The 128,036-nt window shown below is 44.0% G+C and overlaps 3 protein-coding genes across 9 annotated transcripts in view; 1 reads left to right on the forward strand and 2 right to left on the reverse strand.

Annotated features, from left to right (window-relative positions):
* Nucleotides 1-7,507, reverse strand: part of SLC66A1L (solute carrier family 66 member 1 like) — a 19,559-nt gene extending 12,052 nt beyond the window's left edge. Inside the window, exons 1-6 of one of the 5 annotated variants that reach the window (XM_055723743.1) lie at nucleotides 7,434-7,507; nucleotides 7,198-7,316; nucleotides 4,567-4,690; nucleotides 2,802-3,147; nucleotides 1,402-1,531; nucleotides 198-288 (exon numbers count right to left, since the gene is read on the reverse strand). In XM_055723743.1, coding sequence (XP_055579718.1) covers nucleotides 198-288; nucleotides 1,402-1,531; nucleotides 2,802-3,147; nucleotides 4,567-4,603 — 604 coding nt within the window. In that variant the 5' untranslated portion in view covers nucleotides 4,604-4,690; nucleotides 7,198-7,316; nucleotides 7,434-7,507. Of the gene's footprint in view, nucleotides 1-197; nucleotides 289-1,401; nucleotides 1,532-2,801; nucleotides 3,148-4,566; nucleotides 4,691-7,197; nucleotides 7,404-7,433 lie in introns of those variants that run through there. The other 4 variants (XM_055723747.1, XM_055723745.1, XM_055723744.1 and 1 more) reach the window with 4 other exon arrangements.
* An 11,851-nt stretch (nucleotides 7,508-19,358) lies between these two features.
* VEPH1 (ventricular zone expressed PH domain containing 1) lies at nucleotides 19,359-121,373 on the forward strand. 3 transcript variants are annotated; one of them, XR_008734485.1, is made up of 17 exons: nucleotides 19,359-19,660; nucleotides 22,236-22,306; nucleotides 28,222-28,513; nucleotides 30,546-30,761; nucleotides 35,209-35,383; nucleotides 49,223-49,389; nucleotides 50,934-51,143; nucleotides 59,549-59,769; nucleotides 66,249-66,458; nucleotides 67,357-67,751; nucleotides 83,672-83,811; nucleotides 87,744-87,878; nucleotides 93,249-93,366; nucleotides 104,055-104,191; nucleotides 108,953-109,605; nucleotides 113,049-118,549; nucleotides 119,725-121,373. XR_008734485.1 is itself a non-coding variant. In XM_027806661.2 (15 exons), exons 3-15 carry the CDS (start codon nucleotides 28,376-28,378, stop codon nucleotides 109,187-109,189), a joined length of 2,499 nt encoding a protein of 832 aa, XP_027662462.1. In that variant the 5' UTR covers nucleotides 19,359-19,660; nucleotides 22,236-22,306; nucleotides 28,222-28,375; the 3' UTR covers nucleotides 109,190-110,015. The 3 variants fall into 3 exon arrangements, 1 of the variants encoding a protein (XP_027662462.1); XR_008734484.1 differs by having other exon boundaries at nucleotides 113,049-117,568; nucleotides 118,323-121,373; XM_027806661.2 differs by lacking the exons at nucleotides 113,049-118,549; nucleotides 119,725-121,373 and having other exon boundaries at nucleotides 108,953-110,015.
* On the reverse strand, nucleotides 39,111-44,861 carry PTX3 (pentraxin 3). Its single transcript, XM_005440143.3, has 3 exons — nucleotides 44,493-44,861; nucleotides 43,560-44,093; nucleotides 39,111-40,455 (listed from the first exon to the last, which is right to left on the reverse strand). Exons 1-3 carry the CDS (start codon nucleotides 44,638-44,640, stop codon nucleotides 39,842-39,844), a joined length of 1,296 nt encoding a protein of 431 aa, XP_005440200.2. The 5' UTR covers nucleotides 44,641-44,861; the 3' UTR covers nucleotides 39,111-39,841.
* Nucleotides 121,374-128,036: the final 6,663 nt, after the last annotated feature.

Raw genomic sequence — 128,036 nt, forward strand, 5'->3', positions numbered from 1 at the left:
GAAAGGAAGAGAAGAGAAAGGGTAGGATTTTCACAAGAGACTGAGAAAACTGGAAGCAATAGGCCTAAGAACTTCAACCAGAATTTGTGTGCTCTATTTTTTGATCCCTCTGAAAAAAATTTATTTAAATGCTGTAGAAAATATCAAAGTAAAGAGTGCGCTACATTATGAACATTCGGATTGTTGAAAAATCTTACATTTTGTCGTCTTCTGATTCTTGAGCTTATAGTAGACAAATTGTGAAATCATAATTATATCCATGTTAACATAAAAAATGGCAGTGACAATCTGAAAGAGAAGATACATTTGCTTATTCAGTATACAAACATTCAAAATACCTTAACTGCATGGAAATTTTGCTTCATAATCATAATGTGAATGACAAATAGCAAAACACTGCCAAAAAAAATAAAAAGGAAAAAAAAAAAGAAAAAAGAGAAAGAAAGCGTTTCCAGTACAAAACAAGTTAGACCACTGCAGATGAATGCGGTGTAAACCTTATGCAACACGAACTTGCTGACACAATCTCAATACTTGTTTTATTTTACAGAAGGCATAACACAAACTCCTACCTGGGCAGACTGCTAAATCCTTCCTGCCCAGAAGCTTAAGCCTGCTCCACCTAGTCTCCCAGCACTTCAGAAGCTACTAATCTTGCTCAGTGCCTCTTATCTCAGTTAAGACATTCTTTCTTCCCCTTTTCATAATGGGGAGATGGAACAGTTAGCGCCACACCTTAAGTTCTAAAAGAGAGGACAGATCTGTCCACCCTTGGGTCCATCTCCAGCTTGTGAAAGCTTCTGCAGGTGGCTGACACATAACTCTTTCTCTCCAAATTAAGAGACAAAAATAAAAACCACAGATAAGAAAGTTTCAGACACAATTAACATATAGTTGAAAACGACAGCTCCTTTCAAAGAAACCCTCCCCTTAACGAAGAAAATATATATTCAAATTAGTCAGACATTAACAGCTTTGAACTAGTATTTTCCTGTTAATAAAAAAAATAATAATCAAAAAGGAAGTTTAAAGAGTAGCTGCACCTAAACAGCTTGTTATTACAAGCTAAACACAACTTCCTTCCAGCCCCACTTGTTCCACAAGCTTACTGTAAAGCTGAAGCTCAACTGAAATTTCCTCACTTCATTCATCACTGAGTAACAACCATAAGTCTCTTTGAATGTTAATTACAAGTGTGAAATGGTTCCTATAACACACAACAGGATGAATGTAAATATTTAGGAAATTATGACCTGTTTTATAGATGGTAGATCAGTGGACAGAATACAAAACTATTTTCTTTTCCAGTATGTACTTTGCTGTGCAGTATGAAGTTATCCTAAAGTTTAAAGAGACAGTTTGAAAAGGATAAATCACAAAGTAGGAATATTGACAGGTTACCTGAATTGGCAGTTGATTTGTTAAATAGCAGCCTATGAAATTTGTAAGATCTCCAGCTATCCATCCCAGCAGAAAGCCCAAAGACAGCGCTTGATCCACTCTTCCATTCTGACAGGCAACGTAAATTTGACTGGCACAAATTCCAGAAATAATTGTAAAATAGCATAAGCAAAAAACGTTTAATAAGCTCAGAAGTACATTTTTCAAAATCTGAATAAAGAAAGATTAAAACTCTAGCCACACAGGAGACCTATCACAGCTATACTCCACTTACCTTTTGAAGAACAACTCAGTATCACTATAGCTCACCATGTCTTACTCTAACATAACAAAAGACTCAAATCACAACCTCATTACTGCTTGCATGCGTTCCTTTTTTGTGGCCTGCACTGAAATACCATTTTCTGGTCACCAGAACTGTGTTGTAGGCATTTTATAGTCATCTGCTGTAAATACCAGCCTTTACAATACTGAAATAAGAAAAATCACTGTTATTTAACATAGAAGGGCTAAGAATGAAGAATGAACAAAGCTGCTAAAAGAGTTGACAACTTCACTTATGCCTCTAAATCAGAGAATGATTATTCAGATTCGCAATGGGGACTATGAAGCAATCCCAAATGTGAGTCCATTAGAGATATCTTGATGAATTCCATGCTCACTAACATGACAGTTTTAATGTACAGCCCCCTTTCAACTAATATTTCAACTAGTATTTCTGAAGCTCAACAGCCTACCAAGACTGGTTTTATTTTGCTTGATTTCCATAGTCCTTTTACTAGCTCAGTAAATTACATCCTCCTTATGGAGCCAGACTTTGGAGTCAATCTCATTTTGTTTCAGACATTTTCACCTGCTGGGAGTATTTCTACTTTTCCTTTATCATCTCCTACCTACATACTTGAAACCTTAACCCAGTGCCATCGACCAAACAACAAATGATTTAGCACTACTGAAGTGTTAACTCATGTGCTGCTTCTGACCTTTTCTGCATCCAAATTTAATCGGCAGGAGCCAGCACAACTGTACTGGTGACATGGCATGTGGTTTAAATAAACATGGAGCCAGCTTCTGCTGCAAGTGTGCCTGCGTGTGCACACACATCTCAGGGTGGAGAAGATAAGAGAGAAGAGGTGATTTATTCTCATTTGCTCTAAGTGGCAGAGATTAGTGTCAAGTCAGTACAACAGAACAGTACATCAAGCTCATTTGTCAACCACCAAATATTTTTGCAAACATGAACAACATGCTTCTCTGGCATATTATATCTGTATTATGCAGACAGAGAAACATATCCAAGATAAAATAAAAAAAAAAAAAAAAAGGCAGCTTTTGAAAAAGGCTTCAGGCAAGATTACTCATGTTTGAATCTGAAGGACTGCTTAAGACTTTAAACTTACGGTAGTGCAGCAAACAGAAAACAGACAATGGAAATCAGTCCTATGACAACGCTCCAATACTCCCACGCATTCTCGACACATTCTTCTAGGAGATGCCAAATCCATGGTGTTCCATTTATGCACAATCTCCTATCCTCTATTGGGGAGATATTGAAAGCATGTGTATACAGCTGAGAAGCCATCGTTCCTGGACCGAGATTCAATTTCAGAAGTTTATTTCTGCCTCCATTTTTACCCCATGTAAATCCGCAAATCCGTTTACCAATGCTGAATATCCTCTGTGAAAAGACCTCTGCATCCAGACGGATGCTTGATATCACAGTTATTTCCAATCCCATAAACGAACCTGCCAAATTCAAAGAAATAAACATAGCCAGTGTGAATAAGACATTAACCGTACAATGCTTGCTTATATTTATTGCTTACAGAGAAGAAGTTAGACTTCTAAGAAAGAAAAATATTGTGGTCCATCGCATTCATTAGCTCTTGAAAAATATGCAACACTCCAGATTTATATTGGTATAACATTTTAGTCTGAGCTTGTGTTAGACTGAGACTGCCAGATGCACTGAGGTGCCCAGCAATCTGCTACCAGGTAAAGTAAAGCAAGTAATCTATTTGCACTTAAGACTGAAACTTATTTTCATGTTCAACGTTATGCCAATAAAGTTACAGTACTTTCTTCAATGATACTACTCCAGAGTCTCAACACTCTACTCACAAAACATAAATACACTGTTGCTCTCTATGCAACCAATTTCAGGATAATGATATGAAAAAGAAGTCACTTACAACTCAGATTCCAGATGAGCTCTAAGGTCTACTTTAACCTAGCTAGCCCATCAGACCAACTAGTGATTCAACATAGTCTCAGTCTGCATTATTTAACACTCCAAAGGAAAGATGGAAAGCATATGAAACTCGCAGAAGGCAAACATAGGGTACTCATCTCCCCAGAATCCCCAGAATGAAACTTAACAGGACAGTATGGCTTAAATTTTGAAGCAAGGGAGGGTTGGGTTTGACCTTTAAAAATATTTTCTTGTTGCCAATTATAATAATTCTAGATATTCTTTGCTCCTGCTGAAATATCCATCCTATTTGGATTTTTAATATTTACTTAGAAGGCTAGCCACTGCAAAACTGAAGGAAAATTAAACAAAAATGAAGAATTAGCTGTTACGGTTCTTTGAAACTTCCTGCTGAACAAAAATCGGCTGATATCCTACTCATTCTGATAATTTAAGTCCTCTGAAGGTTAATGATTCCTCATATAGAAGAGTCTAAAATTAATGAGCTACTAAGGAAAAAAGCCAGAGCAAATGCACTGTTTAAAAAAACCCAAAACAACGAAGTAAGTAATATACTAGTAGGTTCACCTGTCTAGTGTTTAAAGCCAGACGTAGAACCAGTAACAAGCTGATAAAAATTTTTAAGACCATTTGGAACACCTCAGATGCACAGTGAATTCAGGAAAGAGGAAGGAGTAATACTGAGGTATAAGAGCATCCCTCCAGAAGTGAATAACATCATGCAGCATCTCACAGACAACAGACCCCAGACACCTGATGTTCATGGCTGGGATTTTTGACGTACTTCAGTCCATGTACACGGGGACAGGGTTTGAAGGGCTGACAATACACCCTTTCTGCAACGTAATAGGTTGCAGCCACCCTCATTATGCATCAGACTACTCTCAAATCTTGATGAAGTTCCACAAAGTTCGTTTTCATAGAATAGCATTCACTGTAAAGTTAGGACTCACTTTGCCAGTCATCGCAAAACCTGCTTTTTCTTTTCATGAGACTTCAGGCATCTGTAGCATTAAATACTAGAACAAGTCTTCTGCATAAACTCGCTGCCTTGCAAGCCAACTGTCATCGTTGGACCTAAACCAATTAAATGATAAAAAAAGAACATGTATTCATACACCAAGAATTCACTTTAGCCTATTAGATACATTCAGCTTATACCACTGAAGTTATTAGACTTTGTAGCCATCTTTGAAGAATTTTTAAAGCTTAAAAAAAAAAAAAAAAAAAAAAAGCTGAGCAATGTTTCAGGTAAGCTTTTGCATTCTGGTACTCTGCAGTTGAGCAGGATTTTACCACCCATTAAAAAGGGAGAAGCATCAAAGCACACATACTACTTAGGAGGCAGGTTTTAGGCATGAACTTTCAACCACTCGTAAATATTGTAACAAAAATCTTACACATTTTATTATTTATTTTTCATCCAAAAATGCCCATTTCAAGATAAGCAAAATGTCAGATATAAAAAAAAAAAGGAAAAATAAAAAAAATTTTAAAGTATTTAAAGTATTTAAAGGGTATTTTAAAGCCATGTCTGAAAAATTAGGTTTAACATGGTATTTAAAACTATGTCTGAGTATCGTAACTGCACTTGGACTCATGCATGCCAATGTTCTCTTACAAGATCAAGGACTATGCAGCAGCAAGTCTAAACAAAGCGATTCAGACTCAACCACCTGATCTTATGCTATACTCTGCTCCAAACCCCTGCAGCTCTTACAGAAAACCAAACAGTTTAAAAAGTGGTAGGAATTAGACAGGCCACTTACACTTCCCAGATGACTGAAGACTTGAGCTTTGGCCTCCTGCCACACAACACACCTAACGCATTTAAAGCATGTGGATATTCCTGGGTTGTTATTACTTAACAGTTATGCAGCAGAATAACGTTTGTGTTGCCAGTCCTTGTGACCATATTTTTAATCATACAATAATTGCCATCTTTCTTAAATCCCCAGCAAGATACTCTGTCCCAGTAAGAGCCTTATCACCAAAACCACCAATTCCACCAGTGGCTAGAATAACTGGATACCGCCAACTAAATGTATCGGCCACAACACCTGAGCTCCTCCTGCCATTGCTGGGAAGGCAAAAGGCAATGGTGTCGGTGTTCGATCTTGAGTTATCTTCACACCTGGACTAGGTGTGCCATACTAGGATATACCCTTCACCGAAAAAGCTATGTCTTCTGACACTGAAGTATTTCATAACTACACTGGCAGCTCAAAAGAATAATGGGGTTTGAGCTAGACCAATACAGATGGTCCCGCCCAACACATACAGTCTTGCAGAGATATTTGAATTTTTCCTCAACATTTAAAAAAAAAGCTTTCCTTTGTTGCATTAAATGCTTTCCACCTGAAAAGAAGATAAGAGACTGCTATGACATTTTTTCCTATAGTATTTAAGTTGCCAACAGTAAGAAAATAATATTAAAAGGTGATTTATGTACCTATAACAACTCATTGCCTGCAATCTCATATTCTTTCTTAGATTACTGCCCAAATACTATTATTACTACTTGGAAAAGTTACAGTAAAGGTATTATTTTCTGTGGACCCCTTGACATCATGCCTTTCTGAAAGGTTTAGTGCTTGTCTAGCTAGACATGAAACTGTTATGATGTAAGATATTTAGTGATAAGGAATCAGTAGCTTGAGAGTCATGTTTAGACACTCCTTTTTCTTATTTGAATACCTTACTCTGGAGTGAAAATGTGCAAACAGAAAGATGGCTTAAAACGGCTTGAAAGTGAAATCATTAAGAACAGCTTCACAGTGCAGGCGAGGAAAAGCAAGCTTTCCCTGGAACTTGGGAGACTTGCCACAGATTCTCTCTCTCCAGCTGCCAGCATCCACGTGCTCTGGCTGCTGCGTCCTTCTGGATGTCAAATAACGAGACATGGCTAGTAATGTGTAAAGAGGTCAGATATGTGTGCTTGGCAGATTTGCCAGATCTCTAAATAGCTGCTAATAAAAGCCTGAAATCCAAAAGGCCGTTCAGCTGTACGGTATTCATAACGTGGAGCTAAGATAAGGAGTAATTCAGGGCTTCTGCAAACATCCCAGTGTTAACCTGGCCATCGCGTTCCGTCTCCAGCGGTTCTCTACGCACGTTCCTACGCGCAGCCGGCGGCGAGCGCTGCCTCCCCAGGGCTGGCCACAAGGCACGGCCAAGCTCGACCCAGAGCCCAAGCCCAGCTCCGCGGCACGCTGCCGGCTCAGCTCCCGAAACGCCGGGCCCCGCGGCAGCGCCTGTGCCCGGGGGGGCCGGGAAGGCAGGGCGGGCCCGGAGCTCCATCCCCGGCGGGGGGGCGGCCCCGAGGGGCAGCAGCGGCAGGGCCGGGGGGCCCCGGCGGCCCGTCCCCCCGCGCCCAGGTGCTGACCGCGGTGGCCAGCAGCGGCGGGGGCACGGGCGGCCCAGCCGAGGGCGGCCCAGCCGAGGGCGGCCCTAAGGACGGGCAGCGGCTCTCCGGCCCCGCGCACGAGGCCAAGCCGCTCGGCAGGGGGGGCTCGGCGCCGGGGGGAGGGGCGGGCCCCTCCGGGGGGGGCGAAGACACGCACCCGAGCGGGGCGGGCACCGACCTGGCGAGGCTGCTGCTGCTCCGGGGATCCGGCTGGCCGCGGCGGGCCCGCCCGGCGCCGCGCAAGCTCTCCCCGCGCCGCCGCCGCCACCGGAGGGCGGTTTCGCCGCACGGAAGACCCTGCGGACGGGAAGGGGTTACGCTCCCACCCCCCGGCACCCACCCGGCCCGCGGCGGGGAGGCGGGAGGAGAGAGGGCCGGGCCGCCGGGCCGCCCGCCCGCCGCACCTCCCCTTACCCCGGCCGCCGCGCCGCGCCCGCCGCCGCCATGAGCCACCACAGCGGCGGGGCGCGGGCGCCCTCTGCGGGCGGGCGGTGGCGGCAGGGCCGCCCTCAGCCCGGTCCCCCCAGGTCACCCTCCTCGGTCCGGTCCGCCCCTCGGCCCGGTCCCCCCGGTCCCGTACCCCTCTCACCCCGGTCCGCCCCTCGGCCCTGTCCCCCTGGTCCCGTCCGTCCCCCCCCCCAACCCCGGTCCTCCCCTCAGTCCGGTCCCCCCCGAGCCCGGCCGCAGCCCCGCGCAGGTGAAGGTGCCTGAAGCGGTGCCTGTGCCGAGGGGACACACAACCGTCGTGTTTTGTGGGGGTCGGCCTCTTCTCCCAGGTAACAAGCAACAGGAGGAGAGGAAACAGCCTCAGACTGCGCCAGGGGAAGTTTAGGTTAGGGAAAATTCCATCACCAAAAGGACACCAAGCACTGGAACAGACTGCCCGTGGACATGGCGGAGTCACCATCCCTGGAGGTGTTTAAACAACACGTAGTTGTGGTGCTTAGGGACATGGCTTGGTGGCCTTGGCAGTGCTGGGTTAATGGCTGGACCTGATGACCTTAAAAGTGTTTTCCACCCTGAACACTTCTATGATTTTTAAGACGCAGGCAGTCAGGCCCGTGGTGCTACCCCTCTGTTACACAAAGCGGTGGCCTTCGGGCCGCATAGTGCCGGTGTGCAGAGTGGCCGTGGGGAGCAAGAGCAGCGAGGGTTTGCGTCAGGAGCCGCTCGGCCATCTCCCACGCTGCCATCCCTACGGGGGACAGCAGCGTGCCCTCTGCCAGCCCGGCCTCGGCACTGGGTGCCCGGTGAGCACCATGGTGACCTTTGCACGGCGGCATGAGTGCCTGCGTGCTGAGCCTTGGCGTCTCCTAAATGCCACCTTTTAATCTGATTGGTAATGGCAGTTAGTGATCCGCAATATGAGGAAGTCTAATGAACAATCCTGGGATCTTTGTAGAATATGTACTTTTTCCTTGTGATTAACTTTATGTATTTTTATGAATTCATTCAAAGTCAACATATTGTAATTAATCAGCATACTTACCTTCATTTACTTCGTGGTAATGAATGGGTGGGGACATGAATATTTTAAAATATTTTGATAGGAAGGAGTGTTGTATAATTTACTGAATTTTTAATATAATTCTACTTTTCATTCTCATGTAGGCTCATCATTTCTGTAGTTACTGCAGCCTAGCTAATTAACACAGGGTTGGGAGAATGATTAAAGGAAGGCTCCGGGTATCTGCATTGTTTTAGTTTAATTGCTGCTCAAGTAAAGATTCAGTGTTGGGTTTGGCAGTTGGGCAGCATTTGTCTGGCACTGAAATTGCCTGTTCACATCCATGAGACCCATCTGTTGCTGAAGGGCAAAAGCATGCAGATTTGTAAAAATGTTAGTAGCTTACAGACTTGTGGAAGGAATAGGTTTTATTACATGCCTTACAACATTTTGGCTGAGGTGCTCAGGTGGTTCCTGTTGTTACAGAGCCTGCTAGCTGGAGTCTTCTCACCTGTGTAGACAGAATTGGGTCTCATGGCTGATGCAGAGCAGGCTGGAAGGAGCTGGGGCTGCACTGGCAGCAGAGGACTTATTTCCTACACCTCCCCATTGCCTAAAGAAAAGCCTTCTCAGTGTAAGGAACCCATGTGGTACCTAACCCAGAACTGGGTGTGAACATGAAGCATGCAAGGGCAGTAACTGGAGACGCCATACAGGTGACTGGAATGGATAAAATAATCTAGAAATGTTCCTCATAACTATGAAGGTGAACAAAATTTGAGACATGAATAATGGAACCTTGAAAGTGTCTGTGCTCTGAGGGCACTGATTGGCCTTGATGGTGCTGAGCAGCCTCACCTGGGGCCACCACCCACACCTGCCCTGGGGTCCCAGGTCAGCTGAAGCCGAGTCCCTCAGTCCTGGATAGACCTCAGACCGATGCTGTTAGCAGCTTGGCTCCTGGATGGACCCTTCATACAAGCATGTTACAGCTTGCATCTTGCTCCATTTCCTGGATGGATTTCAGACATGTGCTTTAGCCTTGTCACCAGTCCTGTCTCTGCCCTTGTTTCCTTTGCTTCTGGCTGGACTCCCTGGGTGTATCTGGGACTTGGTTCACTGCTTGATGCTCCTGGGACCATTAGTGGCCCGTGGTGCATGCACCCAGCTCTGCTGGGTACAGTCAGATGCTGCCAGCGAGGGTATTGCCTGTGCTGAGATGTCTCGCTGCTCATGGCTTGCCTTGCTCAAGGACACCAAGTAGGGAGGCTTGAATATTTTTACTATTTGAGTCAAAACTCCACGTACCACGAAGTAAATGAAGGTAAGTATGCTGATTAATTACAATATGTTGACTTTGAATGAATTCATGCATTTAAAAATACATAAAGTTAATCACAAGGAAAAAGGAGTAATGTAGCGATTTATATGTGAGAAAAACACTGTAAAGATGCCTCCAAGATCTTTCCAGCAAACTAGAAAACTTCATCAGAAACAGAGGTTGTCATTCACATGTTTATCCAAGCTAGCTTCTGTCTCTGTTCCTGAAATGAGCGCATCTTCTATGTCACGAACTGCATTTTATGACATCCACTTAAAAAAGTGAATAAAGAGAGGATAATGTGGTGAAAGACAGCCAATTATTTCATAAATGTAAACTACATTAAAAAGTGGTGTACAACATTATATATTTATGGATACAATTTTGTTCTACTGTCACATAACAAAATGAATAATACATTAGTCCAAGAACTTGTCATTAAGTGAATTTCTTTGTTGCCTTGCCATTAAAATAAGAAAGTCCTTAGTCTGTATATATGCATGACATTAACCCTTTTCTGGGAGCATAATGTAGGGTGGGTGAAGGTACTCTTAGACTGCAGATTTTAAGTAGATTTTATAATTTTTAAGGTGAAATAATGCTAGTGAAATTCATCAGAGGTTTGAGGACATTCAGGAAGGCTTTACACATTGGTGGAGGTTTTTTCTGTTAATGAGATGCAATAAATGGAACTGATATTGGATATAATTCAGACAAGAAAATGATGTTCGTTTAAAATCCTCTCTATTGTCAGAGTATCATTACGGTAACCAGTAGGAAAGAGTTTATTTGCAAGAATTAATGAGAATGTGGAATTGGAGATGATTTATTTAAGCATCAGAAAACTTCTAGGTAAGGCTGACCATTCTGTTTGATCAGTTTTAACTCTAGAATGCTGATCTTTTTCCTTTTGTCACTGTGTATTCCAATACCAGTATCACACTTGTCTTATTTGTTGTCACATCGTTGAGTCCAGCTGTGACAGCCATGACTTTTCTCTGTAGTGCCTGCTTATATTGTTCTAAAGCCTGATTCTCAAAAATGGTGGATGAAAACATTGGAAAACAATGTGTGGAAAGCTGAATCAGTGTCTACAGAAGTTTACAGATACAGAAGACTTTTGGTGGTGAGTGAGCCAGCAATGTGCTCTTGCAGCGGAGGCAGACAACAGAGCACTGGGCTGCCTTAGGCAGAGCATTGCCTGCTGTTCAAGGGAGGTGATCCTTCCTCTCTGCTCAGTACTGGTGAGATGTGTCTGGAGTGCTGGGTCCAATGCTGGGCTCCTCAGTACGAGAAATACAGGGATATACTGGAGTGAGTCCAGTGAAGAGGCATGAAGATGATTAGGGGGTGGTACAGAGAGAGAGGCTGAGAGAGCTGAGACTGCTTGCCCTGATGAAGAGGAGGCCTAGGGAGGTCTTACTGATATATATAAACACCTGACGGGGAAGAGTGAAGCAAGACTCCTCTTGGCAATATTCAGTGACAGGGCAGAAGGCAGTTGGTATGAGCAGAGATACAGGCAATTCTAGTTAAATGTAAGGAAAAACTTCTTTACTGTGGGGCAGGTCAAACACCGGAACAGATTGGCCAGAGAGGCTGTGCACTCTCTGTCCTTGGAGATGTTCAAAGTCCAACTGGAGACGGCCCTGACCAACCTACTCTGGCTCACCCTGCTTTGAGCAGGAGGTTAGTCTAGATAACTACTGGAGGTGCCTTCCCATCTCAGCCATGCTGGCATTCTCTGACTCTGTGAAATGGGCAATGAATAATTAAAAAGAATGAGACTGTTACTCGTATGGTTGAAGTTAAGTTCAAGAATCTGTTGACTTAAGATCTGATGCCTCCTAACAACATCTCCTAAGTTCATGGCATCTACCTCTTGTTTGTTTGGATTTCAATCTTTTTCCATGTCTTTTCTTTCTTTAATTCTTCTCGTTCTGAGAAGAGAGAGGAACAGCTATTTATAGTCTTGAGGGAGGCTAAAGGAGCAATCTGACTTGACAGTTAGGAGAAAATTACCTTTATGGTTAAAGTCAATTAGACTGGGTATGGGAATTTCAGATCCCAGCCTAAATTCTTTTCTTGTCCCATGAGTCCTGCTGAGAAGGAAAGAAAAAGGGAAACCCTAATACAGTTAGATGGTGATGTAACTGTTTTGGTGTTGAGCCTTCCAGGTGTTCTGCAGGGTTCTCCATGTAGATGTATGTGATGAGTTTGTACCTTTCAAAAGTAAGATTAAACTTATATGAAATACCATTCATCTCAGAATGTGTTAATCTGATTTTTTTTTTTTTCTATTTTCTCCCTAGTGTAATTGACAGCAAAATTGAATCAGTTTACTACTGAGTTGGATTTGAAAGGTGAGCACTGAATTTTCTATTACTTGATTTAATGCAATGTGTACATTTCACTGTTTGGTAAATTCAGACTTGCTGGGGGAAAAAACTGAGAACAATATTTTGGACACAAAGGATCAGATGTTGTCTTATGTTGGAGACTATTGGTTTACATTTTTAGTTTATGAGAGGAAAGATGGTTTCTCTGCAATATGTTTTGAAAATTCAGGGAACTGGTTTCACACTGGAGCCACTGCTTAGCTGTGTGCCACATCTATGGAGCAGGAGGTTCTGAGGCTAGGGGGAATGCTTAAGGAAAAGACAACAGGTTATAGTGGTACCACCAAAACCCCAACCCTAACCCCACAAACAAACCCCAACTAACAACAAAAAAAAGCCCCAAACCAGAAAACACCCCACAAAAAAACTCCAAACCACAAAGAAACTGAGGAAATGAAAATGTTGTGAGGCAAATTTTGCTCAGGCCCTGGCCTGAGGTTAGGCCACATGAACAGGACATAGAAAAGCACGGGGCACGATGTGTGAAATTGCCAGATGTGACAGATTATGGTGTGAGAAGCTAACAAAAGTTACAGGTATGGGGGAAAGCTGGATTGCACAGCTGGATAAGAGGGGCCATTAGGGAAATGATCAAATCTCACAGATAATTTGGGGGAAGTACCAGCAGCCTTCTGGGGAGGGGACTTTTGCAAAGCCAGCTATATCCTGGCAACTGTGTCTGTAATACTATATAAAACTGAATTTACTTGGATAATGGTAATGGGAATTTTAGTTTTGTGACAAAGAGGCATACACAAGGCAGAGGAGGGGAGGTGAAGAGGATAGCCAAAACGGGACAGGGGGCTGATATACTGTGTGGGCTGGGGGGTACCTGTTGGCAGCCTTGTGCTCGATCGCTGTGGCTGGTGCAGGATAATAAACTAAACTGGTTGTATTGACCATGCCACAAGAATCAAAGCTTCTTTTGTGGCCAGGAGCTGGGGCAGGGAGGCTTCAGCTGTGCACCATCTCCCTGGGCAGGGAGACAGATTGGTTAGAGAGCATCATCGTACCCTGCTGGTGCCCAGCCCAGGCCTGTGGGCATAGCAGCGACCTGCTGCTCCCTGATGGCACAAGTACCCAGTAGGAGTAGGCTGAGAAATTCCAGAAAGGAGAATCCAGTGGAGATTCAAGGGGGTGTGTGGGGGGTGGAGGGGTGGGAAGAGGACAAGAAAATATAAGAGGAGTGGGAAGCTGAAAGAGATGTTTGCTCTGAAAGGAGGTGTTTGCAAGAGCAAAGAATCATGAAGTCAAACACTAACAAAACAGTGATTTGTTGTCCTCTGTTTCTAATGGGGTATGAAGAAGTCTTTGGCTACTGGGTATGTTCCTAATTATGAAGTGTTGAAAAGCTTTGCTTAGGGAAGCAAGATCAGAACAAACATCAGGTGTGCCTAGACCTGATAGCTCTTGCCTCAACATAAGGAGGTAGGTTAGGTAATCTCTTGATGATTTTCCAATCCTGCGTTTGTATGGTTTCCTGCTCACTTATTTATATAGAGACCCTCTTCTACAAATCTAGCAAGCAAAACTTTGTCCTGGAAAGGCATTTACATAGCCATATTAGTGCTGATATTAATTCACTCAAATAACTTGTCCCCTGAGGTGCTGCCTCTTCTGGTTTTTGTGTTGTGGTTTTTTTTGGTTTGGTTTTTTTTGGGTTTTTTTTTCCTGCTGACTGGTTTCCTTAAGCCTCCAAATAACTGCCACTACTTAGCTCTGATGCTGTTACTGAAATTAGAGTTTCTGGTGGAAGTACTATTCCTCTTGTTTGTCTTTCAAAGCGTTGCGCTCATCTGTGAAGTATAGTGTTAATGATGGTAAGCTTATTAAGCATCTGAACAGATGTTTTGGTGGTGTTTTTTTATGTACTGTCTGTTACTGTGGCATCTATCCATAGCCAAGAGGAGAACCTGTGCATAAGAAAGGCATGAGCACATTGTATCACATGTACTGCTTCTCTTTCTTGTAAGTTAGCATTAATGCCTGTATTAATTTTAAATGTGGCTCTATGGTACGGATTATCTGGTTTCATTAGTAGCTTCAGAGAGTAGGTGTTTAATATTAATCATCACTGTTAGCCTATAGACTTAATTAGGATGAGAAACAGCTGGATGCTGTGCAGAACCAGTCTTGGCTCCAGATGCTGTCTCTCTCTGCAGCAGGCATGCCCTGATTGCTGGGCTCTTAACTTGTGGCAGCTGAGAACAGCATGTCCTCATCGTTACTTATCAATACTGCCTTTCCTTCCTGCTTCTAGGACCCTTTTAAAGGTTTCTGGCTCTTAACCAGAAACTGGGAGTGTGAGCACCTCTTGGAACAGTCACTTGTAGTCAGGCAGTTTTTCTTGTGTGTGGGAGTAACTGCCTTTGCTCTCCTAGGGTAAGTTTCTTGACTTCTGCTCTCAGGGACAGAATACAAGGATTACTTGGGCTGTCATCAACAGTTTAATTAATTTGTCCTGGCCATCCTTAAAAAAACTTTTGCTTAAGCCAAATGCAGGTTTCAACCCATTTGGGAATTACAAAGTAGAAAAAACACAGAAATCTTAAGAAGTGAAAAATACAGCAGAACTGTTAAAGTACTCCTTAACTTGCAGAGCTTGTAATTCCAGTGGCACAAATCCAGCACTCGATATTCTGCTTGGTACAGTATATAAAAACTGAGCAGTGGAGTTATGCAGCTCAATTAGCACAGTTCATAAACTATGCAGCTCAATTAGAAAGCCTGGTATGTGGAAAACAAAGTGAATGGAAATAGATGCCTGAAGTAATAAAATATGCAGTTCAATTGGAAAATTATGCAGGTGGTTAATGAAAATGTTATCTGATATGCAAAAGATGAATGTGAGAGTGCATGTATGTGTATATGTAAAAAAGAGATTGGGCGTGTTTGCAGTCTGGCCATTGCAGCAAGGGAGGCTGGGAAGCATCTGAAGTGCTGTCAGATGGACCTACAGTGACATTTGTTTGTTGCCTATGAGTATTTCGGAACTGTCTCCAAAACAGCAGTGGCTATAAAGAAAGGAGTATGCAAACTTTTTCAGATATACTTTATCAACGAGATGGCACCTAGATGCACAGCAGATGTTGTCTTTTGTGATGCAGATGAGCCTTTTGGAGCAGTGCAGCTGATAATGAGCTCTGTGTATTGTTACAAGATAGGGCTGCCAGGCAATAACCACCTACAAACCTGACTAACAGCTACGGTGCTGAGGCAGGGTCTAGCTCCTCTGAGACAATGGGTCAAATCTTGTAGTTTTTAGACTTCGTTTGGGGAAAACCTCTTTTAATTTCAGCAGGAGCTTTGACTTTGGTACACAGGATTTGGCCTTTAGAAATAAACAGCTATTCTAAAAGTGTCAAACGAGATTGCTGCAGTTTGCCAGTAATTGGAGTATAAGCAATACTTAGCATGGGGGGAAAAAACCCCCACACTTAGAACAGTTAGAAAATAGCTTTAATAATTAATATGGAATTTGATAGAAAAGTTAGGTTGACATCTAACATTTTTTGTTTGGCAAGACAGCTTACAATCCTGAATAATCCACTTAGTGTATGAAACTATGCAAGTACACCAAGTATTGGGCTGCTGCCAGTCAAATGCATGGCCCAGATTAGTCCATATAGAAACCAAAGACTGCTTCATAAATGTCTGTGTCATTATTCACTTCTTTGTCTGAGACAGCGAATGGGTACAAGGTAACTTCAGGAAATACCTGCTGGGAGAACAAAAGGCTATAGAACCTTGTAATGACAATAAGAATCTCTCCATTAACTTCACGGGACTTTTGAGAGGCTCTGTTATTTCTGGGGTGAAACATTTCGTCCTCACGGAAAAAAGAAAAAAACAGGATACGTTATCTGAAGGGGAAAAAAAAAATCAAATTGGATATCTGCTATTATGCTAGAGGAAACATTGCTTCCAGGTCTAAAATTCTTGGATGAAATTCCTAATATGTATGTAAAAGATGTAGCTGTGAATTAGTGAGCTATATGGCATGTGACAGATAAAAATCTTGCTTACACGGGAAGCATTTTCATGGTCTTCAAGGTATTTGTATACTTGTTGATTCCATCAGAACCAGAGGAGTGTTGCCAGGTTTTTAAAATATGAGTGGGTTAGGGAAACATTCATCAGTGTCTTGCTTGGCAGGATTTTGAGAGGCATGAGTGCACATACTTAAAGGACAATAATAGGTGGTTCCCCATCCCGTGCTGAGTCTAACCTCTGACAGTGCCACCAGGTCCTACAACACAGAACAGCATTTTGCTATGTGAGCTTGTTATTTATTGCAATGCAGGCTTGAACTTCAAAATCGGATCATTACCAGTAAAACATGTAAACCATTTGGAGGTATGATCTGTGATTTTTATACTATCCTCCTTGGTTTTCCATGGCTGACTCTTGGCATAGAACAGATTTTTGGCATCGGGAAAGACTGCAGGGATGTAAACCTGTTTTTTAAACCTGTTTTTTCCATTAGCCTTTTATGTTAGTAGGTTGGGAGGGGGTTGGATCTTTATGAATACCCTAAATGAAAGAGACACCAGCCTGACTGTGAAATTAATAGAGCTATCAAAAAACCCACTGTCATTATACAACAATTGTTAATTATTTACAAGCAAACTTCTGCAAGAACAGTATTGTAGCTGTCAGCATTGTTGTTATTAAAATTAAAATGCTGTGTCTGGGTAGACGATAACATGACTCATTTAGGCTAAATGCAATGAATATGGAATATTCTGTTTCTCTTCACCAATTAGTTAGAGAGACAACAATAGCATGTCTCTTTCCTAACAAGATGTTTATTTTAAAAAGGCTAACAAAATAAATATTCTCAGTACTTTTTTTAAAAAGGACATGAATTCATTGTAGCTATTATAATGAAAGTTAAAACCAAGTTTTTTTCTAGCGTGACAAAACCTATTTTCATAAAGTAAATTCTCCTTTTTCAGATAGTGAAATGTACGTGAAAATCTTTTTGCCTTATTAGCACAATATCATGTTTTGCCTTATTGCAGCATACTGTTTACCACATACATTATATGCTTTAGAGTTGTTCAAGTGCTCTTTGTTGTCTCTGATTGTGTTTCTCTTTCTAAGCAGTCCAGTGGTAATTTCTTGGTTCTCTGTGTAGTTGATGACAGTTTTTATAAACAGCAAGAGGAAAGTCAGAGAACTTTAAGACAACTGCACTGGGTGGCTTGAGTCAGTCTTCCTGCCATATTCTTTCACATGCCACCTTGCGTTAGCTAACATTTCATTGTCTTAGTGACATTAATGGTTTATAGCAATGAATCTGTCAATGAAAAAGCAGAAGCAAAAGAATTAAGGTATGACTATGTCAGGGTTGTAAAGGGTGATGCTAGCATGTCAAACCTCTGCAGGGAGTATACAGATCGGAAGGGATCGAAGTGCCTAGCTTGGAATGGGCCACATCAATGTCTTGCTCTATGGTAATGCCGTCAGTTGTCTTTTCAAAGCTTGTTTGGGTCTCTCTCACTGATCCTTACTATGCTGCCTTATATTGCCCAGCCTGCTGTCTGTCTTGCTTTTCTTACTGACTATACAGATGATTCTGGGAGCAGAGGGCATTCACCTCAGAGTAAGAGTAACCCCTTTCTAATGTCCATTTCGTGACATTAAAAGAACAGGTTGTCTGAGAAGATGGTCAACACTGTTCTTGCCCTTTCAGCACAGTTATCAGAAAAGCTTTTTCATGTAAATCTTCTGAGGATTGTCATTAGCTACAACTGTAGTTATGTTTAAGTACAAAACCAGCTTGTGGTTCTATTTTTTCTTCCACATGAAAAATTTGAAGATTTTCAGACACTGCAGGGAAATGTAACTTTGGTTGCTATTAGAAGTCAAAAGTAGGCATGCAATGGGTGAAGGAGTAGACCTCGTAATTCCTGCTGTACAATGACTTAAGTAGTTAACAGATGCAGAAGTAAAATCCAAGACCCTCATTTATGCTCTCCTGGTTAGACCATGCTGCCTTTTGAAGAATATTTTTTTTAAAACTTCTTGTTTAGAAAATGAGTTTTAGAGTAAGAGTATTTATGTTTGCTGTCAGCTTGCAAGTTTTTTTACAGCCTTGTAGAGGTAGGAAAGAAGCAAGCTGTGTTCTTCATATATTCACTAAGTTATAAGGAAGATGTAGAGAACGCACAGTTGCATTTTATTTAAGAAAGTCATAGTTGTTTTTTAACATCAGTAAAAGTATGTTCACCCACCATTAATTTTGTGTGTGTTTGTAAAGGCCATGGTGGAATGAACAGGAGCAAAAAAAAGCTATTTGGAGGATTTGCCAACAAAATTGAGGACTCATATGACTGAATGTGTATTCTATGGAGCAGGTTTTTTTAAAACTGTATCATTTATAAACTCTTTCTGTGTTGCAAAAGGACAAAAGCCCTAACAAGAACGGTGCAAACATGCCTATTCATTATCTTTCAGCAAACAGTCTGTTTTTTCTTGCAGCAGCTGGTTAGGAGTGCTTGGCCTTACACTTTGCTGTTCTGTGTGTTGGTTCATTTGATATTACTTTGGCTGTTAATAAAAAAATGTCTGCTGGGACACTCCCAGTGTGGGTTTGCTCCTGTGCTCTCCTAGGAGAGGAGGTCATAGCCAGTATCAGTTCCATTAGGATCCTTCAGGTCGCTGCATAGGGTAGGATTTAGTTGTGGTTGATTTGTTGGAAAGGAAAGTTAAGGGGAAAAGTATACAGATGTGCTTAATGTGGAAGGAAAGCATGTTCAGCTTGCATGGAGAGTGCTGCCAGAATGATTTAGAAATCATTTCTCTGCTAGAGCTGCCAAGCTTTGGAGGTGTTCAGGTAGGTCTTGGGCACTGGTTCCACCTGGGCAGTTATGCTTTCTAAGGGCTGGCTGGAGCTCTACAATTTGGTGAGGTGCAACGGGTGTCAACTGAAAGGATGCATTTCCTCCAGTGTCCTTGATTTTTCTTTTGGCTAATCTTCCTGCAAAGACACTGAAAGGGTCCGGCCTTCTCACCAGCTTCTGAGAAGAGGCCCCATAAGTAATATTAACTTCTGCAATTTCCTCGTTACTCTTAAGCAAGTTATTAATTAACTGAATGTAACCACTGGCTGTTGATAAATCCTCTTAACTAATTCAAATTCCATATCAAGCTCCGAGCATTTTCACTCAAGCTGCTGCTGAAGTTAAGCTTTGTGAAGAATTAGTTCTGATCTGTTTTTGAGTGCTGGAGTTGGGGAAAATGGAGAGAAGATATTTGTTTGCTTGATTCCACATGACAACTCCAGGGTAACTGAATAGACTGTACGGTTGGTTTGACAAGGCTGTGCACCGAGCCAGCAGCCTCGCATACCAGAGACGGGGGATGGAAGGGGGACTGACAACTGTAATGGATTTTTATCAGAATTTCTCTAAAGAGCGACAATTTCCCTTCAATTATTAATGTTTTTCAGAGATTTTTCTTCTGAGAGGTATGAATAACTAACTTAAATATGCATTCATTTAACACTTTCAATAATGAATAAATTACTGCATGGAAAGAAGTTGAGTAGCAGATCCAAATATTAAATAATGGAAGAGGTTTTTGAGAGTGTAGGAAATGTAGTCATTAATAGTGCGACTGTTACTGGTTTTTCTGTGAATGCAGTGTGGTTATTATATGTATAAATGTATTACAGTTATGTTTGTGAAAAACATTCTAAGGTAGCTTGAAGTACCACAGAAAGAAAAAGCAGTGCTTGTGTATGTGGTGTGTGACAGCATGTACATTAATCCTGCAGTGTTCTTGATTCATCCTGGGGCATCAAATGCATTTCACTTTCCTCGCTGTGCTCAGGAGGCACTTTGTGCCCTGTGCTGTAGCATTATTGCCTTATGTTAGGGGAACTTTGAAAACACCGGCAGGCTAGGGAACTGTTGGCCCTATTAAAATGTGCTGAAGAGAAACTAGAGAGAATTGCCAGGTACTTGGTCGGAACCTTAGGACGTTCAGTGATTGTTTGGTGACTGCTGTTTCAGGAGACTTTGAGGGACAGTGACTTTTGCATTCATTTATTGCTTCTAGCCCAATTTTTACTTCAAGTGGCATTCTTAGAGACCCTATCCTGTAGTCCCTCATGCTCTGTTCTGTTCAGTCTTTCATTGTCTTTAGGCAGAAATACACATTTATATATTTTGTAAAATTTTATAACAAGTTCTTTTTCTGTAACATCACTACAGTCTTCACAATTTGTCAGAGATATGAAAGCTTGTTGAGCAACACTTGAAAATGACCAGCTTTTGACAGCATAACCATGACAATGAGTGCATTGGTATTTGTTATATGAAGCAGTTTATTCCATATTAGCAGTGCGGTGTTTGTTTTAGCATAATATTTTAATATCATGAAGATATTTAGAAATGTAATTCTTACAAAGCTGTCTCATTGATGTTAGAAAATACTGAGTCTTGTGAAGTGTTACAGCATTCGTGTGTTCTGAAACAACAGTCAGATATAAACCTTTGATTTGTCATGCACTGAAAATTGTAGAAAAATCTCTTGGCAGCACATAGGTTATCAGGTAGGTATATCTACATTGAAAAAAAATATGGTCAAGTTATAAACTCTTTGCAAAAGTAGCACTTTTCAAGTTCATAAGTACATTCTTACCACTTTGCATCACTTAGGTTCTGCATGGACTGGTGCAGCCAAAATTGCCCTGGAGATCTGTGAAATCTCATTCATTTAAAGCAGCATCCGACCTATAAAACCTACTCAATAAGCCAATTTGTTGCAGGGGAGAATATTTACATGCTGGTTTTCAGTGTTCTTCCTAGACATGTACTTAATTCAAACTGCAGATAGTAGTATAGCCTTGCAGTTCTGGTAGAAGTGATGGATCTTAAAAAGAGCCTGTATAATTCCTCCGATTGTTTTGCAGTTGCTTCCAATAAGATTACTGCTTCCTTGTGTATAAGAACTGGATGTTGAGAGCAAGTCAGTTCACAGCTCCCAGGACTGCAGCAAGGTGTTTCACTAGCAAAAAAACATTTTTAACCCTAGTCTAATTAGTAGACTCCATAATTTATTGTTTCATCATCTGGTCCAGCTCAGCATCTATGGGATTTCTAGATGACATGAAGTGTGGAAACCTGTCATGACAGAAAAAAACAGAGAGGCTTGTAGGAAACAATGGCTGTCTTGTGGGAAGAGTTTAAATATATGCAGCTGATCCCATGGGAACTGCTGTAGTCTATTCACCCTGTGTGAAAATGATGCTCTTTCAATATAATCTTTAATCCTTTTCTTTCACTGAAAAATGTGAGAACTTAATTTAAAAGTTTTGAAAGAGTGCTCTATTTTACTGAGTAAATGCTTTTCAAACATAAAAATAAATCGAGTCATTAGTGTAACATGGAGGGGAAGGAAAAAGGTTCTCTGAAATATCTTGCAGTATTCTGTCCATAAATTGCATATGTGAATATTCTTGGGAAAGTTTCAGGCTGAAAATAACTAAGAAATGTATCTAGGCTTTCTTTTTCTTTTCCTGTATGAGCGCGTGTGGGGAAGGAAGAAGTATCCAGCAGTCCTGGAGATACTACAAACTTCAGTAACTGTTTGAGACATACTTTTTCTCATTCCACAAAACAGATGTTTCCTGTGAAATGGGGGAGAAGGATTTCAAGAAAAGGGAATCCTATCATATATGCACAGAATAGAAGTTTGCTTTGAAGTTAGTTCTAATCTTTTTCTTATTCATGGAAAAGTAAAATAAAGCTAAATATGCAGTTGTTGAAAAAATTTGTCCCCACCCCCAGAGAGAATGGAAATCTAAACCTTGCTTTGTTCAATCCATGCATGTGTGAATAATATCACAAACTCCCACAGGGTTTAGTAGAGCTGCTGTCCTGTTGGTTTTTTATGGGACCATGTCCTAAATATTAAACCCTGTTTTGTGAAATACACAATTGTATTCCTGGATGTATCATGCAGCATATATTTTATAGTCTGCACACAAGAGTGCTGAAAAGGCAGAGAGTTACTAATACTATTTTGCTTTCCTATAGTCTCTTTCATCCAAGGCATCCAAAGCACTTCATGCAACCCGGAGTATTAAGCATGGCAACATGTCTGCAAGGTAAGAATTTTTTTTTATTATTTTATTTTCCTTTTTATAGATAGAGTAGTCAAAGCATTGGGCTATGATTTGCCCAAGATTGGTGTGATAAAGCAAGACCTCTGGCCTCCCAGTCCTTTAACACAAGTGTCCCTGTTTAAGGACAATTCTCAGATGGCCTTCCTCTCCTGTGTCATTTTCTTGATACTTAAATCCAAGTTACTTTTTTGAACCGGGTGCTCAGTTTATAACTTTTAGATTTCTTTCTTTAATATTTCAGAAAATGAACGTTACCTTTTGTTATCAAAAAGCTGTGGTGCCTGTGGTAGTTTGGACCTTCAGTGCAGAATAAGAAACACCAGCTGGAAGTGCTCCAGCCAGGAGCTGTGCTGCAGCATTTGAGAGACATGCGTGGTGCCCATGGCAAACAGAGTGTTAGAGGAGAGCGGGGTCTGGGAAGTGCTAAATGAACCTTGGATTTGCTGGGGAGCCCTGGCTGTGTGCTGGGTTTGGAGTATCATCTGTCTTCAGTGTGACTCCAGCAAGAGGATTGTTTGTGCTTGCAGCCTGTTGTCTCCTAATGTATTCAACTGCAACTGGCCAGTGGCTTTGAGCATGCAGGGACCATCCCCGATAGCAGTGGGTTCTGTGTTTTGCTGCAGGGGGTGAGTTAGCTCAGGACTTACAGCGTTTCAGAAGGAGGTACTATTATGTAACTTCATGTACATGATCAGCTCAACAGTATAGTAAGGTTTTAATTGTGTCTTGCTTTGCAGTGAGCAAACTAGAAGATACTACGAGGTTCACTTAACATGAATTCTAGGTGGCTTGCATTTCCTAAAATTCCTTAAATATAGTGAGGGTTTTCTCGATTCGTGTTGCTTAGCATGGAACTAGATCAGCAATATTATTGCACCGTTCTTTGGGGGTTGCTTTTTTGGTTTCAGTGAGATAGCACCATCTGGTAAAATCAAGTAACCATACTTACATTTCAAGTCTTTTGAAAGTTAAGGAAATTATTCAAACTTCTTTAAATTTACAGTGAAGGAAATTCTACAAAATTTTTATCCTCTCCCCTTCCTCTTTGATTTAACAGATTTTTTTTCTTTCTTTTTTCTTGTCCTTCTAATGTCATTCTGCAGAATCTGAGTTCCTGATAAACTGTAAGACTCGGTCTTTTAGCTCAAAGTTCAATTGGCTTTTGGATGCCCTTAGGTCCAACTGCCCTTTTACATGGAATTTTTATTGTTAATCTTCTATTATTGGGGGAATTATTTTGCAAACAAACCAATTCAATTGCTTCAAGCTCTGAAACCTGTCAGGCTAGCCTTTATTCTGATTGCTTCTGATAAGGAGCTTTGGTAAAAAATGCTGTGCCTCCAGCAAGTTGAGTTGGAGGGGAACAGCTTCAAGGTCCCGGGAACGTAGGGCTTTTCCGCTTTTCATGACAAGCTGAAACTAGGTGTTGAAAATCACAATCAAAACTTTGAATTAGGTGTGGGACTGCACTATGAACCAGTGGAAGTGGCCTGTGTTATAAGCTGTTGTCTTTTTTTCCCTTCATAATGGTGACTTGAAGTTGCTTACAAGAGCTGGAGTCACTGCTTTGTTTCTGACGTTTTTGACCATAGGAAGGTACGGGTTCCTGCTGTGAAGCCCCACAGACAGTGTGCCAGTGGGGAGCCTTGCAGGGTGTACAGGCTTTGGCGAGACCCTTTGCCTTTGTGCCATTGCTTGTGTACATGGGACACAAATAGAAGTCTGATCCATCTCAGGCACTGGTCTGACAGATACAGTAATCTATCTAAATCTACAATCCTATCTAAATGAAAAGATACTGATAGGTGATGTGGAGTCAAGGTCATAAGACATCTCAGGAACCATATTCTGAAGCAGTTTTATCATCCAACCTGACGTCTTTTTAAAAACAAATTTTAAATAAATGACATGTGTATCATGTTTTTCCTTTTTTCAGTGCCAGCTAGCTATTAGTAGGGAACAGTGCAATCTTGTAGTGAGCAAGGAGATGCTTAAGGGACAAGTCTTTCCTTTTAAGACCTATACAAGAAAAGTATTTTCAGCACTGTTACACAATGTAACTATTAAGAAGATTTGCTATAATTCCATTTCAAAGAGCTTATAGTAAGTAAATGTTTTTCTGTATTGTCATTAGTAATGTCTATAAAACTTAGGTGAAAAGTGTTCATCAGGTAGAGAACAGGGCCTTTCTGAGAAACTTTTTCTGCAGAAGCACATTGAACAGAATATAATTTTCAAAAGGCTAAGAAGGGGACACTGTATTTCAGCACAGCTGATCAAATGGAGGGTTCAGCTTCGTTCCTCAAGCGTTTTCCTAAATTTTGTGTGCAGAGTTTGTTGTGCTGCTTACGAGAGTAATGTCAAAAGCCAAAGCAAACTTCAGACCCTCTTTTGTATTAATGTAAAGTGTTACAGAATGATAGCATTTATTCCTCTGGACAGAAAATCTCTTCTGTAGCAAGTTCGTTCACTTGTCCTTTTTCTTTCAGCGTGAGCTTACTGAGGGTTTTTTTTTATGTTCTTCCCAGGGAAGGATAGCTTTCCACTAACACAGAGAGTTCTGTTTTTCTCTATTAAAAACAACTGCCCTCAAGTGGACTAGGCTTTGTATTTTGTCCTACAAACAGAGCATTTCATTCAGAGATAAGGCCTCTCTCCATTTAGGTTCCTTTAGTCACCTGACGAAGCCCTTGTAACTTTTAGGCTGCTTTAGTCTGCATTCCTGAAATGCCTTACTGCTGGCACTACAATTAACAGCTTCAGGTTCACTGCTTGCCACCCGATTCCCCAGCTTTCCACTTGCTGTGCCCTTGGATGCTGCCTGGGGTAGCAGGAGAGCAAAACAAATGGTCAGGCTTTGCTTCCCAAGAACACAAGCACCTGTAACCATCATTGAGGGTGTCATGGAATCGTGAACAGGTAAAAAAAATCAGCTTGTGTCTGTGGCTTTTTGAACTTGTATTTTGAATTTGAGAATTGCTGAGTATGGGTATGATGAGCCCAGTCTCCCTCATACTTAACAGTATCCCCTTCAGTTTGGTGCCTAGTGATTTATGCCACAGCAATTGTCAGGAAGATCTAGCCTTTTGTGCTTTGGGGTTTGCTATCTTACTAGCTCTTTTCTGCTCTTGTCTTGTTGCAAATTATCAAACTTAAGTCTGGTGTAGAAATATTGATAGATTTGGGGAAATTAAAAAAAAAACAACCTACAACTGGACTTATTACAGGTTAAGTGCAAGGTGCTGTCTAGGTTATTAAAATAGAAGTTGTTTCATTGAGTCATTTCCAGAAGGTTCTCAGTGTTTTGCATTGGTTTGGCCTTTTATTTGACTTTTTGTGTTCCCCCTCCCTACCCTAAAAAAAAAGCATAAAAGAGTAACAGTGATTAAGGGTACTACGTATCTCAAAAAAGAAGTTTTACTGATCTAGTTTGTGACAATGTAGTACTTCATTCATCAGCTTGAGAGAAGAACCTACAGGAGCTGGCTGTAAATCCACGTGGGCCATCTAGAAGGTGTGCTTGGCAGATCTCTTCCTAGCCTCAAAATCGGTAAATATTCTGTATTAGATGAATAAATGAAGACAGAGGGGAAGTTTTTGTTTGTGACATAATGTATATTTTACTACATGTTCTCATGTCAAACTATGCCTGGGTTAGATACACATCTCACAGAGCTTCCTGCAGGCCACCACGTGCTCCAGCAGGCAGGCAGCAGCGGGCAGGAGCTCTTCTCTGCCTGACCCGATTGGCGTGTGCCATCGGGGTGGCTGTGGCTGTACACTTCTATAGCAGCTCCACCTAACGCAAGACTGTGTGGAAAAAGTGATGTTTGAGTCCTTAACTTTTCACACTTACTCAGCTTCTTATGCACTCTGTCCAGATTATGACTAGCCTATTTTTCATAAGATTCCCTTTTCCACTGTGCTTTACTTGAGCTAATATATGCCAAATCTGAGGCATTTCTCCTTCCTCTATGTAAAGCTACAGGGAAATTTTACTCACTGAAAACACAGACTAGATCATTTAAGCGATGTGCACAAAGGCAGACTGATCCAGTTCTAGCAACTGCTTTTCCAACATGTAATGTTTGAAGCCAACTCAAACTCTCGGATTAATGACTGTCATATTTAGTGTATGTGTACCTTAATGTCATAATTCTGTCAGCTGGGTAGTCATGGATCTGTTGTATTCCTGCAAAGACACGCACTAGTGGCTGAAACTTTCAGATCATTGCATACCTAAATGTGAAGGACATACATATATACACATACGTAAATGTAAAGGACATAAATATATGTTTACTTCAGAAAGACATTTTGATTCACGGAACAGCAACTAACGATAGACTACTGTGCAGTTGCTCTGACGCTGTGTTTGTCTCCACACGCTTCATTGTAGAGAAAATACTGGTGATGAGGAAGGTGTTGGTGTTGAAGCAGTGAGCATGTTCATTTGTGTACCAAAAGATTGCTAACACAGATGTAGTTAAAGCTCAAGGGAGCTTGAGGTGACCATTGAGCAGTGCTTGTTTGGTGTGAGGTTGTTGAGCTGTGCAGCAGCTTCCCGGGGCACAGAGGCATTCAAGTTTTTAACCTCTCCTTTCTTGTGCATCTGAGCTTACTCAGGGCCATGGCACTGTCTTTGCGTTCCCTTTGGCTGGCAGAAGCTCAGTATGCTTCTGGCCAGCGCAGCTGCTGAGTGCTGGTGAATGTCCTCTGTAGTTCCCCCCTTTCTCAGTAGGGGCTTGCACAGCAGGCTGTTCTGTCGCCCCGCTTCCCTTGCAGCTCTGCCTGAAAGGCTAGCAGCCCATGGAGCTCTGCACTTAGAGACACATTTTGGGGCTGAGAAATTGTGGCTTGTGGGTTTCTTTGTCATTGTGACTAGTGTTGGTAGGAAAGGATGGAAGAAGTGCAGTGCAATTGGGAGCTGAGGGAGGAGGCATTGCCCTTGTTGTGTTCCTACTGGTAAGGGCCATCATGGAGACCCCTGGAAGACTCAAGGATAGACATTTTTCTTGGAAAAAATGGCAAAGTCCAGGGAGGGTGTCCAAGCCCTACGGGATGTTCTGGGCTTGAAGGATCCTGTGCTGTCGGTCCCTTTGTCATGTGCAATGAGGCTGGGCCTGAAGACCCTCACTTCAAAGGTATATGCAGCATGACGCAAGTCCTGGCAGGCTTGGAATAACAAGTACTGCTTCTGAAATGTGGAAGGAACAAACTTCTATAATTAAGGCAAATGTCTCTTCAGCAGATGCTTTAAACACCAGAGTTTTGGGGCACAAGGACAGGACTGTCCTCTTTCACGAGTGTGTGCGTGGTGCTGAGCCCAGCCCCACTTGACTCTGCTTCTATTAAATTCCCCAGCCAAGAAGTGCATAGTTTCAACTCAGCCAAGTGTTTGTTTTACATGAGTTGAAAAGACTGCAGGGATCATTTTGGCAACAAAACTGACTGTTTTTCTAAACAAAAATCATTATCTTCTTGATCTTGCTAGTAGTGTATTTCTGGAGTCAAGACACAACAACTCAGAAAACAAATGATGTGGCTTCACCCACCTCCTCTAGCTCTGCTCTGCTACTGACCACAGAAAAGCGGTTTGTAATCCTTATGAGTTAGTCCAGTCACCTTCCTGCTCAGGTAATATGCAGTGAAATGAGAAAAATGTGGGTTTATTTATTTAGTTATGTATTGTTTAGCTAATTTTAAGCTATTTGGTGTTTGAGGGCAAAAGGTCCTTCAACATGCAGTTTGTGGTACTTGCTTAAGGACATCCTTGGATCAGGGGATCCTGTATCTAAAAAATCTTAGTTAAACTGGAAGATGACGGTTAATGCATTTGCTAATTCTACTTCCCCCCCTGCCCCCCCTCCCTTTTTTTTTTTTTTTTTTTCATTTAGGTTGGTGCCAAGGAACTCTTGAAATATGCCCCGGATTTATTCTTTGTATTAAATTGATCACTAGTCTGCAGGACTGTTTCTATTCTGTCCACATCTGAGTTTTTCATGCACATGGTGCATGCAGAGGTTTGGCTGAGCAGCAGCAAACACAGCCATGCATCATCTGTTTGGGCTGGTTTTGGCACAGAAGGACCTTTCACGTGCAGGGGATCTTTTCTCCTTAGACGATGCTGAAATCGAAGGAAGCCTCTCAGAAGCTCTTGAACAAATAAGAGTAATTAGTTCGTCTGTGGTAAGTGAAACACTCTCCTTAATTTTTCATGAGATCAAATGTACTGTATAAATAAAATATTAAAAACAGGGGCATGCACAATAGAACTTTCTAAAAAACTCAAGAACACCAGGCAAAGTGTAAGATTTTAAAATTTGGTAATCAAATCTAGTTCCGACTATCTGGAATTCCTTTAAAGATATTGCAATTTCCTCTATCATATTTTTTTATTAAATAGATATTTAAGGCATATTAAAGATTAACAGGAGGTTACAGGTATGTTGTATGTATAGTGTGTATTCTGTTTGCAGCAAAAAGTTTTCTGTGTGCTGGTAGGCTCATGGGTTTTGGTAAAGTCCTTAAAAGTGCTGTCCAAGAAAAAAAAACAACAAAACAAATCTCTTTAACTTTCTTGCTTCCAGTCTGCTGAAGGAAGGGAAAATATTTTTTGAGCCTTAGGATATTCAGTTAGCCACGCATATGTGTTCTCACAACCGCTTTTCTGGCACGTCATATAGCATGTGAATTTAGAAATCAGTTTTGGCAACATGCAAACCTCTGCCTCTCAGAGCATTCATCATGGCATTGCCGGTTGCATCAAGAACGGCCTCATCTATCAGGACAGCTGCTGTGCTGTGTGGCTTTTCTCTTTGGTCCATTTCTTTGACATCAATTACATTTGCAGTCTTTCAGAATATTAATCAAGATATTTTGGCCATTGCCACTGCTGTCTGTGATGTGCTTTGACTCGCCTAACTACAGATTATCAGGAATTTTACATAAATTCCCCCTAATACACTTTTTGAGAGAAAATGCCTGGATTTGCTACAAAATGTTTTATGAGCACACGGGTCTGTGTTGAGCAGCTAAAGCCGCGCCCTACTGCCGAGCAGCCGTTCCCACCAGAGGGCTCTAGAGATCGGGGAGCTGCTCCAGCGCTGCCCCGTTCCTGCTGTATGAACAGCCTGGATTTGATACGTTTTTCCTCAAATGTCAGGAGTTGCACAGCAGTGCGGGCAGGACCACTCTGTGCTCTGTGGCCATGCGCAGCCAGTGACCACGACTCTTGCCAGGGGTTTGTTCTTGTGCCATCCCAGCCAGTGGCTGTTAACTTGTTCACCTCTTCATCAATAGGTAACCTTATACAGAAGAGAAAGCATGTTTTCTTTTTTTATTAAGTGCGTGGATTATTCTGTCAGACCAAGCAAAGCTCATAGAGGGCTAGCTGTGCAGCAAGACAGAGAATTGCTTTGAGACAGACCTAAACGTCGTGGCTTCTGCCCGTGATACGCTGCCCCACCGTGCTGCAGCGCAGGGCCCCTGGGGCTAACTCTGGAGCTGCACTTCTGCAAGCTGGTGCTGAACTTGGCTCCAGCCTTTTAAAAATGTATGTGCCTCATCTAGCAAAACGAATGAATTTTGATTAATACTTCAGTCTGTCTTTCATCTTCATTACTTTTTAGGGTGGAACAGCGTAGGTTAGGCTGAGGGATGGTGATTGTGTATCGTGAATCTCTTAGTTACGGCAGAGTGCTGCCATTTCATATCCACCTGGCAACTGTGTCAGTAATTACAGGGGATTACAGGATTTTGTGATAAAGCCTATTTTAATTAACTTTTATTCACATTACACTGATACTAATTGAAACTAACTGTGTTTACAACAGGGACTCAACATGATGTGAAATATTTGGGATATAATGATTCCTGTTTCAGTTTTAGGATGGTTATGGGATAAGAGGACTGTGCAAGTGGTTCTAGGGCGTGTGGCTGCAATCTCTGGTCAAGAAGGCCATGCTTTGAGACAGACTACTAAAAATCATTTTATAACATAGTCCACACCTTGCAGTAATGAGATTGAGGACCTAAACCAGTGAATTCTCTATGGAATTATGAATTTCTGTGTTTTAATGATGCTAAGTGTTTGTAGTAAAGTTGCAAGTGAGAAAATGGACACCTGGCAGTTACAAAAACTTCAAGTCTCCAAGTAAATTTTGTGAAGTCCTTGAAAAGAGCGGGCATTCTTTGGCAAATGTCTTTTCATTTTAACCAGGACTACCAGACCAATGACAATGACCAGGCTGTGGTGGAAATCTGCATCACTCGCATCACCACTGCCATCAGGGAGACGGCGTCCATAGAAAAGCATGGGAAAGCCCTCGTGGCTCTCTGGGAGTCTTGTCTAGAGCACAACCTGAAGCCTTCTGGTAAAGATGAGGACACACCACATGCAAAAATTGCATCCGATATCATGAGCTGTATCTTGCAGGTGAGACTGAGCTGAAAGCAAGGCAGCGTAATTCATCCATTGGCTATTCAGTTTTGTTTTTTAAAATGTGGTTGTACTTTGTTTTCTGAGGGTGCACGAATGTGGCTGCATCTATTTAAAACCAAGAATATGACCCAAACGTTAATGTATATTATTACATGTACATGACATCCGCTGCAGTGAATCAAAAGTTTTGGCAGCTTCCTTATCTTTAGAAGTGTCTTGACTGTTTAGTGCCAGATTTCATTAATTCTCCATAAATTCCAAGTATTTGCATTTCATGTAAATATTAAAGTGGGAGACACAAGGCTATAATTCTCTGTGGTTACAGAAAGATTCATTTGAAAGCACTTAATACCAAGGCAGAAGTTGTTATTTCAAGTTTTTCTGGAAAACAGCAAAATGTCTAAGAGATTTTAATGATGTGAAATTTAGGTCAGTAGATATGCTGTCAGTAAGGAGGATCTCCCTTAACATTTCGATTGTAAAAGCTGGGTCCAGATACAACACAGAAAACTGACTTCTGAACTGAAATCCGATTGCTGCTACTCTAAATAGAGGATTAGAAAGAAGTTGTGCTCTGGCCAGGAGTGTAGGAATAATTTCTTAAAATAATTTACTACATGTTGGAGGCAGCAACAAGAAGATTAAAAAGATATTTGGGTCCCCAAAATATTAGCTAAAAGAACAGCTGAAGTTGGGTCCTATTTGTACTCAATAGTCTATGAATTATCACTCCCTGTGGATGCAAGATTAAGACAATGACATTTTAGTATATGACAGACTTTTGGGGATCAGAGTGGGCTATTCCAAGACTTCCTAAGAAAGTAAGATGAGGGTGAAAAGCCATTTAAAGGGGAAAAGGAATCTGGTATTAAATCAGGGTAATTTTGGGGGTGGGGAGTGGGCAGTTCTGTTTGTTTCTTGGGTTTTTTTTAGCTGGGAGTGCAGGCAGTATCATTCCTTGTTGGGAGAGGAATATAATACACTGGAGAGACCCATAGAGAAACCTATGTGCACAGTTATCTAAGTGGAATCGGAAATCAGGGTTGTTTCCAGGGTTTCAGCTGTGAGTACAATTCATGGGAACCAGCTCCATGTCAGGTGGAGAAACAGTTGCCATGAAGTTCCTTTCTGTACAGGCTGCGCTGGGGTGATGCTTGCGGTACCTCTATTTTGTAGTTCCTTTCTTTACCTCTGCCTCTTGAATCAGATGTGTGTGTGGTTTGATTTGGTGGTTTTTTTTTTTTTTAAGTTCTTGCATTATAAAAATTCAAACCATAGTGGCACAAGTAGGTCACTGTCCCATGGAAAGTACTACTTAGCCCCTTGTAGGATATATTGTTCCATAAACTTACTCAGATTCCTCATCTAGTTTGCCTTAAAGTGTTAAAAGTCCAAAGAGACAAAGAGTTTCAGAAAAAATATCATCAGTGCTGAATTTGCCTCAATGAAATTTTATTTTACAATCCTTTGGTATGGTCAGTTCTATTTACCCCCACTCTTTTACTCTGAAGACGCACAAAAAAGAGTACATAGCAAATATTAAAAGAAGGAAAAATATCATTTTCTGAAGCCCAAGTTCTTGTTGATTTTGGTTTGGGAAACTGAGGTGTATTCTAGCCAGATGTTTGGTCAGGACTGTGGATGGACCTTAGAAAGACTTTTTTCTGTACCGCACAGGCATCCCTGAGCCATGAACCATAAGCTGCACGCCCGCGCAGGGCACAGTAACACATCCCGTGCAGGCCAGTGGTATCTTGGGGTTGTGTCCCCACTGCTTTTGGTAGGTGCCGTGCTTTCTGATAGGCAATGCGTTCCTGGAGATGCTGGTTATCTCCCTTTCTGTCTCGTGTCCCTTCAGGTGGGACAGTAACTGGATTTGGATACTGATTACAGCACGGCTTAAACTTTCCAGACAAGAGGCTGTACATTGTAAAATCGTTTTTTGTCTCTGCGGTACTTTAGAAATCATATTTCATAAAAATACTAAAGTATGCAATGTCTTGTCTAAGCTTTCAGTTTGTGCTGTTGGCAACTGTGTACCTAAATCAAGCTAGCTCATATCCAGATGTTTTGGAGATTGCACTGTGTGGCAGATAACTTCAAGAAAAGAAAAGTTCATTGAAATGAGAAAGTTATAAAAGTACATTTACTGTTCCCAGAAACAGAGCTATTATCAGAAAGTTCCTTTGCATAAAAAAAGAAAGAAGGCATAAATGAGTTTTTGTACAATGCATGAGGGATAGTTGTAGTAGTAATGAATATCTGACAGATGGGTTGAATCTCACAGCGTGTTTCCGTTGATGTTAGCAGCAGGGAGGTCCCCTAGGTTTGCGGACATCACTATATCGTATTATTGAAATCTGTTTTTCACTGTCACCTTCACATTTTCATAAGTGTGCATTCATGCCCTGATACTTATAATGGAACAAATGAAAACTTTCTCCGTCCATCTGAATTCAAAACTTTTCTTAACTAAGTATTTTATCTTTATTGTAGCAAAAAAATAAATAAATTGTGCTTTGGTTGGAATTTTCTTTGATCTTTTAAATCCTATTTGGAGGGCCAGACCTTATCTTCCTATTCTTTCTGTGTGGAATCCTAGAGTATAATTTGGAGGCAGAATTTGGCTCCTACTCAGCCAAATATAATGAGGCATTATGTTGATGTAAACACGCAGCTGCATAAAGCTCTGTTCATTTTAAGGGCTTTTCTCATGGAAGATGCAGGTTTTTGTCATATGACAGTTGCCACAATGAGCCATCTTGACACCTAGGAGCTGCTGCAGCCCCATCTTCCTTAGAGGCTGGCAGAAAGGGACTGTCCTGAAGCAAGTGCAGAACTCTATTGCTTGGCAGGTCTCTGTTGCGAGGAAAAATCCTTATAGCCACTTAGCTTGGCTCATTTGTATTGGTTGAGTAGCATAATGCAACCTTAATTAGGGTCAGTCCTGCCCTCCGTGAGGCTGATGGCAAAGGCACTTACTGCTGATGGAGGCAGAGCTGGCCTAGGAGGCAACATGGCAGGGTATATGGCATAACAGATTTGTTATTTCTCAGGACTGAATTTATTTTTTCAGTGCTGAACGAGAATGAGCATGTGTTAAGTATGGACTGCCTTTGCACTATTTTTTTGCTTTCTGAAACATCTGGGCTCCAGAGGTTGCTTGCGATTTCAGATGCTAATTAAATATAATCATATTGCAGGATTATTTTCAAAAACAATGATGTACTCTAGTTTCAAAGAGATGTTAAAAACTGAGTGAAGAAGAGAGAAAAGCACTGATTAAGGAAGCTTCAGAGAGAATGTAGGTCCTCAGTTACACATTAACATATCCTATTAGTTTCAAGGGCAGTTATGTCTGGGAATTTAATGTGCAATAGATGTGTACAGTCTCTGCACACAATTTCATGTATACAAATAGTTGCAGAAAACCTTTTTTGACCTTAATGTCGAAACGTAAGTGTACGTGCAGGTACCCCCAAGACTGGTGAAGCTTGGTGCCATTTTGAGGACAGAAGGTAGTGGTCCTGAAAAATTTCACTTGACCCTGGTTTTCAGAGAAATTGTCTGGAGTTTAAAAAAGGAGAACTTAATTATTACAGGAAAGTTGATGATGAATACTAAAGCTATTACCTGGTGAGCAAGTCTCCCAGTACATTTACTTATGTGTACGCTTTTCCTCATTTCACTGGTTTGCTTTTTGATTTAGTTCCAGTGGCTTAGCATGAGATCTGGTTCTGGGAACAGAGGAGTCCTTTCTTCATGTAGTCTCGGCCAGCACAAAGATAGGCTAAAACTCAAGCTTGTAACACGCTTCAGTTTAGAAGAGGGAAGCTGTGACTTCTGCTGGTGAAGGTTTACCCGTACTTGAAATTGTCTCCCTGAGCCTTGACTGTGCATTGGGCTGCCCTGCTTGGGGCTGGAGGTTGGCATGGGGCACGTTACTGTGGTGGAGGAATGAAAGGTGGCAATGCCTCTGTTACAGCAGGGAGCAGTGTTTACCAGTCAACAGCACTGAGTGACTCTTCCAAGGTGCTTCGTATGCTTTGGAATGAAAATTCTCTGTGTGGATAATGGATACGGCTTCTACCATCTTCTCTGAGCACCAAACAAAAAATGTCTTGTTAGAAATGTTACAGCAGTTAAATGTTAACTGGTACACTTCATGCCATGTGTTCTCCTCCTCTTGCAGAAGACAAAAATAGGTGCATTATTAGGATTTTGTGGTGCAGTAGTTTCAGATTTCCTTACTTGCTCTTTCTTTGAAGTCTGCCTTCAGTGGTGTTACCAAAACATAACCTTTCTTGACATGTTTTTCATGCTCCCTCCCCTTCCCCCGTTGTTTTGATTTTTTGTTTTTCTACTCTGATCAGCATGAGACTTTATTTTAATCATTTTTTTCAGCTGCTTATTTTTCAGTGCTTTTTCATGTTTTTTACAGAATTACAATCGACCTCCGGTAATGGCCCTAGCTGTTCCAGTGGCAGTGAAATTTCTTCAGAGGGGCAATAAGGAACTGTGCAGAAACATGTCAAGTTATCTATCCTTGGCTGCAATCGCTAAAGCAGATCTGCTGGCTGATCACACAGACACCATTGTCAAAAGTGTCCTTCAAGGTATGACCTTGCTGAGATTTTTTGATTTAGTCCTTCAGCGTGCCCACCATTAGATTAGTTAGGCTGTATTAGGCATATACACATACATCCTCATACATGTTTTTTATGTATAATGTAGTTGTTTGTATAAGGCAGACATATAGACTATCTATAAACATGTGATAAAACATGTGAGAGCCAATCTAACAATAGACTATATCAAAGAAGACCTTTCAAGAATATGGGAAGTTACTGAACCTTGTTGACTGTGGAAGTTTCTTTATAGATTGGATGACCCATGGGGCAGGAAATAATCTGTATTGCTAGTGTACCGCACTAATGGACTTCAAATTATAAGCCATGATAGGAGACACCAGTTACTGGGCTCTTAGCCTTTCTATTAGTGTTATTGGCCATACTCCAAAATATAAATGGGGATGAAATGAATCCCATTCTGTGGCAAAATAGTCAGATGTAAGATATAAAAGCTTTTGTAGTGGTTCTTTAATTTTGCCTACATTATTAGCTTTATATAGAATATTGTTGCTGAACTCTGTACAGTTTACTTTTGTGGTTTAAAAAGCCAGAAATATTCATACTTCTACAAAAAACCGTCCAATTTAGTTGAAGTAGTAAGGTTCACAGTATTTGTTGCAATAGAGCACTACTGCAGTAGTAAAATCACTGTTTTTCTTCAAGTAGGGGTAGCAGCGTAAGTAGCAGTAGCTGTCTAATTATTCCAAGAACGTTGTTATGAAGATGTTAAGCCTTCAAATTAAATGTGTGCATTCTGTATTTATTAAAAAACATAGTGTATTATGGAGCAGCAGCTAAGATAGAAAGTAATTTTGTCCTTGAGACATTATGGAAAGGGTTTGCATATTTCAGTCTGCTTTGTTTAAGGAGGAATGTATAATAAACATGATAAATATGTATGAGGTATGTGATAACATTAATTGAGTAGAGTCCAAGAACAGAATATTGCTAACAACTTATAAAGCCACATGGATAATTCTTTTAAGACTTGTGACATTAGTGTTTATGTGTTAACATTGTGCATTACCACTTGTAACTCAGTACTGTTAATTAAAAGAAATAGATTGAAACAGATTTTATGGTATAGCCATAGGTTTTGGAAAAGTGATACGCACCCACAACTGAAGGTTTCATCGTGACTGTGCCTGAACAGTTTTGTGTATTTATGTTATTCTACCAGCAGATGTTGCTGTGGACATCAGGTTTGGAAATTGGAAGAGAGCACTCTGAATAGGCAAAGTGCTTTGCTCTGCATAGTGGCTTAATTGCACTGTAGTAATTTGTATTTCGGGCATAAAAAGGTTGGTTTGCAGCAGGCTAAGAACCACGCTTAAAGACTGTGTGTTTGCTGAAGGGAGAAGGGAAGCAAGAGGATAAGCTGCTAAGGATGAATTGACAAAGCAGCGTGCAGTCAAAGGGCCTTGTTCTGGTGCTGCACAGACAGGGCTCAGCCTAATGGCACCAGCGAGACTGACAGTAGACTTTGGCCTGTTGCCCGTGGGTGTTTGAGAGCTAACTGGATTTTTTGATTACTTGGGGCAACTGTTTGGCTGCATAATCGGTTTCTTATCTTATTAGTTAAAAAAGAGTTCTTCAGAAAGAGTGTTTAACTACTCTGTTCCAGTTAGTGTGAACTCAGCTTCTAAACATGCAAATGTCTGTACTGCGCCCTGATGCTGACAGGCGCCGTGCTGATACCTTCCATCAGCATAAGGGATCAGGCAAATTTATTCCAGTTTCCAGGGGACAGCAGCAAAACTACCCTGCAGTCATCTTTGTAATCTGAGAGTCCCATGGCTGCTCCACCTTCCAGAGGAGCTCAGGCAAGGGGTGTGGATGTTGCATTCGGCAGAGAGCAGAACCGGGCTCAGCAACTTGCTCCCAGCACGCATGCCTTGCACTTGCTCCTTCATTTCTACCTTTGTAGTGCAAGAGCAGTGGGTTTTCTGTAATTAGAGTCCGAACTTCCCCAAAACAGTGTTTACTTGGTGTTTTCCAAACAGGCAAAGTAACTGTTGACAAAGAAAAATATAGCTAAGCTGGGAAGGAAAGGGAGAAGCATGCTAATGGAGGTGACTTGTGGTGCTGGGCAGGAGGGGACTAAGCTTTGCTAGTCCGCAGAGATGATAAATGAAGAGCAAAGCAGTTGGAGAGAGGAGAGTTTTTCAGCTGAGTCAGTGAGAATGAGAGGACTGGCTTTGTATTTGGTCACCTGCCAAACCAGAACAGAGATAGAAGAAAGTTACTTCCAAGACAAGGCATTTCAGGTATGAGGTATAGTAAGAAAAGTAGTCGGGGAGGACTTCTGGTAATCTTTTTGAGGATTTTGCTTTTTCTGCTGTGTTTCATAGACATTTGTTTTTATTTAATGGAGGGCACTGTATGGAAAGAGGATTTGAGAGTGGTTTTGCCCTTGCACGACGTTGGGACCTCAAGTGGTTTTTGTAAGTCTGAAGGTCTGTTTTCTGACTGACAGCAGAGGAACGGAGGTAATCTTTCATTGTTCTGTAGTTAAGGTTATTTGCAGATACTATCTAGTAAGGGATTTTTGTTGTGCTTACTACTAAGCATTTATAATTCAGATACATTTTTATTGCAGAGTAATAGGAGAAATTCCAGCAATTGGAGTGGTTATTTTTTACCTTAAATAAACAGTGTTGCCAAAACTTTGGAGCAGGTCATATAACTTTAGGTATGATGCACAACCCCCCTGAATGGCTTAGTAATGTGAAAATTACCTTGTTACAGATTTTTCTTACTACTTTTGTATTATGGAAGGATCTGGTAGTTGCATCATATTCAGGAATAAGCATGGCAGCAACATGTCAAGAAACTTTCCAAAGTGAGTTCTTAGGACGTCTGTAGAGAATGAGAAAGACAGAGAAACATGTGAATAGAGCAGAAGGGTGGGCTGCTTCCAGTGGAAATAAGAATTGCTTTGAACAAGATGTTTTTCACAATAACTTGTTCAGAAGCTTCATCAGGTAGTGAATAATTGTTCTTGTCATAAATGGTTACATATCCAGCAAATGACTGTTCATCATTGTCTACTTCTGCTCTGTTTTCCACACGCAAATCACCACCTGTGTCTTGGCTCAGTGCATATGCTTCTTATGCACTGTATCCAGCCCTATATTTTTGCTGGATTTCAGATAAGCTTGTGAACATGAGAAAAAGAAAGCTACTGCCGCTGAATATTCATCAATTCTGCCTTGTACAAACCTCCTTTTATCATCAAGCGAGTTGGTTACTTTGGATATCTAAAGGTATCTTAAAATGGAGTATGTTCTTCTCAGATGGCCAGCATTGAGCATGAGGTAGCGATTGATTTACTTTATTTTATTTGGGGATATTTCAAACCCAATCCTTCCTTCAGCCTCTAAGCGCTGTGCTAGCACAGCCTCAGGTCACTGCACATGTGTCAGCATGTCAAAGCATCTCTTCCGTACAAGTGACCGTGCCCTTGTGGGAGAACTCCTAGAGTGGCAGATCCTTGCACGTGGCAGCATTCACAAGAGGGATTGTTATCATGACAGGTCTTTATAGCTGTCTATGGCTAATGCTTGGATTTCAGTCCTCTGAGGGTCTCTCTGTTTGTATGAGATGTTGCTATTTATGTTCTTTTTCTTTTAGCAGCTAAAACTGCACGATTCAAACCACAGAAAATCCCCAATTGGTACTTTGAGTTTCAGTGCATGAGAAGTATGGAGAGTTTTAGTTTAGTAAAGTGTATCTTTATTTACAGAGCATCTTTACAAAAATAATTTCAATAAAATTATTACAAAGTCGATTTACAATATAATACAGCTGTGTTTTCTCCAAATGTAACATCAGATTATGATGGGGAATATTAATTTTATATGTTAGGTCAATCCATGGCATAAATAATGCTTTAAACAAGGAGCTAGTTTTGTTATAGTCTACAAATTGCTAACAATGATTAATAAACAGCACATTTCTTGGTTTATGTGGTTCCTCTGTACAATTCACATTAGCACTATGAAAACCAATGACTGGAGGAACCTGGCAGATGCGCAGCCTTACGTCTGTTCTGCAAAGACTGGTCAGCCGGAGAAGTTTGCTTCAGCAGGGATACCAGGAGCGCTGTTCAGCTCCGCAATGCCCACAGCGCCTTTCACTTTGATGCATCAGAAAACACGTGCTAGAGAGACAGTGGCCATCTGACCTCAGGAACAGGTTTTCCAAAATCATGCCTTGATGTGTGGAGTTGTGTGTGGGGGGGCTTATTATTTTTCTCAGTGTTTTGACAAAACAGCAGAGATCAAATCCTGTTTCCATAGTATCTCATTTTATAAACTTGCAACACTAATTTTCCTTGGGAATTCAAGAGACATGGGCTGCTACAGCTTTGTTTACTCGTATGTATTGGTATTCAGTCTTCGTGAAATACGTTCTCTACTTTAGAAACTGTCTTGCCAGAATTTAAGAAATGTACTGGGCTCCCCCGTACAGCAAAACTTCTGTGACTCCCCACCCGATGATGTTGCCCCTGGTACTGCATGCATCTTCTTCACTCTGTGCTGCTATCTCTTTGGCACTGAGCACTCTGTCCCACATGTTAAAGCCAGTTAATTTTCCAGAGAAGGCTAAAGCTTCATCAAATCCACCTCCAACACAGCACCCATTCCTTTCTTGACCAATCTGCAAAATCCCTCCATCTGGAATGGTGTGAGCATTGGCAATGTCCAAGGCACTGGCTGCAAGCTCTCCCTTCACCCACAGGGATGCAGATCCGTTCTCCGAGCTCCAGGAGCTGCAGAGATGGATCCACTTCCCAGGAACAACAATGCTTTTGACAGCTAACTTGTGTTGATCACCACCAACAACAAGCACCGCAGACTCCCGGCTGAGATAAAGCTGGATTTCATATGGATTTAACTTGGTTCCGTAGGAGAAGACAATAGTTTTGTCCAAAGCCTCGGTCACCTTGATCCAGATACAAGCAGTAAAGGAGTGAAGGTTCATTCCAGCAGTTGAGTGAACGCTCCCAAATATCTTTTTTGAACGCATGGGAAATAGAACCGCTGTTTCACACCCTGAAAAAGTTACAAAGATTGTTAGGTAAATAAAACCTAGTCTCTTTGTACATGCACAGTTAGGACCCTTGACATATGCTTGCTTCTGGGCTTCTCAAAGGGAGCCGAGAGCTCAGCTCATCCAGTGGGATGTAGGAACCCACCTATGGGGTGCTGTGAAGAAGCTTCCAGATCTGATGGATGAATTTGCCGAACACTATGGCAAAGGGGCTAAGGGCTAGTCAGGCTGCAGGAGCAAGGCTTGGCTCTTCTTGCACTGCAAATGTGTTGTATTCTGTAGTCTTGTGCTATGCGAAATGACGTTTAGGTTTAATGCTGCCTGTCCTCCCTGGTGCTTGCCATGGGAAATTGGGCTTCCCTGAGGGTCTGTGTGGGGCAGATGTCTTCTGTTCTGACATGCCTCCTGGGAGAGCTTCTCTTTTGCTGGGTTACCTAGAGAAATTAGTACTTTGTGTTGGGTAATTACATTGGGTAGTCCTCTCTGTTTCATTTAGGTCTTGTTTTAGCCTTGTCTCCTTTTTCAGTATGAAGTGATGGAAATGGTAATGTTATGATGGGAATGGGTTCAGTGATCTATCAAATGGCAGGTTTAGATACTGTGCCATTCCTGGGATAGCAGTGTGAAGCTGCTGCTGTGGCAGGAGAAACAGAGCTGCTGGGTAGCTGTCACGAGCAGTTAGGCAGTGTCCCACAGTTGTCTCATGGAGAACTGACTGGCAGAGGAGAAGGGGACAGGGGCTACTGCGAAGCAGGCACAGGGAGTGTTGACAGAAGCATGCTGGGATGTGTGTTTTCATTATCATGACTTCCTTTTCCAACTCTGCCTTTAGGGCTGTTGGTCGGTAACTTTCATGTGCACTGGTAAAGCATGGGAAATGTGTAAAAGACTGATATTTTTTTAAATGGTTCATCTCTCATCTGCAATTAATCAATATGTTGATATATAGAAATTAGTTAAAATCACTAACAGAACTTAATGAAACTTGGAAAAGTAACTGATGATCACTAGACCCAAGCCATTTTTGGTATTCTCTGTACTGTTCCCTAGTTGTATATAACTTAATATTCTAGGCGGTACAGGCGAAAAGGCAGCCCCCTTCTACAATTAAGCTGGTTCGCTTCCTGTTCAAACAAGTTAGAGGATCTAAAATGTCTAAACCGTGTGTGGAAATTTCTGCTTCAGTGCATGAAGGACTCTTTGTGTCCTCCAGGATTGTGCTGCTGTGTTATTTCATAGACTGCTTCCCTTCAACTTTGAGAAGATTTTACATTTCTTCTTTGGCTTTTTTGAGGAGGGGCGGGGGCAGCCAACAACTGTTGGGATACTCCTTAAAATGCTACTTGGGAACACTATTGTGAAAAAGCTTTTAATTAGCAAGCTTTCAGGCTTTATTATCAAGGCCTAAACAAAATTAAAAACAGCCTCACTGAAGAACAAAAAGTGTGATTAGGAAGTCCCTGAAGAGTATGGCTGGCAGTAATTCAAGATGTGAGAAATTGAAGTCAGTTGCTAAAAATTCCCTTGAAAAAAAAATTTCCAGAGACATGCTCTGGAAGTACTTTAAAATGTATCCCTTAAATTAAAAATAAGAATATTTGTATAAAAAGTCATGTAGGAACCAGTGGAAAGAATCTGGATTTCTACTGGTGAGACTGAGATCCTTAACGCTGATCAAGTTTGTTACTCTCATCTAGTGCAGAGTAGCTGACTGCAAGGCTGGCCGTGTTACAGGAGGGAGATAAAGAATGAGCTCATGCTTTCTGGAAGGCAAGATGCGTGTGTTTGAGAAAAAAGGGATATGCTGTAAGATCTACTCCTGTTACACAAAGATTACTGAAGTGTTATGACAAATAAAGGAGTAAAAGCAATTTACTTATAAAGCTGAATCCATGCCCTGCATGAAAGGATAGATTCACATTAGATTGTAAAATGCTTTGGTGTAAACTACTGTTGTGTTTGTATTGCAATAGGTTTGTGTATGTTGTTGCCTTTGCTTTAGCAGTTATGAGAAGCACCCCTTGCTTACTTGAGTAAGAGCTCAGCGCTGGTGGTACTGCTAAGGGTTGCTGGCAAGGCTGGTGTAACTGCACCCCTAATTTCCTATTCACACACCCCTGCAGGATTCTGCAAGTGCAGATTTCTGTGGGGTTTTTAAGCTGCAGTAACTTAGATTTATGGAAAAAAATGGTCATTAAAGACATGTCAACATTTAGATGACATGTGGTGATAGCTACCTGGTAGGCAGAGTTGTATTCAAAGTAGTTATGTTGTGCATGTAGCAATTTTGCACCCCCACTTGAAATAGATGGGGGTATGATTTCCCTTCCCCAAGTTGCTGTAGCTGCTTTTTGGGTGTTATATTAAAGTGCACAGAAAAAAAAATTACATAAAATTTGGTACATGAACTCAGCTTTCTATGACCACCTCACTTGCTGACCAATGCAAACATTTTGGAAGGGCGGAAAAAGACCCAAAAAACAAAACACCACCACCACAGTGTTACTAATTTTTCCATGCTTGAGGAAATATTCTGTGCTGACAGTTGCATGCAGTGAATGTGCCCTCCCTGCTGCAGGAAGCATGCTTAGCTGGTTGACATCAGCAGTGTGTCCTTGGATTTAGATCTGCTCTTGGGCACTTGCAGTTGGTGAGACAATGTTTAGTTTAGGAAGAGGAAGGACACATGCATGAAGACAACAGGAGAGCTCAGTGGCTAGTACATAGGCATAGGAGTTACCAGCTGGGAAGGTAAAAGGTAAGCAAACATAAATTGTACGTTTGCAATATGTTTGCTGCTCTCTGGCATTCATTTTAATGTGGGAGAGCCTGCAGGAGGTGGGATCCTAGCTGCATTTGCCCTGTGTAAATGACTTTGAACACTTCTTTGATCCCACGCTGAAAAGTTTGGTGCCTGTTTTTTGAGATCAGTTAATGGGTTCCCTCCCTGTATGTACAGACTGCTCAAAGCTGCTTTGGATTTAGATTCATAAGATTGCTTTGGAGTTGCATGCAGAGGAAGGTGCTTAAGAGGGGTGTTTATAGGATGTCTGTTTGGACAGGCCCAAGGGAGCTCTCTGGTAAAGCATAGTGCACGTGGACTTACCTGCTGGCAGTAAGTGCTGAGCTGCCCATTTCTGCGATGCCTTCAGTTCAGCTCTGGTTTGCTGTAGCTCTTTCCACAGAGAGTTCAAAATGAGATTGTCTCCTCTGGTGGGACTGAATTTGTCCTGCTGAAAAGCTGTCTCCTGAGCCTCTGCCTCAGACCTCCTTAGCCAAGTGCTCTCCAGGCGGCTGAGCCTGCTGGACATGTTGTGGCTCAGCAGCAGAACATGCTCAAGAACCTTTCCTTGCTCAGACTCATGAAGCCGCTTGGCTTCTTCAGCTTGGTCACTGTTCCTCACAAGCACCTGCTCTACCTGTGACACGATGTGGGAGGTGACTTTTTCAACTGCAGCAGTGAAGGTGCCTGCGAGGTTGGTGGTGAGCTGGCTCAGCTCTGCTTTCAGGGTCTGCAGGTCCACCTTCAGGACCTCGTCCATTGCCTGCAGCATCATGTTCTCTTTCATCTGCGAGTTCTCAAGCATGATGAAGAGCTTGTCCCATTTAGTGTGCTCTCGCTGGCAGTCGCATGAAACAGCTGGAATGGAAGATACAGATGTTGCTATTCCTTTGTTACTTACATTTTTAAACAGAAGTATTTGACAAAATCTTGCTCTGTGCAAAGCTTAAGTGCTCCAGACCGTCACTGTGTTTCCCTCTATTATCAAAACAAAAAAGTAAAATAATGTGTACAATAGCAATTCTAAAACTGTGATCATCAGTCTCTTGCAGGAAGACTGAAAAATAAAGAGTATAAAGTAAATTCCAAGGCACACCATCCAAGTGCTTTAGCACTTGCTGTCAGTAATAATCTACTGGTGCAAGCACATGCTTCTTTGTCTGGAAAAAAAATATTGTTTGTAATAACTGCTTCAAGAGACAAGCAACAAGGAATGCAATTCTGCACTTAACACAAATTTAGTTTAAATCTACTTACTTTCCTCTGTACCAAGACCTGGACCTTCAATTTCATTATCCAGATTCACATACATGAGATCATAGTCATCATCTTCATCCAGAACAGAAACAGAAGCCCTGAAAACACAGAACAGTGTAAGCAGCAAAAGTATTTCTTGGGGCAGCATTCTCTAGCTGCTTCCTGAAAACAGCTGGGCTGTCTGGAGCTCAAGTCTAAGTCAGACTTCAGCAGAGACAAGACTGCGAGTGAGATGCAGTGAGCCCCTAATAAATGCTCCGAGTGCCTCGGCTTGAATGAATGAGCAATGCTAGTGCCAGTGTTGTAATAAGAGCACTTCTGACTGTTGGTTTTGGCCGGGAGGAGAAGGGGGCGTGCAGCTTGCTCAATTCCAGCCTTCCAGGTTTGCACTGGGGGAGATGTGCTGACTCGTGGAGGGGAAGAAATGGGGAAAGCTGCTCTTGCGAGCTGCCGCTTCCCCTCCCAGAGCAGATTGCTGTAACGTGCAGCAATGCGAGGGTGAGAGCGGGGGATGAAAATCACTTGGAGTTCACAAGCCTACAAGCGCAGACTGCATCAGTTATGTTATTTTTGTGTTGTTTCTGGGAAGGGAAGTGTTCTCTGCAAACTAATTTTGTAGTTGGTATGTGCCAGGGCTCTGGAGGGGACTGGTAGAAAAATAAATATACCTGGAGTTGGTTTGGATACACTTGTGTAGTTTAACCTAAATATTGTAGCTTTTTTTGATAGTGATACGTAAAACCTTCTATTATATGCAAACAGCTTACTGCTTTAAGCAATAAAGGAGAATTTGTAAAGACAGCTTGTTAAAAGTTTTGCTTTTCTAGCCCTAATTACCAGTAACAACATCATAACTATGTGGATAATATGTTACTGCTAGTATCTTGTTTCAAGAGCACATAGATTAGCAGCTGCATGATTAACTTTCTGTTAACTTTGAAAGAACAAAACAAGGCACTTTGGGATTAGACATTAATCTAGTGCCAAGTATTATTGTTATTGGTGTTAATCTGTTTTAAATTCTGGAAAGTTTATCAGTTCAATGGGCCATTAATTATTTCAGAGATGTATTGCTTAAGTGAGATTAGGGGTAATATGGTGCAAGTTATATAAAGACTATGAAATATTCAGAGAATACTACCAAACCCCCACATAATTGTATGTAACTCGTAATCCGTGTTCCCTTTCCATGTGAGACTCTGGTTTAGCCCCTTATTATTGCATGGGAGTGTGTAAAGAGAGCCCAGCATTTCTGTTCTGTCTCATTCTGTTTCTGACACCTGGGCCACGAGCGGGAGGTGCAGCTGCACGCGGCAGCAGAGGCAGCGTGCGTGGCCTCAGCCATCGCCCTTTCTGCGGTGGGGACCAGGAGGGGCTTTGCAGGTGTCACCTTTTCCCGAGGAGGCAGGTAGGGCTGGAGCTGCCTGCCCTGGGGGTGCAGAAGGCTGCTGTGCTGCTGCACCAGATGCCTCCCAGCACCCAGCCTTGGGGTGCAAACCTCTGAGCTACCTGTGTGCTGGGCTGCTGGCCACGGGACTGTGCTGTTCCTGTGGGCCAAGCTGTCTCACCGTTTCACCCTGTGGGTATACGGTGTTCCAACTGCTCTCTTGCAAATGCAAATAATATATTGGTTCAACATTACTATTTATTAGAAACCTCAAAAGTTTGGTGAAGTAGAAGTGAACGTTTTCGGGGAGATACGTGCCTAACTTGACTCATTCCAGGGAAAAAAAATAAGTCTTGGTGCACGAACTTTTATCTTTGAATACTCAGTTTGTAGTGAATGTCAAAACGCTGCTGTATATAGCTTCGAGAGCTCCTTGTTGGTTGCAGTGTTGTTGTGGTTTAACCCCAGCTGACAACTAAGTACAAAATTATATCTGTCCTAAGCCGAAACCAGGACAAGTGTGCTACCAGGCTCATTGTTTTTTACAAGCCCTCTGCACTGCTGGGTTGGGCAGAGCAGAGACTGAGCACAAGGGAACTTCTGCAATTCGCATGTGCGGGGAATGTGGCCAAAGTGTGCCCGGGGCACAGTCCTGGGGCAGCTGGGTGGGCTGGCACCATCGCAGCACACTGAGGTGCTTCCTCTTGCTGTCCATGCCTCCTGCCTCCTCCCTGCCTGGCTTGCAGCCAAGGGTGCAAAGCCATGGAGTGTCCCCAGCTGTACGTTACTTTCTGCCTGAGTTGCATAATTCCCAGTGTGTGGTCTGCTTGGAAAGTCTGAGAAAATCTAATCTGGAAAGTATTGGGGGTAAGGGTGGTAGGGGAAGGAAGAGGGAAAGAAGGTAATTGAGGAGTTGAGTATAATGTTTTTTCCATTCTCAGACAACAAACATACTTTTCAGGCTCTTAGTTTAGACTGAGACAGATGAAGCAAGATGGAAAAAAGTGAATTACTTGGGAATGGGCACAATAATCACCTCTGCCTGCCTGAGCTCTAAGAATCAGAAGGTTGGTGAGCTGCATGTGTAAAGCTGCATGTAAATCCCTTAGAAACTGAAAAGGTGTGACTAACAAATGGCAAGAGTTTTATTCAATTAAAAGCAGTTCCATGATAGTGAGTTCACTTGAATATCACTCCAAAGTGATGGGGTTGCTTCTAAATTGCCTTTGATTTTCATTTATCTTGGTTAATGAATATAAAGCTGGCAATGTTTGCTGTAGGGAACTGCCCAATTTGCATTTGTACAAAGTATTTTTATGCAGAGAAGTTTCATGGCTGTTATCCATCATGTTGTGTCAAGTCAAATTGCATCACTCCTCTAGTGCATCCGATACTTAAAATGCTTGTTTTCTCAGATTGCATAATTAGTCTTACTTTCTAGATACCTGTGACAGGAATCCTGGTTTAGGCAATAGCGTGTCTCAGATTAGTGGCTGTCTTTTGTTGTTTAAAGCTGTTAGTTTTTGTTAATCTCTGCTGAATTCCTTCCCTCTGCACTTTTACAGCTGAGATGATTTTGCCCATCCAGGAGCATGGGAATTTCTTCTTTTGCAATTGTTACCATTGCTGAAATTCAACTGGAGCTTAAGGGCTCTGTTCCATGTGGGCAGAAATCTTCCAGTGGAAGCTAAATGTGTGCAAGTGCAAAGAAAGGACTTATTTCTGTAAGCACTAAATTATCCTGAGAAGAAAGTAATTTTTAGTGTATTCGGTTACAAAATTTTTCAATTTCAAACTCTAATTAAAGTCTAGAGAAGTTCAGGTAAATGCATCCTCTCACAATTTTGGTCCTAACTTTGGGTGAATCGGTGCTTTGTATGAATCCCATGATATGTTAGTGACACTTGTAAAAGTGGTGGCACTTTTTATACATATTCACTTGTAACATCAGGAAGAGATTTGCACAAAGAATGTGGCTAGAAAATGGTCAGAACAGAAGAGCTTGCTAATCTGTTTAGGGTAATTAATCAGCAATTGTATTCCCTTTGCAACTGGCCTTTCTGCTTTGTCTAATAGCAAAGAACAAGACAGAAATTCACTGTGTCCATGGGAGTAGAGGTGGGCTCTGAACCTTGCCTTTAGCACTGCAGCAGCTGTACAGAGGGCTCAGAGCTGCCTTCAAGAAGCCAATGGTTCTTCAAGCAGAGTAAATGGTTCAGGATAAGGTTGCAGAAGTGTGGCTGGATGAATAGTGTGGAGGTGCTCTCTGAATCATAAAGACCCCTTAGGGATCGTTACAAGCTGGTCGACTAAAAGTTGTCTGAACGTGCAATGAATTATATCTTAGTTATTTGGCTCAGAGGTGATGTTGCAAAACCTGACAATATCTTGGGGTACGTTTTCATATCTGGCAAGAGCACGATGTGGTCCAGTCTGAACCATATATCCTTTTCCTACCATCCATGAAGTGACCTGCTTATCTTCCAAAATTACAAGGCTCATATTTAAATGGGAGAAAAAGCAGCAGGCCAGAGAGCTAGTTCCTATTGGAAACCAAATCCAAAGAGACCTTAAGGACTTACGGGGGTTTACAAAAAAGAGCTGTGCTACATTGCAATAGGCAGATGTTTTCCATATGTTGTTCAAGTAAAACTTAAATATATTGAGGCAGGCATGTACAGCGATGTGAAGTTATATATTTTGGTATGAGCCTGGGTTTCAAATTGAATTTTGCACAGACATCTTAAGAAAATGTGTGAGAGAGTGTTTTGTATATCTTTGTCTGTCTGCAGTTGACTCTTTCTGGCTCCTTTCTATTCCTGGAAGTGGCATCCTTAACTATTTATGTTCAAATTTACTGTCATGCATATTTAGTTCTCTTAATAACCAACTATTCTTTCCATATGCTGCTTATTTAATTTGAAAGTCTGAATCTCAACAAAAGAGAAATATAGCTTTTACATGCTTTCTAGCTGCCTTTTTTTTTTATTTTTGGTTAATTTAAATCACACTTGGATTGGTCTAGGATTCCACAGAGCATCATCCAAATCTGAAAGCTCATTAAGAAGCCTTGTACTTGAGAATGAACTATAATTAATGGGATTTTTTTTTTTTTTACATCTACATTGTTATACTTGCCATGATTCATTCTTTTTAGGTTGTTTATTGGGCTTCTTGGCCCAGTATATATTTTTCTACAGTGTGTTTTAGGCCTCCCAGGTTTTGTACTGATGACTCTTCAAAACTGGTGTCTCCAGGTGTGTGCTGGTTTTCTAGGGCTCTCTCCAGCTGCAGGGTATTGCCCAGCAGTCAGTCACCAGTCTCTTATTTGCTCTGTTCTCAGGGAACTCGATGCTGCTGCGTGTCCTGCCTGCTCTGTACGAGAAGCAACCGCAGCTGATAAACCTCCATCTGAGGGAGCTGGTGGCACTGATGGCTCAGCTGGATCAAGCCGAACAGCACCATCTTCTCAGGCTCCTCCAGATTGTGGCTAGGAGAAAAGAACTTGGGGTAAAACAGTGTTTGGAATATCCTACTGTTAAATGCTGCATCTCCTTTTGGAGGAGTTTGTTTCAGATGATTTGGCTAAGCCTGTCCTCGAACAGTGAGGGGTCCAGTAACATGCATGACAGTGCTTTCCTATGTTATTTCCCCCTGAATTCTTTAATTCCATTCCAAATTCTCCATACATAAGATGAACCATAAAGAGAACATATCAATGACTCTGCTGGACCAGAAAGTTTTGTTAAATTGAAAATGTTTTTAACTTTTTTGGCTTTTCCTGTCAGCTGAGTATGAGTTCCTGTAACTATGTTACTGTTATTCCAACATATATATATGAACCGTATTAAATTACATATCAAGGAAAATGAAAATTGATTAGAAGTGAGCTGGAGATGAGTTATCTAAGGCAAAATATATCATGCTTTGGAAATTGCATGTCACTGACAGCACTCAGTGCGTTAGAACAAGGCACAAAGCTACCTGCTTTGTGAATTTATAAAATTCATAAAATCTTTGGAAAAGAAGAATCAACAGTAGTTAGTATTTTCCCCCAGGTAGCCAAGGAAATTTTGTTGAAATACAAACTCCCAGACGACCTAGAACTCATTTCAGAAGCAAGGGCCTTGTCAGCTGGAGGGGCCTGGGGTGCACCGCTGGCTATTGCAGGGCTCCACGCTGGAGACAACATGTCTGAACTTGTTTTGTATTCTCATTATTACTATTATTATCATTTATTTCTACTAACAATTGATTCAGCTACTCACCTGCAGTATTTTGCCAGAGCAGTAAGTATCAACTTGCTAAAACTGATAATCCTCATAAAAATAAGAGAATGGGTCATTTTATGCTCTGTTCCTGTGTTGGAATGTCTTTTAAACAGATGCAACAGTTTCACTGAATCAGAGGTACATTAGTGCGCAGTGTGTTTATACGAAAAAATAATTATTCAGTAGATAGTTGTATACTCTGCATCCTGTTTGTGAGATGATTTTAAGGACTACATCCTCAGCTTCTTGAAAATTATGTTGTTACAAGAAATGACAACTTGCCTACAGGATTTTTTTGTGCAATAAGGATGATGCCTTTTATTTTTTACTCTGTTCCAGCTATTAACCTGGTTACATTATTTAGTTTCCAGTGGAAACAAAAAATTTCTACTAGTACTTTAATTTGCTATATCATTGGGGAAGGCTAAGTCTTAGGTTGTTTTAATCAAGAAAGTATAGGACTGGCCCAGAGCAAGGGAAATATTTGGTGAGGTGATTGTTTTTTGTCTTTTTTTAACAATTGGGCATTTCCTTACTTATATATGCATAACTGCAATATTTCAAGGCTAGAGCTTACCCTTATTCCATATGTTGAACTGAACTTTGATTGACCTCAGCAATAGCTGTGTGCAAGGGTCAGCAAGGGTGGAAAACTATTTTACTGAATCAAGTTGGGTGTTTTATTTTTATCGCTGTGATACACAGTACCTCTTTTGGTTATATATATTGTTTGCAATTTTAAAAATTATATTCACAAATTGTTTCTGTCTGACGTTTTAATAGGTGCTGAAAGAGTGTATACCACTTCTATTTGGCCACCTGAGAGACCCTAACCATGGTGACATTATTCTAAACATACTTATAGAAATATCTAGCTATGAACCAACAGCCTTAGCTGCTTTTCTTCCAATGTTGAAAGAAATTGGTGAGAGTTTTCCAAGTCTGATTGGGCAAACAGCAAAGATCTTTGGAGCTGTTGGACATATTGATGAGGTAAGCTTAAAAACTAAGTTAGTTGGTTGGTTTTGGGCTTGGATTGTTTGAGGTTGTGTTGTTTTGGTTTTTTTCCTAAATCTTGTGTGAAGTAATACATCTAAGTATTCCTTTCTTCATGAGTAACCAGACTGCCCTACCAGAACATATTCACAGTCACAAGACCATGGTAGGTCTAGACTATAATACCACCAACGTGGCTAGGAGAGCAAGTAGCGCAAAAATGAGACATGGTGTTTTAGTGACTGAGACCACCCTTCGGCCTCCTAACCAAGGAACAGGCACGTGGTGAACAGGTTACTGGGAAAGAAAGAAACTTTGTAGAAGAACTTAAGGTGCATGAAAAAGGTGAGTACTTACATTCTCATAACTGTAAAGATAAATATGTAAATTATTATTCTTTACTGTATAGCTCTTTCTGTGCCTGTATGGGTTCTGTTTATATGAATTATCCTTTTATGGATGGCCAAACCTCCCATCTGGTAAAAGCACAAGACTCCCGTTATTCCAGGGGCTTAGCTAAGCGAGGTTGCAGCATACCTATACGTGCAATGAAATGCAGAGAAAAGGAAAAATGTATTTTGCACACCCTTTGTATGTTATCTTATTTTAGATGCATATAGCCTTCAGGAAAGTTGTAATCATGTAGTGAAAGACAAAATTCTTCATGTAGTGTAATCCAGATACTTTGGCTTTGTAGCTGTAGTTAATTGTATACTTCTGACGAATGTCTTCATAAAGAAAATGCTCAGTGGTGATGCCGGGCTCAAGCTTCATCACAGGAACATCTTTGTTTGGGATCTGACCCAACGTGAACATTATGCCTAAAAAGGATTTACAGTGACAAACTCCTAAAAAAATTAAGGGAGTTTCATGGCAGTATAATGAATTTGCCCTGAAGTTTTTGCTTTAGTCATAACTGTGCCTGTCTGGATGCAGGAGCAACGTTCACATAATCCAGGTGCTGTGAACAGTCTCAAACACACTGTGTGTACAGAAAATGTCAGGCAGCTGTCAGGCCCCAGAGCCCTCTGCGCTCCCCAAATACCAGCTCTGATGAGCAGCCTAAGGATCCCTGTGTCCCCAGCAGCAAGGGATGCCACTCATGAAGATCCGATGTTACTCTGTCCTGCTGGGACAGGGACATGCCTTAGACCCCAAAAAGACCCAGCTTACCCTGCTGCTATCCCCAGTTCCTAAAAATACAGCCTGGAGGAGATTACCACCATGAGCTTCTAAACTACCCGATTGCTTGAGACCTTGGGTGTCCTGAGGACACCAAACTGATTAGACTTACTTATGACACATCATGATTTTTAATGAGATTTTATTGTCATTCCCAGGTATGAGCTTATGTGTCTTCCACCACTGTTAATAGACATTTTCTTTCCACCTCAAATCACAGTTCTGTAAAAACCAAAATAATGTTCTCCTGAGCTCAAAGAGTTTTCTGGTAAATAATTCAAATTTTTATGACTGTGACAAAACTCGATTATATAGCAGAAAATGAATCCCGTGTAATAAATCTATTTGCTGGAGTGTGGCACTGATGCCTGCCATACAGTAACCTGGATAATTTATTTTGGCAAAGAGCCGAATCCTGCAGTTTCTGTGTCCTTTCAGCAATCCTTGAGGCAAAACTTGCACTAAGTCAACTGGAGTTTGTCTGCATAAAGGCTAGATATTTTACTGTAGGTTTTGCCTTTGAGTCAGACTTTTTGGTTGTCCTTCCTTTGACTCTGCCAGAGGCCAGTTCAGAGGGAAAAGGGGAGAAGTTGCATTGTTTTGCTGTGCAGGGAAAAATCCTCCATATATTCATCTTCTGCCTTAAGATGATAGTTCTTCGATTTACTTCTGCAGATACAGATAACGATGTGCTCTCATCAATGATAGTGGTCATTGGAGAATCTCCAGAGAGGCTTTTGTCTCCAGAGAAAATAGCTTCTTCTGGCCCCTAACCAAAGTTAGTCCCTTAAATCTCGGGAGTGAGGGTTGTTGGGGGGCGGATTAGGCTCTGTGCCTTGTGCTGCAGATTGCCAGCAGCTGTCAGTGCGTTTGGGCAACAGCTCTGCTGGGTGATGAAGGATCAGTGGTACAACTTGAAGCATATTGCCTGACCCAGTGTAGGCACATCAGGCAAACCCATCGCAGGTGTGTGTTGTGCCCTGCTACATGTTGCTGAAGGTAAAACAAGACACGTGAGAAATGCAAGGAAGTTTAAAGTGAAATTTCCCTTTGCACAACCTTTTTAATAATTCAGAATTGTTCTGGTAATACTCTTAGGTGAGAGAGTAGCGCTGATTTAAATGGATATTGTGGAGTTGGGGAGCCTGGTGGGAGGCAGGGAGAAGCCATGTGGGGCAGGAGCAGAGGGGCGGCAGCAGCCCCTCCACACTCCTGTTCACTGGTGCGGATGGGGTCCGTGCAAGCCTCGTTGCACTTGTTGCAATAAGGCCAATCCTTTCTCCTCTGCTGCTTAGTTTGGAGTGTGTATTGGCTGGGTGATGGATGTCTGATCGTTGTAGGTACTGCACAGGAAGACATATACTTGCTATTTCTACAGATCTTGAACTTGATATTCATTTTAAATGAAATTAATCTTGTAAGAATCAAAACCAGATTTGGTTTGACTTTATAAATCTGATTTCTGTTGTGGGGGTGGGGGGGTGGAGAAGCCAAAAATCACGTCGAAGACTGAGCCAAATTAAGCTGCTTGTTCTCTCCTTGTTTACTTACATCCCCCCCAGCAAGATTTACTTTTATAAGAACTGTAGGTGACCACGCTTAATTCTGCATTTAGTACTTAATAGTCAACATCTCCTAGAAGCTTTACAGCTTATAACTAGCTAATCCTCAAATGAGCACAGCTGGGATAAGAAGGATTTAATTTGGATTCTGTATTTTAGTGCGTTGAACCAGCTTTTCCCATGCGAGTGTCTCTGAAGCTCCTTTTCTGTGATACAAATTTATTTTGCCTTTTGTTGCTATTGTTTTATACTGATACCAAGAATAAGCAAGGAACCAACTGGACTTGTGGTGTTTCATATATTGTTGGAAATTACAGGCTATAGCAAAGTTCACAAAGAAATGACTTGCAGAGCATTTTCTCCTTCTATTTTTTTAAATCTATTGGCTTGTGCAGATGCACGTAGCTACCAAGTGTTACATATACAGCCTGGGCAAGCCTACATTGAATAATTAATCTCTAGTCTCTCTCGTAAGTGTTGAGTAACTGGCGTTGTGTCCTGTGTCATATGTCTTATTTTTCTAAGAAGCTGCAGGCTGCTGACTTAGCAGCAGACTGCATTCCAGCCCACTCTGTCGCCACGAGCGCTGCCTGTTTGCAGAGATGGCACGCTTTTCTTTTGTTTGTAGTGGGCTTTGCTTTAGTGACATCCGGGAGACCTTTCACCAGATACTCAAAAACATTGAAAAAAGCAACGCAGAAAGGGTGGTAGAGGTGAACTTGCCAATGTGAAACGAATGGCTGCTTTCCTCATCGTTTTGCTTTCTAAAAAGATAGAAAGCCGAATAATTCTGAATTACAGAAGATCTGTCCCGATTGAAGTGTCTAAGTAGTTATCAGTGCTCCTGTAACTTCATTTTATTTCTGTCTTTGAGCTGTATCAGTCCATGAGGCCCCTGACACCAGTGCCAGGCTTGCACAATGCTGTCACCTGGACGCAGGTTACGTGCCCTGTGAAACCTCGGCACTGGATCTTCTCCAGAGGGTTGTCCCCACACTGTTCTGTCTCCTTTGTGCTGGGCAGAGGAGCCAGGCTGGCAGAAAAAGGCTTGTCAACACTGTGCATCAAGCCAGGGAGAACATCTTGGTGAGAAAATGAAGGCAAGCTTTCCGGGTGAGGAGAGGTCCAAGCACAATATAGAGGAGCTTTGGGGCAGCCTGAGGAGCAAGTAGGCCTCGGGCACTGTCTGCAGTGCCCTGGCGTCCCAGCCCTGCCCATGAGTGGTCTGGCAGCTGCCTCTGCCCTGCCAGCACCACTGCTCTCTGCTAGAAAGGCTAAGTGCCTGCTGCCTTTCCTTGTGGGAAATGGTACATTTGTGTCACTGGTGCCCTCGAAGGGTTTGGACGTGCTTCTGGCAGTGCCATGCTGCCAGTTCAGTTATTCCCTCAGGAATATATGATGCAGAAAGAGCCTTAAAATGTGCTTGGGTGGTGACTGGGCATTGCATGCTGGAGCAAAGGCAAGTCACATTTTGGGTGCAAAACTTATGCTGCAGCAGGGGAGGCTTAAAAGTTTCCTGTTTGTCCTTGTGGAGTGCTTTTGTTTCATAGGGCTTTTGCCTCTTGTGATGTAGGATGCGGTCTGCTGCCCCACCTAACCTGGGCGTTTTCACATAGCAAGTTCCTTCTTCCTTCACAGACAATGTAACTGATGATCTCTCTCTCACTTTCTACTTGTGGATTTTGTCTTTTTACCTAAGGAATTACCTAAGGGGTTTTTATTTTATTTCAGGGAACCTGAGTGCTTTGTGACCTGCAGTTTTGTGGGGCTGTAAGAAGCTACTTTGGTGGGACATTCATTGGTCCACAATTGCCTGGGATTGCATCAGACCAGATGTGGTGACTGAAGGGTCCTTGTGGCTCTTGCGTGTTTAGCAACACTGTGGATCTCTCATAGCCCTCCTTTTCCCTTGTAAGGTTTTGTTTGCTTTACTCCATTGGTTCTTTGTACAGATTTTGCCCCCATCCTGTTGAAAGCCAAGAGATGGGTCGTGTCTCTGGATGCTCCCATGCAGGTCAAACTACTTGAAAGGAAAAAAAATGCCATAGGTTTCTCTGATGTATGGGGCATCACTGACAGCAGTGCAGACAATCAGCCTTCAGCCTGCAATAAAATAAGCAGAAACACATCTGGCATCATAAAAGCTGGATGGATCTTAAAGTCTTAGTATATAACGATGAATGCACCCACAAGAAAGAATTAAAATAATGCTCTGATCTATAAATTTAACTGCTAAGTTACAAGCATTACTGCAGCCAGTTAATTTATTTAGATCAGGTCCAAGTAGAAATGTGCAAGCAGCAAAAGGGTCCCTGCAGACATGTGCACTGCTGATGGTCTCATCTTGCAGCCCACTGCGGCAATGCCTTCCTGAAAACCGCTGTTGTCACTTCTCTCCCTTTTCCTGTAATGGAGCCATGCTACAGATATGCTGCTAGGTCTTAGTTAGATGTGAATCTGCATCCCCTTCCCGGCCAAGCAAAACAAATGGGAAATGAAACGACAATGGTAGTGTTTGAATTTTATTTGTTGATATTTTATTTCACTGGGAGGTTTACTTGGGGAAAAGAGGCAGCAAGGATTGAGGCTTGGCCCTTTATGGTATGGGTTGTAGATATGAATAGAAAACCCTCTCTGCTGGCTTATAGAAGCAACCTCATATGCTTTCACTGAGCTGCTCTCTCCCCCTTGGCAGTTCAGACAGCCCTCTGGAGAGACAAGAGGTTTGGTTGAAAACAGATCCCTTTATTTTAAAGGTTGCCCCCTTGTTTATACACGGCACTTCTGATGATGTCAGTGACAGTCTCACGGGTGAAGCTGAAATCAGAACTTGTCCCTCAACCGTAAATTTGTGCAAAGCAAAACACCATCTCAGGGCATAGGTCAGTTGAATGTTTTATTATTTTTTTCTCCCCCAATAACTGTAAGTTTTGGACCAACTGGAAATTGGAGTTACTTCTGAAAGCCTGTGATCTCTTTGTAGTTTTCTGAGCCTGATCTTAAGCTAAAGCAAAATACTTTGCCACACCTTATTGCTTGTATTTTAGATCTTCACCTACTGGCAGATGAAATGCCATAAAATGCAAGGGATGCTTATGAAAAAATATATGAATACATAAAATAAGCATTGTTAAAAATGACAATGGGTTATATACATCCAAATAGGCTTTCTGAAAATTTTTGGATAAAAATTGTGGCAGGGATAATGACTGCTTTCATGTTGAGCTATTTTGGTTTAATTTTGTTTTGTACAACAGTTACATATTATATTACTCAGTAGAGTTTATTGTTCTTTTACCTCACTCCAGGCGAGTAGCAGCATTTCAGCATGGCTGGAGACACTCCAGCTGGATCAAAGTGACATGAAAATGGTCAAAACTTCTCTTCCAGTTAGGTCTGCTGCACAGTTTGTTTAGGAAACAAAAATGTGTTTTAAATGTTAATTGAGCCTGTGTTTATCTCTTGGAGGGAGGATTGTCTTCCAAATAAACTAGTGAATATGCACCAAAAAGTCAACCCCTTTCAAGCCATTGAGGAAAATGCTCATTCCGTCACACCATCCAGCCCATCGAGGATGTAGCTGTAGTTTTTCCCCATATGGCTGAAGGGAAGCAATTTGTCTGATATGCTTTCCTCATTTATCTCTGTCATGGCACAGTATAGCAGATCCTCTTTTGTTTGAAATAAATTGACTTTTTCTTCAAAAATATCTTGCTTGTGATGCTCAGGCTGCATTCTGCTGAAGTCCCCAGTGTATTTTTATGGCCCAGCTGTATTTGGAATCAAACTTTCAGCAATTTTTTCTCTCCTGTTACGAGGTCCCAGAAGAGAAGAGGTAATAATCCTATTGCCCCACAGTGTTTGGAGTACGTGTGTGGCACACTACTTCCCCTCCTTTTCTGCTAACCCTTGGGAAGAAGGAAAGAACTTTTTATTTTTGCATTTGCTCGCATTTCTGCACAGGCTCTAAAAGCAAAATATCTCCCAATTTCTGTAACAATCTGCTGAGTACCAAGTGGGTTTCACTGAACAGAGCCGTATGTGGTTACCCCAGTGGAGGATCTGATAAGAGCTCCTGAGTTAATTGCCGCAATCTCTGCTGCTTTTCCCACTTAGATATTTTTAGGACTGTGGAATCTACTACACTTAGGATAATTATAATAAAACAGAGGAACCCTAATGCATTTCTTCACCTTTGGGGTTTCTGTTTTAGTATGTGGATTTGTACGTGTACATACAGAAATAGTTGGAACTGGAATTTTGTATCTTTGCCAAGCAGAGATGATAAAGTATCTGTGCTAGAAAATATTTGCATGTTTAATACTGTGATCTGAAACAGCCTCTTTAACCCTAATTTGTGGAGGATGTGATCTCGCTGAGAAATTGACGAGATCACATCCCCCTGAAGAACTGGCTAGCAAAAACTTTGGCTACAGAGGGCATGTCAGACTTCAGTGTGTAGGCAGTGATTGATACAGCTTGCCAGACAGCACCTTATCGTGTGTGATGAGATCTTAAAACAAAATCTCATTTCTCTTTGTTGCAATGTTAGTCATGGGTCTAATCTTAGTGTTGCTCCTAAATGAATCGCTATGAAAGGAGAGAAGCCATGTGATTTACGAGGTGCTTTAACCTCCCACCACTAGTGAGAAGGGATGGTGATAGTCTCGCAGTGCCTCGCTCCTCTGCTGATGCTGTGCAAGAGGAGTGGCGCTCAGCCTGGGTAGCACCAGTGACGACAGGCTCTTAGGTGACACTGCTAAATATAGCACATCAGCAACACCCAACAGGTCCAGAAAGGAAGTTGTGACTAGGAAACGTTTTATGGTCTGAAAAATAGATCTTCACTCCTGGTAAAGTATTTGTGACAGCTAATGGCATGTGCAGAATTCACTGCAATTGCCTGGTGACCCTTGATTGTTTGCAGTTATGGAGTGGAGTGTGACATGGACAAAGCAAAATCAGGACATTAGCCCATGAACAAGACAAGGCTAATAAAGATGCACAACCGCAGTTGGTTGTGGGTCATGCAGTGCCTCATAGCAGTGCAGACCTGAGCCACAGGGTCTGTTGGCAGTTTATAACACGTTTGTGTCTGTGCTAATACCTGTGTGAGCTCGATGTGCAACGGGTTTGGGTACAGGCACGAGAAAGAGACCCTGTGTCCTGGAGCAGCATGAGTGATTTGTCACTTACAAGAGAGCTTACCTGCCACAAACAGCGCAGAATAAAGTCAAGAAAGGGCACAGAAACTGGGTGTAGGGAGGTGAAGCAGCTTGGTTAGTCCCATCAAAGATGAAAGGGGAGCTAGGTTTGCTGCTGGAGCTCTGGTTACTGAGCCAGGCTGATCTGCCACCCTAGAGCAATGCACAGGGCCCTTCAAAGAGGCCTTAGGGACTCTGACTCTAGGATTTAGGAGACAAGCTGTGCTGAAGTTAGGCTGGGTTAAGTAATACCAAGAGGAAGAAAAGTAATGTCAATAGTACAGAAAAATAAACTCTGCATTTGATGCAGTTGCGTTTTTGTTAGTTATCACAGGGTAGTCACTATTCCCCAGTGACAATGTTTTAATCAGCAGCACACACGCAAACCTCCCTTGCACAAGCAAACAATGAATTAATTTGTTTGCAATTGTTCTTACCTCCTTGTGTTGTCTAGGAGCAAGCCAGAATATGCCTGATGTATTTGGTGAACCAGCTGGCCAACATGGAGCACTCATTTCACCATATTCTTTTGCTGGAAATTAAGAGTCTCACTGACACCTTCTTGAGCATCTTGGGTACCCAGAGCAGAGATATCTACCGCATGAGCAACAGTTTCACCACCATAGCCAAGCTCCTGGTCCGACAGCTAGAAAGCGACAACACGGCAGGAGCCAGGTAAAACTAGTTTTTGTACAATAAAGCCACAGTCATCTCCATGGCTGTGTGAGGCAGCATAAATTTATATTAAATACGTTCAAGTTGCAATGAATGAACAATCAGCTGAAAGTAAGATGTACTGCAGTTCCTATAACTTGCTACACTGCCATTTTCATATCGATCTTGGATATCCCTCTTGTATCATTCCCGTATGTACTCACTCAGCCACTGGATTGTGTTATTTATAGAGTTAGGTAAGCACACGAAGCTGTTCACAGACACCTGATAGGCAACATCCCTACTTGTAGAAGTAACTTGCAGTATGTGTTTCAAATGCAAGCATAAGTATGATTGACACTAAGGCAGAAATCTGTAATTAAAGGGTGGCAGTAAGAGCTATAGGTGCACTGCAGGCACCAGATTCATGCTACTAGGCATGAATGATGTATGAATGTCATTCAATAGAAATTGCGTCATTTTGCACTGAAGAATAAAGAAGCTCTTAAAGTTTTAGCACTTAATGTATAGCAAGAAAGCCATGTCTCAGATAAGTAGACTAAGGCGACCTCAAAAGCTTCAGTTAAAAATACATTGGTGAAATCAGGCTACACAATCATCTTTGAGTTTATTCTAGACGATAACTGCTGAAGCTGATGAGAACAATGACTGGAGTAGCTCCCTGATAAAGGTTGCTAAAAAAAGTCTGAAAAAATTTTCTCAAGCTTGTACAAAAAGATGTTCTGCTCACTCAGCTTCTTTCAAATGTGTATCCTAAGGTTAAAGCATTGGGAGCATTGCTGCATTTGTCACAGCAAGAATGTAAGTGTTATTTAAACATATAGTGGTAGTCACTTTTAATTAGGGAGAGACTTATAATTAGCATTGTGTATACTAAAATAGGCCACGAGGGCACAAAGGAATAGTAATTATTTGAAAACAATTAATGCAGATGTCAGAAAACTCATAACCGTGAAGGACAACTGTGGAGACAGACTTGTAGAGTTGGAGCCAAAACATTGAAGTAATTCAAGAAACAATGAGTTGGTATCCTGGAGAGAGTTAAAAATTAAAATGGACAGGAACCCTGATATAGTCCCTTGTTTTACAACCAGGCCCCAAGAAATGTCCAAACTTCACCTGGTGGCAGAAACTTTAGCTGAAAAGGAGCCCCTCAGCACTTCTTTTATGAAAAGTTTCATTGAAGATAGTGAAAAAGCGTAAGTGGAGAGAGGAACATGAGCATGCAGTGACATACATGTCTTCCAAACCAGCCAGCTTCAGCTGTGAAGAAGAGCATGCCAGATGTCACTTAGTGAAGGGGACCAGAAGGATGTCACGTATTCTGGGAACTGCAGTGAAGCAGGACAGGGACTGAGGCTTCAGTAACAAAGCATAATAATTATTCACAGAGCCCATCATGGTCCCTTGCTTTACGGTAGAAAAATTACTTTATTTGCTAAAATGTTATGATGTTCCTATTCCTTATTATCTTCTGTGCTTAACATTTATCTCTAGAGCTGATAAAAACCAGTAAACAACAAGAAAAGGTTTTCATTAAAGTGTTGTTGCTGTGTTTCCCCATTTCTCTCTGAAAGTCCCATTTGTTTTGCTGAGGAGCAGAAGCTTTGTTATCTGCATGAGTGTGGTTACAGATGCAAAATACTGTTTGGGTGGAGAGTCTGGGGGAGAAGAAGAGAGGAAATTATACTATTTTTTCAGTGGATTTTTCAGGAAATAACCTTATTTTCCTTCAGGAAAAAAACCTCTACTGATGATACTAGGCATGAAAGAAAAAGGCTTTGGCTGTTTGCTTGTTTAAGTTGTATTTGCTTCTGAGTGACAAGTTTGAACACAGCCATGCATATAAGCAAATGAAAATGCAACTGCTGTCTTCAGAGCGTGAAAGGTGCCATGGGGTCAGGGGGCTAGACTCTGGAGGGTGGTAGAGGGGCGGGCCATGGAAACCTTATCCCAGGGCTGCAGTGGAGCCGCTCAGAGTTAATTTTGGTTTAAAGAAGGGCAGAGTCTGGTCTTATGTCTGCAGTGGAAGGAACTTAAAATAGACTTTTCTCCACACTATTTGTTTTGTTGTTACCAGCTTTTAACATTTCTGTGGATAAATTGATGCTTTTATGAGACAGGACAGTCCCTGTGATGCAGCTGTGCTCGCTGTGAGGCAGGCATGAGTGTAGCCAGAGGCGATGGGAAAGAAAACCTGTTCCTGATGCTCCTCTGGGTAAGGAACAGTGTCCTGGGACATGTCTGCTGCAGCGGGGTCTGCCTTGCACACAGCTGTCTTGAGCCAGTGGCAGGGCCTGGACCCTTTCAAACAAACCTTTCTGAAATTATTCCTTATTCTCCAACTGCTGCTTGATTTTTATGTTCTTAAATTTTTTAGAAAAAATTATTTTATTGCCCCTGCCTAATCCTCTGTGAACCTGGTTACTTGCAGTTGCCATCATCTTGTTATCTCAATGTAGCTGTGAGAGATCACAGCAAAACACTGATTTGATTTTTCACAATTATGCTTTTTTAGTTGTTTGGTTTCACATTTCAGGCCTGTATCAAACAAATCATCAGCCAAATTGGACAAGAACAACTGTGGCACAGCAATTAAGGCTAAAATGAGCATTCTCCACTATTTAAGCAGAGTTTATTCTGACTTGTACTAGCATAAGTGGGACCGGTCCACTTGTCAACACGGAAATGCCCTCCTAGCTTCAGAGCTGCTGCTGTTACTGAACTGCAGTGTTTTTTGAAGAGCAGCAATCCAAAGTATTTGTTCTGTGAAAGGAAAATGGGATTTTTAAATGTGTGGCTGGATTATAACCATTCCTTCCAGAATCTTGTGTTTACATAAGAAGAAACTGATTTCTTTAGAGCGATAGCTGGCCTGGAGTTGTTTGACACAGGGAATTTTACATGCAGTTAGTGGAGAGTATAATTAAAACCATGTGATGCTCTGTTGCCCCTTACTGTCACTAAAACGCAAGTTATTTAGTCTCAGAGGTGTTTTTAAGAACACATACAGGGTTTTAATGGACTAGTCCAACCTAGAAGTATAGCATGGTCAGTTAAAAGAAGGCAAGAAAGTAAAGAAAGAAAATTTAATGACACTTCCAAGTCCTCATTCTGGGTAAGAACTGAGCATGACAGGCTATACCCGTGCTACTCATTTCAGTGTAGTGGCTGGATGAAATTCTTTTCTCCTTAAAGCAGAGAGTAGGTGTAGCACAAGACATCATTAAGCATTCCTTTACCATTCATTTTCTACAGTGTTTGTCCTTCTTTAAATCAACATTTTTAGTGGTGAAGAGAGCTATATTAGCCTCTAAGAATTTCCAATATTGGGAAGGGACTATAGCGTGATTTAATTCAGTGCAGGCACCAAGAAGCCTGTCTGCGTGAAGTGTCCACTCCCCTTGCCACTCCACGTCCTGCCTGGCAGGCCAGGCAGCACACACCACTGCCTGCATCTGCCAGCATCACCTAGTAAAATGTTTTGTCCTCCACCATGGTGAGCGGCATGGCGTGTGAAGTGCTGGGGTGCAGCCTCCAGCTCCCTGTGGCACCTCAGCCTTGAATGTTACCTGGCTGATGATGTTTCCATGATTGTTCCTGGCAAGATTTGGAAGTTCTTGATGGCCTTCCCAACAGTGAGCCAGAGGTTTTGAGATCGCCATCTCGCTATCCACCACTTGCCTTTCAGACCTGCATGTCTGTTGTATTTGAGGAGGTGATTATATCTGTACACTGGCGAGCCACAAGGACAGAGTTGAAGCTCTGGAAGCAATCCCGTCTCAAGTGTATTTTTAGTAATTCCTATTCGTGTATGCTCTTTTTCCCACTTGAAGCACCTGACTGGTGATGTTGATAATGGTGCTGGTGGTCTGGAGAAAGGCTCTTCAAATTAATGTATCACTCTTGAATTGCTGACCTGTATATTTAGGTCTCTTTCTACAGAGAATTTAAAAGGAGCGAAGCGATGAGTAGCACAGCACCATCTTTGCAAGCCAGATCCTTATGATTTCTCAATAGGTTTGTGCATCCTTTTCCTCTTGAAAACAAGCCTGAGCTTTGGTGTAAGCTGATCCTGCTCCAGCAACCTCAGCAATGTGCCGAATGTCTCTTGCCAAGATTGCAAACAATAGTTTATTTTACTGTTGCTGGAAGGGGAGGGCAGCAGGAAGGCCTGCCAGGCATCCCGTTGGGTGTGGGGTGGAGGCTTCATTGAACGTTTCGCTTGGGGTATGTGCTTTTGGCTTCCTGGGAATTGATGCAAGCGCAAAGTGGGTACACGTGAGAGCGAGTGATCTGTGGGGGCATGCCCAGGGCCGAGTCCTCTGCCTCCCTCCCGCAGTGCTCGCAGTTGCTCTGAAATCCCAGGCACCAACAGGGTCAAGACTGAGGTGGTGGCTTGAGGAGCACCAGGCAGCGATAAGCCCTGTACGCACTAACTTAGTGCTGCTTTTCGTACAGCAAATAGGATTTGTTAACATGTTTCTTTAGCAGAAGCGTTTTCTGGTATTGCCTTCATAAAGCCATCGGAGCTCAGCGAGAGCATGCTGGATGAAAAGGTGCAGTTACCAAAGGCCTCCAGACATCGCCAAGGCTTGCGGGTTTGGGTCTGTCATTCATAAACCTCATCAGTCCATAAATCCTTTCTGTAGCCATAGGGCTCTATATGTATTTACGTACGTAACAGACATTTTTCTCAGTGCTTAATTCCCACAATGGGAGCAGTGTTGAGAGTTACATTGGAGTGGCAGCTTCCTCATAAATTAAATCTTGTCTCACATCTCCAGGAAGATTTGTTAGTAAAGGTCATACCAAAGTTCTTTATTACAGAAGAATTTTTTTTTTCAAAGTCTTCCACAGCGTTATTATGAGATCTTGCCTAAATTAAAAACAAAGCAAGATAAAACTCGCCAACTCCCCTGAGAAATACCCTGAACTGCCTTTATCAAAACAAATGAAAACGTGCATTTTCTGATGCAGTATTTGTGGTTGTTTTTTTTAAACATCTTTTTTCTTCCCACAATTGGTAATTTGCAGGAGTTTGTGACAGGCTTCCCAACTGTGAGCATGACTTGTTGAGACTGCTGCTTTGAACATGCGATGTTAAAACTATCATTTGTGGCTTTCTGTATCCGTATTTTACAGATTTAGCTCTTCAGATGTTTGTCAGGAAAAGAAAACACAAAAAAAATGGTCAGAAGCAGAATGAGCTTGTTATAGAGCTGTGGGTAGAGCTTAGAAAGCAAATACTGTCAAATACCCCTTAATTCTGTAAGAAATTTCTGAGTGTCTTTGTACTGCCTTCATGATTTTTTGGTCCAGTTATGCTATAGTTGCAGGAGTAAATGGTAACATACAAATCCCCAGCAGAAGGCACCTCCCTCAAGAAGAGGGGAAGGAGCAGGAGTGCTTTTGCCACAGTTTGCTGGTGATTCCCTGGGAAATTCAGTCCTGCTCCTGGTGCATAAAGGCCAAGCAGCATCTTCAAGGGAGAGTACAGATACTCAAAGTTTAGTTTTTTGGCAAACGGCCCAATATTTGGAGGAGCTGAGTCTTGCTGTGAGCTGCGCAGAAACCCAGCAAACTATTTTCAGAAGCCCTGTTTTGGGGAATCCAGCACTTGGACGGCAAACTTTGGTCTAGGAAGCGTGGGTTTGAGCAGGGAAACAGCTGCACTAGGAGCGGGGTGTGACATCGGTGTGCCTCCCTTGCCCTGGGTGGTGCACCTTTCATCCTGGGACCTTCTGCATAAGGTTTCTGCTGTGCCCTAGGGCTTTGGTCTTAAAAATCAACAGCTTCCCTTCAATTTATTTTAAAGTTATCTTTGAATTTTGCATTAAAAGGTTACATATTCTAAGACTAACATAGCAATCAAATTTAAAACAAAACAGCTTTGTCCTGCAGCCCTCAGAGTTCATTTTAATTCTTCATTTTCTCTTTCTCTTTTGCTGAACTCCAGTCACGTTGCTTAGAACTTTTGCTGAGTCTGTTTCTGTCCATGTGCTGAGTTTTGAAAGATACTTTCTTACTCGGAGTACGGTCATTGGTGGGAACTGCATGTACTTTTGTCAAAACTTTAAAACCACAGACTTATATAAACTCTGAACTAGCTTGACCTTCGGTTTATGGAAAAAACGTTATAAGTTGCTGTTTAGCAAGCCTGAGAAAATGGTTTAAGTTCAGTTGAAAAACCTTTTGTCGTGAGACTATTGGGGAAAGAATTGGGTTTTGCTTATGCAGATACGGCACATAGTTTCTAATCCCATATTGTCAGAGATGTTCAATGTTTCTGATCCATCTGACAGAGACATTGGTCTAGATGATGTTTCTGAAAATGATTAGTCAAGCTCTAAGAGAATCTCTGCTGAAACGTAATTATTTTACTGAATATGTAATACAGGTCACAGGCAGAAATGCAGCATCAGCATCACTATGGACACAGTGTGCCAGAGTTAAATCTCTGCTTTCTGCTTCCTCAGAATGGAAAATGATGCTGAAACAGAATCCCCTGTACCACTGGATGATTTCAAATCTGTTATGAATGGAAATGAAGAAGATGAAAAACTTCAAGTTAAAATACAGGCTTTTGAAGAGAAAATAAATGTTGACAACAGTACTCCTGGCTCAGTGCGGAGATACAGTTTAGGCCAGGTTTCTAAAGAAGAAAGGAAGGATATGAGATTTAACAGGTATGGTTCTGTAAAATGTGTGAGTGATTTTCATGAATATCAGCTTTGTAATAAAGTTTTATCTAAGCATTGAGAATTTGGTTTGCTTCCATGATACCTATGGGCATCATAAGTCTAATTTTAGCCAAGTCTCATATCCATGCATTCAAAGGCTGGATAAGAACTTTCTAAATTATTTAATCTCTTCTGTGCCCTAAAACAGCACAAAGAATAGGAAAATATTTGCATACAGATATTACTGGAAAGGAAGATACAGAGACCTTTCTTGTGTATTGTTGCTAGCAAGACATATCAAATGTTTGAATCTGGTTTTGCCCGTGTGCTGTGTGAGATGAGTGCGCCTCTCCCGGGACCTGGGTGGGATAAGGGCTGAGGCAGCAACACGCACTCATGGTCCGCTTAGGCTGCCTGTGCACGGCAGAGTTTTTCTCTTCCTGCTCCAGTATTTGCCCTTGTCACTCCACTTCGACCTTTCTTCCTCTTCCAGAGGCTTAACTTCATCCTCGGCATATCGGTACAGGGCAGTGAAGAACTGGAGGCTGAATCTTGGTTCAGTTAAATGGCTGCTGGATGTCATTTTTATGATGTGATCAATAAAGCTTACACTCCAGTCCTGGGGTTATAAGTTTCTTGCAGATAGGTTGACTCGCTCCCTCCATGGCACGCAGATGTTGTGATACATGGATATTATTTAGTTTCATTTACTTATTAAATCTGCGGCTTGAGTTTTGCTTTTGACATGCGTATTTACCAAAAGGTACTTGCTTCGGGCTGAGTGAGTCCCATGCTCAGCTCTGAGCCAGCTGCACAGGGGTAACATGGAAGAGCACGCATTTGGGTGATTTTTGTGTCTTACCCCTATTCCAAAACATTTTTCCTTTCCTTCATCGCCTTCCAGGTCCAAAAGCCTCGCTTTGCATGCAGTCCGCATGAAGGGGGTTAACTCAGAGAGCGGCCAGGACGAGGAGAATGGGGAGATAACTGCTGGTATCTCCTTTACAGAGATCTACATTAGCCAAGAAAATGATAAATTGCCTTTTAGTGTTGATACTGAAGCAATGCAACTGGGAAATTCCGTGGTTTCACGCCAAAGTATCGATTACCCAGAATCAGCAAATCTGCCAGAATCTGCTAAAGAAAAGGCCCTCGAAGGAAGCCCGGAGGCAGTGACGAGCCCTGTGGAATACCAGGACAAGCTCTACTTGCACTTGAAGGAAAACCTGGGTAAAGTGAAAGCATATGTCACAGAGATGGGGAGGAAAATTCCTATCCCCGATCAGTGTGTTATTGAAGGTAAGAGGGCTGAGCCTTTCTGATTATGAGAAATTGAACACTACACGGGAAGTCCTCTCGGGGCTCAAGCAAATGGGTAGCAAAGATCCTCTAGTGCAGAGTTCGTGGATGGGGAGGAACGTTAATTTTATAAAACAATATAATTTACAAATTGCACTGTTTTGAAATCTCCTCGGGAAGTGACTGAGTCACCATACTCAGAGGTATTTAACAGGCATGTAGATGTGGAACTTAAGGACATGGTTTAGTGGTGGACTTGGCAGTCCTGGGTTAATGGTTGGATTCAATGATCTTAAAGGTCTTTTCCAACCGAACCAATTCTATGATTTTCCTTCAGGGATGTAGTACAGCCCTCACCCAGCCCAGACTCCCACGAAGGTTAAGGTGAGGATTGTCTGTCATGGGGAATGAACCCCAAGCTGTCTGGAAAAGGTCACGCTGGGCTGAAGGGATGTGGGTGTTGGCTAGGGCTGGCAGTTCCTCTGGCTGTGTCTGCAGGGCCGGCAGGCCAGGCGCATGTGGCCCAGCTCCAGGCTGTAAGTTACGGAGCTGCGTTAACAGTCGTGGAGCGTTGGGTGCAACAAAGCACACGTGCCACAGGTCGGACTCTGCCGTGCAAGCCTTTGGGTGAGCACGTGCTAATACCTAAGACTCTTTCTTAGCCTGCTGGGTTGGTCAAGGGCAGATCTGTGTCTCCTTCTTCATTATCATGATATTATTGCTTCAGTTGACTTACAAGATACACAAGGCCAGGACCCTCAGGTCAGCGTGTTCCAGTCTGGACGCAAAGCTCCTTGGAGGCACAACACAATGAGATCCCCAGTGCTCTGGGTGGGGTTGGATCCTATCTCACCTTTTCCCTGGGTTGTTTCATGTTTTCTGCTTTCATCAAGGGCGGGTATTTGTTTTCAAGTGCAAGAAAGCTGGTTTTGTGAGACTGTGGGGGAGGTGGGCGATACACTGCAAGATGGGTCTGATACTCCTCCTTGAAGTAAATATTTCAGGTTGGGTTGTGAGCCTCTTGCTTGCACTGAGCAGCTCCCTGTAACGTGAATTTGTGTGCCTCTAACTGCTTGCTGGTGGTCATGAGCTGTTTACAGCCCAGCCCTTCAGTGGGCCACTTTGATTCCAAGGAGTAGCTAACTGAATAAATTAATTTGCAGTCTCTTAAAATGTAATCTAATATTGTATAACTTCAGGTCCCTCAAATATCAACTTTTATTGATAAAATATTTGTTTACTTTTTCAGTGGTCAAGTAGTAGAAGTATCCACTCGTAAAAGGGATATAATTATATTATTTCCGAAATATTTTAAATTCCAGGTTTAATATTTGAAATAGTTATTTAGTAGAATTAATGATAAAACTTTAGTTTCATAAAATTACGTTGCAAACATGAGTGAACAATCTGGGTTTTGAAGTGCTGAATGCTGTGACCTTGCATTAATCAAATACAATATATTGAACGTTTTTTAATGTATTGCTCAGTTTCCTTTCTGAAGTAGTAATGATATGTTCAAGGATGTGACTATTTCTAAATTCATTCAAACTATTGTAATTTCCTGGAAATCCTCAACTAGCATTCTTGGGGAAATTCTTTGAGCAGGGACACATGTGCAGCACAGGAGATTTATGTGACTCATTCTAAATACACTGAAGAAATGCAGGCTGGCTCATTACGCAGGGGACAGCGTTGTTCATATTTCAGATATTACATAAACCTTGCAGTTATTGGACTTCTGTGATTCCTACACACTACAAAGGGCCCATTCAAATCTTATTTTTTCAAATGTGATGTTTTGAAAATAGTGGGAAAAGTTGGAAAATATTAATATACGTAGTTGGGAAATTTTATGTTAGTTATGTAGGCGTTGGAACTGGAAATTTAATATATAAAACATGGAAAATACGAAAAGATAGCTTTTCTTCAGAGCTACCTCTTCTTCAGAGCACTCTCCCATGACACAGAGTGCTTGAAGGAAATATGTTGCAAGAAAATTGTGCTGCAGTGTGTTAATAACGGACAGTGCAGAGTTCCCCATGTACCCTTTTGCCAGTCACACCTTTCCTGGGCTTTCAAGTGGCAGCTCACACACAGGTTAACAGTGTTAATGTCAGTTGTAAGAATTTCTAAGGAATGATGAGCCAACAACTGAAACAGAATTCAACCCCCTGCTCGCATTTCTAATGACAATGATATCTAACCTCTGGGCAGACTGTTTGTGAATGTGGTGAGCTCCTTAGTGCTTAAAACTGAGGCTGGGTGCACCTCCCCCCTGCCCCGCGCCCCCCGCCCCCCCCCCCCCCCCCCCCCCTCCCCAAGGATGCTGCAGTGGCATGCTGGTGAGGGCACAAGCAGCTTGCATGCCTTTGGTTACATCCAGAATTAGTGTGCATGCACAGCTCCTGCTAGGTCTGGGGGCATTAATACCAAGAGCAGTAGGAATGAAAGCAAGAGGCTGCAGACGGTTTTCCAAAGATGGAGTCACTACCTTGCAGAAAGACAGAGGGCATTCGCTTCAGTGCTCAGCAGCTGACAAAAAAAAAAAAAGCAAATCATGGAATCATTTAGGTTGGAAAAGACCTTTAAGATCATAGAGTCCAGCACTGTAGACAAGAGAAGAATTATCTCCCAAGAGAAGAAAAATAGATACAAGAAATGACATCGTTATGCCATTGTCTGCATTAATTGGATCCTGAGTGTTGAAGGAAAAAGGAGACAGGTGGCAGGAGTATGAGGATAATCAGAGACTTCCATATGAAGAAAAATGGACTGGGACTTCAGTCTGGAAAAGAGACAGCTCTAGAGATTTGCAATGTCATGAACGACTGAGAAGATTAATTGGGCGTGGTGGCTCACTCTGTCCTAATACAGGCACTAGAGGACACGTAATGAAGTCAGGAAGCAAATGCAAAATACACAAAATAGGCACCTCTTACACGTAATTAGATATGTGCAATTAAATGGCGGAACTGATTTCTACAGTGCCTTAAGTATGCTGAAAGAGTACCTGGTTTCAGAAGTGATGAGGTAAATTCATGGATTACAGCCATTCAAGGGTTATAAAAATAATACCACCCCTGACTCTGGAAATGCTGGGCCCACGGATGGAGGGCCCACGGGAGCAGGAGGGAAGTTACTGCTGTGTGCTTGTCTGCCCTTGCGCTCCTTGCTTACTGTTCTCCTACTCACCCTTTGTGAGCTAATACCAGGATAAGATACTGGTGGGACTTTCTGGCTTGAATCAGAGTTGCCATTCCAACATCCCTCAAAAGGATGAAAATTGGAAAATTTGGTTTCTTAACCAAAGTAGAATAAAACTGAAGCAGGACTTAATAACAATTTTCACCTGTGTGCAAGATGGTTAAGGGAACAGACCATACTGGACAAGGCAGGAAATAATGAGCTTAAATACCAGTAAAAAAATATTCAGCTTAAATAGTAGAAAAAGTTCTCTAGCTTGTGCTGGCAGAGGAGGTTGTGGAGGTTAAAAGCACATTAAAGAAACCTGGAAAGCTGGCCTGGGCAAGGCTGTGAGGTCTGACAGATCTGAAGAAGTGTTGGTGCTCCCTAAAACATTTCTGTTTTTTCCACATACATCAGTTGATGTAATGTAAGATTTTTATTACTTCTGAAAGCTTGCCTTACACCACCAGCCGGTTGTACTGCTGCTACAGCTCCCGGTGGCACAGGCACTCTTGCCTCTGACTGTGGGTGAGGGGGCAGACCAGGTGACAGCTCCAGGTCCCCTGCATGCAATCCTCCTCTGCTCTGTAACATTGTGATTTGCAAGTTTTGTTTTTTGCCATTGAGTCAGGCATTTGCTGTGTAAGTCTTATCCCTCACAAAATATTTTTGCTTTATGGGGTGTTTATTTTTTCTGTCTCCTTGTTGACTTATAAGCTTATTTGATTTACACTCTTATGTCAACGTTTATGTAATATTAACTGAAGTGTTAGCTTTTACAGCTGTGAAGGGCTACAGTTTAAGAACTGTAAGGGTGGATCCATGATCTGTCTCTGACAGTTTGAAGATGCCTCCTATATGCATTGGAAAACTGACATGTCCTCAGCTCCTGTTATCTCATTTAGTTTTTACTATTTTTGGCTGTGTGTGCTTCAGGCAGGGTGATGATCCTGCAGCAGAAGCAGGGTTAAGACTGGGCTGTTGGCCAGAATACTTTATACTAAGAAAATGATCAAGTTGAGGGTGTTTTGAAGAACAGACAAGCTACAACAGCTTACCAGATGCATGTGCGTGTGTGCATAAGTGAATCTTATGGAACTACACTGCAGTCGTAGAGGGGATTTAAACAGGGGCAGAAAGAAGGCATTAGAAACCGCAAAAATCCATTTATTTTAGCTTGTTGCAGTTTGGGGTTGATGGTTTGGTTCAGTTCCTGCTTAGTTTGAACCACTTTGCCCAGATTCACATCTCTGCCATACCTTGAGCAATTTGAGGCATTCTTTTATGTCATGTTCGTCACTTTAAGCCTCTTAAGCCTATGGATCTTTTCCTCAAAAAAAAAAAAAAAAAAAAAAAAGGGGGTGGGGTCGGGAAAGCCACCATATTTGTCAGGCGCTTTAGCTTTCTTGGAGCTAAGCAAAGTAGTTTTCATCAGCCCATATTTTTCCAGATGGTTTGTGATCTTACATCTTATTGGTACCTCCAGGATCTTGCAGATGGCAGTGGCCCAGACTTGTGCATCTAGAATTTCCTGAATGCTCCCAAGTTTGGTTATTGCTTTTCAGTGTATGCTGGGCAGGATTTCTGCTACCTTGATGTGGCTGGGGCCCCAGTGATTAAGAACAAGAGCCTACGTTCAAGATCCCTGTGTTGTATTTGCAGTTTCTTCACTGGCTGTGTGGGTGCTTTCTGAAAGGTCCTTCAGCCTTTCTGCTTTTCTAGGTCTCGTGTACCCTCCTGGGGAGACAAGGCTGGCAGTGGTTGGAGTAGGTTGCTTTGAAAGGCTTAGGTGAAAGATGGCATTCCTGTATCGGGCATTATTATTGGTGTTGGCTTTGGGAGTGCCACAACATCCAGCTGAGACCTGAGTCTGCCCTATTTTACCTGGTGTAGCCCCAGTTACCCCTGCATGCAGCACGGGGCTTTTGAGCAGTTGGCGGGCTCTGCCTGCTCTAGCCTTGCTGGGTCTCACCTTGAACCCTGCATGCTGGGTGATTTTTCACTTCTTGTTCTTCTAGTGTCCCAGACGTGTAGGGATGGTGGATCAAATGCATGGCCATGTGTATCCTGCCTCTGAAAGTGGCTGGTGTCAGATGGTTCCCAGACACGAGCCTGTGTGGCTGCTGGATTTGGTTATAACTTGAGGGCAGGTCCTTGTTTTCCACTCTAGTTCTACTTGCTTTTTAGATAATTGGGATAAAAATGCCGCCATTAACTTAGGTCTGAGCACTGAGTGTCAAGTGAGCTGTTGGAAAGAAAGCATTTGATAATATCTGTGTGTAGAGGATGCTGAAGGGTTTGCACATCTCCAGCCTGCCTAGTCTCCTTTTTAAAAGGATAGAGCCCAGGGAGATCTAGTGCATCATTCAATCCGTGGTCACTGAAGCCACATTCAAAATGCAATTCCATCCAATGAAAAATATTATAGCCATTTTATAGTAGTAAGTCGCTGCTGGCTCCTTGGTGCCCTACAGAAGGAAACAAACAGCAAACATTTTGTGGGGTTAATGACAAAATGCTGGAAGAGGAGGAGGTGGCAGGGGAAACAGGTTGCAGTATGTTGGTCATAAATCTGGTTATTATTATGTTTTATGCTGTACTGAGAGATAATCGGTACCATATGACGGTGTAGATGGAAAAGCTTATTGCTCCCCTGCAGTGCTCACCCCTGCACCGGTCTGATAAATTCCAGCATTCCATAAGCCAAACATTGATTTGGAACAGATGGACCTCTAGTTCTTCAGTGGGATCACAAAGTTGCATAGGCTCAAGCCAGCGTTTCCAGAGATCAACTCTGTTGCTGCTAGGCCAAAAATAATATTAGCTGGCATTTTATTCTGCAGGACTGGTATTTCAAATGCATCTCAAATGTGAGGGCAGGCAGCGCGAATGGGAGTGCTAACTCCCAGGTTGGCCATCGTGCCCACGGTGATCTGCATCGTCAGACCGTGGAGAAACTCCCAGCATGACGGGGAGTGTAATAGGAACATGAACACGCTCATAACTTGCTGCCCTCACGTACGTGATAATAGCAAATCACGTGCGCTTTACACCTAGCCTGGAAGCATCGCTTGGAACAGGCTGGTCTCCACATGCGCTTTGCCTGGTAGCTGGGAGATTCCGGGTGAGGTGGTGTTATCCCTCTCCTGAGGGAGAAGCCAAACCAGGGGAACTTGACTTCTGGGTTGGACCAGGACAGGCCTAATGGTTCCTTGAGGAGGTGCCTGTGCCGCCGTGCAGGCGGGTGGGCCAGCAGCCCTCGGCCAGGCTGGGGATGCGGCCAGGACACGGAGGAGCCAGGCAGCAGCCGGAGTGGGATGATTTCCCCAGACCCTGCTTTGCTGCACACACTTTCTGGGCTTTTTGCACGTCAGTCATCGATACGGGCAGCGGAAGGGCCGATGCACCTTTGCTTCTGAAGATGGGACGATGTGGCGGAGAGATCTTACCATTGTACCTTCCCAAATGACATGGGCTTCTCATTGTCCCGATGGTAAAGGGAAGGAAGACAGAGGGTTTTGTAGAGCTAAGCTAATCTGTATGTTCTCAAATGTGGCTTTTGCACACAGATTTGGACTCTGTGTATTGAGTGCATTGTAGTGGCTCTCCAGACCCCATTATAATCATACATTCTCTCTTAATTTTTGTGTAACTTCCTGCAAGTTAAATCTGTTGGACTGAGTTATGGCATGCAGGCAAAGCTAGTAGTGTTAAAAAAATAAATAAATCAGCATCTCTTGAAGCTGGTTGCTTTAAAAATTACCCCTTTCTCCTATAAACATATTTATTGTTTGTATACCTACTTGTAATCCAAACTGAAGAGAACAAGCAAAGGAAAGTGAGGAAGCTGACAAAGGCTTAAAATTGAAATTTAAAAAGTTGCATCTATTTCTTATTCCCTGGTTTCATGTTTATGGTGGGTGGGTTTGATTCTTTTTGGGAGATTTATGAGCATACTTTTACTCCTATTAACAGTTTTTATTTAATAGTAAAGGATTACCAATGTAAATCAAATAATGCATTAATTGTTTCCAGAACCAGTGACTCTGTATCTACTTGCCTGTGTTTCTCCTGGTTTAGCCCAGCGTGTTAAGCTGGAATAAACAACAATTAACAACTCCACTGACATTCTTCTGTTTATGTTTTATTCTTTTTCCCCCGGCACAACTACTTGGTAGTGAACTTCACAATAGCAACATATATTCTCTTGTTTCTTGTAGGAAAAACAAGTTGTTGCTTATTCTCTTGCTGGAAGTTTGAGACTTGGCAACAGATGTGATCAGAAGTGTTTCTTGACTGGAGGAGCATTTGCTTGGGATCTTCACCGCTCTCTGCCTTCTGTGGCGTTTGGTGACCCTGTGGTGTTTTGTGCCTCACATATTCTTCATGTTTTAAAAATCCTTTTTTTGTGGTACTCGGATTCTCCTTCCAAGCTGAAGCCAGGCTGAGGAAGGAGGAGAACACATCCTTCTTTAAGGAGATGTGCCCAGGTGTGACCAGCTGCTGCTGCCCACGATGCAGGAGAGCAGGATGTAGCTGCAGCTGGGTATGGTGCCCAGGGGGATGCTGAGACGAGGAGCAGCTTGAGTGGAGGGATGCACAGACCCCTAAAGCGTCTTGGCTTAGGTTCGCTCTTCGGTGCTCATCAATAGGGGTAGTTCATAGCAACTGGATGAAACAAGCACTTGTTCCATCTGTTCAGTGTGTTACCCCACAGCAGCAGTAGATGTTGCTTTGCTGCTAATGAGATGAAGCAGAGCTATGAACTTTTCTCCTTTGTTGAGTTAACTGAGCTGGTGCTTAGCCTAAACAAAACTCTCATCAACATACACAGACTTCTTACCTAATAAACCTGCTTTGCACCAGAGCTCACTGGCCTCTCCCTGAGTCTGCAGTAGTCTGCGGATGTGGGGTCATGGGCTGAGATCCCAAGTGTGGACAAATTGGTTTCTCTGCCATTACCAAAGGGAGCGCTGACAAGATGTACAAAATGTGCTGTAATTCTCTCTGAGAATGTCAGAGTGTGGCTCAGCCAACAGCAGCTCGCGGGTGCATGAGAAGCTGATTTTTCATGCAATAAAGCAGCAAGGTGGCTATGGGGGTGACTGGCGTTCAGACCACTGCACAGTGTACGTTCACCTGTGATCACCTATACTAAGTCAATGCCACAACAAAGATATACCCAGTGTCGTATCATTTTGTCCCTGAACTGTCCTCCTCGTGCACTACCTTTTGACATGTTGACACGTACAAGGGATTTTCCTGGCCCAAGCAAAATGATCATATCCATTGTGCAGCTCCAAGAGCTTAAATAGTCGTAAGACAAGTCTGTCTCTGGGGTTTTTTTCTTTTTCGTTTTCCACAAAGCCTCTATGACCCCGTGCAGTATTGAAGTGCTATTAGAGGCACCAATCTAGTGGTTGACATGGTGCTTCCATAAATCCTAATTTAGGTCAGATGGGACAGGTTACTCAGTGAAATAGAAGTTGGCATAAACACCCTGCTTCAAATTTGCTTTCCACATTTAGAAATGACAGTAGATTTTTAAAGTACTGGTTCTAGAGTCTGTAAATGTGTAGCTTAAATGTGACCAATGTAATAGGCTTAATGTCCTCAGGGAAATTTGTTAATTTTTTCCTTCCTCTCTCCCTTACATACTTTTGAACAATTATTTTAAAGAGTTGCAGATCCATCTTTGCCATAATTTGGACTTCATTGCTTTAAATCACATCAAAAAGACTTTAGTCAGCATTGGATTACCAGCACTCGCCAAGCTGTGCTGTGTGCTGAGCGAGCTGTTGCAGAGCAAGCAGGTTTTGTTGACAGGACTCTCCTGTGTGTTGTATCTTACTGATATCCTGGAATTTTCTTGGGGCTAAATTAATCTTTCTTTACCAGGCAAAGTCAGGGTGAGTGGTTACGTGTTTCCAGGCCTGGAATTACAAGAGATTCAGGGAACTAAGTTGTCCTCACCTTCGTAGGCTGAGACTGGTTTCTTTTCACCTTCAAAGTTTTTTGCTAAGTCAAGCCTGCAAGTTACTTAATTTTGTTGTTCTTAGCAAAAAAATTTTGTATGCTCCTCTTTCCTGGCTAAACCTACAGACCTGATCCCTGCTCACTCTGTCAGCTGCTGCGCATTGCCAAGTGCAAATGCCGTGAGCTGTGTTCCCTGGAAATGACTGCCTTCAGGTCTCGCAGGTGGGAATAGGTCTTGCTGCGTTGTATTATCTCTGCTGCAACTCTGAAATCCATTGGGATTACACAAGGTTGATACTTTGGTGTTTCATGTAACTTGCAATGACAGACTGGGAAAAGTATGCAACATAGTTTACTAAAAGCTCAGCCCATTTATTGACGTGTGTGTTTTAGGAAAGCCCAGAATGTATCTTCCTAAACTGCGTATCATACTGATTGCATAAGTACATGCAATTTGTAAATACTGCGATGACTTTAAAAGCACCTTTTTTCATTCTCAGAGTATGCCTAAGCACAAGTATGAACACAGATGTGTTACAGACATGCTTCACTCCTAAGTGATCCTGCCACACTTCTAACTTGTTCACAAAGTACAGCAAAGATGACCTACTGTGATGGACATTTTGAGGCTCAAATAATGGTTCTTTGAGATCCTTGAATAAGATATTACAAAAGTGCAATATTATGCTAGAAACAGCAAAACCCATGGTGAATGTTACTACCTCTGCTACAGCAGCACATGGTCAATCTGCATTGAACTTGCTACATGAGTGAGGAAATACCTGTAAAGAGTAGTAGTGTCACTTGTAGGAACGTTCAATGCTTTGGTCTGGCTTCTTCAAAATGTAAATGCGGCATACAAAAGTTAGTGTCCAACAGCTTCTGGGTGCTAAGATACCATTTGCCATATATAATACAGGCATTTGGGGGGTATTGTTTGAGCACAACAGACTCTGATAACCAGTTGAACAGTATTCACGTCATCTGCAATGTTTTTATATGGAACAGTAGTACAAGAGGACTCTACTGACATGGTTACATTTGAATAAGTGTTTAAACCTATTTTATTATTCATCATGCTGGAAAGAGAGAGCCATGGTGGTTAAAGACTTCTTGAATACTTTGGCCAGACACTTGAGCACTCGGTTACAGGTGAGCAGATGTGCACATTTGTGGGTGGCAAGTGCTCCAGTGAGCAGAACCGCAGGAAGGCAGTTGCTTTTAGTTCTGCTCCTTCATCTTCAGTGGATGCTGTCAAATTTGGAAGACTATGACTCAAACCATGGTTATTACAATTCATATTTTTAGTTAGAGGTCTGTCTCTGTACGGGAGTTAGTGATAAAACAGCCCACTGGCTATTCTGCAGTGTGTGTATACCCAGTGTGCCAATCTCACATTTGGTAGGTCAGTCTCTGATGGTACTATGAATTAAAATGATAACTTTTTTTCCCCCATTTTAAGCATTTTGTGAAACAGCACAATGTAAATACTTTTCTGACACTTCATTTTCTTGAAAATGTGCCCAGCTTCATTCTGGGCAGCTTCAATGTGCCCAGGTGATGACAAGAAACTAGTTTTGCCTTGCCTATCTATTTACATGTCTCCTGTGACCATAAAAATGAATTCCCATGGTACTGGCATGTTGGTTTGCACTTGAGTGAAATACAATGTAATAGTAGTGCTACATATGGATCGGGGTTATCTTAGCCTTCATCAGAACAGGTTGATTATTTAAATATTGCTTTCCTTTGACTTTGGGATAACTGAGCTTAGCTGTTATGTGTTGAAACTGGTAGTTCATTGCAAACTGTTGAAAACCACACGTAGTAAACCTTGGCTTGTTATCAGACATTGCCAAATCCAACACATCAAATGTAGCAGAAATAGCTATGAGTAATCGCTCATCCCATACCAGAGGTTTGAACATTGTCTGAGTAGGAGGCTTTTTTCACTTGATTTTGACAAAGGAATGCTGCTTTTTTCCAGGAACTAACGTTTTGCGCAGCCAGCATGGACTCCAGTGCCTGAGCTGACGTTTATTTTGGCATGTGTTATCAGCCTCGGTATTTTTCTGTGTGATCCACAATGTCTTGCTAAGCAGTTTGTTAGGTTTTTGTCTTTCCATATATACTTTACAATTTTTTTGTTCTGCAGCATTTAGGAATTTCCTTAATAGTCCCATCAAACGCAGTCCTACCTAGCACAGGGCTCCCTTTTGTAATTGCTAACCCAGGGGCTGGTATCCTGGAGCCCTGTCACCTTCTGCTCACAGCTCTGATGGCTTCTGTGGGAGGCTGCCCAGGGCTGCTTGATGTGGCCTTACTGTGGGTGACAAGGAGTCTGGCTGTGGGCTCTGGTGCCTTGCTCAGTTGTTTAATGCACTCCAGTGTTTGTCTGCAGCCTTTAAATGCCTCCCAGGTTCCTTGTCAATTCATACATTTGGAACTGAAAAAATAACCGCTGTACTCACTGAAGAGGAAGGCATTGACTGCTAGCTCTTTATCGCAGTGGCAGTACGTGGTTTATGGTCACTTTTAGCTGAGAGCGATTTCTCATAATGAAGCATTAAACTTTTCACACACGTTGGACCAAGGCCAAGCCTCTACTTCTGGTTGAGTGTATTGAAGTTCAGGTTTTGTTAGCATCTGTGATGCATAAACCGGGGGTCTTTAGTTTGGACCACGCTGTTGGAAAAGCATTCTGTCAACAACCTCCTTGGAGACATCATTTAGTTTTGTGCTTTAATATGTCCCAGGACTTAGGGTTGCTCTAATTAACCCTTTCCATTTCTCGACCTCCTTTATATTGAACATTGAACACTGGAAGGTTTGGGTATGAACCAGTAGATTTGGGTAACTAGGTTAAACTCAGATTTTCCCCATAGCCACTAATCCAAGAGTAGTGGATTTTGTGCCCATCTTTTTCCTGCTAAGGTGTATTGCTTATGGGCACGATGTATCTGTGGTCTCCAGCTAAGTTAGTTTTCAGAACTGTTAGATCTCAGTTTAGCAGCATTTCCATCTTTGTTGGTTTAACTTTAAGCCCTGGCTTTCTGCTGCTGAAAGCTTATGGTCTAATATTGTCCCGCTGTAGTTCTTAGAGTATGTTTGCGTTGGAGTGATTGACGTGACCCAGACAGCACCGCCACTTTCCACAGGATTCAGTCAGTGTTCACAAATCAATATCATCTTCTTCAAAGTGCAGTCTACAAATGCCCAATTCTTGACATCAAGCCACCACTTTGTGCAGATTCTTTCCTTCTTCGAGGCAACGTTCTCCTGTAATATATTCATTTTTTCAGGCCTACACAAGAGGAAACTCCATATTTCCTAACACCAGTGAGCACACCTCCTTTTTTTATATGCTTGGAGTAGCCAAGAGCAGTGGCCCCACTTCAGCTCCTCTTTCCATTGCTGCCTCAAAGCAAAGGAAATGTCTTCAAAGCTGTCCTCTGTTAATGCACTCTCTAGACACAAATACAGCTGGGTTTTCTTGTTGGCTCACCCATGGGTTAGGAGAGCCGGGGCTGGTCTAGGTCCTGCCTCTTTGGAGGGGAGTGATCTGCATGATGTTTGTAGTCTTGTTCAGTTCAACATCATTTTGACTTGGTTCATGAGCTCCCTCTCCAGGAGGAAAGCTCGCTGCCTGGTCTGACCCTCTGACCTCCTGGAGCCTGTGGCTTTCCTTCTGCTTTGGCCCCACATTGGCTTATTACCTGCCTCCGATTAAAGAGTAATGAACACCCCATTGGTTTCCAGATAATCCAAGCTTCATCTGCTATAACACTGCTGATCATACCGTGTAAGTGCTCTCTGAGGAAGGAGTGCTGTTGTCAGCCCTTACGCTGTGGTCGCTACAGTCTGGTTTGTTCTTGTGCTCGCTTCCAAATACTCTGCATTGCTTTGGCTGGTGTGTGTTTCCCCACAGTATGTGTAGTGACTCTACTGGTTTTTCTGAACCATAACTTTAATCTTCCCGTGCTGTTACATCTCAGGTCTCTTCTCCTGTGCTACAATGGAGTCTCAACGAGCTCTGCAGCCCCAGCTTGACACTGGTGACTTTCCTTTCTCAGCAAATTCAAACAGCTTTGTCAAAGGCTAATAAACTGGTTTCCACTTGCCAGCTTCTAAAGTTTTTTCTCCCAGCCATCTGGTCTCTCTGTAGCATCTTCAGCAGGTTCCAATATCCCAGTTTTAAATTTTCTGCATTTTCAGTGACAATCTGATCCATTGATGCTTTTGCTCTAGGGAAACTGGGGTTTTGTACCTCCAGTAAACTCTTTCCTCATACATCATGGTTTGCTGTGAAATACTGAATTTATTACATTTCTCTCCTATGCTTCCACATCTTGATTCGATGAAAAATGTTAAAACAATAAGTATTTCAAGATGATCTGTTGTTGGACAGAAAGGCTGCATTCTGATATCAGTCTTCCTTGTTGCTTCTGTTATCAGTCTTCCTTGTTGCTGGCTCCCGTTGTCATTAGATTCAGAAGGCTGTGCTATTTAAATTGTCCCGTTAGCTACATTTTCTAAAAAGCTACAAGTAATTTTTCCAGTTAGGGTATTTTCTTACAGCGTTTTTTATTCCTACACCTTCACCACAGGGTGACTCACCAGGATAGCACGCGACCTTGGGTGATGCTCCCTGCCCAGCTGGCCCGTGTCAGCCTCCTCAGCCGCACGGTTCATCCTGCAGGCATGGTGCGGCCAGACCTGGCCGGGTGACTGCTCCCTCCGCTTGGTGTGCTTTGGCTCTGACCCTGCAGGTGCTGGCATGCCAGGGCCTTGGGAAAGGGACAGCGGTGGCTTTGTGCATGGATCAGCCTAGCAGGCTCAGCAGCCACTGCTGGGCGCTTGTCTGTCTGTGCCATTTCTGCCTTTAGCTGGGAAACAAGCGCGGCGGCAGCAGCTGCTGGGACCGGTTGTTCCCCTCTCCCTTTCCAAGTTCAACTGTCCAGCTGGGTGAAGAGGGTGCAGCTCTCTCCCATCTTTGCATCAAGGTTATCATCTAAGGATCTCAGTCTTCTGTGTTCCATGCCTTTTTAGCTCGGGTAGCCTCTTGTTCCCATTCAAAAGGGCTATAAAATGATACCACTATTTTAAGTTCATTAAGCAGCCTGATCAGGTTATGCCTAATGTGCTTTAGTCATTATGAGCAGTCATCCAAAGACAGAGAATGAGGGTTCAAGGTCAATATTTTGCAAAAACAGAATTGTGCATCTCAAGGGCTTCATTTCCAGTTCAAACCAGCACGGGAAGTTTGGAGTCAGGTAACATTACGCAGCATTTAGCTTTGTACAGAGCAGCTGACCCCAAAGGACACCTTCAGATTCCACATAACCTCTGCGGGATTTTTATCAACAGGTGATGCCATCACAGGTGGCATAAATGGTTGGTATTTGGTAGAGCAGCAAGACTTGGAGATGCTTTGTGTGTAGTACCCCAGAGCTGGGACAAAGAGTCAAACCGCGCTTTTGGTGAAAACCTGTGCACTAAGCAGGTGACACCAGGCACAGCTGTGAACTGACGTACCCTGCTGTTCCCGGCGTGCACCTGTGAGTGCGTTTGCAGTCTCTTGTCCAGCTGGACCTGCCGCTCCATACCTTTTCCTTCTCCCTGTGTTTTTTTGCTGCAAAGTCTGTGGCTGTGCCAGCAGTTGTGGCCCAGGAGCTCTGCCAGCAGCTGCCTGTGCATTGGCTTGCAGATTTGAGCAAGTCACTGTGTCACGTTGTTCCTTGCAGTATGGCAGCAGCAACGATTCCTGTCCCTTGTCTGTTGTGCCTCTCAGAGAATGTGGCAAGAGCTGCAGCTCCCTGGCTTAGTGTGTAAAAATCAGCTCAGAAGTGGGATTTGTAGGACCTGGAGCCCCTAAAGCCAGGCTGTAGCCAGAGCATCTGTGCACAGGCAGGCTCAGGTGGACTTGAGCTGTGGGGCTGCAGCTCCTGCGTGGACGGGGTGAGGAGCTGTGCTGGGAGCCTTCACGGTGGGGCAGGAGCCGCTACATCAGCTCCCCGCGGTGATGCAGGGCTCAGTGAATACTCACTGATACTCCTCTTTGAAACTGTGGTATTCCTGATGATGGATTTGTAAGATAGCCTGTACAGCAAACATGCTACGTGCACAGTAGCGTTGTAAATCGATTTATGCACCTTTTGGCTCCTGGAGAATCCACGGCAAAGGGGAAGTGCCGCAGCTTTCACCAGTGGCTGAAGGAGCTGCTCCTGGCTGGGAGCCGTGCGCCACACTCCTCCGTCCCTACAGACAGCAGCTTTCAGCCGCACAAGGTCTCGGCAAGGATTCCACAAATGACAGGCCCCCATATGGCTCTTTCCTAATATGGGATGTTTTTTCCAAGAAATTCTTTAAATAAAAATAAGTAATGCACGGTTTTGACAGATCTGTCTGGTTCAATAAGCCAAACAACGGTACCAAATGCATGAGAAAGCACGAAGGAGCTGAACATCCCGACTGTGTGCTGCATCGCGCCTTTTGCGTTTGGGAGCAGATGATTGCTACCAAAGATTTAAAGCACTGCAGACTAAATTTCTCCTGTACTGTCTGATGGCTTGTGTTTAATGTAAGGGTGCAGGCTCAGCACCGCCCTTCTGATGCCGCAGGGGCTGAGCCAGCCTGAGATTCCTGCGGAGTGGAAGTGCATGCCTAGGCGCTGCATGACTGCATGTGCACTGCTAACGGACACGTAGATTTCTGTCTTTTATGTACTTGACTTTAATAATCTGTATATTTATTTCTAGATACTGTTAGAAGTTGTGTCGCAAAGCTGTCTTTCAGCTGTCCCCTGAAGGGCCATTACTGCTTGTACAGTAAATCCAGTTTTACCCTCGTCAGCCGGCAGCCTCCGCTGTGGATCCATATCATGTTCCTCTTTCAGCAGGTGTGTGCAATACAAATTAGTGGCACCTCTATATTGTTCACGTTGTACCTGGAAAAAAGGTGTGTTAATGGTTCATCTCTTTAAATATGCTTCTAATCCACAGTACTTTGTAACCCTTATGGTTTCTCAGAAAATCATTATAGTGGGTTGAAGTGATTTTGCAGCTTATAAGTTTTTATATTTCTATTAAATACAACAAATTCAAACTGTCTGGAGAGATTACAAAGTCTGGGGTTAAAAAAAGTGGGATGAAACCTTATTGTCCTCTTTCAGGCAAAACTTCCAGTAAGTCCTAGGTGCCTTGCAAATGAACAGGAGCATAGCAGTGGATTTGCAGGGGAGCAGAATCAAGCCCGAGGCTGCAGGTGGAGGTTAGAGGTGCAGCAGCCACAGGGACTTTCTACTGCAGAAGTTTTGACTGAGCAGGATTTGCAAATCTCATCACTGCTGTTCTCTTACCAACCCTAAAGCTGTTTTTCTCATGTTTAATATGGTTTCCAAATATAGCCTAGCATTTGGACATATGTGGGATTTCCTAATAGGTTACAAGCAGTATGAAATTGTAAGAGAAAACCCTACATTCACACTTCAAGATGAAACAGATGGGGTTTTGCATTTAAATAGTTAAGGTTCAGTTTCTTAACCTATGTAGAACTGTTCATTGCAGTTCATCCCACCCCAATGTAACCTTAGAAATACGAAGGATTTATCAGAAATTTAAAACAAGCACAGCGAGTTATGCTGTGAATCTAACAGTTCAAATTGCTCTTTGCTGTGTTTGTTCCTAGCAATAAATACAAAAAATGTTTTTCAAAAATGCAGGTCAGTAGGAGTGTCTGGGTGCGTCGTTGGTGGTACAAGTCGCGGGTCCTCTGGATCCGGAGGTGCCTGTGTGAGCGGTTTGTGGGGACAGGGCTTTGCTGTAGGTGAGGAAGGAGGATGGTCAGGGGCCAAGCTGAGGGTGGTCAGGGAAGGAGAGACAGTGACAGAGCAAAGCAATGGAAGCGAGGAAGAGCAGAGGCAAAAACAGCAATGAGGAGACAAGACGAAAGGGAGAATAAATAAAGAAGGTGACTGACTGTAAATGAAAACCTGAAGAAAGAGGCTGAATTTTAACTGGACCTAGAGAGAGTAAATGAATTACGTTATAAATGTATCATTTTATTCTTGATGAGAGGAAAACAGGTGCTGAAAAATATGGGCTAAAGTTCTAAACTGCACAGAAACGAGGAAGGAGGAGCAGAAGCAGAGGAGCGAGCGGCAGGGCTGGCGTACCTCACCCGGCACTGCGCAGCCGCCGCCGGAGTTGAGCACAATGACCTCTGCTCTGCCTGTGCTTCATGGTTTGAATCAGTTGCACTGACAGTGTAATCACTGACTCCACCTTTATTCCCTCGTGCCTCGCCTTTTCCTGATACATTTTCCATTGAAACCCCCCTCCCTTTAACCCCTTCCCAGATTGCTCTGAATTTGGCCCTGCTAGTTCCACCTTCTGTCAGGACTATTGAGCTCACATAGTTCCCAGCTCACTGGGGCATATTATTTTGCTTCCCCTTTCCTCTGCACTCAGGTGCCCATTTTACCCCCCTTCCCCATCCCCACGTGGTCCTGCTGGGTCCGGCTTCCTTTGGATGCTGCCCCACACCTGCTGCCCCCATTTCCCGTGGCTTTCCCTGCCCCGGGCTGGCTAACTGCGTCTGTCCCACCCCACCTATCCTTTCCAAAACTTTATTTTTATTCCCAACGTTTTTTTCTAGTTTGCTCCAGCTGTGCCGGTGCATCCCCTGGCCCCAGGCAAGGAGTCCCCAGCAGACCCCCCCCACGCTGCCGGGGCCAGGCTCGAAGCAATGCGGTTTGGTTTGTGTCTTTGCAAACATGCTGTAAACCAAGCACTTAATATGATTTTTTATGGGGGGCAAAAAAAAAAAAGTTCCTCTTGTATTGCACTGAGTGCTCATGTCTGCTGTACATCAGGATGGTGTTTCATGTCAGATAATTTATGGTTTTCTTTTGTTCGAAATCCTAAGGCCTTTAAGTACTGGATATATAACTATGAGTAAATTAAATACAGGGCACTAAATTCAGCCCTGGAATAACGTTATTTAAGCCTGTGAAATTGTACAAGAGATAAATTTGACATAAAATGTATTTATAGTGTGTTAATAATAAATGAAAGGCTGGTGATAAAAATGTATTTTTCACCAAATCTGTCATAGATTCACAGACAGACAACTAATACATGGGTTCTGAAAGTTTCAATACTAGTTACCGTGGTTTTATTCCCTTTTTGCTAGTCGATCCATATTCCGTCTGACATTGCATTTTGGGAAAGTAAAAGCAAGACAGATTTTTTCATTCAGCTCTCCAGAACAGATCCTTAACTTCGTGACCCTGCTTTCTATTTAATTTTTAAAATATTAGTCAATAGTTCTGTCATGTTTCGAAACTCTCAGGTGGAAGTTGTGAAACACCAAATTATTCCTGCGGGGCAGCAGGAAGAGTAGCTGTCTTGCAGTTAAGTGATGATTAACAAAAGGAACAAAATTAGAGTAAGGGGTGGTGTTAAGCTATTCGATAGACAGGATGCTTGGTTTCACAGATTCATTCATTAAAATAATCCTTTAACGCTTTATGATTTAGAGTTTAATTTCCCTCATCAGGCGGGCCAGTGTCATGCCGCTGTGGTAGCACCAGCAAGCAAGGGGCTGCCTGGCACGTCCCTTCCTAACGCCTTCCCTACAGTTACTCATAAATTTGCCAAACACGAACTAATTGGGCTGCCATTTTCTCGTGCCAGGTGGCTGCCTGGAGCGGACTGCTTCTCCCTTTTAATTTGGGCAAACCGATACAGTTGTTTCTGGGAAAAATGCATTGCCTCAGCCACAATAAAATTCCTTGAGTTGAGTCTTACAGAAATGTCTCTGTGTTGGTTGGGTGCCAGACTATGCGATTAGGGCTGTTGGGCTTCTGCTCAGAAAGAGGAGGAACATCCATCCAGGAAACCTACATTAAAAGGATATTGTTCATATTGCAAAATCAAATACTTGAAATATGGAAAATCAGATTTGTCTGTGCATTCTTAACTTGGTTCCTGCATGCGAGTGCATTTTTTAATTACAAGATCATGTAGTAGATGTAGTAGAGGCAGAAATGCTAAGCTCTCTCAGCCACAGTAGTTCCTGTAACATTGACCTCATGTGCAGTTTAGACAATGAGAACTTCATGCTGCTGACTCCTAGAATAACTCAAGGCAGTGTAAGGCTGCGTCCTGGCTGTCCTTCGAAATAGGGAGCTTTGGAGGTGAGAGCACCCAACCCAACATGGGTTTCATCTTGTTTTGTGAATGTTCAGGGACTGAAAATTCCTCTACTCTGTCAGCAAAATCTGTGCTGAATGTGTTCTGTGGAGTTTCTTCTCTTGCATGTTGTCCTGTTCAGTGCAGTTGCAAACACCACGCTGTTATTCTTCCCCACATGAGGACCGAGAGCTGCAGTCAGGTCCAAATAAACACAGGCAAACCTGCAGCGGTGCCGAACATCTCTTCGCATTAACTGGCAAATGACATGTCTTTTCCAAAGAGATGCATGTCGCCGAGATCCACGCCTGGTCCACAGAGCCCGGTGCTGCTAACATTTGGATAAACTGGCATTTCAATGCAAAAATGACATGTGAGTTGTTGTGTGTAGCGGTGAGCCACAGACCTTAAAGTTGTGTAACGTAAAACAAAAACAAACAAAAAAAACCAAACCCCGAAGGAAATTAAATATTTGAAGATTTCTCTAGTTGTATGAATATTGATCCATCGTATCTCCTTGCAGAGAAATGAAATAATCCCTGGTTATTTGCACACTGTCCCACTGTAAGAACAAGTTGCTCTTTGTTAATGGCCAAGTAAAAAATGCTTGAAATCCTGTTTTCAACATTTTCTTCAGAGCTTGTTTGCAGAGCCTTTGTCCATACAGAGTAATTCTGTGCAAGTCCTTAAGGCCCTGTGGGAGAAGACACAGCTTAAGGGGACACACAGTTTTGAAACTGCCATGATCCAGTCTACGTTTCCACACCAAAAGGTAAGATTTTATTTTTCTCAGGAAAAAAAATTAGCAGAACAACTTTGCCCTGACTTTTAGAACAGCTGTACAAGGACCTTTACAATAGCTACAGCAAGTCTTTGCCGGGCTCAAATTGTGAAAAACAAACCCCCTTTCCCTGCCTCTTCCCCTTCTTTGCCTTGCTGACATGCCAAGTCCTCTTCTCCTGTCTGGGCACGCGGTGATGCAGAGTGCGTGCCTCTGACCTCCCTGTTATGTGAAGCACTCGGCTTGTGGGGAGGCTGGGACGTGTTTGCCAGCCATGATATTTTCATCCTCCGCAGAGGGTCCGCACTGCTGTTTTGCGCTGTGCTTTGAAAGGTGTCCAGGCTTGTTCTCCACCCCCTGCTCCATGCTTCACGCGGATTGCTTCCGACGTGATGAAAACTGGTGATGCTACATATGGATATTTTTTTTCCTGCCTGCAGTTTCAAACTTTGGATTTAGATTAGCTGCCACTATGAACTTTTTGGCAGGCACTTGGAAATTCACCTAGTTAAACACAGACTTGGCTTTTATGGAAATGATCATTTGCACATGCAGCATTAGTTACCCCCATCAGTTTAAAAGATTACTCTTTCAAAGCTGTTTACTGTCTCTGGGATTTCAGCAAATGCTGTTTCAAAGCTATTAATCAGGCTTCTTGGAAAAGGATGCTGTAGGATTTTAAAACAAATATCTATTTATTCCTGAATGTCTCCATCCAGCTCAATTGGATGAAATGAATTGTCAAATGCGATTTTAAAATACTCGCTCTCAGAATATTGTACACATTAAGATGTCTGACTGAATAAGATTAATTTACTTAGGTTATGGCTGATTTAAAACCAGGAGTTTTGTTAGAAACACCTTCTGAACCCCCAGGATAACGTGGCACTGAAGTGGGAACTCCTGCTGCGCCTCGTGAGAGGAGCAGGGGCTCTCCACAGCTGAGACCCAGCTGATGGGCCAGTGCTACTCAGGCACAGTGGAGCTTGCGCTAAGTATTTTAGCTGCTGTTGAAATCCTGGCCTGACTCACCCCAAGGTACTAGAGCTGGTTTTCTGTTCGATACTGGCTTAACTTGAGTCCCTGCCAAGATCTAAGAGTCCAAAGTCAGAGCTGGTGGAGATGTAAAGGAGTTTGGGGTGAATAAAGAGCTTAGGAAAGAGCATGCCTTCATGGGTAGGATTAGATGTAGTGCATCATGCACACAAATTCGATAAAACATGTCCAACACCCTAGAAATATGATTAGTCTCAAGCGCATCCATCGCATAATCCTACTACTGCTCAGACGCTCGCATTTGGCCTGTTTGGGGAACTTTCATCACTCCATGACGGTGACTGTATCTCTGAGTTCCCAAAATAGCAGAGCTGGAAGATGAGATACTGATCTTCACTGCTTTAATGAATCAGGCAGTGGATTGAAGTTTGGGAAGTCCAGGAGCTGCGCGTTGTCTGACAGCCTTGGGAGGCTGAGGGCAGGCAGATGTGCCTGAAATGTCAAAGACTTCAGTGTTCAGCCCCGGGCTCCGCAGTGTGCTGCTGGATTTACCTTCCTCCTCTTGGGTTTGCTCATGAATGTGGAACCCGAGCTTGTTTCTAGCGCAGTTTCCTTCAGTTTAGTGAGAAAGTCCCATTGAGTTTTCTGGGAGCGAGAACTAGGTCTGCCGTAGGGAAGGTTTCCTTCAGCTTCTACATTCCCCAAAAATCTAGCCAGAGCATTCCCGGCATGACCTGGTACTTTGCTTGACAGACTAAGCTTCTGCTGTAATCTGAATTATTTTTTTCAGAAGGTCTTCCCGTTGCTAATAGAACTTCAAATATTGTGGACTATTTGACAAAGTTACAGTACTTGTTAATATTATTCCTCTTCCAGTAGTGCAGGAAGCAGCATTATGGGGCTGTGCTTGTTTCAATGAGTATGGCACCCTGCATTTGAAATGTTTTAACATCTGTTGACATAAATGCAGCATCAGCGTCACATATTGTACTTTATATTAAGTTTTATGCATCGTGCTATAGCTGTGTCTGAATGCTTTATCAGAACTGAGGGATTTCTGTGCTGTGGGCACGTGGGGAAGGTTCAGCCCCCAGACCCAAGCAAAGTCCGTGCTGCAGCACTGCTCTGCAGTTGCTCCCTGTTTTGTCTTGCAAATCCACGGCTAGTCCAGAGTAAATGAATTTAGACTTTGTTTTTTCAATATGTATTCTAAAAGATTTTCTCTAGGTTTGAAAAATGCATTACATCAATGGTTTATTCTAGAGTAAATTCTGAGAAATATTTTCAGATTTACATCACTGTAAGGCATTTCTGAGTTTGGCCCAGGATGCATGTGCAAGGAATTGCAGTGAATACCTGGCTTACAGAAAGCATGTTGTGTTTCACTGGGCAGCCTGTTCGTGCCACAAAAAATATTTATACAGCACAGCTTAAGATGTGCCAGGAGTAAAGCATTTCCAGATGTGCACCCTTACAGATTTCCGTTCAGTTGCTTCATAGTTCTTTATCAAAGTACAGGCAGGCCATATTACAGAAACTAAGCCGGTCTTGAGCTCGTTGCTGAATTCTTTGGGTTGACTCATGCTGTGTCAGAAGAGTGAGATGGTGACTACTTCACAAGCCCCGTGTGATGCCTTAAGAGAGAGTCTTTTGTTGAGCAGCCTTGCAAGAGAATAATTAACATTTGTAAGCCATTGTTAGTCCTGTTCTTCCCTTTCCTTCTTTGCTGTCTCAGTTTACGCAGCAGAAAGAAACGCCACGTTTTCACAATGGAGTCACTGAAGTTTTCAAGATGATGGAGCATGGGGATGAGATAAATCTCTCCTCTCTAATTAGGCTTTTTCCCCATGCTTCCCCTCCTGAAATAAGTGGTTTATAGCAGATTATTTCAAGTGCATGAGAGTACAGAGTGGAAAAAGATTGCTGCATTGATATTTCTGTGATATCTGTTCTCTTTCAGTCTAGAATTGGCCCATGGCAGCCACTAAAAGAGTTTTTTCACAGGCTGGAGATGCTCCTAGGCTTTCTGCTCAGTGTCATACACGTGCACAGACCTGCTGAAAGCAGTTCCATCGTTGTCTTGTTCCTCCCAGATGACACAGTGGGAGGAGGATCAGGGCACGTTGGGGCAGGGTGTGTTGCTGGCCATGCTCTGGCAGGGGCCATCTGCCCCTCCATCAGGAGCCCACCGTGGGGCGGACAGCCTGGGGGGCTGTGTGGTCTGTCCCTCCCAAGGACTCGGCTCCCCTTACCCAGGGAGGATCTGCTGGGCATCCCACACCACGCACGGAGTATCTGAAGGGAGGCAGGGAGGCGCGGACTGTCGGATCCACTGCCAGCCGAGCAGCTGGAGAAACATGGAGAGAAGCTGCGCAGTGCTCCTGCTGCACAGCACAGTAGCCAGCTAAATTCCTCGAACATATAGAATTTCTCTTTGGAGGAAAGTAAGAACTTCAGCAACATGTAAAGAGCTGGTACAGAGCAAAATAGTCATGTTTTACCCGCGATCCCCAGTCTGAGCGTGCTGGGGCAGGGCAGCTGGCTGTGCGGGGTGCGGGTGCAGCCCTGTCCCGGAGGACGGGCGCAGGAGGCACAAGGAACCGCACAGTGGAGCATTCCGGGGGAGCCCACCGAGGAGCCCGGGAGGGCAGGGGACCTCTCCGCTGCAGCCTGGCTGCTCGTCTCCCATGCGAGGATGGGGAGAGAAACCGAGCTGGGAGGCTGCAGCCCTGCAGCACCCTCTTGCAAACAAAGCCGACACGTGTCCGAGACCTTTGTGGTGTGACTGTTGCCTTCCCATGCGTTGTCAAGCTTATTTCTCTGCGTGTTCCTCTGGAAAAGGGAAGGCAACCTTTCTCATTTGGGGCTTCTCAGGTGGTGTGAGTCGTGCTCCCTGTTCTGCCTTGCCATCCTTAGAATCACAGAATCATTCAGATTGGAAAAGACCTTTGAGACCATCAAGTCCAGCTGTTAACACAAAACTTCCATCAGACAGCCTAAAATCCACCAGGAGATGGCCTCTGGCGTGCAGCGGGTGGGGGTACCCAAGAGCCCCCGTTAAGTTAAAACGTGACTTTTGGCTCAGCTGAGCCTGTTACCCGGGGCCATGGCCAGAGGTACGGAGTGCTCTTGGAGTGCTCTCGGCTGTTTCGGTTCTTATGGCCGTTTCCCAGGTTGAAGCGGGCTGAGAAGGAGAGGCCATGGTGCCGGGTCTCCCCGAGCCAGCCAGCCTCCTGCTCCCTCTCCTTCCCTAAAGCTTCTCTGGAAAGGCCGGGATCAGACAGCTGCATCCTTTGCACAGCCGTGGGCGCTGCGATGAGCGGCTGCCCCGCAAGGGCTGGTCGCCTCCCCGCAGGCTGCGTAAAGCTGTGCTGTCTTTGGGCCGCCGCGTGCTGCTGCAGCCTCGTGAAGGCTCCACACAAGCGACAGGAGTGTTTTCTGAGTGGTTCTAGAAATTCCTGTTGTGTTTGCAGTGAGTAACTTGGTTGCTGTTATTTAACACCAATGTTTGCTTAAGTGTGAGATCACCATCTGTTTTAAAATTGAGTAACGGGATTTAAAATACACTGAATTATACAGTGCTGTTAATTGCCTAAAAAAGAGCATCCTGTAGCTTCTCCTATACTCGGAGCTGCAAATGTACTTTCTGTAGGCTTACTTGATCGGGCCAGACATTCAGTTTACTTTGCAGATGCATAATCCTTACTTTCCTGGTTTGTCACTGACAGAATAACATCACATTTACCTGGGTTTTATGTGAGCTAAATCAGTCCTGTTGTTGCTGCATTTTTTGGAAACGTTCATATTAACATTCGTATTAAACATTCATATTAGTGCTTCTCACAGGGGGCTGGCTTCAGAGCCTCTATTAGTTCTTTAAAAAAAAAAAAAAATAGCAGTCCCCAGCCGCTAACTCCTGCTGTGACGGGGGACCCAGCAGGCCAGGAGGTTCCGCAGCACTGCAGTGTGTTAGCGGCGACCACTGCCTTCTGGATCATTGAAAAAAATCCTGAGAGAGGGCTGGAGGTAATAAAAATGGTTCAGCTGGTGGGAAATGTGCTGGGCAGGACTGCTGAGCGCGCTGCTGGCAGCAGTGTTGAAGAGGCAAAAAAAATCCCAGACCAGTCTGCTGCCTCCCGCAGACTAATATGTAACATATATTAGCTGCTACTAATGATGGTAGAGAGAGATACGTCCTGCTTGGCGCCTTTGCCCTGGCGGGTCATTTGTCTGCAGGAGACATACGGAAAGGGATGCTCAGTGCCCGCTGTGCATCCCATCCCGCTGTGATTTTGGGTCATGAGCTGTTACCCATGCGGTGGTTCACCTTGTTGAGTGGTTTGGTTTTTCTCGTTATTGGCCTAGGACCTGGACCATGTGCAGATGCACCTGGAAGAAGTGAGGTTCTTTGATTTATTCGGCTACAGCGAGGAAGCAGGAGCTTGGCAGTGTTTCATGTGCAATAACCCTGAAAAGGCAACAGGTAAGCAGTCTGCCTTCGTTGCTGGTGGGCTGTACGTGCCAGTGGAGTTGCGGAGGGTGGAGAGTGGAGCGAAGCTCGCAGATAACACTGTGTCTGTGGTGATGATGGCAGGGGCTGGGGAAAAGGGCAAGCAAACTTTCCAGCATAGCACCGGCAGTGTCTATTATAATTGGAATTCTCCATTACACTCCTCTTGTCTGCTTTTCTGATGAGAGAGTCAGTCTAGCACAAGCTTTATTTGGTGCTGGACCACATCTCAGGTCGTCAGGGGACTGCACAGGTGCCATATGTCGGGGGACATCGGTATACATACTACACCTGATTCATGTCCTCTTCATTCTCAGAATTATTTCCTTTAATATAATTGAATCCATAGTACACACTTCCTAGGAACAAGGCGAGGCTGAAGAACAGCCATAATACTTCAGCTGTATTAGAAAACAGGGTGAGCAGAAAATACACTTTTTCCCAGGTAAAAGATCCTGGTGAGTTGTGGGGTTTTTTTAAGCTTTCTGATACCCGTGTCTTTTAGATCAGTGCACTGAAATTCAGGGGAATGGCCTTTTTCTTAGATGCTTTTTGCCGCTCTGTAAAAATTGGCACAATTGTGGCCAAGAATTTTGACTGCTTTAGCCAAGCCTTTGAATAATGGGGTGTTTCAGCTTTTTATTTTAATAGCTAGCATGTCTTTGTATTTCATCAACCCTGAATTTAGTAAGTCTTGCAAGAGTGGCACAGCCTCTGCTGCAGGCAGGGCTGCCCATGCTCATTTCATGGGTGTTTGACCATCTTCCTCCTTCCACAACTCTCACGGGAGCCAATGACCATAAAGGAAATCGCCCTTTGAGCTGAAATTGCATCTCGGTACCATGGTCTCACTGTGGTTTGTCCATCACATCAGTGATAGGCCTATGTCAAGCTAAAGGAAAATGCATCTCTTAAAATTTCAAACCTTAATAAAATAGCCCAGAAAGGGGAGTGTTTGTAGCAGGCCGTTGGGTAGGCTGGTAAGGCAGCTGGGTTAGAGCCAGCAGAGTGGATGAAGGTGGGAAAAGGAATCCTTGGGGGTGACACGGGGCACCATTTCCTTGCTGATGCCATGGGTGTTGCTGATGCCACTAGTCTGGAGACATCGAAGGACAGCTGACACCTTGCTTCCCTGCTGCTTCTCCTGCCAAAATGTCGTGTCCTCTGAGGAGAGGTCTGAGAAGGGCTGGGAGTGGGACACAGTGCGGGGGGTCCGTGTGGCACAGCACCATGGCTCTGCTGCCAGGGATCCAGACGCCACCGGTACTACCAGTATAGAGCTGGTATTTTCAGATGGGTCTGAACTCAAGGCAAACAGCAATCACAGACCGTGACAGCAGGCGGCAGTTCCCAGTGAGCTCTCCAGTGCCCGTTGGTTACTACAAGAGCTGATAGAACCAGGACCGTCTGCACCACTGACAAGAGGCTCTTGAGCCACTTGAGCTGACATCTCGAGCAGGGTAAACAGAATTCTCTGCTTGACACCAGCGGTGCTGGGGAAGCAGGAGCATGCTGCCTGCCGCGGCGGGGCTTGGGCACGCCGCCTCTCTCACTTACTCATCGTTGTTCCAGGCCAGCGAAAAATCACACGGCGCAGCGTTGTAGGTTGTAGATTTGGTGTCGCGATGTCCCACAGAGATGAGGGAGAAGGTCACATCTCTTCTAAGGGCTCACCCTCTCCCCTCGCTGCTGTGAAAAGGCTGCAATGAAACGCATGTGCTGACCTCACTTCCCAGGGTGTGTAAACACGGTTCTCCGCTTACACACTGATGTCAACAGAAGGGTTTAATGTATTCCAAGCTCTGCCCGCCAGCCTGAGCCGTGTCCACCCGGCAGCACAGCAGTTCTGTCCTTCCCAGCCAGCGCCAAGACCCGCTCTGCATGGAGGTGCTCAGGCACAGGAGCACTGTGGCTGGGGGCGGGGGCTGCCCTGGTCCAGCTCACCCAGCAGTCCCAGGAGAAATGAGACTTCCATTCCTATATGCTGGTACTTATGCAGGCCCTTGTAAATCCTATCACCTCTTCTAGGAGTAGAAAAGCAATTTTTTTCTTAATTTACCTTTTTTTTCTAGCTTGCATCTGCATGATGTCAACTAAAACCCAGTGGAAAAAATGCAAAAAATGCAAATACAGCATGAAGGTGTTAAGTGAGATGCTGCCTTCTCAGCAGCTGCAGTAATCTGAGGCTTTGTCGTCTTTTCCTCGAGTACCACAAGTACTCAGGAGCATGGAGGATGCCTGGACATTTGGGAGAAGGTTTTCCCTCCCCAGGCACTGAAGGCACCGAGGGTGGTGCCTGAGTTTGCAGGCTTACGGCTGCGCACAGCTCTGCCTGCCTCTCCCCCGCCAGGAGGGGTTTCCAGCCTGCCCCCCTCTACAAAATCACCAGTCACCCTGGGCTTTGGAGCCAGGGCTGAGAGTACAGGGATGCCTTTGAGGATGGTCAGGAACAGGAGGAACTGGGCACAGAGTATTTTTGGACTGTAACTGTCCTTTTTATGAGCATTTACTCTCTTTGTCTCAGTTTGAAGAAAATTTTTTAAGAAAGGCCCATTGTGAATACCATGACTTGCTTCTCAGCTCTCAAAGCCTTTAGAAGAGCAAGAAAATAGTCCTGAATGGGTCATATGAAAGCTCAAGTGTAGGAAAGGAATGTGGAAGATAGTGCTTAATGGAATAAAAATCTGCAGGTGAGTGAGAAATTCACCTTTGTATTGGTGATGCAGAGCTGTGGCAGCTGGGAAGGGTCCTACCGGAGTGGGAGACACTCAGGGTCTTTCTGGGTTTATAAGACCTGACACAAGAAAGAGGAATCAGAGGTCTCCTTGAACCGGTGAAAAATGTAAAGGCTGTAAAACATCTTTTATTTTCATTCCGCAGTGGGACAGAACCTTTGAAATCTCACATACTTTTGAAAGACAAAGTAATTTCTTCCTCTCAGCAATGCTGTTTAGCAACCACATTCTTAAAGAAGGAATTCGGAGGCAAATTCTTTTTCTATTATTGTCTTTTGTTTTTTGTTAATGTTGGGTTTTGTTGCATTTTTTGGATGCCATGTTGCAAGATGCCGTTTATCCTCTGGAGTTAGGAAAGCATTATGCCTTAAAGGCTCAGTCTTGCCTTGGGGTGCCGGGTCAGTGCTGGCTTTTCCAGAGGTCACTGGGAGGGGGTTGGAGCTGGGCTGCTCTCGAGGCTGCGCTTGTGAGGGAAGAGGCAGTTCTGCTCAAGCAATGTGGTGGATGTACCCAAAGTGGCAATTAACCCAGGGAAAGTTTGACTATTTCTCATGCATTCTTCTGATCACAAAGCATTTCTTGTACAACCACACTCTTCCTGAAGTGCTATTAAATCATCCCAAATTATTTTTTCCTGCGACCAGGGAAGAGCATTCCCACAAATCCTGCTCATCTGCTCAAATACATGTTTGTGCCCTGACTGCGCAGCTGGTCTCGGAGCTAGGAAAACCAGGTTACACTTTTTTTTTTTTTTTTTTCCCCCGCTTTTTTTCTAAATGACAACCATTCAAGCAGAGATACAAGGCATTTGAAATTTTGGAAAATGCAGTGTGTGCCTCTTGTTAGGAAGAGCTGGCCTTTATACCCTCATTTTAACATAACCTCCTGTATTAACAGTTGGCTTCACAAGCTCTTGCACAAAATAATTCAGTAAAACCACTTGATAGCTGGAGAGAGAATTGCAGTACATTCCCTATTCTGGAAGCTTACAAAGAAATTGCAGCAATCCCTGTGGGCTGCAGAAGAGACATTGTGCCCATGGGCAATGATTCGGGTAAAACTGAGGGGGGAGTTATGAATTCCTCTTTAAAAAAGCAATTCACTCAGAATAGCCTACACCATATTAACTTCTGAATACATTTATCTTTTGCTAGTAGTGGTGATTATCTAGTGATGTCTCAGCTATAATGCTTGCTTGAAAATTATAAAAAGTGGCATTCAGTAATGTGTTCTTTCCAGGTTTTCAACAAAACCAAATGTGATGATTAATGAGAGAGAGTGAATCCATATTCCCTTAGGTTAATTGCATTTATCTTTGTCTGGTTGCCACCCACACATTCCATTCTTTCAAGTTACTAGGAGTTTATTGTCATTGAGATCATTCATGATTGGACTCAATTTTTGTGGATGATTTTATGTTTCATCAAATGCAAGATTTAATGCTTTGGGTTTTATCTTTCTCGAGTTCATCTTGGAAGAGTTTGTAGGTTTTTTTACTCTTTATTCAGTGCCTAAACCACCTAAAGGTTGGTATGTTGTAGTTCTGCAAAGAAAGCAAGATACAGTTAATAGAAGATAATTCCAATGGACGCTTACATCAATGGGTACTATTCAGGGTTAAATCGGTTTTGGAGTTACTGTCTCTATTGAGATGGTTTAAGAAGCGATGGATATTGTAGTAAGTGATTTTTCATTTTGAATTTGAGTATTATTTTTAGCTTTATTGTCTGTTCTGCAGGAAAAAAAGTAATGGCACATATATAGTAAATATATCCTTTAGAATCCTTCAACTCCTTTTTCTAAGCTAAAGATCTCATCATATGTGTCAGCATATGACCACGTAGAGTGATCTGAAACCCAGAGATGATGTGATCACCGAGTTTGACCTTGTATAAAACAGGTCAAAGAATCTAGTCCAGTAATGCTTATATCAAAGAAACGTTCAGTCTTTGATCTGTGTTACTTTTGTGTATCTTTCTAAAGATGTCTAAACCAGACCTGATTTTTAAAAGTCAAGTGAAGGAAGGGCTTCAAGCCAACTGAGTTGTTGCTCAGGTATTTTAACCACTGTTAAAATATGGGTTTATTTCTAGTCTGTCTCTAAACACTGCATCGCATTATGCCCTTCCCTGCCATGCAGAAAATCTCTATTTGTAAACTTTATCATGTCACGTCTTGATCTTTGCTTGGGCAAATTAAGAATACGCTTCCTTAGTTTTCCGTGATACAAATAATCATAGGGAAGATCAGTCTGAAACCATTCTTCTATCACTTTTCTGAAGTCTTTTCATTAGTGCTTATTCATGCAAGGTGAAGAAATCAAAGCTAGACATAATCTTCCAATAATTAATATGTGTATAAGCAATGTGCACACTCTAGTTGGCAGCTGATTGCATTTTTTAAAGAATCTTCTAATTGTATTAGAAGCGTAGATGTGTCTTTCAAATAACCCTGCTCTACCGTGGAAAGAAGCAGGGGTCACCAGCTACTGCATTTGGTTTTGGGAAGAGTTCAGACAGAAGAGTAAAGCTCTGCATTTCTGAGGCAGTACGGAGTTACTCATGATGCCCCTTGCTAACAGAGCTCCGTGCTCTGTTAACCTACTCCTACTCTGCACACGGCAGGTATTGAATGTCCCAGTAAGGACTGGGACAGGCTCCACCAAGATGTTGGGGTGCTTGAAGCGCTTGCCCTGTGAAGAGAGGCAGAGGGACAAGGGCTGGTGCAGGCAGAGCTGAAGGGCAACTTTGTAGTAGTCTGCCCATAACTGCCAGGAGGTGGTTGAGGAGGTAGAGCCAAGCTCTTCTCGGTGGCGTGTGGTGGGAAGGCGAGAGACAACAGGCATAAACTGGCACAGGAGAGAGAGGTTCAGATGCCTGCAGGGGAGAACTTTCCCACCATGAGAACGATCAAGCATTGGAACAGCTTGCCTAGAGATGTTGTTGAGATTTTCAAGTCCCGGATGGATAAGTCCATGTGCAACCTAGTCTGACCCCATCGGTGACCCTGCTTTGAGCAGGAGGTGGGATGAAAGACCCCTTGCACTCTCTTCCAGCTGAATTATTCTGTGATTCTGTGAAGTTAAACCACAATGAAAATAAGCAAAAGGACTTAGAAAAATATTGGAAAAGAGCTTCATTCTTATCTTTCATGAATCTTTTCATTCTAATCAGACCCTCAGACATACTGGCATCAGATTCATTACGACGACTTTGGAAGCTGACGTCAGAGTTCCCCATGGACTTCTCTGTGGATGTGCACAAGAACTGCTCTGTTTGCTTTGTTTCCAGCCACCGGACACTAAGTGATCAGCGTTTCTTTAGTAAATCCTGGTGCTGAAAGATTTGGGCCATAAAACCCCACTTCAGGGCAAAATTGCACATTTGCTTCCTTTCTCATGTTGCATTCCTAAGCACCAACCATCTCAGTACCTTCTTGTCCCTGAACTTTTTGTGCTTTATACCTTCTTCATTTGGATTAAAGCATGTTCCTGCTGTGCTGGAATCAGTATCGAAGACATTCCTGTGAGACCAGGAGCTGGGCAGATGCACAAGACCCAACCACTGAGCAATTGTCCTTTCATATCAAGTCCTTCTTTTGCTGTATCTTGGTGTTTATATAGTTGTCATCATGCTCTGAAAGTCACTGTGCACGTTATTAATTTATAGTTATCAAGCAGGACTAAAAAAACTCTTTTCCTGTCCTATCTTTGCCATTTTTATTGAAGTTCTCTCCTCTTTCATGCACACTCCAGGAAAGCCAGCTACTTGGTGCTTGGCGTTTCTGCAGCACTCGGCCTTTGGCTGGCACAGCGGCTCTGACGCCATCCTGGGAGACGACGCAGTGCCGTGCCCTGTTGTTATCACCCACATGCTACTGAGATGCTGATTTCCTAACACCAAACGGCTTATTCCTGTGGTGACGCGTCCTCCACCAAGAGAGTGTGCATGCAAATGGCAAATGATGGGAGGGACAGGGATATTACCCCGTCCATCATTAAGTTAGAAATTAGATGAGGCATTTGCACAATAAGCAAAATAGCAGCTTAGATCGTGTTTAATTATAAAAATTTAAAACTTTTTTGTCTGTTCCGACAAATCTGACAAATTATAAATGCTGATTGTATAAATGGGGAACAAAGTCACTAGAAGATGAAGTGGCTGGTACCAGAGCACGAGGACTTGTACTCAGACCTGCCAGACCACTGCTGGCCCTGGAGGTCTGTCCTTTTGCTCGGCTCCCAGAGGCCAGTGACTCTTAAGGATGACCGTTACAGGTATCCCAGCCAATCTCAGCCGCAGAAATGCCAGGTAATACCTGGTACAGCCTTAGAAAACCAGCCCTTCTGTTCCCAGTACGTGTTTCCCCCACAAAGCTGCTGTCGGCAGATGGTGTCCCTCCTGCAGGATACCTACAGCTGCAGGCAGAAATGACCGCACGGTCCTGCTTGGGTGTAAAAGCCAAGGCTCACCTCGAGCCTGATGGTCCATGGACCTAGTTTGTTTGGAGAAGCAAATTTATCTGAAAAAAAAAGAACAGACCAGAAAACAAACAGCTTTTTCCTTCCTCAAAACAGATTATTATTTTCTCTAGTATTTTTTGTTCCATGGCATTTGACAATACTTTGTGTGCATCTTGTTGCCTGCGTGAGCTGGATGTCAGCTGCTTTCTGCTGTGTTTGAACTGCGTGAGTTGTTATTAGGGAACTTTGCCACAGGATGCTCTTTCTCTTGTCTAGAAAATGGGGAGCACGCCTATGCAGGATTTTTTTGCCATCAATTCATTGGCTGTTAATTCCACGTGTTTTATGTGAGTGTAAATTTAGTGTAGGCTGCACAGCACGAGGCTCCCTCACAAAGGCATCTGTGCTGGACCAGTGCTTCAGGAACCCACGTCAGGGAGCAGAGGGATGTACAGAGTTTGGGCTACCTGGTTTTGTTTTTCCCTGCCAAGTGAAAGCGTGTGTCTGTAGCAGTGCTGAGAACAATATTTAATGCATTTGCAAAGTTTTTGTTTAAGGGGCACACTGTAAAACGTGGTTCTGTCCCACTAAAGAGCGTGTTGTGAAATGAATGCAGCCTCAAACCAGCGTCTCTATAAATCTGTGCCATTTTGCAGTGACAAAAATTATGCAGGGAGAAAGCCAGCTTCTGCTTTCTTTTGTCCCGTGCCAGGTTGGGTGGTGTAACACATTGGTGCTGGCATGAAAAGATACAGAAAAGAGCTGCTGCGTCGAGCTAGGGATGCGGTGGGCTGTGAGGAGCAGAGCGCAACCTGTTTTTGTTGTGGAAATCACAGCTTCGGTTCCCCATCAAAGCTGAAACCTAGCCACCCCCTGTTCGGTCCTGCTCCTTCCACAGGCCGCCTGTCTATAGAAACAGAAATATTTATAGTCTTTCACGAGGAAATTGCAACAGCTGAAGCACCCCAAAGTCTGCCTTTCTGCCAATATAAACAATGCTGGGGAAAAAATACCTTCTTTATATAGATGTGATGTGTTGTACTTGCATTGTTTGTTTTTTCCTCTACCAGACAGGAGGTAGTGAAGAGGGGTGTGTGCCCCAAAAGCTAGAAAGCCTCTGAAACCCCAGGTGCTACCTTTGGTGGCTGTGCTTGGCCACCCCGCTCCCCTCGCATCCTCAGCATCACACCAACCTGCTGCGGTTTGGGCTCTGAAAGGCTCGCGCACAGATGACAGCAAACACTTTCAAGAAAAAGCATTTCTGGATAAACTTTCATGCTAAGGTATGCAAGTACAGCCAGCCAGAGGATACACTGACCATCTGACAGATGCTGGGAAGGGCTCCAAGTCAAACATCACATCAAAAAAACATCCGTTCTCAGACTGCTTACGCCTTGGACTGCTCTTCAGTCTATCTGATCCATCATGTCCCATCTATCGGTGTCAAAATAGAAAGGAAAAAGAAACACAGCCGTGATATTAGAGAATTTTTAAATTGTTTGCTCCGTACGTGAAGGGCAGTGGCTTCAGGCTGCCCTGCGATCATGGTGTAAAGCCCAAGGTGATTCCCTTGGTTGCTGGGCTTTTCTCGTGCTGGAAAATTCCTTTTTGCAAGCAAGGTGTGGGAGCGCTCTTCCAGCCCCCCAAACCTCACGTGCTTCCAGCCGAGGGAAGCGCCAGTGGATGCTGATCACAGGTGAGCACCGTGGTCATGGGGCTGGCAGCAGAGGTGGCCACGGCCTTATAAACATGCTGCAAATGAAAGCACAAGGCTTCCCAATATTCACCCAGGACTTTGAATTCTGAAAGCAATTTTAAATACAGCAATAATTTTGCAGTAAGAGAAAAAAAGGGTTTCTTTCCCTTTCCTAGGGTTTATTTTTAAGGGAATTGGTGGAAGGAACATCTATCGTGACAGACAAGTTACTTTTCTAAGGCAAGCTGAAGCCACTTCTCAGGCCGCTAGAGAAGGTGAAGGGGCTGGGAAGCGGCTGAGCGGAAGGCACGGCAGTGAGTGTGCCTGTTTCTGCTTCCGTGCTGGTTAGTTGTTACGGTTATTGAACTCTGCACTGTATGCTACGTATTTTTAATTACACTCCAGATTATTCTTGGGCAACACGCTGTAGCACAGGTCATCAGAGGGGACAGAAGCTTTTGTGTCTCTCCCTCTCCTCCTTCCTCACCCGTGGCTTGGGCAGAGTTACCCAACTTGTACTTGAAGACAGAGGCTCTGTGTGGTCAGCGGTTCGGCACACGCGTGGCAGGAATGCTGGTGTAGCTCCCAGGTACAGACGAGGCAGTGTTATTGGCCAGTGACACACTAGTAGTTCGCAAGTAAATTTTGCCACAAGATGATAAAAACATAGATGTCCTTGGTGGGTAACATGATGCAAAGACCCTGGCTGTTTCCGAGGGAGGACAGGCAGCGGTCCCTGGGGGCTGCGCTCCAAGTTGCTCTGGCCTTTGCAGCGCAGCTGTCAGCATAAGTTGTGTTGGTTTAGAAATGCAAAAGTGATGGAAAATATCACGTTCCCAACTGGTCAGTGCTTTGAGATTTACAGGATGCAAGTAACTCTGGGTTTTCCATAAGGATTGTTTTTTACAAAGTGGATTGCTAACGTTAAATGACTTTTGAAATATCCCCAAAGAGAGAATTGTAAAAGATAATGAGGAAGTAACAGGGAGTGACCTCTACAAAATGCAGTGCCAGGTTTCTGCTCGAACAGGGGATAAGGGAGGGCTGATACCACATCCCTTTCCCGAGGGAAGGAGGAGTTGTGTCTTGGGAGGGTGAGGAAGGGAAGAGTCATGTCTGGGACAAAGCCCTTGGACCCACCGACCCCCTTCTCAGCAAAAAGTCACATTTCTAGGCTGGAATTACCTACGAGAGGTTGGCAGTTGTTCCAGCGGGATGGTGCCCAGTCACTCAGCCCCACATGGACGTCCCACTGCTGGCTCTTAATTCCTTCTCCATGGGGCTGCTGCGGCAATGAGGCAAGCTGCTGCAGCTAATGGGGGGCAATATCCTCAAAATATTCCTGTCCAAAGCACTGCACAGCAGGAATAAACCGCACTGAACTCGGCAGTGTGGGCTAAAGCCTCGGAGACAACATAAACGCCTACTTTCAGTTCTATGAAATTATAAATTATTATTGCAGGGCTGAGGAACAACAGGGAGGCGTAACGGTGGGGGTAAGGATGCGAGGGCTGAGGGAATAGGAGGCGTGGTGGCCAGAGGAGGTGATGTCCAGCTCCAGCTGCTGGGCCTCCCAGCAAAGCACGGCCAAGGGCTGAAACGTCTCTCTGAAGTGACAGCTGGATGCTTGTGGTCGGGAGGAATGTGAGCTTGGAGCTGATAGAGCTAAACTGCGAAAAACTTCTCTGCATCGCAGCAAAAGCCTGGCTTTCGGCTGGTGCAGAGGGAGGACAGAAATAACCCCCTTGTTGTGTGCTCACCTCCCCAGTTGTAAATCAGGATGGCCAACCTCTGATTGAAGGCAAGCTCAAAGAGAAGCAAGTCCGGTGGAAGTTTATCAAAAGGTGGAAAACTCGCTACTTCACTCTGGCTGGCAACCAGCTGCTTTTTCGGAAAGGAAAATCTGTAAGTCGGAAGACCCTCAATTTGATTTCTCTCTTTCCCTCCTTCCCAACACTGTTTCCCAGAGGTTTTTACCGCTCGGCTTTGTTCGTGGTCGCTGTATGCCGCATGGCTGACCAGCCAAGGGGCTGCTCACCGGCTATAGTTATGTTTTTCTCTCTGGGTCAAGAGCACCAGGTTTTTGAGAGTACTCAGTGTCAGACTGGTGCTGCTCTTGTTCAGCCGACAAATACCCAGGGCTCAGCACCACGCTCAGTGATTTACGCCCTGCTAGCTGCTGAGCTGTGGCTGACCATCATCCACTCTGCCTCGAGGCATCCCAGGGTCACCTTGGATATTGCAAAAAACCCTGTTCCTGAAGGAATTACAAGTTAAGAAATAGTTTCCAGGCGTGCCCAGTGATTCTTGCTATTTCCTTGGATAAACACAAATTCAGTCAATTCTGCTCAGGTGAACATATTTTGTCCACTTGCAAAGCGCATGGCGTGGGACAGCACGGCGTGCAGCAGCCGAGCCACCGTGCTGCGAGTGAGCTGGCATGTCGGGGTCCCCAGTTTTCACAGGACTAGCAGTGTCCGGGGGAGGGGGGGATGGTTATGTCAGGCCCTTCTGAACACCTCAGGGCAGTCTCCAAAATCAAGACACTCTTCACCTTTTCTGAAAGTCTAGCATGCTTTTGTGCATTAATAACCGTTGTTGAGATGAGAGCATTATAATTGGTGTTATTTGTGCAGGAAATACAAGTTTAAATACATGTTTATTATGCAGGAAATACATGTTTAAAGCAAGGTGGTGCTAAAATGCTTTTCTCCCAAAGGAATGGAGTTGTTGGGTTTTTTTTGTTCACTGCTACCGTCATCTAAATTCAGGGAAATTCTGCTGAAATTTCTATTAAATTGTTTGAAATTTATACCAATAGGACTGAGCGACATGTGTGTCCCAGGGTACAGGAGAGCAGGTAATTGAATCTAGTCCTCATTAGTTGTTCTCATTTATTAGAAACTAATTTTCTTCAGCTTTTCACAATGAGAATTATCAAATACTGTGCGAAATAGTCTGGTTTTGTTACAAGAGCCCTCTTTTAGATAATAAAAAAATAGCAGCATCTGCCAAATACAGACAAACCTTAATATCTCTGGTAAATAACCTTTATTTTTACAGAAACCTAGTAAAGCTCTTTAAGCTTCTTAAATGGCTTCCTGAGCCCTTGCCTGTAAGAAATACAAGAGAGTGTCCTGCCTAAGGGGAACATGTGCCTTCGTGGGACAGTACAATCCTTCTGAAAGCCAGTAGTTCGAGAAACAGCCTTTCCCTTGCTTCCTAGTGATTATTTCTGACGTTCTGGCCGAGATTCTGAAGACAGTTTAATCCATACATGTACCACATACAGCTCAGTACTGGCTGATGCTCACTTTTCAAAGAGTCTCAGAATAATTGTCATTTTTCAGCAAGTTGATTGGCTTATAGAAATATATTTAATGGAATGGCTCTAATTAGCTCTCCAAACAAGCCAGGTGTAAGGCACATCAGATACCTTGATTACTCCTGGGCTGCAATCGCCTCCTTAGATTTGCATTCTCAGTGCTCCCCTTGTTCCCCCGGGGGAACGTAGAATGCTTCGCAGGCGGGTGAAGCTGGCAGATGAGATTGTTGAATAGCCGATTTTGCTCAACAGCCTAATTCTTATAGATTAACTTCCCCTTTTTAACTGGCAAACTCAAGTCTGCTTTGCTTTTTTTAAAGTTGAACAGAAATACCCGAGTTGGTTCGTCAGCGGAGCAGGCTGGCGCCCAGCCCCCCGGGGACAGCAGCAGGGTTATTGCGCCTGGGTAATCAGTCTTTCAAGCTGGTGCGTTACATCCTGTTACTTCTACGTTTTTGGCCTAAATTCGAGAGTCAAGTCCTGCCATTAACCATGGCTTGGACTGCAGCTTGGAGCAACCCTGAGCCCACCAGTTGAGGTTGTACATGTGCCTGGGGCTGACTATGGCAGGCACCAAAGACAAAATTTTGAGTCCTTTAAGCGGGGCTGGAGGTATGAAGCATCACAGAAGTGGTTTGGACAATAAAAGTGTGATTTTTAGATTCCACCGGAGGTCCACTGCTGCGCACCTCTGGCAGCCAGCAGGAGCAGCAGCCCCATGCCTTGCTGGCCGGGCACCAGTGCCAAAAGCATTGCGAGATGCAGGGCTGCAGCCTGGCTGGCTAAAGCGGTGCTGGAGGCTCCTGCCCAGCTGCTTCTGCTGCTTGTTCCAGCCTTTGAAGCCGGATGGTCCTTGCCTGGCTGAGCACGACAGCTCTGCCCCGTCAGCTCTGGCGTCGCGGAGCAGGGCTGGGTGCTGTGTGGGTGTTTGGACTTTACACACTGCTCCACTTAAAAATACAAACCTAACACAGAGGAGGTATTGTGAGGGGGCCAGCTGGCTGTGCCTGCTTATTCCTGGAGCCCCACCATGAACCTTCCTTTCATCAGAGTAACCATGTGGACAATGTTCGCTCTGTGTAAGCAACCGTATGGCCAGTGGGTAAAGGGGAGGCAGGAGAAAACCAAAATCTAAGAGGTCTGAAAAAAGAAGCCACATCCTAAACTCCTGGAAAATTGCGGTAAATTCCTTCCACAGAAATGCGCCTAGGGTACAATCAGCTTGCTTTAGCAGCTGGAGGTCAAATGCTGTGTCGTAACGGAGGGAGTACATCATTTTTGCTAGTTAGGCTTCTAAGTGTAAGGGTCTGGCTCATGGGGTGCAAAGTTCTCAAGGCTATCGTTGCTTCGCATTTGCTGTGATAAACTGTTCACGTTTATCCCGGGTCAGATTTCAGTGCGGAGCCAGCCCAGTACTGCCGATACAGCCTTAGCCGGCGGCTGGGGAGGCAGGGGAGGGTGGGCCACGCTGCGTCCTGCAGTCACGCCGGGACATCAATGACAGCTCTGGAAACATGTGTTCCCCTGTGGAGCTGGAGGTGAACTTCATTGCTTATGAAAAGTCATTTGATCAGAACTGAACATTTAGCGGGGCAACTACCTGTTTAAAGAAAACCCTCAGGTCTGGAATAACGTCACTGATCTAAAAAAATGAACGAGACAGACAAGCAACTGCCCCGTGCCGGAACATGCAGCAGCAGTGCAGGGGGTAGAGGTGTGCCGGGAAGGTGATGGCTCTGTGCTGGTGCTGCCATTCCCGGCCCAGGGACCTCCTGTGTCCCAGAGGGGTCTGGCTGCCTGTCCTGGCGAGGGGTCCGTGCCAGCCTCTCCTGCTGGGGAGCTGCTCCGGGCAAGGGGTGGCCTTAAATGTTGCTTTGAGTCAGAAAGGAGGGGAATGCCCAGGGATTATGGTACTTAGGGGTGGAGGAGACCATGACTGCAAATAATATCTATGTGTGCAACAAAGAAGAACTCCAAAAGCTGGGGAACGCATCCTGGGCATTCACTGTGGATGTGGAAAATGGCAGATCAATGATAACGGCAGGGGACTATCAAATCTCTGAGAAGAATCACAGCCATTGGGCTTGGGCCTTCTTTTGGATGGTCTTTTCAGAAGAGCTTTTCCTTAGAATAGTAAAATGTTCCAGGTTCTTTCCCAGAAGGACTGAGACGTTACCGCAGGAGACTTGGCAGTGCTGGGTTAACGGTTGGACTCAATGATCTTCAAGATCTCCTCCAGCCTAAATGATTCTGTGATTCGAAGTCTCCCTGCCCAGCTGTGGTCCTGCAGTTTCAGACGTGGCCGGCCAGGAGAGCAGGTGGGACTGGGGCCGGCAGAGCGGCTCTGGAGACAGCAGCTCCCGCAGCGCCGCCTCTCCCGCATCCTGCTCGCTCCTGCAAGATCCTTAACCACCGGTTCTGGTGCAGAGCAGTCCAGACCTTTCCTGTGTGATAGCAGCAGAAAGCTTTTGGAAAATCTGCCTTACTCCTCTTGGTAAAAAGCATAAGCTCAACAGGAGGAACAAAAATATCCTTGAGGAATCAGGGCCTTGGGCTTAAATTCCTCACCAGGAGACCCAACTCATATATTTTTTATGAGCTCATGAATCTCTTCTTCCGCAGGAAACTTCCCTGATTTTGTACAACTATCTCTTATGCTCCCTGCATCACATTGCTTACAATGACACTAAGATTTTCTAGATGTACCTACTTTATATGTTTTCAAACAAAATTGCAGCTAAGCTGCCCGTGTTCTCCATTCCCTGCTGTGAAACGCCACCATTCCCCTCGTGCTCCTGGGCCAGACTCCAGGTGTCTGTTCTGTTTTCAAAACCAACAAAAGGAGTTGCTGCTTCTGGTTTTGGGTGGAGACTCTTAGGGGAACAACTTCACCGCTTAGGAGAAGAGAGCTTTGCTCAGTCCCGAGGGCGGGCTGACCTTTGTACCCACCATTTGCTGGTGGCACCAGTTGTGCCCGCCACCATTAACCGGGGTCACCGTTACAAAAAGCCAGGCAAAGGGCAGTCCAAACCTGTGCTAACAGCTGAGGCTGGAACTAAGAAGTGCAGATGCTGAGGGGGAAGAGCTCATTGATGCGGACCCTTGGTGCTGGGTGCAGCACACGGTGACAGCTCATGAACCCCAATGGTGCCCAGCAGGGGAGCACAGCACTGCGTGGGAGGGGGGCTATGACTCCCCGGAGGCTCTTCTGGGAAGTGCCCATCAGTGCGTTTGCCCGCACGAGCCATGTTTAGCAAGCCCAGCTCTAGAGACATCCACTGTTTATTAAGATGGTGGAAGCTCTACCAGATGAACTTGGTTCTGTCTTCCCTGTGTTTCAGAAAGACGACCCCGATGACTGCCCGATTGAGCTCAGCAAGGTGCAGAGTGTTAAAGTGGTGGCAAAGAAGCGCAGGGACCGCAGCCTGCCCCGGGCCTTTGAGATCTTCACCGACAGCAAAACCTATGTTTTCAAGGCCAAAGACAAGAAGAATGCTGAGGAGTGGCTTCAGTGCATCAACGTTGCTGTTGCACAGGCTAGAGAGCGGGAGAACCAAGAGGCCACCACCTACTTGTAGAGCTGCTGTCACCTCGGTGGCTGTACCAGCAAACCAAACGTGTCTGGTACCTCTCCGGCACAGAGCACCCCACTGCCGTACCGTGGACCTCTTTCACCTCCAAAAGCCCCGCTGGCTCCTGGAAAACTGTGGGGGAGATGGTGTGTTGGCGTGGGCCAGGGAGAGCTGTGTGCAGTGCAAGAGTCTAAGGCATCAGTAATGGCACGAGGTGAGGAGTGCCACCGTGCGGGAGCGCTCCCTGGCACTGGGACATTTGCTGGTGTAGAAGCAGCTTCCATGGCCACATGTGAAATGCAGGGTTTTTCTTCAGCCCAAAGGCCTGCAAGCCAGGAGACATAGCTAGAGACAAACCTGGACCCCAGGCCCCCAGCCGTTACTTCTGAGATGCACAAAGTTTGGGTGGAGTGTTCAAGCGCGTAAGGACTTTCTGCTCTTCTCAATCACTTTCTGCTTTTCTCAATCACTTTCTGTCTGTAAAAGGATCACTTCCCTTTTTATTTAATCTTGGTGTGCTTTATCCTTTTTTACTGTTTATATGTGTCTGTGCTGCTTTTTTCAGGTTTGAAATTGTGCAGTTTTAAAGATTTAATACTGCTGAAAAATAAAATATTTCACTGTTCTGATTTTCCCCTTCCCCCCCTGCTTTTTCTCCATTTTGAAACTGAATGTGATTTAAAAAAATGATTTTCTTTTCTTTTTTTAACTGTTCTGTACTTTTCAACATTCCTCCAAAACTGGAAAATTCCCAGTTTGTTTGATTTCCTTTGTCACACTCGAATGATTCCAAAGTGGAGGAAGCACAGAAAAGACTGAAAGCAAAAAAGGAAAAGGGGGGGGGGGGGGGGGGGGGGGGGAGGGGGGCGCGGGAAATGAATGTCCGCAAGTGAAGAAATTAACTCAGAGATCATTCAAGGCTAAGTAGAAATAAAATTTGAAATTTTCCAACCTAGAAAAACATCTTTTGCAAAAAGTTGTTGCCAAAAAGGGGGAGTTGGGGGGGGGTGGGCGTGAAAGAACTAACTGTAATGCTTTTTACTGTACCATGTATCTTCCACTCAGTGGCAGAGGGAGCCCGCAGCTTGTTTGAAAGTTCCTTGCAGAGTATGGCAATATAATCTGCTTTCTGAAGTATTCTCTTGTCGACCCTCCGTAGTGTTTGCTGGGTGCGTTTTGGCTTTGGTTTTGCAGACAGGAGGGCAGCAGGGGCTAGTGAGGGTGGCAGCAATGCTCGGGTGGCTGTGACGGCGGGGACCTGGAGAGCGGGGGGGGGGGGGGGGGGGGAAGGGTAGCGAGGGGAATGACCTGGGACATAAATTCAGAGTAAAGCTAGTGCTGGGGCTGCTGAGTGAAGCCGGTTCTCAGCGGTCACCACAAGGTTTGTGTCTCATATCGCAGTTGTCTGTGCAGGTCGGATGACAGCACGCCTCTCGGTTTGCAGCCACCATCTGAAACATTCCCGACAATCTCGATTTCACTGGGGCTGCTGCTGGTCAGTGGCTCAGAAAACGGGGTCCAGGACAGCTCAGAAATGTTATTCCACCTGTGTTGAACTTCTCTCGCTTTGGGAAAAGGGGGCCACGCCAGCGGCTGGGGCAGGGCTGGCAGCAGGCTGGGGGGGGGATGCTGGGCTCCTCCGGGAAGCCCAGGCATGGGCAGGCCATCTCCCTTACCCTGTCCGTGCTGCGGTGGGCAAGAAGGTGGGCACGAAGCTGAGCAAGGGCTGGAAGAAGTGTGGAGGGTCTGGGAGCTGAGCGATTTAACTTGATAGTTTGGTGCCTCCTTCCATGTTGCAGTTGTTCAGTGGGGTTTCTGGCCCGAAGCTTGGAGTCTTGTCAGATGCCATATAAATATTTATCTTTGGAGTTTGATAACTTGAAGCACTGAGTGTTGCTGGTGTTTATCTCTCTGGCTGCCAGAACTCTGTAATTTGTTATATTGACAGGTAAGATGCTAACGTTTGGTAATAAGCATTTACTTGAATTAGAATGAGGAAAAAACCCGTATATGGTACCATAGGAGTGCCTGAGTTCTGCTGCCAGGTCAGAGCTGAGGGCTGCCTGGTCCCTCACAGCAGCCAGAGCTGGCAGTTCCAGAGGGGTATTTATCAACCTGATCCATCAAAGCACCATCAAACCTTTTGGGGAGAAAGTCCCTGGACCTTGGGGCACTACCAGCACAATGACTTTCCATTTACAGTGAAATGAAAATTAGGCTATTGAGAGGCTGTGTGCTATTTCTGTGTGCCCCTTTTTAGTTGCCTGCACATGTGGGGATGTCTCTGTTTCTTTGCTTGGGTTTTTTCCCATTATTTTCACTCATTTCCCAGACCCGACAATGATGTTTGTGGAGGCCCTGAGCGACAGCAGAGCGCCAGGGAATGGGAGAAAGATGCCGAGACCTTGTGCGGCTCTGCTGCAGCCAGGCATGGGCAGGGTGCAGGGATTGCAGGCTGGGAAATAAGACCAAACAAGCTCAATATTGCTTTGCGTCAGGATTAATCCGAGGTGACCAGGCTCCGATGGTGACCTTCTGGTGGCAGGGATGATCTGCCTGCCTGGTGCCACCATGCTACCCACGTGTAGTCCTGGTACCACCTTTCCAAACCACCCCTCCAGCCCAGAGAGAGGTCCCTGTCGCCTGGCCTGTGCCACCCAGCTGTCCTGGACCAATCCTGAATCACCTCTTTTCCAACTCTCCACGTTTTCCCCAACTCCTCTTGGAGAGAGTGAAACAAAACCAGTAATTCCTTCCTTATGCTCTTGCACTCCTTCCCCGACTCCTGCAGGAGTTCACGTATGTTTGTTTTGCTTTGCTTGAGGGTCTTCAGTATTTCCTGAGACCTGTTCCTCCCAATGCTGATAGGCTGGAGCCCTCCTCCTGCGCCAGGGACCTCAGCAGCATGTCTTGGCCAGCGCTCCCGCCGGGGCTCCTAACACATGTCGAACAACTGACCTGGCACCCGTGCCCTGGAAGGTCAGCAAGCCCTGGCCTGAAAAGACAATATTTTATTTCCAACATTCCCATGCTGACAGGAGAAGGAAGTGCCGATAGATCAGACCACGCAGCCGGCAGCTGAGAACAAAGCGGTTGCTGAAGCATTCCTGGATGATGGAAAATCAGGGAAGGCTGTAAAACCAGCCCATAGGTTTATAGATCTAAAAGATAAATTTGCATTTCACCAGTGTTGTCAGTTGGGAAAGAGAAGACCTCTGTCAATGGCCCATGCAATACCTTAACCAGCTCCAGACTTCCCGATGCTCTCAGCACTCCGGAGAGATGCTGAAATGTTCAAATTTCTGAAAATTCCTGTAACACCTAAAATGTCGAGGCGTTAGATCATAGAATGTAGCAAAGTGATCAGAACGACTTTGTTAAAGCTAAATCTAGTTACAGAAAATACTGAAAGCCCATCTGGGACCAGTCTATCCGAGCAAGTTTTGGACATCTGCGCAGGTCACCTGGCTGGGCAGAGTCTGGCTCCCTGGTACAGAGCTCCGTCCCTCTCCCTGTCATTTACATGGAACCAGCTAATGTGTGCCTTATCCCAATAATACAATATTATTGGGACTTTACAACTTGTATTATGCTTCAAGCCTCTAAAACACATGAAGTCAAATCCAAACCTGATGCTGAAAACCAAAAGTGGGTGTTTTTTTCCAGGAAGACGTGCCTTTTTCATCTGCGACTCTTTACTGTTATCTCAGTGATATGGGATGGTTTGTTCAGGGTTGCTCATGCACAGAGGGTGAAGCAGGGTTGATGATGCAGACAGCCTGCACTCCAGGACATCATACAGCATGTAAGGAGTGGGGAGGAAATCTACAGTAAATTGTGAATTATGTCTGTACAAATAATGCAGGTCTGCAGACCGGACTGCTGCCACCTCCGCTGCCTCTGGATATAAATGAAGCTATGGAGCCAAACCTCGATTTAAAGGCAGAAGAGAAAGGGTAACAGAAGAGATACGATGGGAAATTTCCGTGGCCTCTCTGGCAGACAAGGAGATTCCAGTCATTTAATTTTCAATACCTGGACCAGTAAATCCTTACTTTACCCACAGGACTCACCATTGAGCCTAACAGGAATGAAGTTAATTCACAGGTGTGAACTCGTGGATTTAAGGTCTTAAGTTCCAGAACTACATCCTACACTAAACACTGGATTCAGCCACCAAGACATGTCACTGGAGTTCAATGGTACGGTAAGTGGGCCATTAAAACATTTTTTACAGACAAAACAGTCTGTATTTCTTAATCTTGATGCCAAGTTTCAGTCTGCCACTTATGCATTACATCATCAGTTTAATGCACACACTTATCCGCGTGCATATATGTGCGTACAAACGCATGTTGTCATCTACCTGACAGAGTATGGGGATGTGCAAAAAAAAAACTTCACCATTGAGTGATTTCCAGGTCTGAGTGAGAAACTCGCGTAGGGCAAAAACGCAGCTCTGCTTCACCTGCTGTCTCAAGGTTTGTCATCAGTCGCTTACATCCTCCCTTTCAATCTCAACGTGATTGAAACAATATGGAATGCATAGCTATGTAGTTAGAGAGGCTTTGGGTTCTGTGCCAAAAAATAATTGCATAAAGTAAGAAGCTTAGCCACACTTCTCCTGTCTTGAATTAAAACTTGGAATAAAACAAAAGAGAAATTCAGCTGGCAACTTATTCTAGTCATCTTCCTAAAAGGAGAAATGCAGAAATCATCAATCTAGTTATGATGAGAGCAGGGAGATTTAAAAAAAAATTAAAAAAAATCCCACTGTTGCAAATTTTTCTTCTCGAGCAAATATATAAATAGTTTTTATTGGTTCTTTTTAAAACAACATGTATTGAAACGCTCTAGATTTAAATAGCTGCTTCCCTCTGAACAGGGAACACGTTGGTAGTTCCTGTTGTGCTGCATTTTCTTGGTTTGTTTGCTTGTCTCTGGCAGGAACCACCCCAGCCCTCCACGAAGACACTGCGAGCTCAGCAGAGGGTCCCTGGGCACAGGGTGTGTGGCAGCGTGCTTGGAAAAAGGGATGCAAACGCCCTCCCTGGCTGCAGTGCCAGGACTCTGCTGAGCGTCCACTCCTGCCAGGAGACCAGCTGCCTTCTCTCTTGCACAACTTTCAGTACAAAACATGCCATTGTCTCTGTGGGGGTAAGTTCACCTTTGCTAAAGAATCTTGTTATTTGGTCAGTGTTTGGTGGAGGAGAGGAGCCTCAGTCCTACGGCGAGAGGGCCAAGTCCCAACCCTGGCCGTGTGGGATGCTAAACCCACACAGTGTATCAGGTACCATGCTCCCCCTGCCCCCCATGGGCAGCAGTAGTGCCATTTCCTGGGGTCCATGAAAGCAGGCAAGCATCGCAGGGGTCCTGGCAGCAACGCTGGGGCTCAGCCAGCCGGTCCCTGCAGTGCAGTGAGGTGTCGCCTGCCGGAGCTGTGGCACAAGGTGGCCCAGAGCCCAGGCTGCCAGCAGGGAGAGCTCCCAGCCCAAACCAGCACCCTCCAGCCCTCTCTGCATACTGGGGGCACACAGCGAGCTTTAGCATCTAAACCCGAGCCCACAGCTAGAAAGCCAGACCAAAATACGGACCTGAAGACTCCCAAGTGCGAGCAAGTTCCAAACCTAACATGAGTTTTACAGATCAGCATAACTTCTCTAGGAAATACACTTCTTCAAAGCATTGGCTCCAGCTTACATGAACATTTTTATGTATGGACAATAAACCACTTTTTTTCTGGAAAACTTGATGTCCACCATGATTTCTGTGCCACACTACATGTATCTTTCAGGAATCCAAGTCTGGGTGAGTGTGTGGCCTCACATTACACTCAAGAACAACTGGTACTTCAGCATCACTTCTTCACCGTTCTGACGATACCACAAAGGGGAACAATCCAATGGTTTTGGCACTGAAGAGCTGGCTCACACCTCTGGGGCTATGGACCAGCCTCATCATGTAGCACTTCTGCAGTGAGGACAGGAGCGTGGGTCCTGTCCGCGGGCTCACACGACGCTGGGACCAGCCCTTCCACTGGTGGGGTGGGGGCTGGCGAAGTTGGAGAAGAGCAGGGAGCCAGCAGCGGGATGAGCTGGCTCCCAGCTGTGTGCGGTGGCAATGGTCTGCAGTTGCTTAAAGCACTGGATTAGTGCAATCCACAGGGGTTCTAGTGGACCAAAGCCCTGCTGTGAATGGGAGTTGGACTGGACGACCTCCTGAGGCCTCTTCCAGCATAAATTATTCTGTGATCTATAGCAGTGCAAGAGGATTGCCAAAAATGTATCAGCAGCTACCATCACGTCTTCTAAAACAAACTGCAAAGCACTGCTGCGACACTGCACAGCCCCTGGCGCCTTGCTATGCCGTACGGGTGCAGCTGCGTGCATTTTTCCTCTTGTGATGCCTGCTAAGAGAAGAGCAAACAAAGCCTAGACTTCTCTGTAAGCAATGTAGCTAACGATGAGCTGCTGTGCAAAACTTTCTCACATGGAAAATCTCTTTCCCCTCCTTCCTTCAAAACTCTGCTGTCATAACCATCTTTCTTCCTGTGCTTGTTTTGGTTACAGCTGTTTGCATCTCTGTAAGCCCCAGATGAGTTTCTCCCGTGTGGACCCATGCGGGGACTCCCATCATTGAGCCATCCACCTGATCACGGGGATTGACTCGTGCCATGCCTGAGTCGGAGCAGGGGCCCTGCAAGCGCCCGTTTGCCAGCCATGCAGTGCTTGGGGCAACCTGAGATGTGCAAAGTGTGGGTCCCCTTCTGCTGCTGGCTCCCTTCCTCCTCTTCTCCTCTGATCTCCAGAACACAGGTATTACAGACTTCTTACCCTCCAATTTCCCACTCACGCCTCACGTGGTTTGACTGCCCATGGCTGCAGGAAGGGGAGCAGCGAGGACTGGTCTCTCCTGACCCACCTCTGCTGCATCCAGCCGTGGTCAGGGAGAGCAGGTGGCACAGTGGGTACAACACGAGGAGCTTACACTGGCACTTACAGCTGCCGCCCGGGCTGAGCTCCACCATGAGTAACACCACCACTTTTAACAGCTCAGGGGAACACAAAGAATGAGGTAGTTTAATGGTAAAAGCTTTGTAAGATAAATATGAAAATTATACTTAGCCAGGCAAATTATAAGTAATCATATCTTTAACAGATTTAACTACTTGATCTATTTTTCTGTTGCTCGCAAGCAAAATGTTCTTTGTTTCAAGTACATTTTTTCTATTATTCCCTGAAAAATTCTTGTATTCCTTCCTGTGAAGTTTTTGCAAACGGCTGTTTCTGATCACTTGACACGTACACTGTGCTGGTCAGTTTTACTGCCCAAACGGTATTTCTGTGCCCAGATGGCAGGACCGTACCTTCTGGAGTCAGATGACAAACACCAGCGGTCTCCCACAAACCCCCTTATTACGTTGTTGTTTCTTCCCCAGTGCTAAACTGCCTGCTCTTGAAAATTCAACTTAAAATTTTGGACATTTTTGCTGTGTTTACTAAGTCTCAAGCGGATCATATTCTCAAACCCAACCAAACAACAATCCAAGGGAGGACTGCAGGAGCGTGCCGGCAGGGCTGGCCAGGCTGTAAGCTCTCCAAACTGTGGCCGCTTCCATGGGGCTATTAGTAGCTCCGCTTGACAGTATTTCCTAGAAATACAAATATAGGTTGTACACTGAAACTGCCTTCCCAGGGCTTGTTTATGAGAGCTGAGCCCAGTTCTGGGAAGTTTGCCAAGGAAATGTTACCCTACAGTTCCCTCCCACCTCCCCAAACAAAGCATTCCCCCAGTGTGTTTGACAGAAACAGAATAAAACAGGCGATAAATGCTTAGGTATTGCATACAGGCATTGCATGTGGGTATAAATGGAATAAGCTGAACATTATTTGTCCAGCTTTGCTGATTCTGAGCTCAGCAACCCATGGGAATAACCTTGCCTGCTTGTTGACAAGTCATCTAATTCATCTTGATACTGATGACTAATAGTCCTCGGGTAAAATCCTTGGCCTCACTGAGGTCAAATGCAAAACTACTATTAACTCTAATAGGGCCAGAGTTTTACTCCGCTCTCTGCCTGTTGTAGTGGTACCCTTACCGCTTCCTACGATCACTGGACTTGTCCAGCTGCAGAAACATGAGCCCTTCCCTCCCCAGCGACAAACCTCAGACACCAGGTTTGTAGTAAGGAGTATTTCAGCAAGAAAAGCTGTTTCTCTCACTTCTACCAGCATTGAGCATCACCTGTGCCTCCAGCAACACACACTGGGGCTTCCTCTCGTGGCAGCTGCTTCATGGGACCTGTGAGATGCGGCCACCCTGCAACGTTGCTTCTCCTGCTTTGGGGCAGTGATGGTACTCCAGCTGGCTTTTCATGGTGAAATGGTAGGAGGAAGCAGGAAATAAACAATTTTATGGGTTTTGTTTCTTTGTTTTTTTCATAGAAACAGGCCTGCACCAATTAGGAAGTATTTATATTGCACCTGTGAAGGAACAGGACATTGATCAATTAGATGTCAAATTACAGCAACATTGAGTTGGCTCAGTTATACCATAAATCTCCCTGTTGTCTAATTAGGTGAAGGAAAATCAGACTTGATTCATCTGACTGCTTCACTGAAATGACCTGGAGCTTTCTAAATTGTTTGTGTTTGGGATGGTTGTGTCAGGACCTGAATCTCCCTGGCCAGCCCCCCCTGGGACCCCCACCCTACCCCACCCCAGGATCCCAGCCCAGGGCCTCCGTCCTGCCCCAGCGATGCTGCAGGAGCCGGTCCCAGCCCCACCAGGGGATCCCCCCTGGCCCCAGGGAGCCCTGGCAGGTTTCACGCAGCCTCAGGATATTGAAAGATTTATATTTATTTGCTTCTGTAAATGTGGATACTGTAATATAAATGTCCGTCCATCTTCTGTGGACATAAAGCATTCAACAGGTAATCCTGGCATTTAATTAACTGCAACTTTTAGTACACACTGAAATCCCTTGGCTTTTTTAGGACAGACGTACCAATATGTTTAAGTAATAAGTATTGTTTAAGAGCCAAGTTTTGCCTGCTGATCTCTGCCCTCCACCCCTGCCCTTCACTTCTTCCTCAACAGGGAAATCAACCTGGACATGCGATTTCTGTCTGCCTTGCAGGTAAAGCATGGGGAAACTGGAATCTGAGGAGGGCCTCACAAACCAGGCAATGCTCTGGCTGGCAGAAAGCCTCAGAGAAGATTGCTTATTGAGGTCGGTGGCATTGCAGCCCCCGGTCACCCCCCAGCTGGTGCTGAGCGGCTGCTTCTTCCCTGATTTCACTGTGCAGTGCATGGTTAAAGATCATTAAAAGAACGTGATCACAGAAAGGACGGCAACGCTCCCAGGTTAGGAGCAAAAAACCCTGTTTTCTAGTTACTGGCAGTTATTCATGGAAAATATGTGTGCCTGTAAGAGGGTCCTTTGTTTTTACATACTTTTTGTAAAAGATAACTTTGCCTTACCACATAACGCTCTTGTCAACAGCTACAAACCTGTATTCTGTGGAATGAATCTTTATTTAAGAGTAAACAACAGTAGAAGGCCATGTGTCACAAGGTGCAAAACAGTTCTGCAACCAAAGGTCTCTGCCTGGTTGTGGTTTGGGGCTTCCAGCCCAAGGGAAAACATTCATGGCAAGTAGCGTTGTTTTTCCTTTGAAGAACACAAGTGTGAAGATCCTTTGCTTCAATGCAGGTGGTGTTTAGGCAACAGCAGACTGTTTTTCCAGCTGTCCATGACTGGGTCTGTTCTGACACAGAGAAGCCACCGCTGGGTCTCAGCTGGCCCAGTACCATGCCAAGGGCATTGCTGAATCCCAGCCACGCTCTCGCACAGCCTGCCAGGCTCCACTTTCCCATTTGGTGGATCATGCATGTTTTCCCCTCTACATGGTCTCAACCCCGCTCTCCTTGTTAGACCTTACTGATGTCTTGTTCCTGCTGCTGAAACATCCACAGTTCTGTGTTGGGTTTAATGTGTAGGAATCCACTTGTTTTATTTTCCTCGACTCATTAAGTTTCATTAAGACACGCAGTGCTCTGAGTGTCGGTGCTACCCTTGTTCAGTTACACAGCGGGGACGGCAGGCTGTGCCAGTGCCCCGCTCTTGTGCTGCCCCTCAGCAGCCCGGGAAGGCCGCTCTTCTCTTCTGAAGGAAAGAACTAATTCTAAAATAGATCAGGAATTCAGAGGGAAACAAAAAAAACCAGCGTCCCTTTCATTTTGGCCATGCTTTATTTAACCTGCTCTGGTCACTCGTTCAATGAAGTCCCTTTGCATCCCACTGACCAACGAGCAAGTGATCAGGACCAACATCAGCATCAAAGAAACAGTGGAAGCACATTTTCCACTAACACCTACAAGGTGTGTCTTTAAAAATCATCTAAAACCCACACTGCAAAGAATCAAAGGCGCTTTCTAAACACACCCCATGTGTGTACGGGACTGTGACTGCTCCGTTGGCTCTCTGCCGGAGGTTGTACAGTATTGGGCTCACTGTGTTTTCACCATGTGGCTTGCAGATCTGGATCCAGCACGATATGTCTCTCTGAGAACTGGGCCCAGCAAGTTTGACATGTCCATCAGTAGGACAAACAGACCTTCAGAGGAGCTCCACAGTTCTCCCACTCCATGGCTGGGAGTCCAGAGACTAGTCCTGGTGGCACTGCACCAGGAAGATGCCTTACATGAATAGAAGAGGTCAATTATTTGTCTAAAATACCACAAGACCCCTGACAAACCTCAGTTCTACCCCCAAGGCCCTTGGGGACTCCGAATGATACATGTCTATAATCCAAGCCCTGGTTTAGCTGCAAACCTCTGACTGTCCTGTCTGCCACACCACCGAGAATACTCCCTCAAAACAGGGCTGAGTCCTGAGCCCCTGGCAGAGCTCACTGACACATCGCTGAGGTGTCCCGCGGGGTTTACACCAAGGTGAGAGCCGTCTGAACCTTGCCATGCTTCACAGGGCAGCGGCAGAAGGTTAGGGAGCACCTTGCTTCCTGCTACGTGGGAGCAGCAAGAAGGGGCCACAGGAGCTATCTGCATCTCGCTGCGTCAGCACAAGGCATTCAGGTGCTACGAGCATAGGCGGCTGGCAGAACTGCTCAGAGCCCAGTGCAGGGTACCTGCGACTACCCTGAGCATGTCCGATCATTTTAGGGGACAAATTACTTGACACTCTTCACTTTGTCAAACATACTACTGGCCACTGGTGGTTGCTTCTGCTTCCTGACAGGATGGCTGATGGTGACGGACAGGGGGAAAAGAAAAAGATAGTAAATGTTGGACAGGGAGAAAAATTTGTCCTGGGCAATGTTATTCAGCCAGAATTTATCAACAGCTTGATAAACACCTTGCAGTGTTTTTGTGATATGTTTGTGAATAATCAAAAAGCAGCAAATAGAATAGAAGCTGCATATTCAACTGTTCCAGTTCTGTTGAGTGCTTCACATCTGGTTGTATACTGGTCCACTTAATCACTAAAGAGGGTGCATGTGAAAAGCAGTTGCCCTCTTCAAAAAGCTTATTTCTGCTTTTGGGCTTCCCTTTCTGCTATCTATTAACTCTCCATACTCACAGCAGCTCACTTTCTCACTCGCAGCCTCCTGTTGCTCTGATTGTCTTTGACAAGGGCAATGCAATGGGGATGGGGAAGGATGATGGAAAACATTATGATTTATCAGCAGCCTGTTGTACATACTATTATGAAATGAGAAATAAAACCCATGTGTAAAATATCAGTATTGGTACTAAACTATAAAGCTCATAAGGCTGTTAACTGTAGGGAAGGCTGTGACGGGGTGGATCAATGGTCTCAGACGAAAGCCAGCTGCCCAGTATCTTGCCTCTGACAGCAGCCAGTAGCGGATGCTTAAGAAGAATGTAGGAGAAGACAAGTATCAAGCGACCCCCTCTCTGCACCATCCTCTTTGCTATCACCAGTAGACGCTTCAGGGAACTCCTAACACCAGATGCTTCTTCCTGAACACTACATTTAATAACGAGATTTTACCCAATCCTTTTTAAAGTCATCTGTACTCTTGGCCTCCACAACATCCTGTGGCTATGAGTTCCACTGTTTAATTATGTGTTGTTTGATCGTTTCAATGTCCTCATCTGCAAATCTAATAGCAGCACGAAGGCACTGGAAAACACCTAAGTAATTCAGTCGCCCAGCACTGAGGGCTCCAGCCTCCTTTTCCTTCCACATGAGCACAGCAGACACTGTGGAAGCTTTTTGGGGCATTCACAGCAAGTGCGGCAGGGCAATGGGAGCTGGTATGTGAGCTCCTTGACTCACGGCAGAAGAGTGAAAGGGAAGATGACTCGAGATCATGAGGCTTATCTGAAATCTGAAGTTGCATCTGAACACTTAAATGCAACAGGATCTTCAGGACTTTTCTATTGTTTATTTCTTCTAGCCCGTTCTGTCACAAGGAGCAGCAGAGTCTCACACCATCTAGTGTAACAGCAAACTAGACCACAAGTCCATTGAAATATGAGCAAAATAGGTCTTTTTCCCCAAAGAGCAGCTAATGGGCCTTCTAAACTTTCACAGCTCCTGAAGAATTCCCCATGTACATCCAACTCAGTTGCCAGCTGCCAGTCCGGTAAACCTGGCCTTGCCCAAAGAGCCTCAACCAGGTGAACGGCTGTGAGCGGCACTTGACGGCTTCATGTACACCATGTTTTGCCTCTTCCTTTCAATCTTCCTTTCTTTAAGTCTGTGATTCTAATAACGGTATAGCAAGACCTTTCTTTCAACTTCTGCCTCTATATCAGTTACTTTCTCTAGTCCAACCCTCTTTTCATTTTTCTTTGGAAAAGTTCATCTCTGTTCTTTCCCCTCTGAAAGGCTGGATTGTGATTAATGGAGGCAACAGGAAAATGAGCACTCGAACACGTGGGATTGAAGTGTGACATAGCAGTCACCTATCTGTTTCAGGAATGATCAGGCCTCCCAGAGCAAATCCATTGGCAGAGGCGCCTATTTATATGCAGACATTGTTTTTTGGTAAGGAGGATATTTAGGACAGATCTTAAAGAAGCCATGTAGCTTTTCAGGAGGTACCACCAAACAGGCAAATGACTGCAAGGGCACTGGCAATAAGCAAAGTTCACACTTGTCTGCAGATCGGCATCTTTGGCGGAAAGTTTCACATGTTGATGGCACCCTGTGAGATCCACCAGCCTGTGGGCACTTCTCACTAAAACAAGGGTTTGATTTTTCCAGCTCCTTTCTACCAACTTTAGAGTCTCCATGGGATGAAGTGTCCCCGTGGTAGAGGTTCCCTGCTTCTAGGACCCAAGTTATCTCAAGTGTCCCCCAGAACAGCACTGGATAGGTATGAAGCAGTAAGAGGTGTAAGTGAATTAAAAGAGAGAAAAGAGGGAAGGAAGAAGTTTCATGGAACTTCACATAATTCTGAGTAAGACAGCAAGCAAAGTCTCAGCGGGATGTGACTAGATGGAGTGTGTCTCTGTGTACATCGTAAATCATCGAGGAGACATAGGCACCGCTAAGTTACTGCACACCCACAGCTGCGGGTGTCACAGGCTGCCTCCTGCAGAGAATGTCAGCACACACTGCGGCTTCACTGCACTTCCCTCTGGGCCTGGTGATTTTAGGAAAGGTCTAGATATATGCATATTTTTTTCATCATTACATTGTGGGTTAACAAATACAGATTGACATGAAGTCTGAAAATGCCAGAAATGCCTTTTGGCCACCAGTGGATTGCAGCAGCTTGTTAAATGTTCACAGATTGTTTAGGTAGGCTAAAGTCTGACAGGCCCTGAGATGGCCCCATTGGAGACACCTTTCATTCATTCGGCCTCATGTGTGAGCTTACACAGCACACTCTCCCTTAATCCTAGCTCTATCCCAAAATGTGACTTGGGACAAACGGCACTGCAAAGTGGTCAGCTGGACTTTGCCAAACTGTCTGGAAAGTTCCCATTAACAATCAAGCAAACCACATTTTCCCACCTCCTAAAGAGTAACTGAACTTGAGGTAGGTATGCAGAAGCGAGTGCCTAGGCTTACACAGCTAACAGCCAGCTGCTGGGGTTTAGGTAATAAGTTGCAGGTGGCAGAAAGCTATAAAATGGGCAGCCGTGGCAGCTGGGGGTATGGGGAGTGTGAGCAGGGTTTGCTGGTACAGCAATGAGGTGGTGGCTCCTCAGGGCTTCCTTGTCACCTGGTGTGCTGAATGGTGAGATTTCGGGTAGGCTCACAGACCAGGTATGTTCAGCAGGAAAAGTCCACCCAGAAGGACAAGGTTATTGGGTCTAGTCTATGAAGCTCCTGAATTTGCTAGAAGCTGGGTGATCAGCTGAAGGAAGCCATTGGGTAGCCTGCTTTGGTCTTGGGCTCTTCAAGAGTCCCACTGCTGCCAGGAGCAGGATGCTGAGCAGCTCTGGATGTTTGCTTTGATCCAGTTCAGCTGTTCTGGAGTTAGAGGTGATACCACAGCTGATCCCATCTCCTCACAGGCTGCGTTTGCAGACACTAAGCAGTGGTAGGTGTTGCTCTGACTGTACAGGGGAAGCAGGTGGGGGTGTGATGGCTGGTTTTTAGCCATGCTATACATTAAGTTTTGAATGCATGGTGGGTTATTTCAGAGGAGCAAAGACCTTTAGGGGAGGCCGCATTCTGCTCCAGAGTCACTAGAGGGAAGGAGCAGATATTTGGGGGAGCACAGCCTGTGAAATACATCCAATCTGAAATAATGTATTGGTTATCTTGATGTGGTGTAGGCACAGGAGAATCAGAACTGTCCAGATACATGGTTGAGATTCTGATGCTTTCAGCTGGCTGAATTGTTTAGGTCTTCTATTAAGCTCCAGTACAGTAAAAATGGTAAGTAAACCTGTGAATTTTATTTTGATAATGGCACATGCAAATAGGCTTAAAAGGGAACAATTGAGTTATGCTGATCACTTCTGTGGGTTACACTGTAACAGCAAAGCAGATGTCTGGCATTATTCAAGAGAGTGTAGAGTCAGCGTAAGACTTGGTTTTGCTGTGAAATAAAGTCAAAAGGTCTTTCTTCTAACTCTGCCGGTAATATTTGCAGGTGCAAAAGAGCCACAAAATCAAAATCAACACACTTTCAATCTGACATGATCCATTATTGGTACATTCCTGTTTGCAATTAATGCAGGATAAATATGGAATCTCCCTTTTAAAGATCTCTAACTTCCCACCCTCTCCATATAAGCTGGCTCAGAAGGTTCTGCCACCCTCCCCTGCTTAGGTGGAGGATTTGTACTGCAGGATCCACTTGTAACTTCTGTACGAACCTCTATCAAAGTTGCTGGAGACAGCCATAAGATGATGGATGTAATTTTGATTTTATTTATTTAGTTCACTTTGAAATCTAGTTTTACCTAAGGTCAAACACAAATGTTTCCAAGTTTTGGTTGGTTTTGTAGTAAAGTGCTGCCTCCTGCTGGGCAAAAGGCCCTGTAATAAACCTTCAGTAACTTCCTATAAAGTATTTCTTTCACCTAAAGTTTAAGAAAGGGCTTTGCACAGATTGGCAATGAAATAGGATATCTGTTGTGCAAGCTGTTTAGCACAGAAGGAAAAAAACTGCCTGCAGACAGGGCTGCATAAGAAAATAGCTTGATATTTCAAGGCAGTGTGTTTATCCCTCTGAATGCAGAAGGATGCCATCAGTGGGCCACCTATGCAGGGACAGAGATCCAGGCTGCAGCTTTTCTGCCTTACCTTCATTACAACAAACAGGTATGGCCCAGACCAAACCTCTCTGCTTGTGCCCAGTTTGGTGCAAGTGGAGAGGTGAATCCCTCAGGGAAGGAAGGGGGAAACTAGTTTTTCCTGATGCAGTGCTCAATATCAAGCTGAGGTGGTCACTGGCAAACTTACAAGAAGCACTTAAGAGCAAGCACAGGGTCCTCCCAGTCCCCCACCCTTCTCTAGCCTTTCTGGCCCAGTGATATCTCTGCCTGTGTCCACATTAGCAAGCATGTAATGCTCATAATGGGGAGCAGGTGCTGAGAACTGATGTTCTCAGCACACCTGCTAAGAAGGTACTTCAGACCCACTCCAGGCAGTCCAGTGGGCTGAACTCCCTCTACTATGACAGCAGGCTCCTGGAGTACTGTCTGTGGTGCAGCTCCCTCCAAGAGGACCAAAGGTGAAAGCACAGCCTGTCCCAAGCACCTTCTCTAGCGCTGCATCCCAGGGGTGCACCCAACCTGCTTTGGGTGGTGACTGCTGGAGAGCGAGCCCTGTGCACTGTAGGGGCAGAAGGGACATGCAGGGCTGTCAGAGGGCTCAGGGCTGGGAGGGTGTTGGATAGCAGCTGTGAGTAAGTTGCAAAGAGGAACGGGGCCCGGGGCTTGCCTGTATGCCTTTTGCTGGCATGCTGCAGGGTACTGCATACCGGCTGCCACAGTTCCTTGCTGGGGGTGCCTGCTGGCCCCGGCTCAGGGTGCCTAAGCCACCCTCTCCCCACACTCGGCACGGGTGCTTCAGGGACTGGCGCTGGGCTGCAGTCCCCTTGGAGCACATCAGAATTCCAGGCTGGTACCGAGGCACCTCCAAGCTCTCTTGCACAGCAACACTTGCAGTCAGAACATGCCTATATTTAAAACAAACAACAAAAAAAAGACAGAGGAGGGATGAAGGAATTTACTCACTTGTACTTGATCCCTAAGTAGTATTATTACATATCCTTGCCAAAAACTGGTTTTGATTCATATAGGGAAAAACACTAGCAAATTATATTGTCAGTCCTTCCAGAAACTAGCTAAGGCTTAGAGCATCTTTAAAATCTCCTAGTTCAGACTGTGCTCGATTCCAAAAATAAGTGACAGAATTATTCAATTATGTTGGTTAAAAGGAAAGTTAAACAAAAGCCTTACTCTAATATATAGTACTGTACAGTATGGGGGAACTTTGCTTATAATGGTAGAAATCCCAATTTCTGTCAATCATTGAACAAGGTATGCCCACTTACACTCATAAATGACCTGCTAACATGAATGTTCAAGTCTTCCCTTGTTTCTAATTAACTGGTATTGAAAATATTCTGGGATAATGGCATCCCAGTCTATACTTATATGCCAGTATACCCTGGCAGTGTACATCCTATCTACATTTATATGCCAGTTTTCTCTCGGCGCTACAGGGACAGACAGCTTATTGATGACAGCTATAACTAATGATTTCAAATTGCCAGTTTATTTTTTATTTGCAAATGACTTGTGGTCTAGCAGTGGCAGTATCTGTGTGTATTTAATATTGCTGTTGGTTATATCAGTAACGAAAAGCTTGCCCGTATATTATCAATTTAATTTCCTCCTTTGCTAGTGAGACTCTTGGTAACTTAGCATCCTTTCTCTCCCTGTCCTGCCATGCCTGACTGAGGATGACACAAAAATAACTGCCTTAATGCTTTTCTGCAAAATTGCATCAACCCACTAGATGGCAAACAACCACTTACAAATGCCACAGATACAGCTGTCTTATACAACCAAAGGCACATCAAATTCACCACTGCTAAACAGCTAAAGGAATTAAATTTCTGCTTATAGTTAACCTCACAAGCGAAGCTTGTCCAATAATCACTAGAAAAATATCTTATTAAAAGCTCTTTTACATTCATGGATTGTGAGCTACAATATGAGCTTTCACATAGCTCAGACCACAAGCTATGACCAGCAGCATATTCAGCATCATCTCTTTCTCGCAGGAGCACTGAAGGTGTTTTTCAAGTAAGTTTCCACTTATTCTAAGAATATATATACAAAGTTTTCACTTATCCAGTGAGTTACTTTTGGCAATGTGATCTATAAACTCCAAGAGGCTGTGCTATTTTTCTAAGTTGCCTCACTATGCCCATAAGGACAGAATTTCACGCTTTACTGCAATCCGTGGGAGATCTGCCACTGACTCAGAGCCCAGTAGAGATTTCACTTAGATGCTGTAGCAGAAATAATGTCCCTGACAGAAGAGCAGACATGACGAGGCAAGGACCTGATGGACCTGATCTTTCTGCTTTGAATCATTGTCTGGGGAGGACAAAATAGAATAAAAGACCTCTTGTGGTTAGCAAGACACTTGAAAATGCTTTAAAGCGGAGAAAGCTTGGAAAAATGTGAAGAGACGCTTGAACAGTTCACAGGCCATTATAGCAATTCCTACAGTGAAAGAAGGCTGGCTGGTATGTTTAACTCACCCCCAGAACTACCACCTCTCTGCTCTCTGCCCTCCCCTATGCACCAACTACTACTTTAATACTTGGATGCTAGTGGTAATAACTTGTTCAATATTAAAAGCAGCTTTTTATACTTATATACACAAAGGGCTCCTCCTCAGGCTAAAGAGCAGTGGAAGTTCTTGCAAAAAACTCAAGCTGCAGAGCAGGAGAGGGTGTGCAGCCCCTCGGGTAACCCTCGCTCCCCTTTCAGAGAAGCTCTGAGCAGCCCAAGAGCCCTTTCTGGTAACTCCTGCAGGCGGATACCGCTGCTATTGCTAAACTGGCTTTACACTCATTTTGAGCTGACCCACAGTTCAGTAAATGCAAATGGTGAAGCAGTGAAAGATTTGCGTGATATTTATATGAGATGAAGCATTTCTGTACTATCTCTTTGTCTGTAGGGGAAACACCTGGTGAAACTGCTGGCTGATTGCAGTTCAATGCTTTCTAGACCGTGCAGCTGCTCCTGCAGTCTATCAGATAAAGTTTCAGGACATGGTCACCCCCCCCAGCCCTGTCCCCCTTCAGCAGGATGTGGTCCTGTGACTTCGGTGCACTCGCTGCCATAGCACAGAGCCTCTCTCAGGCTTGCAAAC

Source organism: Falco cherrug, chromosome 11 (assembly GCF_023634085.1).
Source record: "Falco cherrug isolate bFalChe1 chromosome 11, bFalChe1.pri, whole genome shotgun sequence".
NCBI lineage: Eukaryota > Metazoa > Chordata > Aves > Falconiformes > Falconidae > Falco > Falco cherrug.

Excerpts from the sequence above, each read along its gene's own strand:
- PTX3 (XM_005440143.3), bottom strand. The coding sequence starts at position 44,640 with ATGCTGCCCCAAGAAATACTTTTGCTGCTTACACTGTTCTGTGTTTTC. Across the intron at positions 44,094-44,492 it reads AGGTCTTGGTACAGAGGAAA|CTGTTTCATGCGACTGCCAG; the intron begins GTAAGTAGATTT and ends CTTCCATTCCAG. Across the intron at positions 40,456-43,559 it reads TCAGCACTTACTGCCAGCAG|GGTGTGAAACAGCGGTTCTA; the intron begins GTAAGTCCACGT and ends TAACTTTTTCAG.
- VEPH1 (XM_027806661.2), top strand. The coding sequence starts at position 28,376 with ATGCATCATCTGTTTGGGCTGGTTTTGGCACAGAAGGACCTTTCACGT. Across the intron at positions 30,762-35,208 it reads TCATGAGCTGTATCTTGCAG|AATTACAATCGACCTCCGGT; the intron begins GTGAGACTGAGC and ends TGTTTTTTACAG. Across the intron at positions 83,812-87,743 it reads TCATGTTCCTCTTTCAGCAG|AGCTTGTTTGCAGAGCCTTT; the intron begins GTGTGTGCAATA and ends CATTTTCTTCAG.